Genomic DNA, 115637 nt, shown 5'->3' with positions numbered 1-115637 from the left:
GCGTGAAGGGGGCTCTCCTGTTTATTAATATAGGAGGCAGGTTCCCACACACGGAACAATGCGTTAGCCAAGCGAGGCGGCATTGTCGGAGCGGCAGAAACTACACCGTGCTGGAAGTCAACCGAAAACATGCACGACATGTGAGCGGCTCATGTGTTTTACAAAACGCGGTGCGCGGAGCATGTGTGCTTCTCGCTGAAAAGCACACCCTCTACAATTAATCCATGTTATTCGTGAATGCGGCAGACATGCTGATGGAAAGAATAACGCAGAGTCAGAGGAAATTGCAGATGGTATCGGCCAAGTTCAAATGCACTTTCACCCCCCGTCCCTCCTCTTCCCTTCCTGCCATTCTTCTCGCGGCACAAACGGCCCTCAGCTAGGTATGCGTTCATTCATTGTGTGCGGCAGGGGGTCCCTCACTTCAAACCGGCCCGTTTAAAAGAGGGCTGCAAAGTCCCACGGAGTCTCCTGAGCGGAGCAGACAGGCGTGACTGGACCGGCAGACATCAAAGTGGCTGGAGCCCTGCCCCTCCATCCTGCCCACACCGTACCCCTGCCGCGCCCGCCCGGAACAGCCTTCATTCGGACACCGTTACATGGGTCACTGACATACATAGAAGGGTGCCCGTGATAGCATTTGTGTTCATGCTAGTTTAATATGATTTTTGTACGTTTTTACATCATTTGTAAGACAAGTTTCAATTGAATGACTCCAAAATTGTGGTAAGCTTTAATCATCAAGTAGCCTAGACGTAATTGATAATTGATTAGAAAAGTTTTTAAATATGCTTTAATAATAATAATAGTTCATAAGTTTTAACTTTCACTAAACGTGCCTTGTCATAAAAGGGTCAAATTAACTTGACTCTAAAAAAAATCACTATTATTATTATTATTAAATAGTAAAAGTATATTATATTGAACAGGTTATAAACGTTTTTATTCAACTTTTTTTTTCCCATAAATGGAATGGTTAAAGTTGGGCTACTTTTATCATTTACCTCATGGCTTTTGTGTATTGACATTAGCATCTGTTTCAAACAATAAAGGAAAGACAGTACAAGTAAAAAAGTAATTAAAATATAAGACGCAATTATTCAAGGAATTCATTATTGTTTCCTTATCTGCATGATTCATACAGCAAAGTTATTTTCTGTAAAGTTAATTTTCTTTTAATAGATTGTACTATATCATTGACACCGCTACAACAGGCTACATTGCCTATTGTGTAGGTTTTACTTTGAAACAATTTTCACTCAGAAATATAATGAATTAAATCAGAATACATTATATTCTTTTATATTATCTACATAATTCATACTTTTAATTTTAATAATGTATTAGTAAATTTAAAATATTTATACTATAAATATATCATATAATTATACATATATTATTCATTGTCACTGATTACTGTGAACTGGATGAAATTGCACAAATCTAAGACTGTTTTGAGATTTGAGAATTTCAGCTTACTTTGAACATTTAATTACAAGAAAATAACGATAGCGCTTTACAATAATAACAATAGTTAACATGAACTAACACTGAAAAAGACCTGTAAAGCATTTATTAATGTTATATTCATTTCAGCATTATTAACCGATAAATATCATAAATTTTGGGGAAAGTTGGATTTTTTTTTTACTTGCTGACCTTGACATACAGTCATGAGGGTCTGCAGGGGTCCTCTCTATGATATAATTTCCTGTTTTTTTATGTTGGTCACACTACATTATAATAAGTGTTCTTTGATAAATTGCATTTGTATTGTATTTTTTTAATAGACTGTCAATTCATTGACACAAACATTATTTGCTTGTAAATTTCACATATAATTACAAAGCAAGGGCAAGTAACACACTGCATTAACATCAATTAACATTCTGAAGAAGAAAGACTGAAACAGTATTTTCTTGTAAAAACATACTCCAATAATCTTCATTTACATATTTAAAAAAACAAAAACAAAAAACATATTTTGCAGTGAATCTGTAGCTAAACGTTCACTACAAAAAAAAAGACATGAAAATGCATGGGTAATGGAAATGTAAAACTTAATTCCATGGAGCTTCTAACAACTTTCAGATGTCAAATATCAATGTTTCAACAGGTCCTTGTCTGCTATAAGGCCTCTTTGGACTAGTCAAGAGAGACGTGGAAAGTCCCAGGGTTCACCGGGGGATGCCATCAGGTGAATGGGCTTTGAAACATCCCCGACCGTGGTTGAGAGCATAGTGGGTGGTGCTCCCCTGAGACAGACGGGAGCAGAGAGCCCCTGCTCTCATTCAGTCCTCTCTGGGTTTGCACACTGCTTCTCAAGTGGCCCATGAAAGCCCATTACCTCCTTGTGGGAGGGCTTAATTGAAGCTGAAATGCAAAGAAACAATGGTGCGCAGAAACCTGAGCGAACATAAGTATGAGCGCAACACTTCCCCATGGCATTAATGGTGGCATAAATGACAATAAACTGCTTTGTAACGCAGCGATATGGCCCTATATATCTGTCGTGATCCAGGCCTGCCTCATTAGGGAGGCCGTACACAAAGAAGGCAATCAGTCAGGAGGTACACGGGTGACTGCCACTGTTCGCATCATTAGCCGTCCCACCAATGCCATGCGATACATTCTAACGCCTCAGCCACCGGCCATACCATAAAAGAGATGAGACCGACTACTGAAGAAGAGCTCAGACAAAAACACTTTGCAGAAGCTGTGAGGTGAAACATTATTAGTTTATTCACTGCGCAGGTGCTGAGATTACACTGCATAGAGGGAGATGGGATAAAAGGAGACTCCCGAGGATGACCACCATGCGTCCTTGGATGAAGCTTAAAGTGCTCATTCTTTTCCTTTGAAAGCAATTCTGCTTCAAGCTGAGGTGTTTAATTTTTTCGATGATAAAATATAATCTCAGTTTAATATGCAGTGGCACTCACAAGGTTGATTTCCTTGAAAAGCATGAACGTTGCTGGTCTTTGCACTTTTAAAACCTTGCTTTGTTCCCAACCAAAACGAATCAGCCAATCGACTACCAGTTTGGTCAACCAATGAGAGTTGTTGGGGGAAACCTGTTTGCAAATAATCATTGTTACAAATTTAATGCATTCCTTTCTTCTGTGAAATACAAAAGAACACTGCAAGAAAAAAAAGGTCACACTATATTTTAAGGTCCAATTCTTGCTATAACAAACCATTAACTATGACTTTTGCCTCAATAAACTTCTAATTTGCTGCTTATTAATAGTTAGTAAGGTAGTTGTTAAATTTAAGTATTGGGTAGGATTGGGGATGTAGAATATGGTCATGCAGAATATGTGCTTTATAAATACTAATAAACAGCCAATATGTTAATAATACGGATGCTAATAAGCAACTATAGTTAATAGTGAGAATTGGTCCATATACTTAAAAAAAATTGAAGTTGTAAAAAAAAAAAAGGTTATTAGAGTAAGTTTTATAAGAAAATACTATTTCTGCCTTTCGACTTCAAAATGTCATGTTTAATTCAACCTTACTTGCATTTCTTTATAATTATTTGTGAAATGTTCTTCCAGTTTCGAAGTGAAATGTTTTTTCTACACCACATTTTTTTTACAGTGAAGATATTTTGGAAAATGTCTGTGTTTTTTTGTCACTGGGGTCCAATATTGTTGTTGACTGCATTGACTTTAATACACAAAAAACGTCTTTTGAAATATCTTTTTCTATATAAGAAATAAAGTAATCCAGGTTTGGAATGACAAGAGTTTGAGTAAATGACTGAATTTAGGTTTTTGGGTGAACTGTCCCTGTAAGCCAAAAGACAATGAATAAATAATAAATTAATAAAATACATTTTAATTGGCTCTAAATTAACAACAACATTCAAGTCATGCTGAAGGAAGTTTATAATGTACCACAAAAACAAAAGCACAATAATTTTTCACTGGAGTCATATATTAGATGCAGACATAACTGCAACATTTTTTGCCTATACAGGGAAGTGTGTGATGTCACTGCATTACCCAGCTCCCCCTGCATCACAGACTGTTGCTTTGGAGATACAAACTGCGCTACAGCTGTATGAGCTGCAACTGCAGACACAAAAAACCATGCACTCTTCAATGCAGTACGCTGCACTCATGAGACAATTTTTCTGCTAATTTTTAAATCTTTTATTTTTCACTCATGGCACACAGCCCTTTTTATTGCCATTTCATGATCGTTATAGAAAAGAGCACTATTTTTTCCAGTAGAGAAGGGTACTGAGATTAGTGCAGTGAGTGCTGATTACTAATTGCAGATGCTCTGTGTGTAAATTAGTTATGAATCAAGTAGCGTTGAGTACAGAGCAGAGTCAGCCATGGTAACATTCAGGAACTTTCTCCATATGCGTCTTGTTTCATATTATCAAAGCCCCCCATGCTCTTACCCATCCCCCTTCACCTAATTCCCTCCACACATCGACCCCCCGTTTTCATTCTTTCTCCTTTGAAAACTTCCACACCAGAACTCTGCTGCTTCCCCAGTATTTTATCAGTTCATCTTTGCTATCCTCCCCAAACATTCGTATGGACAAGTTCTATATGTTGTCCTGACATTCTTCCCATTCATCTTGGTTTGTTGCCATGGGATAATAAATCTGCTGAAAGCCCCCCCCCAGAGTCAAATACCACAACTAACTAAAAGTACCATTAAAAAATGGCCAAGGAAATAATACAAATATTGCTTTCTAATGTATGTTATGGATTATTTGGATCCTCTATTACCTTTTTTAAGTTTTTAACTTTAATTTTTAAAGGGATAGTTCACCCAAAAATTTAAATTCTGTCATTAATTACTCAACTCATAAGACCTTCGTTCATTTTAAGATATTTATGATGAAATCCAAGAGCTTTCTGCAACTCAACTACCACGTTCAAGGCCCATCAGATGTTTCAAGTTTCCTGAAAAATGTATTTCTATAGGCCAATGATAGAGTATGTTATTGTAAATGTGGTACTAACAGAAAATTAATTTAAAAAAATAGGTCTTTTTGTTTTTTTAACGTACAAGTTTATGTTATATCCGCATACAATGGCATACAATACTATAGTACAGTAGGAGCGTTTTAGCTACATTCAGACTCTTTTTATAGTGTATATTCAGGGTATTTTCACTGTTTTTGAGGTTGTTTTAGAATATGTAGTTTGATATTATCTGACTGCTTTGATATTAAATATTTGTACCATATGAGAATGTTTTATACTCAAGCTATGTGAACAAAACCAGATGTCAGTTGGCTTCCACTGAAAATATAAACTTCTGTAAGCTTAACCAAGTTTACATAAGGTTATCTATAAGAACATGTCAACAGGAATGTTGTTTGGACATTTTGTACTTGGAATCGAAGCTGCAGACAGACCAGCAAGGAATCCTTAAGTTAATCATTTAGGCTTATAGCGCAAATCTAACCAAGCATGATTTCTTTGTTAGTCAACAGCACAGCAATCGCGCACTTGTTCTGCTCAATAAACGCAAGAGGAACACCTGTACCATGAAAAAAGGAGAGTTTCTCGCCAGAGAGAGCCTCATCTTGGATGTGTGATTTTACTGTGTGCAGTGAGGCAGTAAAATCTGAAGGCAATTACCATGGAGAGCGCACACTCCTGAACTAGCCAGCCTATGCAAGCACGCTGTGTCCTCTAATGAGGTGTGACCAGACTCATGAGTTGCCATGGAAACTCCCACCAAGCCACTGCAACACCATCAAATCTTCTATATGATAACATCCACTGTCTGTAGTAATGGTTAAAGCCTGGAGGAAAAGTTACGGGTTGATAGTTCAGCAGATGATGGAATACAATGTCTAAAATCTGATTTCAGTTTCAATAAGACATTTTAGAAGAGAGATATTTAAATGTAATTCATTTATAAACACGAATACAAACAAAACATTAATCTAATAGAACAATAATTCAAGAAAACTGTTAACAGTTCATTTGGTTTGGCTTGAGGCAGCGGGTTTCAGATTCTTGGCAGTTTGGAAAATATTTACTGCTAGTATGTCTCTTGATATTGCCAGGATAAACCGAGTTAAATAAATAGCTCATTTTCTTGGGCAAGAATATCAGTAATAAAACTCTGATCTATACGGCTTTATGTTGATAAAATAAATCATTTTGTAATTTGGCGTGCTGGCGCAAGTTTTCTCTGTCCTGACCTCCTCCATCATCCTTTTTAAGTGTAATTTTGAAGTGTTTCTAGATTAATAACGTGTTAAATTGAAAAGTCACACTACCCTAATTTTTTTATAAATCCAAGTTTTAAGTAGAGCTGACACCTGAATGCATTAAACTCATAAAAATGTGTTAAAAATTATTAGCATGAAAAAAATTATTTTCTTATCAGATGTTTAATTTAGGCCAGTGACAGATTATGCTCAATGACAAATGAAACAATTAACAAAACACGAGAAAAAAAGGTACAAAAGCCATCAGTGGCGTAGTACACCTTTGTACTTTATTTACCCCCAAAATGAAGCATAATAGTACTTTGAAACTACATATTTGTACTATATATGTACTTTATGAATATGTACTTTCAAAGTACTATTATGCAACCAGATGCCAACCCAGTGACAGCTTTTGTATCTTTATTTCTGAGTGTATATTGACTTCTAAAAGGTACTTTTTGTAGGATTTTCTACTGTTTTTAAGTCTCAATTTATCTTAATTTGAAGGGTTTTCTCAGCAAATATATGATTAATTGTGATTAATTTGATTATTTTATCATGTTAATATTCTGATAAAATCAACTGAAATTTGTTAGTATTTAAAAAACCAATGGAATACCTTTTCCACGAAAATATAAAAATAAACTTGTGATTATGTTTGACAAACAAGTCATTTCCTGAACTGCATGTGACAGTTTTTCAACTCCTGAATGAGACAGAGCTCAGAATGGGAAACTATGTGGGAGGTATGTCATTCAGATTCATTCACTGGTCATTCACTGCAAAGAAGATGCCCATCAGACCTTTGAGAGTGAAACAAAATGGCTGCACATGCTAACTGCTAAACAGGTTGCAGGTCCTGAGCCGCCAGAATTCTTCATGCCCACTGCTGTCCGGTCATTTTGTCCACTAGTGGCACATTCCTTCCTCTTGGCCAGTCTTGTGTTTATTTCCAAGGAGCAGTCTTTTTCCCAGGTCCCTCTTGGCCTCCGAGCGAAGGCTTTTGGCAAAGATCCACGTTGCACAAAAGGCCCGGGCATTCCAGCTGTCTGTCTCTAATCCCCAGTGTCAGCTCGTGTTAATGTTGCAGCGTGAAATCTGAAGGCGCAAAGCGGCGTGGGATATTAAAAAACCATCGTCAGAATTCTGCTGGAAAGGCAACTAGTCTGCTGGTGGCATTAGCGAGGGCTGGTGCGTTGCCATCTTGGAGATGAGGGTTTCTGAGGCCTGCATTGGAAATGCTTGCCGCAGTGGTTTGAGGTGGCGAAGGAGAGGAAATTGATGAATGCTGTCTTCAGAGACTTGCTCCGGTGCAAGAAGAAAAAGGAAGAAAGTGACTGACGCAGGACTAAAGCAGCATTTCCGTTTTTTTCTCTCTGCCTCCTCAGCCTGGAAAAACAGACAATAGGTGAATGACACGGCTCTGTGGATGGCTGATTATCTCACATCCCTTCACCTCACACACTCCCCCCTCCTGCTCTCTGAATCGCCACTAATGTCCAAAGAGCGAATCAACCTGTGCGCTCCTTAAAGGGTTAGTTCACCCAAAAATGAAAATTACTCCATGTTTTATTCACCCTCAAGGAATCCTAGGTGTATATGACTTTCTTCTTTCAGACGAATCCAGTCGGAGTTATATTTAAGATTTTCCTTGCTCTTCCAAGCGTTAGAATGGGGGTAGGTGGGTGTTTTTGTTCAACAGTCCAAAAGTACTCAAATAAAGAGCATCAATCCATATTAAAACATGCATCACATGGCTCCAGGGGTGAATAAAGGCCTCCTATAGCGAATATATATATAGTATATATAAAGGTTGATATATATATATATATATATATATATATATATATATATATATATATATATATATATATTAGGGCTGTCAACGTTAACGCGTTAACGCATGCGATTAATAAAAAAAATTTAACGCGTTAATATTTTTTCAACGCTAATTAATCATTTGATCAGTTTAACCCCAACTTCTTGCCGTCATCGCAGCACGGAAGGTAATCTATCATTGCCTGCGTGACAATGTGCACACTATCCATCCTAAATTATATGTGATATTATTACAGAGAGAGATAGACCGAGTGTGCCCGAGAGAGAGAGAGAGCGGCGCGAGAGATATGTATACTCATATTTGATAAATGTACAGCGAACCAGTGTTGCCAGGGTCGCGGCTTTCCCACACAATTGGGCTATTTTGAAAATACAGTTGTGGGAAAAATTACAGAGCCGTGGGTTGTGGTTTTTTGGGCTACTTTTATAATGTTCCGCGGCATCCCAAAGTGTATACACATGTGATCACAAAAGGATGTTATTACAAACACTCGATGGTGGTTTAAAGTGAGTTCTGAGTAAAAGTGTACTATTAATCTCATAAATTGTCTTCTGTAGCATGACGCTAATGTTAGCTCTGATGCACCTGTAGAACAGGTCCAATTCATAATGCATTTTGTCATAATACATAAAGGTATTTAGAAATACTTTTGATAATAGTTGGGTAAATGTGTACTGGGATTGAAGCTATGTGGCTTGGTAAACGTTTTATTGTCAGTATAAAGGCTGATAATGGCTGAATTAAAACAAAAGAATAATAAGGATTATGTCTCATTCCTGGTGGAGATGTGAACGGTTCTGTTTCCTTAAACTAGTTTGTCATGCATTTCTTTATTTCAACACATTTACAGGTAAATCCTAGTATTTCAAATTTGCGATTAATTGTGATTAATCACAGTCCAGGACATATATATACACACACACAACCCAAATTCCGGAAATGTTAGAACGTTTTTTTAAATTTGAATAAAATGAAAACGAAAAGAATTTCAAATCAGATGAGCCAATGCTTTACTCACAAAAGAACACAGAGAACACAACAAATGTTTAAACGGAGAAATTTTACACTTTTATCTACTAAATGAGCTCATTTCAAATTTGATGCCTTCTACAGGTCTCATGGTGTTTACCAAGACATCTGGGCATTGAGGTTATGAGTTTCTGGAGTTTTCGTGTTGGAATTTGGTCCCATTCTTGCCTGTTTCCAGCTGCTGAAGAGTTTGTGGCCGTCTTTGACATATTTTTCGTTTAATGATGAGCCAATGTTCTCTATAGGTGAAAGATCTGGACTGCAGGCAGGCCAATTCAGCACCCAGACTCTTCTACTACGAAGTCATGCTGTTGTAATAGTTGCAGTATGTGGTTTTGCATTGACCTGCTGAAATACACAAGGCCTTCCCTGAAATAGACATCGTCTGGAGGGGAGCATATGTTGCTCTAAATCTTTTATATACACCTTTCAGCATTCATAGTGCCTTCCAAAAGATGCAAGCTTCCCATACCGTATGCACTTATGCACCCCCATTCCATCAGAGATGCTGGCTTTTGAACTGAACGCTGATAACACGCTGGAAGATCTCCCTCCTCTTTAGCCCGGAGGTCACAGAGTCCGTGATTTCCAACAAAAATGTCAAATTTGGACTCGATAGAGCTTTAGTTGGCATCTGCAGATGGCATGGCGGATTGTGTTTATCAACAGTGGTTTATCAACAAAGGTCTTCAGCCTTGTCCCTTACGCACAGAGCTTTCTCCAGTTTTTCTGAATCTTCTGATGATGTTATGCACTGTAGATGATGACATTTGCAAGATTGAGCCTTTGCAATCTGATGTTGAGGAACATTGTTTTTAAAGTATTCAACAATTTTTTTACGCACTCTTTCACAGATTGGAAAGTCTCTGCCCATCTTTACTTCTGAGAGACTCTGCCTCTTTAAGACATCCCTTTTATTGCTAATCATGTTACAGACCTGATGTCAATTAACTTAATCAGTTGAGAGATGTTCTCCCAGCTGAATCTTTTCAAAATGTCTTGCTTTTTCAGCCCTTTGTTCCCCATGCCAATTTTTTTGTGACCTGTAGCAGCCATGAGCTCATTTAGTGGATAAAAATGTAAAATTTCTCAGTTTAAACATTTGTTATGTTCTCTATGTTCTATTGTGGATAAATTATTGACTCATGTGATTTGAAAGTCTTTGTTTTAATTTTATTCATTTTAATTTTATATACAGTATATATATATATATATATATATATATATATATATATATACACACACACACACACATATATATAATTATATATATATATATATATATATATATATATATATATAATATATATATATATGTATATATATAATGTATAAACATGTTATATGATAAATGCTAAAAATAACAAAAAAGATAAGTCTGTATTTATGTTTAAGATTTATTTTTGTAATTTTGCCTTTTAATATAGATAGGACAGTGAGTGTTTGTTTGGCTACAGACAGACCCTTGACTTCAAGTTGTAGAACTCTAAGTGCTAGTCCGATGGCTTGAAAGTCACTGCACACTGGCTCGTCGGGATCTGCTGATGGTTGTGGCACATGACCGGGATTCAATGCTAGAATTCAGTCTGCTGGTTGGATCATTGCAACTTTGGATCCTGGCTAGAAACCAGGTCGGAGTTGACAGGGAGCACGACGAGAATGCTGATCCAATGCTCCCTGAAAGGACAGTGTAATGACAGGAAGCGAATTGGGAGAGAGAGAGGGGGGGCGAGATCAGGAAAGGTCCACAAACCGCCATTCGAACTCAGGACACCCGTAGTGCAACAGTGCTGTATGTTTATATTTTTATATATTTATTTATTTAAATGTTATATGTTATATTTATGAAATGTTATATGATTTGTTAAAAATAAATTAAATACAAAAAATGTCTGTATTTAATGTGTATTTATGATATTTATTTAATGTTATCTTTATTTATATGATTTGTTACAAATTAATTCAGAAAATACAAAACAAAAAAAGAGACAAAATTACAAGAAACAGGGCAGTTATTTCAATTATTTGCTTACAGTTGTGCTGGGTTGTCTCGTCCACAGTGAAATCTCATTGATCTACAATCCTACTCATTGTAATTGGACATTAAACTTTAAATAGCTTTTGATTGGCTGCATGTCACACAGCATTTGTGCCTCAAGTGTGGACAGACTACTTGGGTTAAACATAAAAATTGGGTGTTTATCTCTTATTTTAATAAAACATGAAACTATATGAAAATGCAAATGTAATAAAAATTGTATTTTATTATATTTAATAATAATCACAAAATTGTAAAATGATAACATATTTGTAGTTATTTCTCCAAAATAAGCTACTGGGAAACCACGTTCCTCCAGCTGACTTCACATTTTGTCTTTGTTGGCTGTGGTTTAATAGTGGATCTCTGTGGAGGCTGATGAAAGCGGGTGGTCAGTTAGAGTCAGGTCAAGGGGAGCGTGGGGCGGTAATGACATGCAGAAATGGGGCAGAGAGAGCGATCTCATCTGAGAGGTGGGAGAGATGCTGCTCGCGATGGGGGCCGGTCTGCTGCTGACTGCTTTCTGATGACTTGTCAGTTTGGGAAGGACAGGCTGTTTGTCTGTGCAGCTGGGAGTGTCTCATTATCACATCAGTGTCATCTTTCTCTGTTTTCATGCAGCAGGCAGATCACAGCCCTGTGAGAGGATCAAACCCGACACACACTAGCGTGTGTGAGTGGAGGTGTGTGTTGATACATGTGCATTTTCACTTTATTCATTTCCTGTTTAAATCTGTTCCTTCCCTGTTCATTTCCTTTTACTGTATATTCCCTGTACTTTCAGGGGACAGTGGGGTAAGTTGTGTCAGTGGGTAATTTAGTGAATCGTGCGTTATTTTGTCATGTGACCATTAATAAAAGTCTATGTTCACACATGAGTAAAAAAAGAAATCCAGTTTCTTTACAAAGTTGTGCAGGTAAATAAATAAATAAATATAAAGTTTGGAACAATTAAGATTTTTTAAAGCATTTTTGAATAAAAGTCTCTTATGCTCATTACGGCTGCATTTATTTGATTAAAAAATGCTTTGGGATGAGATGTGCCAGTGGCTCAACTAAAGGTGAGGCTAAAGATGTTGCTTTTTACTTGCTAATTTAGAAAAATACTAAATATTTTCTGCCAAAAATTACTAAATGCACATTTACCTGATGTGAACCAGTGGCATCGAGAAGCTGCAAACTAGCAAATCTCGCAACACCTGGCCCACATTCATTTATGCTTTGTTTTTTATGTAAAATATTACAAATTTCCCTTGACATGAGTATTGTCACTAGACTTGACAATTGACTAATTTCAGTTGACAGCAGACATCCTGAAATTTATGTAGATGTATTCGTTTCTTGTATTGCCTCTTTACTCTATCTTATTTCTCCTTGCCTATGTAGACAACTACTTAAGTACTGTAAAATGTGGCACAGTTTAGTGTTTCGTCTTTTTTTTTTTTTTTTTTTAGTGTTTTGTCTTTATCAGCTTTGGACCTGATCTGGTCCATCTATGTACAGTCAAGCTGTTAACATTGTCAGGTGATATCTGTTAGACAGAAAATTAGCTTTTCCATTCAGAGGGGTTTCCGAAATGTGAGTTTTGCAAACTTTGAGTCTTTGAGGTGCGTTCACAGCAGGTAAACGTACACGGACAGATGTCTGTTGGAGCGAGACTTCCCAGCAGTCTCAGGAGGGCGGGGCGGGGGCGTCGTTGATCGGTCTGCTCCGCGAGCGAGATGGCTAGCGGCTTTATCATGTTTCCCTCCGGCTCCAGGTCTTTGTGTGGGACGTTAAGAGCCGAGTCTAGAATGCCAAACTGTGTTCTTAACAGTCAGCTATCTCTCTCTCTCATCTGTGGCCTAGATGCGAGCACCATTGCTACCTGTTCGAAAACAAGAAGAAAAGAGGGGGGAAGAGAGAGGCAGGGATCAAGGACAAAGCTGGGAGCGGAGCAGCAGAACACAGTGTCTGTTGTATATGGGTGCAGGCTTGGCACAAACAGTGGCTTTTCTGTAAAACTATCCCACTCCTCCCAGGCCTCTGACTGGGCTCTCAATACTGCCTTTGTCCTTTCACATCACCAGTGACATTGAGAAGCCAAATCTAGCAACACCTGGCCCCTCGCAGCCTCTCTAGTGCACGCGGTACGACGCGCAGCCCTGGATTGCGCTGAAAAAGACGTATGGAGTTTATTTCATTAACCAGCTGCGATATGGGAATGGGATCGAGCTCTCAAAAGTGAAGTTTTTCCCTGAAAAACAGTCATTAATCTCGTTTTAAGCCGTCTCATCTTTAAGGCAGGATATGCTGCATAATTGATGAGCGACTCTTTTTAAATCTATTAAAAGATATGATTCCAGTATTGCTAGGGAGTCCCAGTCCAAATCAAATATTCGTTGCTGTCATAAGGTTGGCCGCTGAGACACTTTGCAGTTTGGCTGAAAGTATACTTGCATATTGAATGTCTTGTGTCCTTCATAGTATGTTATGAATTTAATTTTTCCCCTGAAAAGTCGCAGAAGACCAAGGACGAACTAAATTAAATTACATTTGAGTGCCGCTTTTCAAAACAGATATTGTAAAACAGTTTTTACGAAATGCCAAGAATGGGTACAACACCAAGGCCAAGAACGTATTATAGTCCAAGGTTACTTGCAAGAAAAAAATGTAATAATAATAAAAATATAAATCTCTTTCTTGTACAGGGGTGAATGGCACAAGGGGATACAAATACCTTTACTTCAGTTAAAAGGGCTATTTTTCCAAAAATAAATTCAATGGAATGTGGTGTAATGCCAAATGTTCAGCATTCCTGAAATTGCTGTATCAGTCTCAGCATGTAACATATTTAGGGAATGCCTGCTATATAATGCATGAAAAATTTGAACACAGTCTGAATGTATCCCTATTAACAAGTTAATTTGGTCTAATAGCCTAATAAATTGGAACGGCTGCAGTGCGAATGTAAAAAATTTCCTATTGAAAATCTTTTATGAAAATGTTAATATAAAACAAAATGATTCATAAAGCAATGAAACAAAATTCCTTTAAAAGAGATTTTTTTTCTTTCCCTCCTTTTTATTCTTTTTTCCTCATCAGGTTAGAACGGCTGCAGGAGGAAAGGGGAGAGTTAACCGCCGTTTTTGCTGTGCAATCCGATCTGTTGAACACTGAGGGGAGGAAAGATAAAAGGAAACAGAAGCACTGTTGGAGTCTGTCTACAGGAAGAGCCTGATTAGAGGTGAGCCTGCAGTAGGCACATTGGCTGAGGAACCAGCCAATCACAAGGGCAGCCAGGGAGGGCAAAGCCGCTCTGCCTTTGGCCAACTGTTTCTCTTTGTGTCACTTCACTCTTGTTGAACACAATGTATCCGGAATCAATCTGGTATACTTAATTACAATATGAATATACGTCATGTAATTCATGTCATATGTAACATGTTCTTTGAACATTTCAGGTCACGTTCTCTCAGCGCATGTATTATTAATGGATTTAATGCCTCACTGGTGTTTCTTGTAATATGCATGCTCATGAACATTAATAAAGCAAACACGCGTGTTTTGGGAATGTACTTTATTGAACTCTGAAGGAATTAATGACACAAGGGTCTCTATATATCATACAGTTTTGACAGGGTTTGCAGACATTATAATAAGGCCGTTATGAGTGTTTCTTCAACTACAGGCGCACGTCCCAGGTGCTGATTTTTAATAACAGATTTTATTTTTGCTATGTAAAGATCACATTAAAACTGTTTTAATCTTAAAATATGAAAATACATAATACAATTATTATTAATGGTACAAACTGTAATAAAACCATTGCAACATTATAATAGGAAACTTTACATAACTATTTTTTTCCATGGTTATTCTGATTTATAACAAAAATAATAGAGAATTTTGTATTAAAAAGTTATCACTTTTTAAAAAACTAATCAGAAAACTATTGTTGTATTTGTGTGAAAATTATAAATTTATATAATTTTTCAAATTTATTACAGATAATTACTAAAATAATATTTATGAAAATACAGTCACAGAGTTAGCATCATTTGTGTCACAAGATTTAATTTTTTTGCCCCTAATAAAGCATTTTCCCCCAAAACATTAGAAAGTTATTTTATTTAGATACGATTATAGTTGTTAATATTTTGAATACGTTTTTTTTTTTTTTTGGTTTGGTTAATTTTTGGTGTGTTTTTATTAGTTTTTTATATTATTTTCATTTTTTTTTTGTTTTCAACATGTTTATATAGTTTTCACTTATTTCAGTTTTAGTAATTTTAGTACATCAAAATAAACTAAATGAAAATTTGAAATTTTGTCTGGGCAACTAGCTTAAATAAAATAAAATAAGATGGATGGATGGAATCTTATTTTATGTGATGGAAATGATACTGTGCTGGAAATAATCATGACGTTCAGAAAAACAAACACGGCAGAATCTTCCTGTGATAATTTTATGCACTGTAGGATGTTGTTAGTGGACAAATTAAATAAATTGTGAGTGTGCAAAGCACTTCAAGAGAGCTTATTTTCACAAAAGTGCCTGATATTTGAAAGAAACAACTTTATGCAGTTTCATGGTTTCTGAAAATAGCAAACGTCTGCTTGAACACTTAAACAACATGTCACCTAGAAAATGCTTTTTTAGTCTGGGAGGATATTTTTGTCAATCCTTTCTTAGAGTTATATAATCCCTCTTTCATTTATTGTGTATAATGTTGTCCAATGGCCCACTCTGCTTTGCCAAGAGGCCATCGAAAAGCGTTCCCTTCCAGCTTTGCCATGTGAAAGTGGGAGCTTTGCTTAGGGCCACAGTATACCCATTCTTGTGGCAACCGAAAGTCTAGCCAGCAGACTGTGTCGGCCTGTATCACAATGCCGGAGTGAGCACACATGTCAGCTATCAGTCTCCTCTCTCTCAGGCTCAGAGTTGGCAGTGCTGAGCGAAAGGGTCAATTTGCTGCATTAATGCCATCGGAAGCTGGCGCACACTCATATGGCACAGATTCCATCCCCACTCGCTCCCTGAACACTGAGCGGGCCCAATCCCACCCCTCCGACCTCCCCTCCCCAGACATGGCCTGCTCACTGCTTCAGTGAGTCGCTGGAATTAGGGGATCAGGGAAGGCAATTTGGTGTTTTCCTAAAACTCGGAAGTTGGCAGCTGATAAGAGGAGTGCCGGAGATATTAGTGAGAGCGCCGGAGAAGCAGAGGCCTCAGACGCAGGTATTATTACTATAGATACACGCTCCTGCTCACCTTACCAAGGACACTGGTGGAAATGGACAGTTATGTAAACATTGTGATTACGATTTTATCCACAGTTTGTTCGGAATCGCATAACCTCCTCTGGAGGCTGGGACAGGCTGCGGTTTAATCTGTGGTTCAGTGACATTGCAATGTTACTTTTTCCTATCTATAAATTAATTTAAAATCATTAAAACATTACAAATGAAATTCTTACATAAAGTGAGTTGAATACTCTTCTATGATCATTAATTCAAAACATTTTTGGTATACAGTAAAAAAAAAAAAAAAAAAAAAAAAAAAAGTCAAGGTGATACATCTGTCCTCACAGCATTATCAAGACAAAAGCCTCAGTTAACAAATAAAACATTCTTAAGTAGTTTGGCATAATATTTTATCATTATTATTTCTAATAAAACATTGTAACAAAACTGTTTCATTGCTTATAAATATATGAAAAATGTCCGCAATTCATGAGGTACAACCAACATCCAGAAACTTGCAAGGAAAAAAAGTGTTTCACTGCTCATAAATATATGAATAAATGTCTGCAAGTAGGGCTGTGCAATTAATCGAATTCGATTATCATGCGCATCTAGTCAGTAAAACCGGTTTCTTGATTAGTAGTTAATCGCCATCACCTGCTTTCAAATGGAGCGGGAATTACTACACAGAGCTGTAGTTCACCGACAAGAGAGGTAATATCACGTTCATAATCGCAGACGAATCGCCTTCGATTATGAACACGAAATTGCCTCTCTTGTCGGTGAACTACAGCTCTGTGTAGTAATTCCCGCTCCATTTGAAAGCAGGTGATGGCGATTAACAGCCAATCACTGAACCGGCTTTACTGACGAGATGAGCATGATAATCGAATTCAATTTAATTGCACAGCCCTATCTGCAAGTCATGTGGTACAACCAACATTCAGAAACTTGCAAGAAAAAAATGTTTCATTGCTTATAAATATATGAAAAGAAAATGTCTAAATGTCATGTGGTACAACAAACATCCAGAAACTTGCAAGGGAAAAAAGTGTTTCACTGCTCATAAATATATGAAAAAATGTCTGCAAGTCATGTGGTAAAACCAACATCCAGAAACATGCAAGATAAAAAAAAAGCGTATAGAAATGAAATAATTATTTCATAAGTAAGTTTTGCAACACACCTTGCATAATAACACCTTGCATTGCCATAAATATGTTATATCACTAAATTTCAACTTTGCTTAAAAATGGTGCAATATGAAACCAGCTTGAAATCAATGAGTTTATTTTCTAAATTTTTTTTTTACTTTTATTTTTCTCTTTCTGTATCATGGACATTCTCATATGTCATTAGTCCCCTGTACCAGACCTGGGCTAAACCTGCTGAACAGACCACTTAAAGCCAGCTGCTTTAGCTAGTAGATTAGCATAGCCATGTCAACTAAATGGCTTTAAAAAGATAGTTAGCTGGTTAAGCTAGTTAGGAAGCCAAGGTAGGAACACCAGCATACCACCACCTGATGGCATCTGTTTCCTCACAGCAGATACAGCAATATTTATCAATCACTCTTGTACTACACACTGTCCCCATTGTCACATTCATACAAACTGAGGTGTTTCCAATGGCTCTTTCTTTCCAATCTCGCTTTCATTTGTTCTCCTTCTCCCGCTCAATGTAACAGCCTTTGTGTCGCAGGGAATCTGAATATAAGCAGAATCGCAACGGAAATGCTACACACACTGCAGAACAATAGCAGACCACACCACGAAGGTTAAAACAAATGTGTCTTTTATGAAGTGAGGGTGTGTCAGTTGCTACAGTAGGGTGGGGGAGACGGAGCTCAGTCAGCAAGGAAATCACAATATCCACACTGTCCCCGGCAGCGGCAGCAGTGCCGAACCAGGCGCCACCACGGCTGAGTACTGAGGAGCAGCGACTCATAGGAAACATCCATCTTCACTTTAGCTGAGAAGAGGAAATAATTATGTTTCCTATGTGTTGCTCATAACGATTCGCTGAAAGATGGAGGAAGTTAGTGATGACTGTGGTCATGTATGTCTTAAAACACTTTCATCCAGCCTTTCATCAGTACTGGGGCACAGGCCACCATCAAAAAAAGTCTCCTAGTACTGGGTGATATACCGGTTCAAACGGTAAACCGATTTGAATTACGCACACGGTATGATATATATTTTTTAAAACGGCGTACCAGTAGAGTGGCTAAGCAATGTAGACAGTGTTGCGAATTGAGAAGAGATCCCTACACTTCTGACTTATGGTTAGAGAACTTTTGGAACTATTACACTATTATACAACTAATTTATTAACTGGGCAAATAAACCAACTATAAACCACTGTTAACAGAAGTCAGAGACACTGAAGACAAATGCAAAGAGGAGAAAATAATGTACAGGCAGAGCAAGTTAACTGTTCATGATTTGCAAAATATTGGATGAAAATCTTAAATATTAAAGTAAGGTTTATATAAATATATTAAGTTTAGATGGTATTTTTATTTTATCTTACCTTTGTATAATGCAGTAGTGTTTTTAAGCACAACGCTGCTTTGTTTACAGAGGTAACCCAGAAAACGCAATATTGCTGCTGTTCCATAAGTGCCACCTACTGACAGACCGTGAATTTGCGTCTCATTCAGCCTGTCTGCTGTTTTTGTTTCATGAACATATGTTTTATGCAGCACAATTTGAAAATGTTTAAGCCAGACCATTCTGTTTTTGCTTTAAATTTTGAAATTAGAAAATCTAATTAGCATCAAAAACTGCTAATACATGTAGCATGTTTGTTTTGATCGTGATTAAAATGCAGTGATTCTGCAACCGTTTCATGCATTCTGATTCATATAAAGGCCAAGTCAGGGAAAAATTAAAAAATAGATTTTTGCTTTCTGTCTTAGAAAATCTGCTGTTACTATTTTGGTATGAGAAATCTTCAAGAAGTGCAAGAAAAGAAATCATGAGGAGTGAACTGTCCAATTGAATCAAAGGCCACGTACACATGTTCAGTAATTAACAGGAGCGACAGTTCTAAAACCAAATTAACTCCGAAAAATTCAGGTAGTTACAACAGCATTTACAGAAATTCTACGCAGCGGTGATGCAAACTCATCATGGGTGAAAAAGGTGACAGAGACACGCACCCCAAAGACATCAAAAAGAAAGTGTTTTGTTTCTCTGAATTTACTCTGCATCACTTAATGCACAGTTCTATTTTTGACATCGGTTTGTCAGATAGATCGTTCCACCCAGGGCAGTTATCACTGTCAATCATAGCAATAACTGACGGAACAATTTAGCGGATTCACTTGCGTAATCTTTTACACTCACATTTGTCACTCTTGAAACATTATACGTGGATGTTCGCTCCTCTTAGACAAACACAACTTTTCTTCAAATTGTCAATGGATTATGTAGAGATTCTAGAGAAACAGAGCAAAGCTCTTATAGCACAACTGACCGAGCTTACACGAAAACTCCTGATAAATCACTGACTAACTACATAACCCCTTATTTATACCGTGTGTATGCGTTTTTTCTCTCTTTGATTATATTAGGTAGATCTGCAAGCGTATAGACTTACGAAAACAAAAATTAGTTCAGAGGGGATTCTTCTGATTAACCTACAGAACTCTGACTGGCCATTACTTTCAACAGAGATGCCTGTGATAGGCTACAATACTCAACGCTGCAAAAATACGTAAATAAAGTTGTGGTTTTGTAATTCGAAACCAGTGCGTGCACGCAAAAATACACAGGAGCGTGTGGTTGAGTACAAGTGGGTACAGATATGAATTGGTACTGTAAAAATCTACAAAAATCTCATAGGTGACTTATTTTGATCTTAAAAAGGTGAGTTTTCACCTGTGATACAGATTTATCACAGGTGAAGACATAGATTTATCAGTAACATTTTACTAGGGTACAGTGATCCTTTTCTGGGTCTTACACCCCAGTAAAAAAGGGTCTATTCCCTTGCTTTTATCCACATCAAAAATATGTTTGAATGCATCAATAGCGCATGTGGCACATTCTTGAAGAGAAACAGTATAGGCCAAAAACTGACAGACACAGCGCAAGTGTTGATTTTGTTCAATGTAATGTGCTATAAGAGGCTGAAAGTGGCTGGTGTATTTTTGGCACCACTTTACATCCTCGTACTGCGTGTTAAAGAGGTGCTAACTATACCTCCATTTGCCAGAAGTCCTCTGTAAATATTTACAATTAATAAAAAATAAAAAAAAATCTGCAGCCAGTCCAATAAACATAAGATGTCTAATACATGGGAAAGGCTTACAGAAGATTAATGTTCTTTTGAAAACGTGTAAATAGCAAAGAGACGTCCCTTTCGGCTGTTTGTTTGAGATGTCACGCCAACGGTCCAGAAAAGAGGATGGAGCTGGTATCAGGAGAACAGGCTCTTGTTTGTCTTTCTCACGCTCGTTGGCGAGCTAGCAATGTCCCAAATGTCTGGACTCATTTGGCTGAACCTAAAAGGGACGAATAACAGGGCACTGCGGCGGCACTTGCCAGTGTTATTTCTGGAAGTATAGCGGGTAAGGAAGACAGGCGAAATGACATCCGCAGTACCTGTCGGCACTTCAGACGGGATGTCGGGATGCCACGGCCGTCTTCAGAGCACCGCGGCTCTGATTCGGCAGCTGGGCTGTAGGTGGTAAGCCAGCTCAACTGTGCCCAATGTTTGTGGAGATTTGGCTGGTGCTGATGGAGACTAGGTGACACCTCTCCAAAGCTAAACATAGCAACCTGAGTGGGGCCACGTGTAACAGGAGACAGAGCAGCCCTGTGTGCGCTTCAAAGCTTCGCCATATGTCTGAGAGGCCCGAAGAGGGAGAATTTCGAATTTGTACGTCAACTAACCTGTTCATCTACGGCAGACGAATTAAAACAAGCGGCCTGTTCCGACACAGCTGGTTTCCATGTTGCTGAGCTTTGTCCTGGCAAGCATTCACCAAATCGACAGGAGTGAAAGGAGAATGAGAATTAAAGGGGGGTGTATGGCACCTCCATTGTTCGGGAGTGTTAAGTTCTTTTTATTTGTGATGTAATATTTGTCTGTAAGCTCACAGTTAGCACTACTAAGGAGTCCTGTTGCTAGGAGAGGAACAGCACCATTCACTTCTATTGGCTGCGAGGACCTGCGCAATTGGCCAATAAAAATCGCTACTAGTCTTGGACAGTGCTGGCTATCCAGACACAATTATATATAAAAATAAGTCTTTAGGGGCAACTTACAGGCAAAACCATTGTTTTTGTTTTTTTTCGTGTGCTGGTCAATTTTGGTTTATTTTGCTTCCCAAATCGTGTCTTCTTTTAGACTAGTGGAAAAGAACACAGCCAAAATACACAATTAAGTGTTTATTATTACACTTTTTCTATTTGCGTCTGTCCATTTCAGTTGCTTCTGTAATTCGACAAAAGCAGCTTTCATAAAATAGTTTTTTCCTCATGCACTTTTCTACCAAACTTTCCAGGTTTATTCCAAAAAATTGGTGTAGAAAAAAAGAAATGACGAGTAACACACTGAATTAAACCTTACAGTTAGAAAGTACTTTTTCGTTCAATGTACTTCAATAATATTTGTTTCATTTACAACTTTAAAAACAATTAAGTGCCTCTATATTCTGAAGGGTTTTACAGAAGGGTTTGTTCATATTATTCGTCTGGTTTATATAACATTTATGACATTTTTTCTAGCTGTTGACATTATTTTCTGATTTATGAAGTGATAAAAATAAATATCTAAAATCTCCTGTGTAAAATCATAATTTTAAACCTGCCTTTATCCAATGTCCAGATTTTTGTTCTGGAAATGAATGCAAATTAGTGCATATGTAATTAGATAATGACTCATTTGCATATTCGAACATAACATTATTTAATCAGCTGGGGATGTATATACATTTTTTACTTTATTCACATGTGGTGTCTTTCATCAAAACATACTCTAATAGATGGTCCAAATTTGAGACAAAACAGGGAGGGAGATACATGATACAAAATGTTGAGAGTTTTGGATGCCAGTAATTTCAAAGCAAGCCCATGGTAACGTGTTTTCTCCATCTCTTATACTCCCAAAGTCAATGCCAAATCCTTTCAGATTTGCACTTAATGCCCCTTAGTTGGTGTTGTGACAGCAGAACTCCCAATCACAAGAATTTATATGAACGGGTCAAGGAAGTTATATCACTCTTGAGCAGAGAACAAACCGCCTCCGGCGCTAGGCACAGAGGGAAGTCGTGACCCGTGAGAAGAAGGGCCAAATCCCTGTCAGAAACACTGAAAGTCATTTATATTAAGATTTGAAGATGTAAAAGAACAAAAACCATTTTTACAGATCCAAATAAAAAATGACGTAAGACAGAAGGTCTCCCACAAATGAGCAGTAAAAACTTACTTGGTAACTTCTTGTGCCTGACATGCCCTTGGCCTTGACCTTCTTCTGCCACCTGCCAGGTGACCTTTCATCTCTAGGAGCTTGCAGTTCAAGAGGCTCCTGGTGTTTTATGGCGGCTAACGCAGACAAGCACACAGGGACCATCAGGCCTGTGGAAAGACCAATGATCAGTAAATCTGAGCAGGTGCTTCATATAAGAAAATGATAAATATGAATGAGATTCTCAGTCTTCTCCAGTATGAACATTAAAATATAATAGTTTATACAAAAGCATGTTCAAATGTTTAATTAATTAATTAATTAATATGTAATTAAAAACAAATTAATTCAATAAAACGGAATTAAAATAAACTTCATTATCAGGATTGGATCAAAGCGAAGAGATCACAGATAGCAACCAGCTGATCCTCTAAAAAAAAAAAATTAATTAAATGTCATTAAATTTTAAACATTTCTTCCATTTACTATTTGTAAAATTATTAAAAGTGAATCAATCATAAATAATGATTGTAATTATTATATATTTTTACAATTGTAATATTATACATTATTACATTCTTTGTCAATTGAAATAGCATTACAATTCATCACAATTGTGTGCATAAATGTTTGATGAACTTTTAGTAATTACTTCTGTCAACAGCCATTAAAAAAGTATATAATAATTTTATAAGAATTTAGGTCAAATAAAACCTCCACTACTCTATTAAGTAATATTCATGATTTGGTGCAAAGGTTAAATCTCTCAAACCCTAAAAATATCTCACGTGTTTTCATAAATAGATACTTTATTTTCAGATCAAAAACATTAAAAAGTTGTCCCTAATGAAACGATGAAAGCTGAAGTCTTGAAACACGATCTGCACTCTAAGAAAGCTGTTTGCTATTTCCTCTTTCCAAAAAAAGTGGTCGCACAAGGAAAGAAAAAAAAGCATCTCAGATGAAGTGCTCCAGTGAGCTACACTGTTCATTAGAGAAAGGAAAAGAGCGAGTTTTGTGCTGGTGCACCCACTGCTGGTGTTTCCTTTCAAATGTAGGGCTTTTAGTTGTCTTAATGATCCATCTGTTCTGGCTGCTCTTAATAATCATATAGTTATTTCTAAAAGCAATTATATAATCAATTCTGACAGTAAAAACAATGCACATTAAAATCAACAACATGTGTCAGAGGATCTCTACTTTTTCTGAGGATCTATTTTTGGACCTAGACCTTTTCTCTAAAGACACAGATCCATTACCACATTGACCTCATGTAATTGTTTGTCCCAGTGCAGATTTGGCATTGTAAAACTTAACGGTCCTTATCTGTACACACTGGACAGCTAACATCAATTACCTTCCCATTACAAACATCAAAGAGGCCGCTGCATTACAGTGACAAGCATGCAGCATCGATGCATATCTGCTCAAGAAGCTTCAGCTAGGCTTCTATATACAGGGCTCGCAAAATTTCTAAATCCCTGGTAGCCCTTCGGGCAGGTACTCTTCAGATTTTGGTAGCCCGAAAATTGATTTAACTAGCCCAAATAAAAAAAAGACCATAAATGTCAATCAAAAACATTTTCAATACACAAATATCAACGAATATCAAGAAAGGTGTTTTATTTGACTATTTACAGGGTATCTGCAGAATTGTTTTAAATCAATTTAAGGCAATTTATGACTGAGCTGCACAAGTAAAATGAACACTGTGGGGTTGGACAATATCTGTGGTAACATATTAAGCCATAAAATGACATGATTTACAATTCAGATACAGGTTTTCACAAAAATAAAAATCTTATAAAAAGGTATTTCAGCCTTTAAATAATTTTTATGAAAAGGGATAAGTCAAATATATTAATTATTATATTAATTTAAAACTTAAATATTACTCTCTAAATTGTTTAGATTTTTAGAAGGCACCCCGCATGAAAAAAATGCTATAGTAATTTATAGTAAATACTATAGTGTTTTGAAGCATGCTATAGTAAAGTGTATCATGCTGTATATATTATAGTATTTACAACACAGCATACTGTAGTATTAAATATAGTGAACATATAAACTGTATACTGTAGTATACTTTACTTTTTACTACAGTAAACTGTAGTGCATTGTAGTATACCCTGCAGTTGTAGAAAACTTAACCTTTGTACAGTATTGGGTAAAGTAAATTGTTTATATTACTATAGTTGTTATATTACCACAGCATCTATAGAATTACCACAACAAATTAATTCAAGTACTTTACTATAGTATGGTTCAAAACACTACTATAATATTTTTTCATGTGGGACATTAACTTCTTTCATATTTACAACTCTATGTGTTTGCTACGTAAAAACATGGGTCGATCTAATATAAGATAGGCTTTTTGGAAATGCAAATTCATTCTCTGCCATGAGGTGGCGCTTTAAGAGCGGCAGCTGAAATAAAGGAGTCTGTCCTCGCTGCAGCCTGTAGCACGATGACGTACTGGATCAGATCCAACACATGGATGCGCAGTATTGGATTTTAATGCTTGTGCAAAGAGGGCTGACATTAAAGCTAGTATTAAATGTAAATGAATTACGAGATATATAGGTGTGTTTCATAGGCTTCCACAAATTATAGTATACTGTCATTTTAAACCAGTAGTGCAGGCTATTCAAACTTTATTTAAGCAAGGATAGCTTAGTTTTGAATGAAGGAGTTATATTTTATCAGTTTGATTCGTTTTGGAAATACAAATAGACTAATTACAATTTTGTTTGTTCTTTATGAAAAAAATGGGGTCTATTGTCTTTATTTTACTATAATAGTCGTATAGTTCTGTCAATAATTGAATTAAATATTATTGAATCAAATATTATTTTTCGTTCTCACTCTCTGTGCTATAGGCCTACGTGACAGAGTATAAAATTATAGGCCTACTAAAATATGCGGACATCTTTTTTATATTGTATAAAAATAAAAAGAAGAAAAACAATCCTGTCAGTCGGGGTTCCATTAGCCAGACCCGTTATCCCGGGTTATACCGGGTTTTTACAGTCAATCCTATGTCCTACAAATAAATACACACATGGTAGGGGACAAGATATAGTAAGACAAAGATGACCATTTCTATTTTTTTGTGTGTGTTATTCATATGCAAGTGAATAGACCTAATGGCTAAAGACATACCATCCATTCCGTTACGGGCTAGCGATTTTATATATTTTTCTATATATATATATATATAAGTCAACATTTGAAGTGGATCAAAAAAGAAAAAAGTTAATCAACGTTGCCCTAAGACAAGAACGCATTTTGGCTTTAGGTTTTAGAACAACTTTGATGAAAGGTTTTGATCTATTCAAATGTTGACTAGTGAGATATATATATATATATATATATATATATATATATAAAGAAAAAACAAAGTAAAAAAAAAATACTGTTGGTATAGCTCTTACAGATAAATAATATAATTAAAATTATTTTTTCTTCATTTTTAAATATTTTCTTGATGTAGTTTAATGACAGCTGAAACTTTATCTGAAAAGTAAAAATTATTTGATCAATCTAAGAATTCTGGTAAATTATTTAAGTATTTATATATGTGCTTAGATGAAGGCATTGTTTTTTAATTGCCAAGCTATAAAAAATTATCTAATTAATTAATTATATTAACAGAAAAGCACCAAAGTTCATTTCATATTGTTATTGGAATTGTTCACTAGATGTCTTCTTTTGTTATAGTTGCTCTTCCCAGCAAAGATAAGGAATAAGGAGCATATGTGAGTGAAGGAGCAGTAAATTGAGACATGAGAGACATCTGCTGGTGCTTATGGGAAGCTGCATTATGATTCAGATTTCCTTCAGTCCCCTAATCTTTCATTTTCATGTAATTTAATTATTTATTATTACATTTTCAGAGTCACATGTAAAACTCTAAGACTCAAATTAGCTTTTAGGTGCATATTTTGAAATAAAATTATTTTCCTATCAATTAGACTTGAAAAATCTGCAAAATTATTACAATACAAAAAAGATTTCAATATTAGTTATATTAATATTAATATAAATTTTTTAAATAAAAAAGCCATACAGAGGATGATTCTCATTACTGTTTAACAGCATGCCCTAGAGTTCTTCATCACTATTCTTGGTGTACGCGTGTTTTATTTACAATCAAAGCTGAATTCTTCAGACAAACACAGGTTCGAGTTTCTGAATAGATGCCTTGTGAGATAAAGAGAAGCTCACTGATGAAACGTTCTCTGAAGTGTTCAGCTGTGAAACCTCGAGCTGCGCGCTCACGCAAGCAACAGCCCTCCATCTGTGTTGGAGGAGTGTGATGTGAGGATAAATATATGACGACAAGTTCAAATAAACAGAGACAGGAACATGCTGCACATAAAGACATCCCACCTCTATAAACATGTCTAATTGTGGTTCAAATAAAGCCCACACATCAATAAACACAGGGCAGAAGGGCCAGAGGCTAAGGCAGGGGAAAGAAGCAAACTCTTTGCTTTAGGTTGACTTATTTTCAGAAATGTCTTTGATTTCATATCATGTGTAATCAAGTAAAAATAAGTTGATCTGAGTCAAATTTTCGTGAGGTGGAGGAGAAGAAAACATTTGTTCTCGGATGGCGTGGCCTAGTGATTAAATGACGTGGGCTGTTAACCAAAAGGTTGTATGATCAAACACCACGAGAGTGATCAATTATCTATTGTGCGCTTGAGGAAAGCCGTTAACGCAGACTGACCCTCAATAAGCACTGTGATTTACTTTGAATAAACTGATAAATCAGTTCCGTGATCATTTTTGTCACATTCAGGGGAATCACATATTCACACATTAAAGAAGAGTTCACAGACAGAAAGACAGACGTCGGTATTCACTCACTTCCTGTCTTTGCACTGGCCACCCTTATAATGAATGAGGACTGGAGCTTTCAAGATTAAAAAGGCCACAAAATCACCATAAAGTGGTCCATACAAATAGTATGATATATTCCAAGTCTTTTGAAGTCATGCATTGAAGGGATCCCAAAAAAGTGCACCCCCCCAAAAAAAATTCCGTCATTAATTACTTACCCTCATGTCGTTCATCTTCAGAACACAAATAAAAATATTTTTGATGAAATCCGAGTTTTCTGAACCTGCATAGACAGAAGCGCAACTGAAATGTTCCCAGACCCAGAAACGTAGTAAGGACATTGTTAAAATAACCCATGTGACAGTGGTTCGACCGTTTTATTTATTACTATTATTATTGTTTTGTGCACAAAGAAAACAAAAATTATGACTTTATTCAACACTTCTTCTCTTCTGTCACCGTTATTCACGACAGTACCGTGTGACACATACTGCTGATAGAACATGCATGCGCCCTGTTTACAAGCAGAGGAATGCACACATTTAATCTTAATTTATGATCTGAAGATGAATGAAGGTCTAACGGGTTTGAAACGACATGAGTGTAATTAATGACAGCATTTTCACTTTTGGGTGAACTATAACCATAAGCTAGTTTTTTTGCGCTACTAATGTCATCTAGTGGAACTACAAAATAGAGCATGTTTTTTTTTTTATTAAAAAAGAAAAAACCTTTGTAAATATGCCTCTTTCAGCGTCACGCGTCACCCCCAACTCAAACACAACTCTCACAGGTCTATAAAAGTTAAGGTACGTAGGCTCGACAGGTAAAAGTGGGTTTGTATTTGGAATACTTCTCACTTTAGGTTTAGCTTACCTGTCGAGAAGAAACTCCACAAGTTTGTCGTACTGATTGAAACCTAAACATTAAATCTAATTCCAACATCTTACAAAAACACTAAGTTTACCCTTGTTTTATTTTTCTCTTGTGTATTTTGGCAAGTCTTTGAATTTTGCTTGCACTACTTTCTTTTTTCACACCGGCTAAATCCACGCTCTGGCTCAGTCTGCTACAATACAGCAGTAGCCACGCCCCCAAACTCTCGCTATTGGCTGCCTGGAGCTATGCAAATACATAGGATGACAGGCAGGTAGGACATCCTATCATTGCATTCGGACAGAATGTAACATTTTATGGCCCTGAGCCTTCCACATAAAATAATTTACTGCTATGAGGGCACGAAGAGACTTTGTTTTAAACCAATATCAATAAATAAATATTTTGGAAAAAACTGAAAAGATTCAATTTGAAAACCTCGATCATTTGCTGCTTTTTTTTTTTAGCTTTGCAGACCAGTTTTTCTTAAAAAAAATGTAAACAAATAAAAATGTGCATTCCAAATAATGTCATACAGTTCTGAAATGACATTAATATGAACAATAATGAGAAATAGTTTTTCATTTTGGAGTGAACTATCCCTTTGACATGTCAAGGTGCAGAAAATGCTATGGCTGCAAGTGGTAAAAAGAACTAAATGAATTTCTTGTGTGAGGTATCCACTATGGGCATTTATTCCCAACGCCACACAAAGCAAGAGTCGTCAGATTCAGTTTTCCACATTTATTTCAGCATAAGTGGTTCATAAAACATCTCAGACTGTACCACTTACAAGTTTCTTATCGTTAAAACCCTCAGTAGGCAGGCAAGATCAAAGATTTAAACATGGCGGTGTCCAAGGTCACTGCTATGTCAAATGTTTTACATCTTATTGAACAAAAATAAATGGGTTTCAAACAGGGCATGACAAATATCACAAATGGGTGCGCGTAAAGAATACAAAAAAGACAAAATAAAAACGGTGGCTCAGAATTCACACAAGTGCTGCACTGGAACTTTATACAGTGGTAATTCACAATATGTCGATACACACATTTCCTATCGCATTTCAGTCTTTTTACAATTGGTTACTCAAGTCAATTTTCTGTGAACGTGTGCATGTGTGATCACATTGACATACTGCTACATACTTTACTCAGTGTGTTGTAATAAGGCAATGTGGTACTGAAAAGAACAATTTCACTAAAAACTGCCACATCTATCAACTGAACAGTTTTAATTCCAATTAATAAGGTATCATTAATAATGACCACAAGCATTTGAATGTAAACCGGCCGTAAACCTCATTTTAAAATCCTTGAACATTAAAGAAGGGGGTAGACCATGTCCATTTTCCTTTTTTTCTGGTCACCTCAATACAAGATCCCAAAAAAAAACAACATTCACAAAGTAATCTTTTAAGCAACACAGTTAAATGAAACATGGATTTAACACATGTACCTCTTCACAACGGTTCGGGAAGGCAAGACGTCTGCTCTACCCTCTGCTTTTCTTAAGCTTGGCACAATAATGAAGCCTTCTGGTCCATTTAGACGAGAGCTGTACAGGCTTCACTGCAATATGGAACTACTGTACAGCAAGTCTCCGAATTAAACACACTGCGCTGCCTGTGGCAGTGTGACTGATATCGCTGGTACATCTACACTAACCCAGTTCCCTGAGAACACTAAAGGACTAAAACCATCGCAGCACACAGGATATGCAGTATTATAATATTTGCTAGATAAAATGCGTAGGATAAATCAAAGAAGACAGTGAACATATGGGCTAAGCATGGAACTTAATGTAGGCAACACTCAAATAACTGTATTCATTTTGGTCATTCTTTTCTGAAAACAACCAAAACAGGTTACAGTTTTCACATTTTCAAAAAGCAGAGGGAATTAAACCTATTGCTGAGCAAGGAAATTAACAAATGTACAAAGTGTAAACAAGGTACCATGGACAAATGCAGGCCTACTGACATAGTGACACAAATCGAGCATATACAACAAAAATCTGATCCTGTGCAATTTACTGTCAACAGCCTACGTACTGCCTTCCCTTTTCATCAGCATTCATTGGTCCATTTTTCTCATCTGTACACATATGAGGTTTGCTTTTTAGATTTTTTTGTTGAGTATTTTGTGTTTTTGCACTGATGTACCCATATCTAGGTGCTTGTTTTGGCTTTAAGCAAATGCAATGCTCATGTGAGAGTTTGTTGTACAATAAGGGTCTTTTCCCTGTTCAGTGAGTCTGCTGATCAGCTGACAAACTCCTTCACAGTTTGCTTCAGTTAATGCCTACAAAGTTCAATACCCACATATATTATATATAAAAAATAAGTTATTGCGCATCCGAAAAAAGTGCATCTTATTTTCAAAAATATCTCTTTTGCTCCATGCTTTCTTTTCTTCCTCAGGGTCCAGAAACCCAAATCCAGCGTTTTTCTAAGAGATCGGTGGGGTAGAGAGGAAGGGGGCTCGATAGCGTGAAGGCGTGCCGGATGGGCACGTAAGAAAACATGAGGAGGAAGTGGAGTGGGAAGTGAAGGAGGCGGATAGAAGAGTTGTCCAGCTATGCAATCACCATGGGAACGTCATCTGAAAAGCCACTGATCATAGGAGCGTCTTCATCATCGTCACCTTAAGAAGAGAGGGAACAAAGAAACATCTTAGTAGCCAATTTTCACAGTGTGGAAAACTGAACTGAACTGAATTTAAGTGAACTGAACTGAATTCAGGTGAACAAAGAGCTAAAGTGAACTAAACTGAAATAAACTATAAGTGAACTTAACTGAAATAAAATGAAGTGAAACTGATTTAAAATGGTGAAGTTGAATTAACTGAAGTGATTAAACTGAGCACAACACAACTGAAGTAAACTGAACTGGACTAAAGTGAACTGAAGTCAATTGAGCTAAACTAAACTAAATAGAAGTGAACTGAACTAAAACATGCAAGTCATCTGAGCTAACCACAAGTAAACTGAACTACTGTAAAATGAAGTGAACTGAGATGAACTGAAGTCAACTGATCCTGGTTGACAAATTGTTCCAGGTAATTTCAGTGGAAAAGTGGCTTAAATGACACTTCTGTGAAGTTTTCTGAAGTGTACTGAATTTTATGAAAGGTGGGAGACTGGTCTTACCCAGCTCATCTCCTGAGGAGAAAATGGCAGAGCCCAGACGAGAGTTGTAGTGGCTGTTAGCGAAAGCGGTGAAGCTGTGTTGTAGCCGACGGTGTCTGAGGTAAAGCACCAACAGGCCTCCACACACACCCACCAACAGCAGGAACAACACTGGGACCACCACCGCTGCCATGTCCTCTGATTTACCCGACTGAGATGAGGCATCGTTTGGCCCTGAAAGATGACATAAGTCAAGATCAAAAATTGCCTACAAAGATAAAGAAGAAAAATGTTTATTGAATAAAAGCTCATGCCTGCTGCTTTGCCCAGTTCATCATATAACAGCACCGCCGCTTCTCCACACAGCTGGTTGTTGAGCAGACAGCGCGCCCGCACTGAGAACGTGTAGTTATGGCCCACCAACAGGTTGCTGATCCTGAGGAACGTCTCTGTTGTGTTACCCAGACACTTTGTGGAGTTGCTGACACTGTCATGCATATACACCTCATAGCCCTGAAGGATCAGATGATTATTAGTGAAACCATTTCATAAGTGAAACAAAAGGAAATAGAAATAGAAAAGCCAAAATGGAAAGTTTCAGAGGTGGAAGAATCTGGTTAAAAGATAATGAAAGTTAATGACTGGAAATGCTCATTAATTGAGTAAATAGAGTCATTGGGGATTTTATGTAGACTTCAAAGGTGTGTTTGGTTTCTAACCCTGCTCTCATTGAAGGTCCGGTCCTTCACAGCCAGGCTCTTCCAGAAGAGGAACACATGATCCTGTTCTTCTAAGATCTTGAGGGCCTCAGGCGCAGGCAGAGGAGCTGTGTGGAAAAATACAATTCAGCAGGAAATGTTATTTTAAAATTATATTAATTGTTAATACACTACCTCTCAAAAGTTTGTGGTCAGTACAATTTTTTTCTTTTGAAAGAAAGTATTACTTTTTATTGAGCAGGGACACATATAATTGATCAAATTGACAGTAAAGACATTTATAATGACAAAGACTGTTCTTTTGAACTTTCTATACATCCAAGAATCTTGATAAAAATCATCATGGTTTCTACAAATATATTAAGCAGCATGACTGCTAATAAAAAGAAATGCTTCTTGAGCAGCAAATTGAAATATTAGAATGATTTCTGAAGGCTCATGTGATCTTAAAGGCTGAAAATTAAGTTTTTCCATCACAGGAATAAATTATTGTAAACATATTTAAAAAAGGCAATAAAAGAGATGGCTATACCCGTGTTGAGTGTGAAGCTGGCCTCTTTGCTCATGTTGAGCAGCCTGACGGTGATACTGTAGCGTCCTCCAGGCTCCAGGCCCTTCAGCGTGTACTCCACTGTGTTGTTCTGAGTGCTCACCTTATAGTCCCGCTCCGTTTTACGAACTGTATCTCGCACGTGTACTGCGTACGTCTGATATATACACACAGAGATGCTTGAAACACCCTATCTGACATATAACTAAAATGTTTTATAATAAATAAAAAAAATGACAGTCTAGAACTTGACTATGTGGTCATACCAAAGGACTGCGGGGAGAATCGTATGGCGGCTGCCACTTCAGAGTGGCTTGTGTCTTATCCACTCGCACCTTGTGCAGGTTACGAGGTGGAAGTCGCTCATTGGGGATCATCTTCACTACGGCATAGTCCGATGGAGGCCCGAGGTATGGAACGATCACCCTCACCTGAACAACAAACACACAATCACTTCATCACGGTGCCCAATTGGATGTCTAAAATGAGTAGGAGGAGGGTGGACACTAACCAGGAAGAGGAACTGCCTGTCGCTGTCAACAATCACCGTCAGACTGGTTGAGGTGGTATTCACCCTGCGAGGTCTGCGGTATAGATCCAGGAAGGATGTGGCGTAGAACACTCCATACATCTAAGAAAACATGGAAACGTTACAATGATGTCTTGATAGACACTTTTCAACTTAAAGGTCAGGACACAACAAAATTTCAGCAAAATTTTGCGGGTCCATTATCTATTTTTAATTGTTTAATGATATTTGAAGCACAACTCCCAACACTTTCAAATCAAGCAGCTTTCGGTTGAAATGCTGTAAAATTTGCATGATAAAACCTAATGTGAAATCAGCATAGAGAAATATTTTGCCCTTTCCAAAAACATGGATTCCTACTGAAACGACTGAATTTCACCAGCAAAATTTTGTTGAACAACAGTAAATGTGACCGCACCTTTAGCTTATAAAAATAAATGCTGTACTTGATCACATCTTATAGTATTCATTTTCTTTAGTTTTCATACTTGTAAATACACAAGTTTTTATGAATTAGGGCTTGAATTATGATTGTCATGCGCATCTAGTCAGTAAAGCCGGTTTCGTGATTAGTAGTAAATCGCCATCACCTGCTTTCAGATGGAGCGGCATTTAATAAACACAGCTGTAGTTCAATGACAAGCTACACAATATCGCGTTCATTATTGAAGGCGATTCATCTGCGATAATGAACGCAATATTGTGTAGCTTGTCAGTGATCTACGGCTCTGTGTATTAAATGCCGCTCCGTTTGAAAGCAGGCGATGGAGATTTACCGCTAATCACGGAACCGGCTTTACTGAAGAGATGCGTGTGATCATTGCGTTCGATATATCGCCCAGCCCTAGTATGAATTCAATCAAATACTTTTAAAAGGCTAGTTTATTCCTAAAACCGATCAACTTAATGGGTTCACTTTTCTTGTAACCAACTTATAAACAAGCTAAATTTGCGTGGGGAAATTGTTCACCCTCACGTGAATTGCTACTGAAAACACTGGATATCGCCAGTGAAATTTTGCAGAACAATGATAAATATGACCGCACTTTAGGTGTTCATGAGTAAGAAGGATCAAGATAACTATAATGTTACCTATTTTTGCGACCACACCAACACACAATAATGTTCTGTATTATAAGCACATACTGGAAGCGTGCTTGCATTTTATTATGATTTTTTTTTTTTTGTTATGTTATGTTCGGAACAACTTTAAAATCCGGTAGTGTGTGATCCTCAGTCATTTAGTGTATGATGCCTCCTCCTATGTTTTCCTCTGTGACTACTACGAAAGTAGTGTATTCCAGGCTTTAGTCTTACCTCAGCTTGAGGGCCGGTCCAGTTGCACTCTACAGCGGTCTGGTTGAGCGGTCGGGCCTTTAGTGATGGCTGGGCAGGTCTAGTACCTTTGGTCTGCTTGCGGAACAGAGAAGTAGGACTGTCTCCATCATCCGTGTGAGCCCACACCGCCACCTCATACACCATTCCTGCTGTCAGGTTAGAGGCTGTACAGAAAACAGCACACGTATTTTATATAGCTCCAGAAATGCTGACATGATGTTTGATGACTGTGAAGTGTTTTACAGTACCTTTCAACGTCTTTGAAACCGTGTAATTCCAGCTCTCCTTTACATGTTCATCAAATACCCATGAAATGACAACAACATAGTGCTTCACCTAAAAGAGAGAGATCAATATTATATTTAAATATTATATTAGGAGGAGGTCATAAACGTAACCCACACACAGAGAAAAAGTAAAATGACTGACCTGGACTTTATAATCATTGGTGATGGACAAAATCATGGAGTCCTCTGTGATACTGGTGATCTCAACATCAGGAGGAGAGAGAGCTGAAAAACACATTATTAAAGAGTCATGATACACTAGAGCAGTGTTTTGTCCAAACACTAAAACAGACATAACTATATGTTTATGTAATCCATAACACATTTGAGGTTAAACCTTCCTGCAAAAAATCATAAAAAAAAAAAGAAAAAAATCAACCTGATACACTCTGAGAAGATATACTGAAATACAGTGAAAGGATTTTGTAAGATAAGATTTTGGTCATACCACCAATCCTTATCAACAGTTACTGTTAATATACGATTCAATTTTAGGGTCATTAAGTTTTTTATTTTTTTTGAGAGAGAAATTAATAATTTTATTGAGCAATAATGTATTCAGAAGTATTTAAAATAAATGCTGTTCTTTTGAACTTCAAAGAATCCTGAAAAAATATCATGGTTACCACAAACATATTAAGCAGCACAACTGCTTTCAACATTGATAATAATGAGAAATGTTTCCTGAGTAGCATATAAGAATGATTTATGAAAGATTGTGTGACACTGGAGTACATGAGAAAGAGATGTGTCAAAATCATAAAAAACCCAACCACAAACTAAGTGGTAGTATATAAAATACATGTTTCATATGATCAAAGAATGTTAAAATCTTTTATTTTTCATTGAATATTAGTATCCATTATTTTGAATGTCTCAATTTTTTATGAGACTGCATGGCCTTATACTATGAGAAGGACCTGTCTCATAATTATTCATGATACCACATTACTTTATATTAAGTGATATTAAATTAAAGGTTCAAATTGATCTGTTTATATTTATGACTCTGAGTTTAAATGACTCTCGATCGCTTTCAACTATCCTATAAAATAAAACACTTGAGCATAAATGTCCAGCAGGGGGAGTCAGCGCTCCTCTGCGAACATGTCAGTTTCTTTTATATAGTTTTGTTACCTTTTTGAGGAATAATGGATTTAATTTCGGTCCAGTTTCCCATGCCTCTGCTTGTGACAGCAGCCACCTGACAAATAACAGATGAATAAAGGTTAGGTGAAGCTATGATCACCAGAAGTGTACATGAAACAACTTCATGCAGATTTTAGAGTGTCTCACCCTGAATCTGTAGAGCGAGCTGGGCTGCAGGTTCTTCACTTCTGCATTCGTGATGGTGCTGCGCTGAGAATACCACTCTGCACTGTCCTTTTCACTGTACTCCACCTGCAAACACACATGTGCTGGTTAGATAGAAGTATGCGTTGATAAATGCTAAAAAGCACTGAAGGCTTCTCACTCACAATATACTCCCTAATAAGTCCATGTGCTTTATCAGGAGGGTTCCAAGAACACAGTACCGTCCCGTCCTCAGCGTTGTCAGAGCTCAGCTGCAGATTCTGTGGAGGGTCTGGCACTGCCACACAAACACAGTCGTCAGCATATCTCTTCCGTGTAAATCTGAGCTGTTCCATAAATCATATTAGTGACTGTGCTGCTAAGGCAGACTTACATCCTTCTGGTGTGCGTAGTGTGAGAACTTCATTGGTCCTGTGCTGTTTGCTGAGACACTGAGTCTGAACCTTCACCTGGTAGGTTGAGTCTGGCATCAACACGGTCAGAACGGCACTGCCCTTATTGCTGTTTGTGTCCATGGACGTCCACTGCTGGACACCCACCTGCCTGGAAAATATATACAGCTTTATTACTGACCTGAAGACATTTACTGTTGTGTGTCGATCATGGGTTCCCTATATAAAGTATTTAGTATGGCGGAATAATTATAAAACAAATTAAATGTCTACTGCCAGTTGCCTCATTATGTACTAATTATTTTATATATATATATATATATATATATATATATATATATATATATATATATATATATATATATTAAATACAATTAAAACAATAAAAAATTAAAATGAACAAAACTAAAATTAATAATAGTTTAGTGGTCTGTGATTCTTTGATTCAACATTAACATGTTCCACCACTTAAAAAGCTTAAAATAAGCAAACTAAATGATAATAATAAAACGCAACAAAAAACAAAACAAAAAAATAATAATAAAGGTTTATTGGTCTGTGATTTTTGGCACAAAGTTGTTGTGGTCCACCTGAGAAAGCTTAAAACAAACAAACAAATAAATAAATAAAATCCAAACACAAAATGTAAACCAAAACAAAGCACGAAACAAAAAACAAAACCAAGCAAACAAAATCAAAGCAAAGCAAAGTAAAACAAAACAGAGCAAAGCAAATCAAAAGCAAAAGCAAAAAAATTTAAATCAAATTTTTTTCTCCACAGTTCAAGTGGTCCATCACCTTAAAAGGCTTAAGCCCTGTTCATACCAAGGACGATAACTATAAAGATAACGATAAAGATATAGTTCTAAGAATCGTTCTCGGTATTAAAGAATAGCAGCGTCCACACCACAGCTATAACGATAAAAGCACAGAGAAACGATATCGTTGGAATCGCTTTCAGAATAATTTTCTCCAGTTGATGAACGATACAAACTTTGACACCCAATCAGAATCCATCCTGCTATATCTAGCTTGAGAATTTAAAGCTGCAGACGAGCCATGCACTTAGAATAAACAGATGATATCATTTGCTGGTGTTGACACTAATATCGTTGTCTTTATAGTTATCCTTCTTGGTGTGAACGGGGCTTTAGAAAACACAGGTGTAGATGAACACAAAGCCTGAATTAATACCTGAAGTAGATGACAAAAGAGCAGGTGGATGCAGGCATATTTTTGGGCCTTGACCAGGTAAGTGTCACAACTCCAGAAAAGTTGGCACTCCACTGAAGATTTTGAATTTTGTAGACCAGCAAATCCACTGAGAAAGGAAAAAAATAGAGTGAATCAGCATGAACAGTCAGTCGGCTTACTGCAGTCAGATTTCAATGGCAAATACACCACAAACGTCTCTCAGTGTCTCACTAGTGCAGTTGTCCTCGTCACTCCGGTCAGAACAGTCTATGAAGCCATCACACCTCTCGCTGTTCAGCACGCAGGCCTCGCCGTCCGCACAGAGAGTACCATTCACACAGAATAGCGGACCATGAGTGGCTGAAATAAAATGGGGAGCTTCTTAAAATTTACAGGTATGTGAAGACATTAGCCACACCACCCCTTTCCCAGTTTATCCAAGTATATAGAGAATAATGTTAGTTTTATTTGACAGTTTTGATGAAAATGGTAATAAAGAGTGGGTAACTTTTGTACTGTGTATGATTCTCTTATAGGCACTTACGACAGTTGTCCTCATCAGACCCGTCCACGCAGTGAGGATGTCCATCACAGCGCTGCCAATCAGCGATACAGACTGGAGGCTTCAGGCACAGGAACTGATCTTTAGTACAGCGGCCCAAAGGAGGAAGAGTTGCCAATGGAGTCACTGAGCCTTTGACTAAGACAAACACAGAAACAGCATAAAACAAAAGGATAATACATATAAAGACTCAAGGGTTAAAAAGTATTTGAAGTTTTTTTTGTTCCCCCAATGATTAAATCTTAAAAGCTTCTCAGTCTGAATAAACATTAATATAATAGTTTTTCGTTTAGTTGATGTCTGAAAACAATTAAGAAATTCACTTATTTATTGAAATTTTTTAATGTTATTATTAAGTGACAACACTCAGTAGTATTACATGAATTGCATAATTTGTGTGAAAATGAACTGTGGTACCCTGGGAATGTTGTGTCACCCACGTCTGAGCTGAAAAGCATGAATTTGCATGCATGAACATGAGTGTCGAATGTCACACAATTAAAAAAAGCTTTTGATTTGACTATGCTTAATTTATTGATACAAGCTAAAACATGCAAACATAATTTTATTGTTTATAGCTAAAAAATATTTTATGAATGTAAAGCCTATACAATAAATGGATGTGTATATATTTGAAATGTATTTTTTTTTGTATATGTTATTTCAATATACAAATTTTATAAACTGCTGTTGTACAGTTTTTTCAGGATTCTTTGAGTGTATATATATATATAGAGAGAGAGAGAGAGAGAGAGAGAGCGAGAGAGAGAGAGAGCGAGAGAGAGACTCTTTCACAAGCCATATGTTTGACACCCCTAGTATTGGCTAGGAAAAGAGAAGAGGAAGCACCTGTGGGACAGCCCACTTCATCGCTGCCATCAGGACAATCAGCATAGCCATCGCACACCCAGGTGTTCACAATACACGCGCCAGAACCACAGCGGAAACGATTAGGAGCACAGGTAGCAGGACCCGGCGCAGGTGTGTGAGGAGCTCCACCATCTGAACACAGACGCAATATAATTAACTATAATTAATCCACTGAGCATTCTCTTTTGTCAGCACTCTACAAACAAGGTTAATAGACGCTGACTAGGACACAGTGTACTGGGCTGATTTGTGTACCTGAGCATTGAGATTCATCAGACCAGTCACCGCAGTCATTTTCCCCATCACACTTCCACCAGGCGGGCACACAGCGGCTGTTCTTACACTCGTACTGAAAGTAACGCGAGCAGCCAGGCTCATCGGTCGGGGATGCTGAAACAGAAAGCACAAAACTCAATCGCAAACAAGCACAGAAACAAGCACTTTTAAACAGCATGTTCTCAAAGCCGTTCCAAGTATGACTGGAGCTTATTTATTGAATGCTCTGACTGGAAGTCTGTCAAAAGTTCCAGCTCACCACAGTTGGCCTCGTCTGAGTAGTCGCCACAGTCGTCCATGCCGTCACACTTCCACTCCAGGGTCACACACATTCCATTGGAACACTGGAAGCTGTAGCCGTCACACGTTTTCTCAAACTCAGGGTTAGTTGCTGTGGAGGAGCAGGAGAACTAATCAATTCATTACAGAACACTGCATTTGTGCTCTATCCACATTTAGGAGTGTCAATTAAGACTGATTAAAAACCTAATTACACGATATGCCGATTAATTAATCAAATTAAGTTGAAAGTAAGTGCATATATCAATTTTTGCAGAGAAGCTATTATGAATAAATTATGACACTATGAATTAAAGACAATACATTAATGTAGCAGACAAGTATGAGAAAACAAAAAAAGACTTCTGAATAGTATATTTATGTTAAATTTAATAATTTATTAAGGAATATCTTAAGGAATTAACATTCAGGTCAGGGGGTGTAACTAAATGTGTACATGATGATATTTTTATTTATTAATGTAATTAATTGCACTACATTTACATGGACAGTCCTAGTCAGAAGCACATAATGGACCTTTTAGCTAGTTCCTCTAGTGAACATTTTCTAATGGTCACATTTCAATTAGCAAATGTGTTGGACTCACAGCAGCCTGCATATGTCGGGTCCTCATCAGATCCATCGGAGCAGTGCCGGGTGCCGTCACACACCAGAGACTGGAACAGACACTGCGCTCGGTTTCTGCACACAAACTCCATATAGTGTGCACAGAGGGGACCTGCAAGAACAGACTCTTATTATTTCTCTAGGTACAATTACAACACAACAAACAACAATTCCACTTATATATACTTTTATAAAAAGCAATACCGCAGTTTTGCTCATCAGCGCCTCCTGGACAGTCTTCCACACCATTGCAGTGAGCACTAGCAGGCAGACAGGTGCCATTAGAGCACAAGAAGCCATTACACTTTTCTTTACCTGAAGGACAAAACCGAAAGATGCCAAATTACACAGAATTATATATGAGTGAGCAATATTATTAGAGAAACTGATGCTGATGCATTCGTTTTTCCAAAGAAAAAAGTCAAATGCAATGAGTGTAAGGCAGTGTTTGAGACTGACCACACTGGGTTGGGTCCTCGTCGGAGCCATCCTGGCAGTCGTCATCTCCATCACACACCCAGCGCTGAGGAATGCAGTGACCCGTGTGACACTGGAAACTACTGCTCTCACACGTGTGGTGACCCACTTCATGTGACAGAATGAGGAAGAGAGAGAGAGACACTGAAGATGTAGATGTGATGTATTTCACTGCATATTTCTTGCACCGGTGTGTACATGAGTGTCTTTTCTCTCACCAGTACAGTTGGCCTCGTCTGACCAGTCCCTGCAGTCGTTGTCTCCATCACAGCGCCACGCGTCCCGAATACACACACCTCTTGCACAGGTGAACTCCCCCGGTCCACATTTGTGTGACTCTAAAAGGAAGCAGATGCAATATTATTGTTAGTTATTTTAACTGAACAACTAAAAACACATAGCAATTATAGCTAAACAAAACAAAAAAAGGTCCAAGGAAGCTGGATCCAAAGAATCCAAGGACGCCAAACAGATCCAAAAAATGTAATGCAAAAGGTAAATGTTGTTAAATTTAAGAATTTTTTATTTATGAACAGAATAATTATTGTTTTTAATTTATTAACTATTTTTTGTTTATATACAGCAATATAACAATTTACACTCATAAAAAGCAGTATTAATTTTTTTATTTTATTTACTATCTTCTCATTTCTTCCATGAACATATCTCTGTAGCTCTCGCGGTGCTTTGTCATACAATGATCGGTCTGCGTGGTGCTGCTTCAAGTCGAACACACCAAGAAGGGACCAGTTTGCAATATGTAAGTGTTCACAGATGTAATTAGATTTTTAATTAGACATTTAATCAGATTTCAATTGTTTTTCAATTTCAAATTTTAACTGATTGATACAAATTAAGTTCATTTTATCAAATTCACACTAATACAATTTTTGCTTAAGTTTAATTCAGAGCAGTGTTATTTTAGAATTATTTATATTCTACTATTGTATTTATTAATATTTTTATGATCTTTTATAGTTTCATTTCAATTTTAGTCTTAGCAATTTTGTCACATGCTTTTGTCATTTTTGTCTTTTTTTAAATATCTATTTCTATTCAGCTTAGATTTATTTTTTATCTCACTTTTAGTAAATTTAGCACTTTGACTTATTTTATTGCAGTTAGTTTCCAAGGACAAAAATGAATTACATTTCTATTTTAAATTTTTTTTTAGTTTTAGTTAAAAATACCAATTCAGAGAAAAAAATATTTAAAAAAAGAAAACAAAAACAACATCGGTCAACTTTTTATTTGCAAGTTGTGATACAGAGCATGATCTCTAAACTGGTCTGTAATGTGTTCTTTAGGAAATTTAAAGGTTAATTTAATAGTGCATTAGAATACTGTTAAACTTCTTAATTTTATATCACCCCCAAAATCATCTCAGATATATACTGAACATTTGACATGTAGCACTAAACACAAACACATACCACAATGCTCCTCATCACTGTTATCTCCACAGTCATCCTCATGGTCACACTTGTAAGCCAGTGGAATGCAGGATCCTGAGGCCACACAGCGGAACTGGACTGCAGAGTCACAGGAAGTGGTGGCTGCAGAGAGAGAAAAAAATATGAAACACAGATCATACACATTTCAGGCGTTTTATATGAGACAGGACTGATGATGTCACTCACGGCACTCCTGTTCATCACTCATGTCGCCGCAGTCGTTGTCACTGTCACACTTCCAGATGCTGCTGATGCATTTACCATTAGCACAGCGGTGCTGGTTTGGCAGGCAGGTGTGTTCTGAAAGAAATCCATTTAAATTTCATAAAAATGTTTATTTAGCATTTAGAGCTTTTGATATCTGATACTTCTGAGTCTGTCAGACCTGTCTTAATGCATGTATTATTGTGGAGCTGGTATCCACTAGGACACTGGCACTGATGCTCTCCTGAGGGTAGGATGGTGGTGGAAACTCCATCAGGGCAAACACAGTGATGCTTGTTTCCAGGCTGGGGAAGACACAGAAGGTTGCATGGCTGATCCACACAAGCATTCTGACCTAAAGGAGAGAAAAACAAAAATCTTTAAAAACTATTTCTGTATCCAAGTAAACCAGTGGGGCAACTGTATGAAGCTGAGCCCCTGAAATCAATATTGTGGTTTTGTGCTTTTATTGCTTGTTTGTTAACTAAAAATAAAGTTGCAAAACTAAAGTGTGTAAAAATACACACATTAAAAATGTATTTCTCTATTCCTGTGTAAACAGAGCAAAAATATTGAAGACTCATCTTACACCAATATTATTTTAGTATCACAGATATACTATTATATTTTTTGTTACTACTTTGAATTTTATTTTTATATTTTGTGTTTTATTTAGTTAAAGGTTTAGTGATATTGTTGTGTTTTTGTCATTTTCTTTTAAATTTTAAGATATAGTATTAGTTTCAACTTAAACTAAAAAACAAAATTGCTGCCCTGGCAGTTAGCTACAATTTAAAAAACATTAAGTTTAAGTATTTTATTTTATTTCAAGTAATGGAATTGTTTTTATGGTTTTAGTTTTAGTTAACGATAATAATAACCCTATTGCAAATTCTTCGCATGCAAATTATTGTCCAATAAAATGCAAGAACTACAATGATAATGTTAGTTTATATATTTAGAAACGACTAATAACAATAAATTATAAAATTAGTTTATTTAAATATTTATTTTAAACATACAATACAAGCTGACAAGTGGAGCCCTATCATGGTCTTTGGAAGGTGTATTTCCCATGTGTTTCAGAAGGACTATCTTCCCTTAAGAACTGACCTTTGTTTTTTCCCTTGTAGAAGATCTTTAGATCCATCACTCCTGTCAGTCTGCCCACTAGCATCTCACTGTCTGGTGAACCTGATTTAGGTGCTTTGAAGATTCCCATTCTAGACCAGTCATCCCAGTACAGGTCATTCTACACCAACAAACACCAGTTCAACAAAGTGTTTATGATCATTAAAGACAGTTTATTATCAGTTGCAACAATCCCAGAAGGGCCTACCTTAAAAACAGCAATAGCATAAGGATGTGGCAGGCCCTCCATTATCACAGTACGGTGGCCTCCATTAAAGTCTGCTCTTTCAATGCGGTCTCCATATGCCTCTGTCCAGTACAGCCACGATTCATCGGCCGTTATGCCGTTGGGCCAGCGAACTGCCTCAGACACAATGCAGGCGATGTTGGAACCATCCATCCAGCTGCGGTAGATGCCCGCTGCGCGATCGCCCCAGTCTGTCCAAAACATCAAGCTAAAAGAAACAGCAACTTAGTGGTCAGGGTGAAGGGAGAATGCGGATTGTTAAGCAAAACAAGTGATTTGTGGGAACACCGTACCTCTCTCCTGGCACGAGCGTCAGGGCTCGAGGTTGCTCCACCACTGAAGAATTGACCAGAATGCGTCTCAGGTCTCCATCAGAGTTGGACACCTGGAAAACAGACAGTGTGAGGATGACTACAGGAACGAACACCTGTAACTGATGTTGCTGTAGTTTTAATTTGTGGTTACCTCGATTTTGTGAGCACCAGCATCCACCCAATACAGCAACCGGCTGATGGGGTCAAATGACAGCGCCTCCACGTTTTGTAAGTCCTTTCTGACAATCACTTCTTGTCCAGAGCTTCCATTCAAACACAGTCTCTACAACACAAAATCAAAGAAAATACTTATAAGATTAATAACTGCCTAATAAATTGTAATAATAATAATCGTTATCGCGGTTTTCTAGGGCTGCCCTCGACTAAGGATTTTTCTGGTCGACCAGTAGTCCTTCATTTTAAGCATTAGTCGACTAATCGCACATTTATTAATAAACCATTTAAATCCTTATAACGAGCCTTTAATTGCCTGCATAGACTAATAAGCGCTCAAGCACATGCATAAAGCTTGCCAGAGCGCACCGGCAGAAGTAATGAGTATGAATGTGTCAGGGAAAAACAGTAAGGAGACTGCATTAACATTTTAATAATTTAATAAACTAGTGCTTTCTTTGTTTATGGTTTAAGAGATGAAGTCGGCGACACTACTCGTCATCTCCACTATAGTGGACGCGCCTGTATGAATGTTTCATACGGATTACATAATCTTTCAGTTTTTTTTCCATTTGAACTGGTTCATTTGAAAGTAGACATTTCACTCTCTATAGATATATTTTTAATGTCTGCACAGACCGAGACGGCAGATAGCACATCATGTTTACAAAAGCGCAATTTGTTGTTATTGTGAGTGCACACAAATAAATGTAGCGTCTTTACAGATTCAAAAGATGTATTTACTCTTATCTGTATGAGCAAAAATGATGGAGTATTTTAGGAGTAGCCTTAAGTGAGTGCACTGGTGCATCCATCTGTCCTGCAGTGAGCGCTAGTATACTGTTCAGCTTCCACACTCCGCACAGACACTGAGTAGCGCACATTTCTCTAGGTTAACATTAGATTGAGCGGCCATGTTAAGTTGCTAATACTTACATATTTCAGATGATAAGCCATATTTGAGGTGGATGAATGATAGGCGAGCATTTGGATGTCCTGCCCAATGTGCTGTATTAGCCCTAGCCGTTAGGACTAGGCGTTAACGATCTGTTAATCACGGACTGCATGGATTTTTAGTTTTTTTCTGCGACTAATAAATTTTTTAAAATTTTTACACAGATTTTTAAAAATGCCTGGTAGTTGGAGTTTCGTATGCGTTTGGCCAACCAGCATACTAGAACTAGATATGTTCCTAGAACTAAATACGTTCCTAGTACCTGCGGTGCGAAAACGCCAAAAACCGGAAACTTCCACCAATAGTTCTAGGAACTATGAAAAGGTTCCTCCAGTCCAAAAGCCCCTGTATATATGGTAGAGCTGCACGATTCTGGATAAATTTTTTTTTTGTCTCAAATAGAGATCAAGATTCTTTCTATTTAAAAGTGTTTAATTAATTTGAATGAATTATTAAACATTTTAATATATGTATTTAAAATATTATATATTTAATACACCCATTTTTAATATTAAAATTATGAAAAAGTGGTTTGAATTAATGATTCGATGACTCACTCATAAATACTTCACTTGTTTCATTACTGGATGAATTGGCATTTTTGAACGAATCTCTTGAATGAATGATTCAATGACAAATACATTTTTTAAAGTCACTTGTCGCCACCTAGTGGCAAACCAATGCAATCGACACAAGCATTATTTGAAGAGCCAGTTACTTTCAAAAGAGGATTTGCTCTATTTTGATCGCTACCATAGACATCAATGTTTATATCGGAATTATAAACTTTTATCCCAGTATTTTTGTGACAATATGAATGACTGTAAGACCGAAATAATACTGTGTAGTTGTATATCCCTATTTTTATGTGAGTGAAGGACGTTTATTCACCTGTATAGTGTCCAGTGAAATATCAGCCCAGTATAGGCAGTTCTTCTCATAATCAAAATCCAGAGCCACGGCCTCATGGAGACCCGAGAGTGGAAGCTGCTGGTCTGTACCTGTGGCCAGGTCATAGCGGTGAATGGAGCTCCTCACCGCATACAGGATAAACTCATTACTCTCTAAAAAAAAGAAAAGTAGGTAAGAGGTCTTAGTTAAGAGGTGAAATAATGATTCATGCCAGATAAACACACTACATATTTCACCCGAACACTCCCATGTGAGCATTTAATTTCAAAACCATTGGCACTAAAAGGGAATTGTTCCTTGCTAACAGCTTGCACCCTTCTGGGAAGGTTTTCCATTTTCTGTTTCACTGCAAATCGTAAAAGAAAACTGATGGCACTGCTGAGAGTCACATCACTTCCTTCTCCCGCTGGATCAGATCTCAGCTTCTGAAAGGGCTGCTTTACTCCCAGCGTCATCTAGTCAGAGAGGCAAGCCAATCAACGTGGCCACTGAAGCGCGGTCAAGTGGCTAAAAGCCACAATGCTGGAGAGTAAAGGCAGTCTAGACAGCGAAGGCTCTTAAGAACAGCTCGGTGGGGAGATGGGCTTTGATCACATTCCAACAATCCTCATTTGACTTTCAAATCCCATCTTAAGGACTGACTGTCCACATTACTTTATTCAGCTTTCATTGAAGAAATCAGATCATCATATCATTTCAGCGTGGTCACGTTGAGGCAATACTGTATTTTACACATTCGTGCTTATATACTATAGACACACATTCACACACAATTGTAGACATTACTGGGATTTTTATGTGTCACGTTGTGTCCTAAAATGCATTTGCAAATATCCTTTTTAAAATGACCAACAAATGTGTCTTTGATTGGGTTAGAAACAGGATTGATTATGTTTTTGCTACCAAACAACTAAACAAAATTCTGAAATTATTAGTAAAAACGAGATCCCATAAGTCAAATAGTCAAGAAGGGAAGTGAAAAGGTCTAATCTAAACTATATTTTACATCTGCATACAGTATGTCTTCAGTGATAAACATTTTAAGTCCACCTATATAAAAAAACAACTGTTCTCACTTCAAGATGGAAAAAACAAGTTAAAGGTAGATACACAAAACGATGCAATGATCAGTGAGCAAACTAAAATTCTATGAATGACAAAAATAGACCTTCAGCATATTAAATGTACACTACTGTTAAAAGTTTAGGGTTGGTAAGATTTTTTTTTTTTTTTGGAAAGAGGTCTCTTCTGCTCACCAAGACTGTATAATTTTTTATGAAAAATGCTGTAAAAACATTAATATTGTTAAACTTATTATTACAACTTAAAATAGTTGTTTTCAATTTAAATAATTTTAAAGTGCATTTTATTCCTATGATGGCAAAGCTGAATTTTAAGCAGCCTTCAGTCTCTAGTCCTCAGTGTCACATGATCCTTCAGAAATCATTCTTATATGAACAGTTGTGCTGCTTGATATCTTTGTGAAAATGGTGATACTTTTTTCATGAGTCTCTGATGAATAGAAAGTTCAAAAGAACATTTATTTGAAATAGAAATCTTCTGTAACATTATGAATGTCTTCAGTGTCACTTTCGATCAATTTAATATGTCCCTGCTTAATAAAAGTATAAATTTCTTTTGCAAGTATAAAAATTGTATTTATTTAATTCATTTACATTTTCATTTTGCAGAATTATCATAATTTTCATCAACTTGCTTTAAAATGCACAATATAAATATACTTGACTTGTTTCTCCACCTTTATTTTGCTCCATATTCTTGTAAACTTTTTTCCTGTGAAATAAAATGTCAAAACTGCAATTTATCATACAACATAATTCATTAGAATCAGTTCTGTTGCAATTTGCTTGATTTATTTTTCATGTGAAGTCCGTTTAATATTTCACACTAAACAAGGACTGTACCACTAAACTATCCCATCTAATATAAAGGACTTTTTTTGGTCATGTATTGTCTTTTGGTCATGTAATTGTCTTTACTGTAACTTTTGATTCATTTTCTAACTGACACTTTTGAACAGTATAGTGCGTTTAAAAAAGACAAACTTGCATGTAATGTAAAAAGAAAATAAATAATTCCTTTTTTGTATCACTAACTTATTATATTAAACTTGATATCTCAAAAATGTTCCTACATCAAAGCTTTATCTTGTGAAGTCTTTTTTTTTTATTAGTTTGAGGCCGTGTTATGAACTTTGACTCCACAACTTCATGTTGCATCCCATAGGATTGTGTGGTGTTACATAAAAAGAGCTTAGAGAATATGATTTTATAAGCTGAAGAGGAGGATCTCAGCGTACCTCCCACAGGACAGGGCAGCATTTCTCCATCCAGCCGAGCTTCAACATCTCCCCCACCGCAGCTGTCTCCAGAAACCTTCCTGTACCTAAAGCATCAGATGACACACCTTAACATCAGTGCAAATCATTTATTAAATTTGACAGCAAATTTCACTTCTTGAAGAACTTTGTTCTAAAATTTGATACTAGGTGATGCTGTAATTACACGTCTATGAATTTTCATGCTTTCATATAAATTCTCCTTTTGCTGTTCTTATGCTTGCGTAATATATTGAGAAGTGCCAAAGTTGTCGCAAGTTTATCTGAAACTGCTAATTCCATTCATCATTTATTGACCAGTTACCAACACGTAGCTAATATTATGCTTTTTAGACACACATATATACATATATATATACACATATACAGGTACTAAAAACCAATAGTTTTGTTATTTCTGTGATATGTTACTTCTGAATGTTGATTTTACATGCTTTCATTAAATTAACTGAATGAATGACCATAATAAAACATATTGATACCTGCAGTATTGATGCATTATTTTGCGCAAAAAAAATCACATACATCTATATTATTTTTCTGAAACATGCCCTTAAAGGGCAAGAACATTTCTAGAGTTGTATTAAATGGGTTAATCTTTGCTGTAATTTATCGCTATCCCTTTAAATTACATCTAGATGAAGTTCCACTGTGAAATATAAAAGTCCCCATCCAGTTAAATAACCAACATTAGCTGAAAAAAAAGGAAAAACAACAACAATGACCTAAATGTTAAGTAAAAAAAAAAAAAAGTTTGGTTCATAATAGATATGGTCATAATATAGTAAACATCCCTAAATAATAGTAATTAACTTTACTTCCCCATTTTCCCAGGAATCATTACTTTAATTGTGATTAACCTCATTTCCTCACACCTCAACTGATAGAGTATGAGATCTAAACTCATCCAGCTAAATTCGGTTCAAGTCCATGTTCTAAATAAATCCTCTCCTCTCAACTGCAGAAGATGAGAGGAGAGATGCATGGTGACACAGCAGAGGCAGATCTAATAATGCTCCAAGGCTGCAGCTGATGGTGGCGGCTAACAATCTGTATCCAGGAGGACACAGAGCCTTTAATAAGTATTCACCCCCTTAAGACCCCTTAATGTTTTGCTGATTTTCAGCACTGAATCACAACAGATATGATTCAGCTTTATAGAGGGAACAAGAGTCTTCAAAGTGACCTCTACAAAGTAACCTAAAATAATTATGAAAAAATAAGATTAAAGATTCATAAGAATCCACCCCATTTAATATATAAATATAAATGTGTGTGTGTGTGATATAACAAAACTATTGTAAGCAATCAGTGGTGCAGTCATTCTTTTTGTACGTTAATTTCATTTTAAATCTACCAATTCCAATTTAAATTCTGCCTGGTTCAGTATTATACGATAATAAAACATGAAAAGGAGTTCTTTTTTCCCCCGAATCAGTACTCAATTACTGTTTAAAAGTTTGGCGAGCACAAAAGAAGTCTTTTATGCTCACCAAGACTGCATTTATTTGATCAAAATACAGTTATATTGTGAAATATATATTACATATCAAATATTATTACAATTTAAAATAGTTTTTCTTTTTTATTGTATTTTAAAATGCAATTCATTCGCGTGATTCACGATGGCAAAGGTGAATTTTCAGCATTATTACTCCCGTCTTCAGTTTCAAATGATCCTTCAGAAATCATTCTAATAAGCTGATTTGCTGCTCAAGAAAGATTATTATTATTATCAATGTTGAAAACAGTGCTGCTTAATATTTCTGTGTAAACTGTAAAACATTTAAGATTCTTTAACAAATGGAAAGTTCAAAAGAACAGCATTTATTAGAAATATAAATCTTTTGTAACATTATAAATGTCTTTACTGTCACTTTTGATCAATTGAATGCATCCTTGCTTAATAAAAGTATTAAAGTATTAAAACTGACTCCAAGCTTTTGAATCGTAGTGTGTATAATCAGTTGTGTTTTGTAGGTAAAGGTAACATTGTTCTCACCCTTTGCTGCGGCGGTAAGTGGTGCCCACCGGACAGGGTACTGGTGGGGCATAAAGGTTTCCAGAAAATTCAGGATCAGGCACACACACCTCGAGAGACAGATCTTCACTCAGCTTAAACCCGTAGTCACTGCAAACAGATAAAGTTGACACAAAGTAGTGGGAAATGATTGGCGTTCAGTGCAGAATAGAGAAAATGAAAAGAAAATTAGAAAATGGTAAAATGAGAAAAGCAAAGGAAAAGGGTTTCGGCTCATACCACTCATAGTCCTGTCGAGTGCAGGAGCAGTTGGACAGAGTGACGGGCCTGTCGAAGTCCTCGCCGTTGAAGCAGGTGGCATGAGGCGATCGGCGCTTGTACACCATCCCTCTGCCGAGCAGACAGCCGTTTCCCCTCTCGTCAGAAGGAGACCAGCGTTTATAGTCGCCCTCCGAGCACGGCACACCTAAATCATAACATCAGATGTAGAATTGGCTGCAGATGTAGAATTTGCTGGGCAGTTGTTAAGGTGTGGTGGTTACAAGTGCATTATAAGTGCACTGTTCTCTTACCAAGAACATCACTAGCGTTGACCTGCACAATGAGCCAGCTGTGTTTCTGGTCCGCATATGAGCCGAAGATGGTGAAGATGGTGCTCTTTTCACCCGGTTCAGTCAGTAGCTGGTACACATACACCTCCTCCTCTGAGAACTGGAACTCCTTCCAGGTTTCCCCCTCGTTGGTACTGAATCTGAGCAAGCAAAAGACAAGACCCAGCTATCAGTAACGTCCTAAAGCCAGATAATACTCAAAGAGCTTCTACTAAAAGCAGAGTAACATTAGATCCTTAAACGGTTACTGACTTGAGTGTTCTGGTGGAGCCACTCTGTGCGATAGCCATCAGAATACCTCCATGATCTCCCCAGGTGTAGAAATGAGGACCAGCCAGGGCCTAAAGAACATGCATATCCATTATATGGAACAACAAATGCTACTACACATTTCAAAAAATTCTGGGAATATAAAAAATGCTATTGTACTGGGCAGCAGCATCGTACAACTAATGGCACTTTGGCTCAACTGGTGCCCTAAGTGAGATAATAATACATGACCAAACAAAAATCCTTTATATAAAATGGTATAGTCTAGTGGTACTTCTTTAGTATGTAAAAGAAAACAGGTTAAACTCCTGATTTTACATATACTTATAATTATAAATGAATAAATAAACAAACTAGGGATGCTCATTTCGGTTCATTTTTCCTACCGACAACCACCGTTTGGTATCCAAGCATTAATAGTTAACTGATAAGATTTGAATATTAAATTAGTGTTAAATAAATAATAGAATGGGCGAGTGTCTGTGACCCACTAAAGATACAACTATTGCGCTTCTGAGAACAAAGAAAAACAGAATGAAATATAAATAAAAGAATAAATTAAATTATAATTAAATTAAGATGACACTCTGAATCCTTCTATGCACTTAGAAGAACCGCATGTTTTTTCATCAGACATAAATCCTCTCATTAGAACAAAATGAACACACAATGTAAATAAGAGAATAATTGTGCAGCAGTGTAGAGCTTCACTGAATATAATGAAACTTTGTGAGATTGCGAAGAACTAAAAATGAGTGACAGCTTTTTATTGACTCCCAAACCCATTCAGAATTTGAATACATTCACTCATGGATTCACTCACTGATAACCATTCATCAAATATTGCCTTTTGCCATTGTGTTGCCTTTATTACTTAAGTTAAGTGAAAGTGGAGGAACTGTATGCGGAGTGAAATATGTCTGTAGGCACGAGCAGATTTGATCTTTTGCTTCATGTGAAAAAGATATGGGTGTTCAGAGCAACAAAAGGGTGAATAAATATCAAGTCAAGTCTAATTTTATTTATACAGCACATTTTAAAGCAAATAAGTGCTGTAAATTAAAAAAATAAAAATGACTGCAGAGAAAAAAAACTAAAAAATCTGAGAAAATCAAGTAAAAAAAAAAATTAAAAAATAAAAAAGTAAATAAAATACTGAGCCAATACATAAATACAACTGACAAAACCCTGAAAATAAATAAAATCTTAACTGAAATCATCATCATCAAAAAAAAAAGCCAAACGTGCGATATAATTAGATTGAGCAAATTTGGACACACAAATTGCTGCTTTCTGTATTCTATGCAAATCCAATTTTTACCAAAAAAAAAGTTTTTTAAAATTGCAGAGATGCAGGTTCTCACCTCTCTCCACCTGACCCCTGCGCTACTGGATACATAAACATTGGGCTTATTGGCCAGATTCTTTCCAACAGATCCTGTGCAGAAGACAGTAGAAAGAGAGAGAAAAGGAGACAGAGAGAGAGAGAGCTAGTTGACAGTCAAATATTTACACTGTATCTGGTGTCATAGATCACAGGCCTCAATTACAACTGACATCAGGTCTGACAAAACGACCGTTTAAAACAAGTGTAAAAGGGGTATTTATGTTTCATGATGTAAACCACATGAGAGATGGTCACAAGTGCATCTGACCACATATTTCTAGTGTAAATGCTAATGTGTCAGCCTACACAAAATTCAGACCATAACAGAGACAAAGCAGAAGGAAATTAGCACAAAGAGGAACAAACCCAGCAAAGCGCAAGAAACACTGTGTTCCTGTCAGATGCTTCAAACTTGCCATTGTGACAAGAAGCCCAGACAAGGATACTGTCTGTCACCTGCTCCTTCTACATCAGTATCGTCATTTTCCTTGTTTCGATGCCATGCGTTGTACTGCTGCGTCACCGCAGGTGGTTTTGTCATTAATTAATTTGAGTGGTAATGAACTTCATTTACATTCATCTCCTTAAGAGAGATATGCGGCACTTAACACGTTTTTTTGCAATAAGAACAATGCTGAGGTGGTGTGGCCGCTCTCGGCTGGCTAAGTCGGTGAGTGCGAGGGTGTGTTTGTATGTGATAATTAGCCAGTGGGTGAAGTACAAATAATTAGCACATCTGCGCCGGAGCGATAGCAGCCGAAGCGGCCAGACATTTTCACAAGCCTCCTGCGCCTCTCGTTTTCATGCATGCACATTATCTAATAATCATTTAATTAAAGGCCTGGCTGCGGTTGGCAGACAGAGAGAGAGAGAGAGAGAGAGAGCGAGAGAGAAGCGTACGAGAGGGAGGAAGTGCCTTCCAAACCGTGCAAAGAGAGCAAAATCAATGTTTTCCGCCAGGCGTGAACTCAAGAAGTCGGGCTCATGCACTTGCTCCCTATCATTACAGTGTGTACTGTGTTCTCTGAAGGGACCTACACACACTTGGTTAACAGAAGCAAAGCAACATAAACAGGAAGAAACAGAACAAGCTGCTAAAGTGTTTGCATTTCCTCTCTCACGCACATATGAGAGGAGCAGAGAGCAGGTTATGTGGCCCACCTGTTGCCATGATGAGGCCAGGTGCAGACTCTTTAGACAGAATAGGGATCCTGCGCAGCTGAATATTCAACAGCTGACTCCATCTCTGGGCCAAGTGCAAGGAACAGCCATTGTCCAACTGAGAGACCAAGAGAGAGAGATAGTAACTATGCAATAATAATGAAAAACAGAGCACAAACAGCTCGCTGGAAGCATGAAAAAAACAACTTCCTCCTACGATTGTAAAGCTTAGCAGTCTAACTCCTTTTTCTCAAACACAAAACCACAGCTTGATGAACACATGCTTGGCATCACAACTACACAAAATAGAGCAAAAGATGGAGATTCTACACTCAGGGAAGGGATGAGCACAATATACTGGCATCATACCAGTTACCTACTGATATTAAAGTTTTTTTTATTAGTTTTTTTGCATTTCACTATCACTCAGTCTTGGGTTATTTAATTGTTGATGTTAATTTCCACTATTTTAAGATTTATATCACCTTTGCCATCATCCAATACCACCTTTAAAAACATTAATAATTTATAAACACTATTAAAGGTAATCTTTAGCAAATCTCAAAATGAATATCCATTCTTCATACTATACATTATGTTTTGATGCCTGAATCATTTGTAGCATTTAAAATGAAACTTATTTATTAATAGGTTTTAAATATAATATGCATAATATTACATTTTTATAATGATTAAAATTGATTTTAGTTGACAGGATTTATTTTTTATTGATTTAAAGCTATTTTTTTGTTTCCATTTTGAATTTTTTGTCTAATTTTTAATTAGACAAAATAAAAAAATAAAATAACTATAAAATTATATTTTTTACACAAAATAATATAATATTTTATGTGACATTTATTGGTTATTGGCCATAAATTTTAAATAACTACTGGCTATATCGACTAGATATATTAAGAGTACTTAGCAACGATCCAGCAATGATCAACCATGAATATTATATTTCATTACAGTGGCATTATGGGTAGTAGCGTGTGGTCTGAATGGTTAGAGGGGGATAGAAATTTATGCCAAAGAGCAAATAGTTTCAGGGGGAAAAAATAAATTCACTCAACTCTGCATAGAAAGTGCCCACATCGGATGTGTTTGTGTGCTAAAACAGACTGCTAAATGGGAGTTACACTAAATGGTTCGAAACGGGTCACAAGGATCATGCTTTTATATGTTGGATTATTATTAATTGATAGGGCATCTAAAAAAAAAAAAAAAAAAAAAAATGGGACAGCCATCAAAAAAACAAAAAAAACAAATCCTTGACTCTGAGTATTTGGCTGATTAATCTAGTACTTGAGTATCCAAAATGACCAACATCCCTAATACCTGGCAGTCTATGGTTCCTCCCAGGCTGTCGGCCGCAGGTGGCTGCAGAAGCTCCCAGGTTCCTCCTTTATCAAACGTGATGACTGATCGCATGTTGTCTTCAGTGACAGATCCATTGATCAGAGTGGCTACAAACACACCCCTCAGCCCCTCGACCCGGTGGAGATCTGCAAACGGCTCGTTGGCGAAGTACCTTTCAAACACACAAACACACAAATCTGTTTCCATGTGCCATTCATATCTGCCAAGAGAGGGGCTCTATGAAAATGCCAGTGGCACGCGAGCCAAGCGCATCTCATCTGCATTCCGCACTGCAGTAATTGCATCGCTGCTCTCAGGCGGCCATGCTGAGCTCAGTGGTTTGGCGGTGGGTGAGATCCCGCTCTGCCGCAGAGTAAAACAATAGCATGTCCTTGGGAAGCGGTGTAGGAATGATAGATTGCTTTTCTACTGACAGTGTGAGCGGAGGGACCGGTGGGCGAAGACATAGTTCTTGCATTATAGAGACGAGACCTCACTAACCTGCTTATGGGGTTCAGGCGTGCAGAGCCAAAACGGATTTACAGCACTGATGAGGGGCCGTCACTAAACCAAGAGGAGTTCAAGTAAAGGTGACGAGACCAAAAGCTGTGTAAGACCGGGCTTAACATGAATTATTGAAGTGGGACATGTTTCTGGCTCAACATGGTTGTTGGCTCTCAGACAACCTTTCTAACCACATTTTTGGGTTGGGGCTTCAACAAAAATTTGCATCAATTTATGATTTCCTTTGGATTTTAGGAATTATGGTTAGCGTGAAGTTAAGAAAAAGGCGTTATGGTTAGTATAGGTCAGTGGTTGTTTTTAGGGTGAAAAGTAGAATGCATGTTAAAAGTTTCTATTGAAAACTGCTAAGAAATGCATTAATTTATTTATTTATGCATTTTCAGATTTACACTCATGTTCAAAAATTTAGGGTCAGTAAGATTTTTTTCCAAGGAATTAATCGTCAGCAAAAATGTATTAAATTGATTAAAAGTGAAAGTAAAAAACACATGTTACAGAAATTCAAATAAATGCTTTTCTTTTGAACTTACTATTCATTAAAGAATCCTAAAAAATTGTATTATGGCTTCCACCAAAATATTATGCTGCACAACTGTTTTCGACAATGATCAAATGAAATGTTCATGAACACCAAATCATGATTTCTGAAGGATCATGTGACACTGAAGACTGCAGTAATAATGATGAAAATACAGCTGTGCCATCACTCAAATAAATTACATTTTAAAATATACTCAAATAGAAAACAGTTCATTTGTAATAATATTATTTCACAGTATTACTATTTTTACTGTATTTTTGATCAAATAAGTGTAACCTTGGTGAGTAGAAGAGACTTCTTCCAAAACAAAATTAAAAAATTACCAACCCCAAACTTTTAAATGATTCTGTATAGTTTTACAATAAATAAAAATACAACTTTATTTTCTTTTAAGCTTAAAGTAGTCTTTTCAAAAATATGTTGCATGTAAATAGTATTTTCGGATTGTTTGTAAATATTCTATGTATCATTTGTAGAGACAGAAAACTACCAATAAAAACAAAACAAAATAAAAGCAATACAAAGTCTTTAAAATTAATGAATGGGGTTAGGGACACGATTATTTAAAGGGATAGTTCACCCAAAAATGAAAATTCTGTCATTAATTACTCACCCTCATGTCGTTCCAAACCTTCGTTCATCTTCGGAACACAAATTAATTGATGAAATCTGAGATTTTTCTGCCCCTCCATAGACAACAAGACAATCGACACATTCAAGGCCCAGAAAGGTAGTAAGGACATTGTTAAAATAGTCCATGTAACATCAGTGGTTCAACCGTAATGTTATGAAACTACAAGAATAATTTTTGTGCGCAAAAAAAAAAAAAAGCGACTTTATTCAACAAAGTTCTCTTTTGTGTCAGTCTATGCTGCGCATTCACAAGAGTATACCACGATGTGGTAGTTTCATTGCTGTCTATGCAGGTTCAAAAAGCTCTCGGATTTCATCAAAAATATCTTAATTTGGTCCTACGGGTTTGGAACGACATTAGGGTGAGTAATTAATGACAATTTTCATTTTTAGGTGAACTATCCCTTTAATAGAAATGTTGTTCCAGGACCAACAAACATTATGTCCTATATTGGTAAATCACTTTTATGGTCACACCATCTGTGTTTATGTACTGTTCTGCAGCAGGAAGGCATCTCTACCTGATAAGCGTGTTGCTCCCAGAGCCATCAGGGCTGTAGAACAGCATGTTCTCTAAGGACAGAGAGAAGGCTAGGCCCTGTGTGTCCGAGATGTACAGGTGTGTAACGTTATTATTGTGATTCACGCATACGAACACCTGTTCCTCCGAAGCATCTGCTATGTAATACTCCTGCAGAGAGAGGCGAGCAGGGAATCGCATGAGACAGGTAAACAACATGAAGCTTTAAAAGTCATGACCATAAATATATTCCTGAGACTAAACGAAGCTGACAGCACTCACCGTGATGGGGTGGCGGGTGTTAAACTGAGCTGCTCTCATTGGCTGCCGGTTGTAGGAAACCCAAAGCTGGACAGACTGAGACTCATGGCTCCCAAATAATGTCTGTGGAAACACATTCTTTAATGAGCTTAACCAAAACAAATAAATCAAACTGGATATCACATATTACAATTTGTTCAAATTAGAGACTATAGGGAACTAAAACCGAAACTAGAAAAAAAAAAAAACAAAAAAAAAAAAACATCTTCATTACTTGAAAAAGTATCTAAATCTATCTAAAAAAAAAATTAAATATTACTAAAACTTTAACAAATTAAAATGAGAACAGAAAACCTAAAATTAAAAACTGATTCAAGATATTAAAAAAAAAACTATAGCAGTATATCAAAGGCTACAACACTGATTAGAAATTAATCAATAATGCCATCTTATGTCCAATAATTTTAATATTTACTGTACATCTAAAAACAATTAATTATTTTCTTCCGCTTTGACACAGTAATAACTACATGATCAATAGACTACAACAAAACCAATATGCAATTTGATTATTTTATTAATGATACAATTTTTAAAATAATATTAATCATTTATAATAATTTGTCTAATAATAACAATAATGTATTATCATTATTATTATTATTATAAATACAAGTAATTTATACATTTAAATAATAAAAATAAGATTTTTTTAAAAACAATTTATAATTGTAGTTGTTATTTAAGGCATTATATTTATACAAAGATGTTTTGGAATCTGAGTGTTCAGTTTTATTTTCTAAACATATTTGGTTTGTTTTACTACTTTCCACTGCTACTCAAAACTGTAACTAAATAATTAAAATTAAACATCACAGAGTCATAAAGATTTTATAAGGTAATCTGACACATTCGGTTACCGTAAACTGTGGCATAATACCAATATAAATAGGGTCTGAATGGCAGACAATATCAGCGTAGGGAGATAAGCCCAGCCAGCACTTTTTTCACTGGGGTCCTGTGCTTAATAAAGACTACTGGGGATTTAGAAGGGGAAAAAACAGTATGTCTCATTTGTACTTCTAAAACTGCTGGTTTTTTAAAGATAAAAGAGAAGGAAAGCTGGTGCGAGCGGTACTAATCTAGTCAGTGTCCCAGCAGCCTAGATGTGCCTCTGTCTAGCACTGTCTGAAATGAGCAATGCGTCATGAAGGGATGATTCTTTTCACTCCTTCTTCCAAAGTCTCTCTTTCACTTTCTCCCCTCAGGAAATCAAAGCTCCAATCAATTCTGAAGTTCGAGCGGTTCAATCAGTCTCTGCTTTGTACGACAAGCTGTCACTGTAATCAAGCTGTGGGTGAGTAAGAGTTACTTACATCAGGTTCACAAAGCCTCACAAAGCTCTAAATTTAAGTCTCACTATAATAAACAGATTACGTACAACCAAACTAAAATTTTGTCTCAAATCACTCAACTCAATATTCACTACATAAATACCTTTTGTGAAATGAGGGAATTCAAATGACAAAACGCTACTACCATTCACACAGATTTTTCAAAACTGTTTTCTTGCTGTGTAAACAGATTCGCCTAAAAAAAATTTTATTTTTCCTGACTGCCTAAAAGCCAAAGATGCCATTAGAGGTGAAAAAGGCAGTATTCGAAAAAAGCTAAGAAACAGATTGTCTACATTAATCAAGTTTATTGCTGTTTCCTAGATCATACTGCAAAGTCAAAAAGGCTTGTAAGATGGGAGTGGTAACAGGCAAAAATACTAATAAACACAGTCAGCGAAAGGGATTTATTGGGTCAGTGTAAGAACAACAGGAAGACAGCCTGTCAGATTAAAGTGTATTTATAAGCATAATCATCCTGAATAACAAGTTTAACCACTTCTTTGTTCAAAGGCACAGAGGCTCAATTAAGAGGAGAGCTCTTTCTGAGCTCTCCGCACTCCCTCGTTTTTAGTCACACCATTCATGCTATTGATTTATCTCGCTGTTAACGGCTGTCTCCAGGAACAGACTGCAGTGTTGTGGAAGCAGCCAAAACACAATCTGGCTTTAGAGAGCAAAGACAAGGGAGATCTCTCGAAACAGACGCTGTTGCCGGGAGATCTTAAGAGAGCAAAGTGTGCGATAACAACAATCAAATCACAAAGCTGCAACAACCAGATCCAGATGCCAATGTTTAGATATGGTTAGTGTTGTCACGGTACCAAAATTTCAGTATTCGGTACCGATACCAGTGAAAATCCACGGTTCTCGGTACCAATTTCGGTACCAAAGCAAAACACAAAAACATACCATTTTTATTAATAAAGTCAAACAAAAATAAAATGTGCAAAAATCAATGCCATTCTTTATATTTATTTAAAATTGTGTTTCAAGATTTTTTCGCCAAGTAATAAAGTATGAAAAACAGTATACAAGTTTCACCCAAATTGTATTTAATTTTAGTTTATTAAATTTTACAATTTTTTGTTCAAATTAAAATATGGAAGCAATATTGTGTGATTATTTCTTTAAAAATAAAGATTTATTATTTTTTTTCAACAGTAGTAATAGTACCACATACATTCTACTAAATAATAGTAATATATTTCTGGCACAATGTCTTTAAGATAAACTTTTATTTTGACGGGTTGCCTTGAATACCTTTACATTTCTGTGTGTGTGTGTAGCTATATGATACGACACTGGTTTTACTCGAATGAAACGGTAAAATGCTTGTGAAGTGACTCTCAGAGCAGTTCTGGAGATGTTGTTTATGTATTCATGTCCTTATTGAGATGGCAGATGCTGAAATCACAGCGAGCATCAGGCGCGCTTCAGTGTATGAAGTAAAAAAAAAAATGCGCGTCTGCTCCATTCATTCATACAGAGACACGCAGAACATGCGGGATTCATATTTGAATCGACTTTTGCGGCTAATGTGTAATGACCTACTTTTGATTAATTCATCCAAACTTTGACAAATTCCGTGATATTCCGTGCTAAACTGTAAATTTCGTTTTTATAACTGGATTCCGAGATTCCGTCCACGTTTTCTGCATCGCGGAGATCATAGGGTCGTTAAAGTTATTAAGTATTCAGTATTTTATATTAGATTCAAATATCAAATAATAAAAGTTATATGTAGTATACTTGCATATGTAAATACACTACATAGTTTACTATATCATTTAATATAAAAACATATCAGTTTGGTTTTTTTTTTTTAGAGCTGAGTGAAATTAAAATAAATTATATTTATTTTACATTTAAAATTTAGGTCTGCAATTAAAAGTTTAAAACATGGTATTTTTAAGAAAACATTGTATTTTTAAGAAAACACCCAAAAATGAACATTTTGTCATCATTTACTCACCCTCACATCATTCCAAACCTGTATACGTTTCTCTCTTATGTCGAACACAAAAAAAAAAAAGATATTTTGAAGAATTTTGAAGACCCAAACAGTTGCTGGTCACCACTGACTTCCATAGTAGGAAAATAAATACTATCGAAGTCAATAGGGATAGCTAAATAATAATAGTATTAATTCTAATAACACTATATTAGATACACTATATATACAATAATTTTTTTTAAAACTGACATATGGTACGGTCACAGAATAATTTAATGGGGCTGTTTTTTGAATATGCAAATAAATATATCAGGGTGCAATCTCAAAGTCTGAAAGGTGCTACTGTAATTCAATAGCATCATAACTGGCACCTTTCAGGAAGGTGCAGAGCTGCTACAGAGGTGGATGCACAAAGTTTCTTTGATTGAGCCGTTAACGAATCCTGTCAGAGGTCAGAAATTTTCTCCCAGGGTTCCATTTGCACCTGACAAGTAGATCCAACCTCCAATTTTAGCCGTCATGGTATCATTAAGCATTTATAGGCAGTTAGCCACAAACAGCCCCTCTGAGCAAACTGTCATCTCTCATTCTGCTGCCATAGTATCCGAGTGTCCCTGACTACAAACTTGACAGCAAAACTCGCCTATAAGAAGCCTTCTATTCTTACATGCCAACATGAATGGAATCGTTTCTGGCAAAGCCGGCCTAATGAATATCTGGCTTTGGAGTCACTTTGCCGTCTTTGTGGAGGAGGCATTTATCTCTGGAACAACAGCCGTACTGTGCTGGCAGTCATTCCCATCGCTTAGTCTGGAAGACAGATCAGACTTTCAAGCATGAGTGAGAATGTGTAGATGCAGCGTTGAAGGAACACAGTGTGAAAAGTTCTACATTGCCGAGATGGTCGGTTCAAACTGAGGACCCTTTCCTAACTGTAAAGACTCTACTGAAGTCTATAGAGTCACAGGAAAACGAAAATTATATTTTTCTTAAATAAAAAGAGATATAAAGGTTATTAAATCAGTCTGTGAACAGACTCACAAACTTTAGGTTTTGATGGTTAACATAGCTCAGTTAACCCTTGTTGAATTTGAAGGAATAGTTCAGCCAAAAATTTAAATTTGCTAAAAATCCACTTTTGCTAGTTTAACGATGGGAAAAACGGTTGATCTAAAAGGGTTGTCCCTATTCTCTTAATGAATAATGGGTGTGTTTTGGGAGTAACGTGCGATAAACCAATCAGAGTCTCGTCTCCCATTCTCTTTAAGAGCCAGGTGCGCTCGCGCCATGGCAGATTCGCTATTTACACGGCGGAATTTGCAAGCGCAAAGACTGAACGCATCTCCAGAAAGGTGACCGAGCAAATAAATAGGCTAATTCTGATGCATGAAATGACTATTCATTATGACATGCAGGCATTTTTATATTTATGTAGCCTACACAGTAATAATCTTTTACATTGTAATTCTTTCATTTTTAATATTTGGCATGTTTGTGTGCTGCTGTGCATCCCAGTGTGTGTAATAAGCAGAGAGTATGCGCGTTGTGGACCCTCCTATAGGCGCATATTACTAATGCGCTCTTTAAATAACAAAACAATTACTGCACCATTGACTTTAGACCAGGTTTTAGTTGGTCGATAATGTAGTCTATATCAGTTGCGCACAAAAGGGGCACAAATTAATTTGCTATATGTGACCCTGGACCACAAAACCAGTCTTAAGTCGCTGAGGTATATTTGTAGCAATAGCCAAAAATACATTGTATGGGTCAAAATTATCGATTTTTCTTTTATGACAAAAATCATTAGGATATTAAGTAAAGATCATGTTCCATGAAGATATTTTGTACATTTATTACCGTGAATAAATCAAAACTTAATTTTTGATTCGTAATATGCATGGCTAAGAACTTCATTTGGACAACTTTAAAGGCGGTTTTCTCAGTATTTAGATTTTTTTGCACCCTCAGATTCCAGATTTTCAAATAGTTGTATCTCAGCCAAATATTGTCCTATCTTAAATCATACATCAATGGAAAGCTTATTTATTCAGCTTTCAGATGATGTATAAATCTCAATTTCGAAATTGACACTAAAGACTGGTTTTGTGGTCCAGGGTCACATTTAAACAACATGGCGCAGGACGTGGAAATGATAACTGCGTCTGGCTGAAACTAGTAAAAAACACTTGCATCGCACCTGGCGCCGCATTGCACAGGTGTTTGATAGGGCCCGTAGAGTAGTCTCTCTTCATCGAAACAGAAATTTAGTATTACATCACTTGCTCAACAATGGATCTTCTGCAGTAATAACAATAATAATAATAGTTTGCTTAATAGTTTCTGATTCACAAGATGTTAACTAACGGACTGGAGTTGTGGGGATTAATTGTTGAACTCACATCTCGAATTGCCTGACAGTGAATTTACAGCAAATTTTCTTTTTTGGTGAACTACTCCTTTAATCCATCCTGTATTGCAGTATTATAACTCATTGAACCCATTCAAACAATAATCAAATTAATTTTTGTAATGAAAGGTATTTTACTTAAATGTATTAATTTGAGACCACTTTAGTGCCTTCTGACATGCCGTAATCATGCTTAAAATCTCTCTCCGTCCATCTTCCATAAATATCTTCCTCCATCAGAGTTCAGATTACACTCTGAAACCAGGCTATCACTAAAGCAGCTTGCAGGGGTACAGAGAGGTGAGTACGTGAGAAGAGAAAAGGCTTAATTATTACTAAGAATCTCTATGACATTATGGATAAATCCCTGAGATGAGAGGACCTTGGTTTCCACAGCTTTAATTAGTCTTAGAAGCTTCTCACTGCCAAAGGCTCTTGTGATATTCATTATGGTAATCCTATTAGCCGGCCTGCAGATAGTGGGACTCAACACAATGACAGCAAAAGAGTGAGTCAGAGAGACACAGTGACTAAAAGAAAAAACGGTGACAGACTGAAAAAAAGGAAGAAAAAGACTGACATCAATCTCGTCCGACTGGCAAGAGACTTTGGATGTGTTCCAAAACCTAGTGAACGCACTTGGTGCCTACTATCTACATAGGCAGAATCCTAACTAAACTGAATCTCACAAATGACTCAATTTTGAACGTTACACAAACAGAAAATTATACAGAGACTTGACTCATAATTGTTTCCAATAGAGTTGTGTTAGCATGTTGCTAAGCTAACACAATATAATAAGACCAAATATACAAACATTAGGTAAAATAGTAATTTTAACTACATTAATCTTTATCAACACTTTACCAGACAGCATTTCTCTCGCTTCGTCCACTATCTTGGGATTTCTTTTTATTTTTTGGGGGGGTTTTGGAAAACATTCTGGTCTTCTCTATAAAGGAATTTTTGTCTTGTAATTTGGCAAAAGTTATTTTAGCATTTTTTGATATACTATAATATAGTATTTATTCATATATTTAGTCAGATTTTAGTTTTTATGTTTAGTTTAGGGGTGGGTGATATGACCAAAATCTTATATATATGAGCAATTTTATTTCACGGTAACGATTAGGTATGCATCGATCCGATACTCAGGATCGGTATCGGCTCCGATACTGGCATTTTCTGCCAGATCGGGTATCGGATATTCTGCGTATACTATTCTGTATAATGTATAGCACAGAGATAGGACTCCTATCTATCATATGTTGCTGCCTTCATTACTGTGCAATACATTTAAAAGAAATGTCTTTTAATTTTATTAACAGAAATTTCATAATTCTTGTTAACAGTGTCAGTATCACAAAAAAACTTATACTAGCCTAAATAATAAAAATAAACTCAAGCTCATTAAAGACAAGTAAACAGTCAACGATATAAGAGTTATGAAACTAATTACAAGCAATAGAACAAAAAACTACAGTAGAACAATAAAAAATGCTACATTGTATAAAGTAATCTAATGTATAAAAACACTGCGTATTCTTCACTGTGTAAATTAAATATACATTATATCTCTTCTTATTAAAATTACAAAAGTGATTCAGTCAAGAACAGTGAGAGATATTCTCTATTTTGTTGTTTGATTAACATGATTGACAGACAGCAGGAATATTAGACTGCTGTCCCTTTAAGAGCTGCCCGTATACAATATATTGTTAAACATGTTTTCTTTCTTAGCTGTTTGCTTTCATTTAAGACTTAAATTACTGCGTTTACAAGGATACTTGCACAGATGGGCATTTTGACATACAAGCGTGTGCATTTAACCATTAAAGGCCTATAAATCTGCAGAAACGGTCTTTCAGACAGCATGTGCATTTAGCGAAATAAGTTCTCTTTACCAGTATATCACCCACCCCTAGTTTAGTTTCCTATTTCTATATAGCTTTAATTTATTATGTCAGTTTCAGTCATTTTTGTAACAAAAAACAGATTAGAAATGTTGGTGTGGCAAAATAAAAAAATAAAATACATTTTAAGTTGAAGTTTTTCATCAAACGAATTTATATTTCACTATTTACTTCTACTTTAGCACTGAAACTTTCAGGTTTAGTTAACAATAAACACACTGGGCTAAACATGTTTATCTTATGAGTATGCATATATAGCATAATTAAGATAAGCCCCTGGCCCCTGTTAAAAAATAGGTTTAACTAGCCTAAGATGGTTTTCTTGTTTTGGCTGGTCTTTTGATTTTTTAGCAGGTGAGGTTGGAAGACCATCTTAACCCAGTTAGGACCGGCTTTGGACAGTTTAAGCTGATTCTTTTCAGCAAGGGCATCTTATGCCTCCTTCAGATGCTGCCTCTGTAGATGGCTCACTAAGTGTTAGTCTGTAAGTGAGTGAGCGAGAGACCGAAAGAGAGAGGGGGTTGCTCCAAGGGTACGTCTGGCCAACAGGGTCAGGGCCAGGCCACACACAGTCATCAACAAGCCAAGGCTCTCAACAAGCCTGTCACTTTCGCTCTCCTCAAAAGTAGAGATATTTACAACCATCCAAGCCAGACAAATTGCACAGAGCTGTTTGCTCTGGCCTGTTTACATTTGTCTGTCTTGTTATAGACCTCCTTAGGATAATTTTGCTTAATGCGCTATGCAGACAACCAACTTGCACTGCAAAGAGCTGAATGGTCTAACCATAATAACCACTAATTATCCTGATGTAAATCCATCCACTCAGTAAGTGAAGTATCCAAATCCATCACAAAAAATTCACTGGAACTGTGGCTCACCAGAACATAGAGAGCAAATTTCCCATAGCCGCTTGTGGAAAATTCAGAAAAATCACTCAAAGCGAGTGTGTATTGCTCTTTTTGGTCTATGCCTCACCAAAGTGATTCTCTATGAAATGAGATTCAGATAACTTTCAGGATCCCTGAAGGGATAGTTCAGCCAAAAATGAAAATTCTGTCACCATTTACTCCCCATCATGTCATTCCAAACCAAACTCTCTTTCTTCTGTGGAACACAAAAGAAGATATTTCAGACAAAAACAGTTGAAACATTCTTCAAAATACTTTTGAGTTCCATAGAAGAATGTAAGTTATAGAGGGTTGGAACAACATGAGGTTCATTAAATAATGAAATAATATTTTTATTTATGTATTTCCTACATCATTTGCACAGTCCCAAACAAGAACAATAGAAGCAAATATAAAACTGTTTCTTTGTATTACAGCAGCGCTCTGTGCCATTAGCACAGCGTAATGTGGAAGACAGAACCATATGGCGGCACTGGGCAGCAGAACGCATATAAGTGGTGCATGAGTGGTTAGAAGCACCCCAGGGAAACCAAGCCACAACTTCATTAACGGAACATAGATCAGAGCTGTCAAGCAGGCAGCTCCTCCAGCACGGTGTCCAGGGCCGTGGTGGTGCCATCCGTGCAGCACCGCTCACAAACAGCCCTCAAAACTCCCACGGAGTCTCTGGCTTTCTGAAGCCGCAGATAAAGTGCACATTTCTTCCCACTTTAATGGGTGACTTGGGTCGACTTCTGCTTTACACAAACCTGGCAGTGCCATGTGTGACCTGACAGATGTTTCATCCCCTTCTGGGCAGTCAGACATTTGCTGTGGGATGAGGTTAGTGAGATGCCAGCTGATGTGAGGTGCAAATGATTAACCACTGAATAAGCTCAAGGGTGAGAGATACACTGAAATATAAAACTAGCTGTGGTCAGCATAGACATGTAGTCTAGACGGCCATTGTTTCAGCAACCAAAACTATGCAAAACTTTATGGAGGCATATTAAATGAAAACAAATATTTCAGGCTATATTATGTTCCCATCTTGGATACAAGCCAAATAAGACATTTTGACAGATACAGCTTAAAACGTTTTATTTTCTATGACTGATGACCTGTGGTGCAGGGCTGAGTAATGCTAACTACCTCACAATACAAAACACATTGCAACAAATGTCAAAATGATGTAAGGGGAGTAATTGCGTCTGCTCAAAATTGTGAAATAATATCAGTGTCTAACTTCAATAAAAAGGGCAAAAATAGTTAAATGGTCCAGAGTGTGTAAATATGCGTGATCAGCTTTGTGATCAGCTTAATCTCTTAAGCAGTTAGCATTTAAAGAGTTTTCATTTATTTCAATGAAACTCCTAATTAATAGATCTTCATGGTATTATGTAAATGCACAAATAAAAATTGTTTAAAGCAATGGTTCTCAACCTCAAACTGACTTAAACTTATTGAAATTAATTAATTATTAGATTTAAATGCTAAAAAACTTATAAAACCAACTGTTACATAACTACCAAAGGTGCTGTATTAGTGTGGCCATATGTGCCATTTATACAGGACACGTCCTGGTGAAGATTTTTATATTGCCTAAACCATCCAAAGTAGTTTGACCAATAACATGCAGGCATCGTACATAATCGGCCAATTGTGGCATGTGAGAAGGTGGGGTCTACAGAGAATGATCAAAGCGATGCAAATATGCGCACTTATTTATTTGTTCGTTCGACTTGAATCGCTGCTGCTCAGACCGATCATTGTATGACACCAAAGTACTGCGAGAGTGATTCGAAAGCATAAGCAGCCGCCTGCTCTGCTCTCTATAGCTCTCGCGAACATACAACAATCGATCTGCACAGTGCCAACAGCCAAAACCTAGATATTTTAGGCAATACAGAAATCCTGGCAAGGTCGTGTCCTGTAAAAATGGCCCATATGGTCACCCTATGCTGTATATAATTGTTTGACTGTACTAAAGCATACAAATACACACCAGAATATGTTTGCATATATTTAGGAAACACGCTAAGTTCACTACAGCCAGTTATTCAACTTTGAAATGTGTTTTTTCATGTCAGAATTTCTGTTTTTGTTTTGGTTTGTGTGATTCCACCCTCTGACAATTTACCCAATAGTATTTCAATACCCCAGGTTACCAGTTGGAACACACAGCGTATGCAACCATGGAAGCCAGCAAACGAACAGGGACAGATATCGCAAATTATACCTGACCTACAAAGCTTCGGCATCAATCTAAAAAGCTTTTTGACCAGAGGCATATTAAACGAAGATAAATCAATTTGCAATCTGTAAGGCCTGTCACCTTCCATTGTCAATTGTGTTCGTTCCTGTTGTGTCACCTTTATCTAGCAACCCATATGAGCGCTGAGTCTGAGGAGGAGGGGCAGGAGAAACCAATACTTTGAATTTGGACTGCGGTACCCATTTCAACCTCTAGTTGTCAATATGACGTAAGATGTAGTGTAAGCTCGGGTGAGAAGTGAAAAACTCGGAAGGGCAGTGGAGAGAGCAAAACAAAACACTCGTCACGAGTGTACAAAACGAGGATTTCGATATAAGCCAAGAGGAGACTGATTTTCCTTTTCTGTAAACCAAACTTGGTTCTCGCAAGCCTAGCATATTCTCACTAGAGCTTATGTTACTCCTACTATGTTCCATGGCATCTGTTGGAATGCGCATGACAGTTAACAGAAGCTAGAGATTATGGTTTATAAAGTTTTAAATACGGATATATTTCTCACAAAAATGCTTTGAGTCATGTGGAGTACTTTTTATAATGGATTTATGCTCTTTTATTGGACTTCAAAATCTTAAACCCCATTCACTACCATTATAAAGCTTGGAAGAGCCAGGACATGTTTTAATAGAACTCTGCATATACACCTAGGTTGGCTTGAGGGTGAGTAAATCATGGGGTAATTTGCATTTTTGGGTGAACTATCCCTTTAAATCTTTATCACTATTCTACATAAGAAATAAACATTTCTCTTGTTTGCCATCTTGTGTTTCTTCTTTCATCAAACCTCGTGGCAGTGCATTCTGGGTTTGCGCTCTCTGCGTAGGATACACACGATGCTGACTTAGAATCCGGCCAAAATTTGGCCTCTTAGGAGGCAACATAACTAAACCGCCTACCTTCTGGAACAGTCTTCATCCCGGAAGCCTTAAATATTGCCTTCCAGGCAGCTCACTAGGTTTTGGAACAGAGCAAGAGTGTAACAGCAACACGTTGTGTAACTTTGAACATTGCTTGTGTATTTTCACAGTTTTCTGCCTCTACTCTGTTCACAGTCTGATATGTAGCAGATGCTTTTATTCAAAGCACAATTATTACAAGCTGTCCCTCATGGGACAATTGTGATGTTTCAGGGCATGATGGTTTTGCGGGGTTCAATCCTGCAACCTTTCGGTTACCAGCCCAGATGATTAAATACTACACCTTATAGAGCGTCACCTGTCTAAATTACCTTCCTGCCACAAAGTTCACTGTTGGCTAAACACACCAGCAATCCTTGACACTCGACTTCAAGTCTTTAAATAAGCCTGCTATCACTGCCTGTTCATCTTGAGCGGGATCGTTCCTCCAGCTCTTCAGAGGAGTGTTTACTCACATTCACAGGAGAGGCATTCAGGGAGTTTGGCACAGATCTGACTCTCGGCACTCTGCACATTTTCCGTTTTTTTAACTCTAGCTCAGCACTGCATATTTTTCCCATCTTTTGCTATATAAAATCCTGAAGCTACAAATTATCCTTCAAAGGTTTGCGGCTTCGGGCTGGTCGCAGTGCACCCTTACCCTAGTCGTTGTGGCAAACATGTACTTGTCCCGTAGCTGGAAGCTGTCCACCTTCTCCAGGATAACACGGCGGTTTTGCTCATCTTGGAAGAAGTCTGTGCTGCTGAGGATGCTGGAGTCTCCCTGGGGCTCGTGGCGCTGGACAAACACTGTGGTGGGGTTGTCGTACGGTTCTATACCCCTATGGGAAAAGAAAGACACACATACTTGGACATATTTGTTTGGACATACTTGGAAACAAGTATCATGTGGTGGAATTCTGAAAGCCCCCTCTCCGCATTTTTTTTTAGGCTTAGCATAAATCTGTGCTCCAATTTATGTTTATATGGCAAACTTAAAAGCAGCCAATAACATATTTTTGTTTCATATTTATTCAGAAATCAAGCAATAACATATTTATAATGCCCTAGAAATGTGTGGTTTTGGACAATATTAGCATGAATCCTTTTTAATTTGTGATAATTTTGCACTGATAAGGGACAACACAAACTACGAAAACATTTTATTACATAAACAGTTTATACAAAGAAAAAACTTAAATTTTCGATTCATCAAAATATTAACCATTAGCAGCTATTACAGCTCTGCATAATCTGGGCATCCGAGCTGTCAGTTTATTCAAACATTGACTTGATACTGTATATTACTCCCAAGATGATTCACACTGGTTGGACACTTCTTACGGACATCACAGTCCAGTTCCTCCCATAGTAGCTCAATTGGGTTGAGGTCGGGTGATTGGGGAGGCCATTCCATGACAAACATGATGCCAGCTGACGGTTTCCTCTCCAAATAGGATTTGCTCAGCTTGGAAGTGTGCTTGGGGTCATTGTCTTGTTGGAAGGTTTAGTAAGGTCGAGGTGTTTCCAAACTTTTGGAGGGCAGTGTATGTGTTAATATTAAACACTATACTACTGTTTAAATGGCTGGGGTGAGTAACATTTTTGTTTTTGTAAGAAATTAATACCTATATTCAGCAAGGATGCATTAAAGGGTTAGTTCGCCCAAAAATGAAAATTCAGTCATTAATTACTCACCCTCGTGTTTTTCCAAACCCGTAAGACCTTTGTTCATCTTCGGAACACAAATTAAGATATTGTTGATGAAATCTGAGAGCTCTCTGACCCTGCACAGACAGCAATACAACTGAAATGTTCCCATGACTGAATTTTCATTTTTGGTGAACTAACCTTTTAAATTCATTAAAGGGCACATCAGATGCCCATTTTCCACAAGTTGATATGATTCTTTAGGGTCTTCATGAAAAGTCTATATATATATACATATATATATATATATATATATATATATATATATATATACATACATATATATATATACATATATATATATACATATATATATATATATATATATACATATACATATATATATATATATATATATATATACACATATATATATATATATATATATATATATACATATACATATATATATATATATATATATACATATATATATATATATATATATATATATATATACATATATATACACATATATACACATATATATATATATATATATATATATGCAAATTCATTCTCTGCCAGCAGGAGGTGCTTTTAGAGTGCAAGAAATGGAGATTTCCCCGGTAACGCTGTACACAAAGCAATGCTCCGCTCACAAACGCTGCTTTATCAGACATTACATGCAAGACAAAATGAAAATGACATGGAAAATTTTCTGAAGACAGTTGGATTCCTTCTGAAATACAGTAATATAAAAACACCCACACCGGATTTTGATTTTTAAAAGTGCGGTTCGCCACAAATAAGTCAATGTATGGGAAACACTGCCCTTTTTACCTTGTCAAAAACAGCTCTGTTCACAGCAACCTGTTTCGGTTCATGTCCCTTTAAATCCTAATGAGCTACTGCTCACCCCGCCCCTCTTTTCCGTGGGGTGACGAGCAGTTCTTGGAGAGACTAAACTTTAGCCGCATTCGTCAGGGAACTTGCTAACTTGCACATTATTAGGAAAGGCGATTTTCAAAGATTCATAAAAAACCTTATTGATATTGATAATTCAATATCAATATGTATCACGATATAATTTTTTTCAATAACGGTGATATGATTTTTAAACATTTCCGATATTTCGATATACATTACCAGTGTTTCTCATACATTGATTTATTTGTGGCGTTTGTTGAATAAACATGAGCACTACACGTTTCGAAATCAAAACGCGTCGCGGGTGTTTTATATGAATGTATCTCTAAAGGGAACCGACTGTCTTCAGAAAAGTTTCGATGACATTTTCATTTGATCTGATAGTCGATCATTTTCATTTGAAGTCGCGTTCATGAGCAGAGCTGCTTTGATTACAGCCATTACCGGGGAAATCGCTAGTTCTACCGCTCTCACCGCGCCTCCTGCTGGCAGAGAATCAGATTGCATTTTCAAGAATAAGCCCGTCTCTTTCTGTTCTATTTTAAAATGTAATTTATTCCTGTAATCAAAGCAAAATTTTCAGTATCATTACTCCAGTCTTCAGTGTCACATGATCCTTGAGAAATCACTCTAATAGGCTGATTTGCTGATGATCGATATTTAAAACAGTTGAGTACATATTTTTCAGGATTCTTTGAATAGAAAGACCCCAAAATCATAATTTATCTGAAATAAATGCTTTGGTTACATTTATACACTATTCCATTCAAAACCTTGGAGTCAGTATAATTTATTTATTTTTAGTTTTAGTTTTATTTTTTTGGAAAGACATTATAGAAATTAATATTAATTTCTTGTTTGTATGAAGGCTAAATACAAATAAAAGGTGAACATTATTTATTTGTGCGTTTTTTTATAGTTTATACAGGAGGTTGTTTCATAGACTTGGCAAATTTATTTTTCTTAAGTTTGTAGGTACAGACATCTGTTGCGGCCATTCTTGGCACTTTTTATGAGGCTTTTCTAAAATAGATTTCATATCGATATCAGAATTATATCGTATAGACCGAAATCAAGAAATATATTGTGATATAAATTTTGGCCATATCGTCCAGCCCTGTGGGAGGGGCCTGCCAAAACTACGTCACTCTGCCAAGAATCTGTGAACAGCTTGCTCTGAGAAAGAGCTTATTTATGGGAATTAAAAAAAAAAAACACTGGGTGGATTATCATCATTATACGGTGGTTGTGTACACACACTGCACACACACGTTTATGTTCAAACACCATGTAAAAATGAATTTTCCATCTGATGTTCCCTTTAAAGGCAACAGTAAAGACATTTCAGTTTAAAAAATGTCTTTACTGTTGCTGTTCTTTTAAACTTTCTATTTCTATTAATTCTGAAAAATATGTCTCGTTTTTTCTCTGAAAAATTAAGAAACCCAAATGCTTTCAAAACTGATAATAAAGAAATGTCTCTTGAGCACCAAATCAGAATATTAAAATGATTTCTGAAGGATCATGTAATACCGACTTCACAATATTACTGACTTTAATATATTTTTGATTGAATACATGCAGTCTTAGCATAACAATTTAGACTTTTCAAAAAAATCTTAAAGACCCTAAACAGTAACGTATTTATTCGCTGAATAAAAGCTTCATGTAGTTCATGCATTTTCAAGCACATTGCTTAAAAAATAAAAAAGTACATTAATAAAGTAACTAATTTGTTTTGTATTGCATTTCCTAATGATATACAATGTGATACACTGCAAAAACGGCACAGCGCATCTGCAGCGGCATTTATCAAACGTGATCAATAGCTACTTCCACTTACCAAGCAAATCCAGGCTCTTTACATATCACAACTTGCATTCAGCCAAAGAGGCAACCAAATTTCCTCATCTGTCTCCTGCATGATGTTACTGATAAATTATTCAGGGTGAGCGTGGGAGATCAAGACTACAGACAAGGAGGAACGGGCAGCGGTTTCAGATAAACGGACAGGAGAGTTTCTCTACTCTGGACAAATGGCCTGACTTCACTTCCTCTGTAAACACACAGGGGTGATGATTGTTGAGACAGGCTCTTAAATCACCAAGCTAGAGGATAAAGGGATTATCTCACAAGGGGAACAAACAAACCTCACTATTTGCTTTTTATTTCACAACTGGGGGTTTAACACGTCCAGAAGCAGTGTGAGAGACGGATAAAAGCAGCGGCTTACAGCTCTTTTAACCAGCCCTGCAGCTCCGCCTTTAGTTTGTCTAGATTAAAACTGAAAACCAATTGAGGGCTCAGAGGATACAGTCAGCAAACTCACACCCAGAAAAACACACACACACACACACACACACACACAGAAAGTCTGTTTGTTGACCTTTAAAAAAGAAGTTACGCCGTTTGACAGAACGATTTTATTCCATCTGACTGCGACTATAAAGTAATAAAATTAACTAAAATACTGGAATTCTGGTCAATACAGATAAGCCAACAATTATTTTGATGTTAGGGCCAATATTTTAAAAAATTCAATTATTTTGTCTAAATTACACAGGTGTTTAAAAGTGTGGGGTCTGTACGACTTTTTTTATGTTTTTTAAAAAATCTCAGCAATGCTGCATTTGATCCGAAATACAGTAAAAGAACAATATTGTAAAATATTACATATCATTCTTAAATGCTGATTCCTTATTAATCAATGAAAACAGTTGTGCTGCTTAATATTTTTATGGAAACTGTGACACATTTTTCAGGATGAAAACATCTATTTGATCTAATTAATATCTAATTAATGTCTTTGCTAAATAAAAATCTAAAAATACATAAAAATAAAAACTTACTGACCCCAGACCTTTGAATGTTTATGTACTTAGCAACACAAAATGTAAAAAAATAAATATATAAATAAAATTAGTTTTAAATGCTACAAGTGAATTTAGGTATCACAGCATAATGTGCAGTATGAAAAATTTAGATTTGCTAAAGATTACATTTAACAGTGTCATTAAATTATCATTTTTTTCTTTATTAAGATTAACATAACATTCTATAAAAATAGAGAAAATGAGCATTAAAAAAATCCTAATTATCAGCTAATGATCAAAATATTACTGATGCATCATGCATCCTTAAGAGATCCAACATCTGAAAAGGGTGATCAACCTCTTTAAAAAAAACATCTGTCAATACAGAAAAAGACAGCTGTTTTAAATGTACAGGTTCTTCTGACAAACCTGAGCCAGGCTCAGTGTGAGAGAGCTCTTAGAGCAAAGAACAGAAGCGTTATCACTGCAGTAATGTGTAGTCGGTCTCCGAGCTCTCAAGTCATTTGTGTTGGGCCATCGCAGTGGGTCGCTGATGTTATCTCCACAGGCACTGACTGCCACTCCAGCCGATGAAATGGGCTACGGCTGGCAGACACAATCAATTATTAATATGGCCGCAGTCTGAGCCTCATCAGAGAAACATCCACAACCGACTGTTTCACAGTCAAGCAGCCTGTCTGGACAGCAGCCCACACACCTGAGAAGACCGACCGCTTCCTTATATATCTGACTGTTATGTTGCAATAATGTGCAAAACAAATCTGTTCTGGCATCAAGACATTGTAGACATTTCAGCTAAAGTTAAAAAACGGTAATCACATCCGTGATGAATTACAGTCATAACATTCTAATTAGCTCCGGTCTTCCGGTCAGATCATATCCTGGAGCATAATGTTTACGGAATGGGAGAGCAATAAGCGCCACTCTGTTATTTCTAGTTGCTTCTTGCGTTCGATGCCAGTCCCTGATTGTGCAAACACTAAGTGCTGGCTCCAGCCCAAAGCATGAGTTTCACATTCCTACATAAACTTGTGAACTGAGAGAGGCAGCGCAGAGAGCCCTCAACCCTCTTCAAATTACAAACACTGATACAAAATTCCTGTAGAGCATGGAGAGCAAGCACTTGATTTGCCAGTGATCTTCCTGAGCTCTGATCATTTTGTTAGTTTAGCGTAACAAGTGGCAAACTCACAAACCTGATTTTTAGATAGCAATCGAAACCACAGAACTGAGCCATATATGATCTTTAGCATCTATATGATCAAATATACAGTAATTCTGAAATATTACTACAATTGAAAATAACAGTGTTCCATTGAATGCATTTTAAAATCACATTTATTCCTGTGACGGAAAAGCTGTATTTTTAGTAGCTATTACCCTAGTCTTCACTGTCACGGATCCTTCAGAAATCTATCATCAATGTTGAAAACAAATATAAAGCTTAATATTTTGTGGATATTTTTTCAGGATTCTTAAATTAAAGTTCTGCATTTACAATGATAATGATAACCGATAATGATAACCAATAAGTTTAAATTTGAAAACCAATAACTAATATGTTGGCCAATAAATCTAAATCCAAATTTTTATATAATTTTTAAGAGCATGATATTAGAGACTAGCCATGTCCCAAACACTTCAGCATCAATCAAACCTATACATTACAGCGACTTTCTTTATCAAAAAAGGCCTCACAAATAAATAAAATAATGCTTAATGCAAGTCATTGAACACAAATATTTGCTTGTAAAGAATCAAAATGCATGTGCCATGGATAAAACGGAATCGCCTCCACACGGACAATAATGAAGGAAAAAATGCATTATTTATTGGCTTTAATATATCAGCCAAATTTTCTTACCGGGTCAATAACGATAAAAGTAAAAATGTGCATTCATCGGCCGATATATTGTGCATTCCTAAACGCTGGTGAATAAAATTACTAATTTCTTTAAAAATAAAAATTTTACCGACCCCAAACTTTTGAACTGTAATGTATACTAAAAGTCTACTGATGATAAGCAGACAACTGCATTGAAGCTATTTGAATTTTAAATTACTGTGATATTATCATATAGTTTTCTATGTCACTATAATCATGGTGACATAAAAGATAGTAAATAGTTTTTTAAAACTGGTTCATTTAAAATGAATGAACTGTCAAAACAACCATTTTATTAACATGAATTGAAATTGTTTATGCTTCATAAGACAAAAGGACAGTAGACATTTAAGGAAATATGTTTAATTGTTTGTTTGTTTGGCTGCATGCAAAATATGACGTGACAAAAAATAGCATTGTAACAATTTTGTTACTGCTACTTACTGGACAATGTAGCTTGTTTCTAGAAAAGCTACTATGTTTATAGCACTGAAAAATGTTAAATTAGATTAATAGTTAAATTAGAGGCATGACTATTTTTGGCAAACATAAATCGTACCCATACACACATAGACAACATTCCAAAACAGATTTCACACTGGACACATTCACAGAGCGATTTGCGTCAACACTCTCAAAGAGCTTGATCTTACCAGAAGTAGGACTTCACATGCTCCTGAATTAACACCCACGTCTCACCAAAGTCATCTGATTTCCACAGCTGCCAAAAGAAAAGAAAAAAAAAGAAAACAAAAAGATAGATAAGTCCTTAAGTGTCAGCAGTTTCCAGTATAGCATTTAATGATTCAACATTTATCATAAACCAGCTTCTCACACGAAAATTACAGCTGATTAGCTCAAATCAAAACATGCTGCAAATCCCTACAAACAACTAAAGGCCTAAAATGACAGTGCCACTCATCTTACTAAAACTGGACACACGATATACAAAAAGCCAAGTAGGAAGGCATTAGTGTTCATACCTGTTTATTGGGGTGAGAACTGTCATAACCGAGGACCAGGTTAGGCCTCTTACTGTGCAGCAGTAAGTCTGTGGGCTTGAATGGGATGGAGAAACCCTGAACAGTTTGGCAGAAGTCAAAGGTGTTCCACATGTAACTGTTCGTGGTGTCAGTAAATAGATACTGCAAAGGAAAAATTGAGAAAAGACCACATTTTAAAAAAGGGTAAATTCAGCAAAAAAAGAACATTTAAACAGTTCAGCCATAAATACAATGTCATCATTTACTAATCTAAAATTACAAATCCTATATTATAAAAAGACATGCAAAGTGGTGCCAAGTATCTATTTTCCATACAGTGAAACTTTATAGTTTATAGTCCCCAACTCCAAAAAGCACCATAAATGTAGTCCATATGACTCATACAAAATTTAAAATATAAAATGACCTGATTATGTGTCTATTTGTCTTGAAGACATGAAGCTTTTATGATGCTTTTAATTGCCATTATAAAAAAACATCCACTTTCTTTGTTCGAAAAAGAGCATCATCAACATTCTGTTAAATATCTTTTGTTTTCTACAGGTTTGGAACTTGAGGGTAAATATATGATGACAGAATGTCATTTTAAATGATCCATTTAACCTCTGTAGTGGTTGATGACACAACAGAAGCTCTCTAAGTTACTACATTAGAGGTGTTATTTCATGTGGTTGGCTCCATGAAAACATCAAAGTGTTTAAGTATAGTAAAAAACATTTTTAACATGATTAATTATTCAGATTATGCATTTCTGCCGTTCTAATCTGCCCCCTTCTCTTTGATCTTTCGTTTAAAGAGCTTTTGCTATAAACTTTGTCCTCTCCATGGCCTGGTTATGAAAGCAGGGCACTTCCCTTTCCAGATTCTGAGGCAATGAGGACTGGGACTGAAACTGAACTGCTTGACTTAAAAAGAAACCTAATGCTGTACGGAAAAATGAGAGAAAAAGAACAAAAAGAGGAAGTGGAGCATATGCATTTGCCGCATAACCTATGATCACCATCAGACCATCATTGACTCACAGAACTATATTTATATGTTTGCCTTTGTAAACCTTATCGTCACAATGTTGTTCAGTGTTCTCAATGGTTGCCACTTGCCAGGGTGTTATGCGGTTGCTAAGGTATTCTGAGTGGTTTCTTAGCAGCCCAAGTCAAAAGAGCTTAGAGAAGACTCTTCACATCAAGCCACATGATTTCATCACTTCATAGTGAAGAATAATAAGAGATCATCATTAAAAAATATAATTAATTCTAAATTAGTTAAATATGAATATTAAATATTATTATTAGTTATCATTATTATTATTATTAACTAAAATAAAAATAATAATAAAAATAAAGTATTGATAAAGAGTAATATTGTTGATTTACTGATGTTAATTAAGTTAAATATATTATATTCTAAATACATACTATAATATCTGAGGTCTATATAATAATTTTATGAATAATAACCAAAAGTAACTCCTTGCGATATCCATCCACACTTGCAAGTCAAAGCCACTATAAAGAGATCAATCAAACAAACAGGCCCAGTATGCCTCAGAATCAATTATGAGTGCATATCAGCTCATTCTTCACACAGTTATTCATATGAGATTTTACGTCAGGATTATTAATTTATCACAAATGCATTAAAATACTCCACAACAAATCACACAAGCACCCTGCCAGTATCTCTGTTAACTATCCCATCTGTAACAATCAAGATTTAGAGTTCTTCTCTCCATGTGGATCGGCTGCGCAAGTTACTCCGATCACGCAAAACGTAATTAAAGAGCCCTGTGCTCCTACCAAGAGGTTGTATGCTTTACAAATTACACTCGTAATGCTTTAGCGTCAGTCCATCAGCAGCAGCAGGCGGCAGCTGCAGTGCCAGCCACATCATTGACTCCAGATGAATGGTCACCGTCTGCTGCCGTCAGCCCCTGCAATAACGCAATGACGCAATAACCTGCAATAACGCAATGAATCCCACAGTGGTTTCTGCCACATCTGCAGCTCCCCACTCCAACTCCCATGAGCCTCTGCACCTCACAGAGACTCACTGGAGCAGCCCGTTACGGTGGGTGCCAAGGGCAGAGACCAAGCATGTAGCTTGTGTTTTCGCCCAGCCCTTGGAGCTGCTCTCTTGGAAAACACCATCTGTGGGTGTATAAGCCATTGGAGTGTGGAAAGGTCACAGCTGCAGATGGCCGGGAAGCGGTCAGTGTCAGTCTTGTTTGACCTCGGCTTAAACTCACAAAGACAAGAAAACTCAAGGATGTCACACAGATAGTCCAGCTAATGTCTCCCACACACTTACTCGCTTATTGTCGGTGGGGCTGTGGTAAAACTGCGAGATGACTTGGTTCTTGCCTTCCTGGTCCCCAGACAGTTGAAATTTCTCTGATACGTGAGTGAAGGTGGTTCCATAGTCATAAGACACGTACACCTGTTAAATAAACAAAACCATGTCAAATATCAACCTGTTACACTGCTGAAATTGAGGCTCTGTTCCAAAACCTAGTAAGCTGCATTTTTGTTTTCTGTCTTCACAGGCAGCTGCCTTCTAAGTCAACATCTTAACTGAAATGAAACCTTTTAATATCCTAATGGAAATGAAATCTTTCTTAATAGTGAGCAACTCCTTATGTTTCAAAAACAACACTCTTTAAGTGAACTCCACGGAAGACTTTGCTTACAATTGATTCCACCTTAATGTTAGCATGATGCTAAGCTAAAAGCATAATAATCCAATAAGCAACGCTAAAAAATTATGCAAGAGACTCTTCTTATAATTGTATCCTACAGATTTTGAAGCTAGCATATTGCTAAACTAACAGCTTGATAATTGAATACGCAACTTTATGTCTCAAAAAAAACACTTATGTAAAGCTCGCTGAGACTCTGCTTACAATGGATTTCAAGAGTTTGACGTTAGCATTTTGCTAAACTAAAATCATGATAAACTAAGCAACTATTTATGTCTTAAAAATAACACTCCTTATGTGAAGTAGGGGTGGGCGATATGACCAAAATCTTATATCACAATAATGATATATATATCATAATCGGGCTGTCAGGAAGCTGAACTCCCTCCCGTCCTTGCCCCCCCCCCCCCCCTCCCCCTCTTTTACCCCATGCAACACTGAACACTGATACTGCGACCCCCCCCCCCACCCACTTAAAATATGTGACCAGAAACTGTCACTTGTGCAGCATTGGACTGATCACTACCTCATCCAGCATCGACTGCAAACTACCTCTTCGAATAGTCTGAGAAAAAGACTGTTCTCTTGTCACTTTAACAGACTGATGAGCTCTTCTTGCACTACACTTATATCTGCACAGTTTTGTTTTATTTAACTGGTTTGTACTCTATCTGCCATGTGCCTTATGCCACTTTATTTATCTCCTTTTTTATTTTTCTACAATGTCCTCAGACTGATAAGCTCCTCTTGCACTATATATATTCACTCTATACATATACACACATATCTGCACAGTTTTGTTTTATTTAACTGGTATGCACTCTATCTGCCATGTGCCTTATGCCACTTTATCTCTTTCTTTATTTTTCTACAATGTCCTCATTTGTGTATTTGTATATACATATGTTTAAACTGTATTTATCTGTATTTGAACGTCTGTCAGTGTCTTAAATGTTAACTGTATGCACCAAGGGTCTGAGAGTAACGCAATTTCAATTCTCTGTATGTATGTGCCGTACATGTGGAAGAATTGACAATAAAGCAGACTTGACTTGATAATGATATACATCATGAAATAGTTCTTTTTGCTTTAAATAAGGTCTTTATGATATCAAAATTTTCATCATTCTTGTTACCAGTGTCACTATCACAAAAAACGAATACTAGCCTAAATTTTTTTTTAAACTCAATGCTTACTGAAGACAAGTAAACAGTCAGTGATTAAATAATAAGAAAATAATTACAAGCAATAGGACAAAAAAAAAACTACAATAAGGAATGCTACATACATTGTATAAAGTAATCAAATGTGTGAAAACACTGAATATTCTTTCTCAGTGTAAATTAAATAAATAACTCAAATTAAATAAGTTACGAACGTGATTTAGTCAAAAGCAGTGAAAGATTTTCTATCTTTTGTTGTTTGATTAACATGAATGACAGACAGCAGGAATATTAAACTGCTGTCACTTTAAGAGCTGCCTGTATTCAATATACTGTTAAATGCGTTTTCTTTCTCAGCGGTTTGCTTTCACTTAAGACATAAATGACTGTGGATACTTGCAAAGGATACTTGCAGGATTACGAGGATACTTGCAAAGATGGGCATTTTGTATATTTAACTGTTCAAGGCCTATTAAGCTACAAAAATAACTCTGTTCAATACTCCCGCACAGCACACACACATATAGTTAAATGAGTTCTCGTTTGCTGTTGATTGCATTTCAATGGCTTAAAATCACTTGTTTTTAAACCGCAATGCTTAAAATAATACAATACAAATACAAATACGCATACAAATAATACGTTTCCGTGACAACGTCACATGAGCATGTAACCGCAATAAATCTATTGGAATTGCATATAATTGATTCCAATAGATTTGATTGTGATTAGCATGTTGCAAGTTAACAATAAGATAAACAGGATAGTCCATTTTGGATTTAACTATGTTTATCAGTACTTTTAAGTATTGCTGAAATATTTTTCTTAACATTTCTTGTGTCACTTTTTTGCATGTCACATTTTTTATTGTTAGAATTATCATGGTTTAGGTCAGTGGTCTCAAACTCAATTCCTGGAGGGCCACAGCTCTGCAGAGTTTACCTCCAACAAGCTCCAAATCACACCTGCTTGGAAGTTTCTATTGATCCTGAAGATCTTGATTAACTGGATCAGGTGTGTTTGATTAGGGTTGGAGCTAAACTGTGCAGAGCTGTGGCCCTCCAGGAATTGAGTGAGAGACCAATGGTTTAGGCCAGGGCTGTCCAAACTCGGTCCTGGAGGGCCGGTGTCCTGCAGAGTTTAGCTCCAACTTGCCTCAACACACCTGCATGGCAGTTTCTAGTATGCTTAGTAAGAGCTTGATTAGCTGCTTCAGGTGTGTTTAATTAGGGTTGGAGCTAAACTCTGCAGGACACATTCAGAGAGAGACAGTTGTCCTGGCACCATGATGTGAGACGAGGTAGAGAGACTCACATCATGGTGCCAGGACAACTGTCTCTCTCTGAATGTGAGCAAAACTAAAGAGCTGATCATGGACTTCAGGAAGAGACAGCAGCAGCCCTACACACCTCTTATGATCAGTGGGACCCCTGTGGAGAGGGTGAGTAGCTTCAAGTACCTCGGTGTAAACATCTCCGAGAACCTGACTTGGACTACACACATCCAAACTCAGGTAAAGAAAGCCAGGCAAAGACTGTACCATCTGCGACAGCTGAGGAAATTCAGGGTCTCACCAGCAATCCTGAAAACTTTCTATTCAGGGACCATAGAAAGTGTATTGACTCAGTGCATCTCAGTGTGGTATGGAAACAGCTCCAATCAGGACTGCAAAGCACTACAGAGAGTTGTGCGCTTAGCTGAGCGCATCTCAGGGTCTGCTCTCCCCTCTCTGCAGGACATCTACCTCAAACGCTGCAAAAATAGAGCTGTCAAAATAATCAAGGACTCAAATCACCCTGGTAACCAGCTATTCACTTTGCTTCCTTCTGGTAAGCGCTTCCGTAGCCTGATGGCAAAAACTGAGAGACTTAGGAGGAGCTTCTTCCCCCAGGCCATCAGGCTCCTAAACTCTAACTCTGTGTCATAACATCACTTGACTCCATGTAAATATCACCATATCAATAAGCTATTCATAATTTTTCTCTACCTCATATTGCTGCTATTATATACCCTGTACAACTTTTTTGCACATTATTTTGCACATTCCTCTTAGTACTATTTAAGTCAACAACATACTGACCTGCACATTTATATTTTTTTATCTATCTTTTTATTTTATTCTTTTTATTTTATTTTATTTTTTATTTTTTATTTTTTTTCTACTTTTCTTCTCTTAATATTTGTATACTTTATAATTGCACTGTCCTTGGAGCGGACCTGACCTACATTTCACTGCTGGTTATACTCTGTATAATTGTGTATGTGACGAATAAAACTCTTGAATCTTGAATCTTGAATCACCGGCCCTCCAGGACCGAGTTTGGACAGCCCTGGTTTAGGTGGTATTATTGTTCTTTAACTTATTTACTTACAATTGTCAGGGGAACGTTCATTTTATGCACCACGAGTCAAAAGCTACTTCCCAACGCACATACTATCCTTCCCAAAATAGTATTTGAAATTAGAATTAGTGTGTCCCAAATCATAATATGCTGAAACGAGCATCCCAAAGGCACCCGGATAGTTTACTATTTCTGGTTAAAATTCGAAGTGCAGAGCGATGCACACTCTAACGGCTAACGCTGCCCACAACCCACTGTGCATTAGACGAGGATTTAATTAGGATTACAAACACGCGTAAAAAAAATGGTAAAAAAAAAACTACAAACATGGCATTAGAGACCGACGGACAGGTAGAGGAAGAGGTTTGGGTGATGTGTCCAACATCTTGGATGCAAAATTTTACAGACTGTATTCTGGGATTGTCTTCTCTAAAGAGGATACATGTAAATCTGAATTTGAGAATTTGGCTCAAAGAATGTAAATGATCATGATTAGGCAGTTAATCTTTTGAAAAGGCACTGGTTTTGGAACAGATCATTTCTGTAATACACTCACCTGTAATCACTTGCAATTTCCTATAAGAAACTGGTGAGCTTTTACTTTGATTTGCTTTGCCTTGCATTTCACAAAGAACACCTGTAACGCACTACACGGGCGAGCAGATAACAGCTCCAACACCCCATAAAGTTCGACCGCACCACTTTTGTTCTCGCATTTGCATTAGAGAATGCTCTGCAATTATTCAAATTTAGCAATTATTGCCACGCAGATGAATAAGTAACATTCAAGGGCGCTAGGGAGTCTTTGCAGGCAGTGCAGATAGTTGGATCTGGCAGCATTTAAGATGATATAATAAAAGTGCAGGGAACTGAAGAACAGAAGGGGGCCTTTCATCTGTATGACTCAGAGAGCACTAAAAAGCAAAGCTAGCCAATCAAGATATTCTCTGTATCTTACAGTGAATAGTCTGATATATATAGACTCATATACAATGTTGAAAGTCAAAGTTATGAAATGATCTAATGATCTAAAAAATTATATACTCACCGAGCTGCTCTTGGGATCTGTGGCACCGACGCTGTCTCTCGCGAGCGCTACTATGACATTGCTCTTCTCTCCAGCCCAGTGGACGACCATTTGATTATGAGAGTCATTCAGGTTGGCCTGTGAATACAAAATATGATGAACAACCCATCTAAACGTAGCTGACTAGCTACATTGTAGCTGACATTTATTTAGCTGTGGTCAGAGAAGTATCTAGGTTTCCACAGCACAAATCAAGCTGTCATGGCATAACACTGTTTAACAACTGGCTCAAAGCTGATTTTCATAGACATTTCTCTGTTTCTGCTTCACTCACTGGGTCCTTTTCCATTTCAGTCGTACTGCATTTGTAATATCATCCAAAATTAATCTGTATTTGACAGCCTCTAGTTTGTGGTATAGCCTGCAGGTGTGTCACTTGCACAGAAGGCCAACAGCCTTTGAGAAAACAAACACAACCGCAAGAAGAGAGAGAAGCAGCGAGCTGAGCTACACCACAGCGGCAGGAAAGAAGAAACTACGAGCTGCGGCGTCCCAATCTGAGCTGCTGAACAAAGAAATGTGTGTCATCTTTTCATGTCCATCCCTCTCCTCTTTCCACTAGGAACAGCTTGTCTCATCTTTAATTCAAACTTCTGCATGAGGACCATGAGATCCTCAAATGGGCTCTCCTTCGATATCTCCTGTCAGACATTAAAGAGAACTCGCAAAAGGTTGTTTTTGTAAAGAAACAAACACCACTTCTTCTGCTTGAGGAACACTGTTGTGGTTCACTGGCAAACAACAGACTTACTTTAACCTAAAAGTATGTTAAAGTACTTTTTGTTTGAAAGGTCACCTTTCAGACTTTCAACAAAAGCAGCAAATATTCTACAAAAGAAAACTACTTTATAGCATTTAAAACAATATACATTATAGGATTAGTGAAAAAAGCATACTGATGTTCATTTTAGAATGTTGTTTTTTTGTAATGTACAAATAGTGACTATGATTTTTATTCACCATGACACGGTAGTAAATTTCCCTGTATTGTAGGCCTGCTTGGCAAGCAGCGTGTTAGTACAACATAGAGACTTTAGGAGACTGACAGAGCTGTTAAGAAAACTCATAACTCATTAATAACTCATTTTTAAATGCAAACATTAAAGTTAATTTTTTTTTTACACTTAACGACCACTTCTTACAATTAACAAAATGTCTGTTTACGGTACTTATAAAGCACATATTAGCTAATACCTTATTCTGACCATATTCTAGATCCCTTAACCCAGGGGTGTCCAAAGTCCAGCCCGCGGGCCAAATGCAGCCTGTGGATGAATTTCAAACGGCCCGCAGCTTGTCTATTAAAATATATTCTATGTGGCCCGCCAAGCATAATTTACAAATCATGCAGCTTCACAATGTCAACACAAGGTGACAGCACTAAATTTTAGACCAGATATAGCAATAAAATGCAAGCGTGACTTGTGTGAAGCACGCTGCAAGGATCATTATTAGCTCTGCCTAAAGACATCACCGTGCGAGCTCAGAACAAATGCCTTTACTCACTGACTGATCTCAATCACGGGACCACCAAACAGAGCTGCGTTTGAGATTCAATGAGAAACATTTGAATTTGGAGCAGAGGTCTCCGATACAAACCACAGATGTCGAGGTGATTTAAACTAGTTTAAAAGGCAGATAAAACAAGTGCTGACACTCAACAACACTGAAACGGAAAATACATGAAACATTTTGCAACAACAATTCAGTTAGAATACCTTTCAATCCACAATTCACCACACAGTGGATTTACTGTAGTAACAGTATGTTAACTGTGGTATTGTGGCAAAAATATTAGATATTCATAAATGTTATTATTAATGTAGACATACAGGCCAATTGAATGTAATGTAAGGGCACAAAAGGTATTCTCATCGCTTCGTAAAATTACGGTTGAACCACTGATGTCACATGGATTATTTTACCGATCTCCTTGCTACGTTTCTGGACCTTGATCTTGTAAGGACCCTTGTTGTCTATGGAGGTGCTGAGAGTTCTCAGATTCCATCAAAAATATCTTAATTTGTGCTCCAAAGATGAACAGTTTGGAACAACATGAGGGTGAGTAATTAATGACAGAATTTCCATTTCTGGGTGAACTATCCCTTTAAATGTGTCTTGGCAGTGTGTGTACACAACCACCCTATAATGATAAAAATCCACTCAGTGTTTTTTTTTTAAATCCCCACAAATCAATCACTTTCTCAAAATCAAGATGTTCTCAGATTCCTGCCAGTGTGACGACACAGATGAAGGCCGCTCCCATGACTTTTGACTGACACAAGCGTTTTACCTTAGACCCACCCTGAGTGAGCTGTGAACAGTCCGCCATTGTTTCGATGCCGGAGCAGTTGTAGACAAGAATGTCTCTATAGCGATTGAGGTGTTGTGTTGTTGGATATAATAATGATCGTAGCAGTCATCATTTACTCCCAACATATGAGCCGCTGAAGAGGCAGTGGATTACATTCGTTTTTGAAGGTGCAAATGAATTTTTGACTAGGTAAAAAGGGTGTTGTTTTACACTACCACTGAAAAATTTTAACCAAAGTATGTTATAGACTTTTCATGAAGACCCTAAAGGATCGTAATCAAACAAAAAATGGCCATCTGAGAAACAAAGGTTTGGACATCCCTGCCTTAACCCTACCACATACCTAATCTTACCAACTAACTTACTAATAATAAGCAGCTAATTAGGAGTTTGAGGGAAAAATCTTAATTAATAGTGAATGTGTTCCCATAACTGGCTTTTATTAATCCATTTGCTAAAGTCATTATCCTTAACTGAATGTTTTTATGTCAATCGAGTTAAAAATGCCACTGGACAGAAGTCCTTTGAACAAACCAATGAATTTTCAACTGAATTAGCATGGAGAAAAATGTCAATTTGTACTTAAAATGGTACATTAACTGATTTATGGTTGACTGTACGTTTTTTAACAGCTGATTAATCTCTAAAAACAGTTCCCCACCATCTCATCAGGATGTGTCGAAGAGCTTTTCCCACCACCTTGCCAACAAACACTTTGAAAGAGCAAATGGTTGAAACCCGATCCATGCAAACTCTCGACTCTGCTTATTCAAAGACAGTTAAAGGCCTGTTTGTAACTTCTGGTTATCCTGGAAATGGATATTTAACAGGGCACTCATTTATACTGACACTGTAATATCCTAAAAGTATCGACGGTAAGACAGGGGAAGTCGTGGCCTAATGGTTAGAGAGTCGGACTCGTAATCGAAAGGTTGCGAGTTCGAGCCCCCGGCCGGCAGGAATTGTAGGTGGGGGGAGTGAATGTCCAGCGCTCTCTCCACCCTCAATACCACGACTGAGGTGCCCTTGAGCAAGGCACCGAACCCCCAATTGCTCCCCGGGCGCTGCAGCATGGCTGCCCACTGCTCCGGGTGTGTGTTCACGGTGTGTGTGTGTGTGTGTGTGTGTGTGTGTGCGCATTTGTTCACTACTCACTGCTGTGTGTGCGCACTTGGATGGGTTAAACGCAGAGCACCAATTTCGAGTATGGGTCACCATACTTGACAATACGTCACGACGACGACGACAAGTGCAAATAACTTCAAGTTCATTATCGCATGTGAAAGTGAAGTGACATACGGCCAAGTATGGTGACCCATACTCAGAATTCGTGCTCTGCATTTAACCCATCCAATGTGCAAACACACAGCAGTGAACACACACACCGTGAACACACACCCGGAGCAAGGGGCAGCCATTTTATGCTGCGGCGCCTGGGGAGCAGTTGGGGGTTCGGTGCCTTGCTCAAGGGCACCTCAGTCGTGGTATTGAGGGTGGAGAGAGCACCTCTCCCCCCACCTACAATCCCTGCCGGCCCGAGACTCGAACCCGCAACCTTTGGATTACGAGTCCGACTCTCTAACCATTAGGCCATGACTTCCCTTCCCGATGTCTTGTTGAAAGAGCAATAAAGAATGAGAGACTGTGAAAATCAATAATAATTTTTTTCTGTTTCTTATGCATTATTCAGCAAGGAAACAGAAGGAAGAATGAGAGAGCGGGAGCACTACAGCACCTTCGCCCATCGTTGCAAGCAACGCACGGCTTGAAACCATGACATCATCTCTGCAGCACTAACATTTGGGCCAACAGTTCAACAATTTGCCTACCCGTTCCCTTCTGGCAACCAACCATATGAGAAAAAATACGGGTGAACCACACACTTAACATCACTGTGGCCGTAACCAAAGGAAAACCGAGGAGTCATTATCCTGTTAAAGGCTTAAAGTACAGTTAAAAGCCTGTTTTATTATTGCAGTATGGATAATTACTATAAATGGGACCATTACAGGGATGCGTTATGCTACCATGTAATGAACATACTTGAAATATCCATTCACACAAAATACGAAAAACGGAAATGTTCATTCTCTTTTGATATTCACATGAAGCAGTAATAAATCATCTTAAACCAAAAACTGCCGACAAGATTAATACTGGGTTCATCTATCATTTTCTAGTTGATGTTTAAAATTGTGTCTTAAGGGAACGATAAAGATTATATGACTCATCTGTGTTGATTTGGTTTCACCTTGAGCCTAATGCAAGAGGAGGACTTCAGAAAAACCGAAACTAAACCAGCAGGCTGTTCAGACAAGTTCCAGTAATACTCCATGGAATCATTAGAAACATCTACACCGCCCTCCATTTTCCTTTCCCAGGGTTTCGAACTTTCTTATCACAGAAAACGAAACTAAAATACTCTGCAAGCAAGACTGCTTAAATATCATGTTTGAACAGGAATACTAATGTGATCCAAGTGGCACTAGGGTCATTTTCTGAAAAACTAAAAGGGAATTAAATGCAAATTTCTTCCGCAGTAATGATCATCCATACAAAAATAATTAACTTGTTACTTACTACATCTGTCCAAGATTATCATTCGGTCCTAACTAAGCAGAAACATTTTAAAGTACTACATCGACAAAGAGAAAGTAAATGAGAGAGAATAAAAGTAATTACCAAATGAGATTAAAAACTGACTTCACATGACTTAGAGAGTAAGTTCTTGCTTATCCTGCGAAAGGTGAGGCAATGTCAAGACAACTCGTTTAGATTCCAGCTATTACTTTATGGTAATGTTTCTGCATTACATACTTAACTTTACACACAAGAACAAAACTGCATTTGTTTGCCAGATGTATACTTAGCTAAATATATGAGGGAACAGAAGATCCAAGGTCCATGAAATGAATTACATTTAATAGAAAACTTGTTTTGAATGTAAAATATTCTTCTAAGAATTAATTATTTGCTTCAGGGCTGCCAGGACAAATTGTGAACTACTTCCCATTAAACTATCCCTCCAAAAGCAATACATGTAAACAAATGTGTCAAATTCTAAATATAAAAATAAAAATAGATAGGACAGTTTGCTTAAAAAAAAAATAATTCTCAGTAAAGCACTCATTGCTAAGTCTGCCTTGGGGTCTGGCGCTGAACTGAATATTTATGATAATGACTGTCACAATTCTCCAAACTTCATGAACAATTGTGTGAGAAAGTCTGCAAGGACAACAACAAAAAGACAAATATACACTGTTTTAAAAAGTTTAAAACGGTGTATATCCTCGTCCTGGCAGAGCTGAGGACTTTTCTAGATTATACTTGATCACAATAGACAAAACAAGTGGATTGATGTCTGTTACATTTTACCTAACACTGCTTCCCTGTATGTGCCAAAAACAACACATAAACCAAAAGGTCTGAAAGAGGGAAGGAAGGGGGGGGGGGGGGGGGGGGGGTAATCCAATGGGCGATCTTAATTGGATCATCTGAGGGGGTAATTCACCTCATAGCAACTGCAATGGACTCCATCCAGGATGCTAACAACACTTCATTTTTCCTGTACACTCAACAGGGTGAAAAGGGGAGAAGTCTAATCTTAGCGGCCGCCCACGGCTCAAACTGCATATGCATTACAGAAGAATTATGATGCTATAATACCTTCCTATATACAGTATATATTTTGACTTTTTTTGACATTTTGAGAAATTTTCCTTTGTATATCACTAGAAAATAAAACTGATTCATATTTTCAAAAATACTGCAAGTCACCACTGTGATATATTTACGAGTACATATTCGTTATTCAAATGTTTTAGTTTCACAATGATAGTATTCAAAAAAATCAGTCATCTACCTCTATTTTAGATTGAATCGCCACAAGTGAGACACAACGAATCATACCTTGAATCATAAAAACACCTGCTGCAGTAGATGAGTGTATCTGAGCCATGTGAGGTCAGCCAGCTCTTGCAAAAACCACAATACCTGTATTTACTCTGCTAACCACAATCTTGTGTCTGTGGACATAGTACAATGACTGGTTTTCAGACAAAATTCTGTGTTTTAACCCCTTTAAGATTTTAAAGTCACAATGGATCTGTGGAAAAAGCAAAAAAAAGGACCTGCTGCATGCCTGACTCAACAAACATCTCGAAGCAAAACACTTGAGGGGGTAAAAGGTTTATCTGGGAAATTTCCCAGCAAGACTGTGCAACCAGTTATGCCTCTCTGGTTTGTTAATGCTTGCATAACAAAGTTGCTTCCTGACGGTAAACAAACAAACATTGTGTCATACACTTAATAGGAACAAAGATGAGCCGAGTCCGTTTATAATTTCCAAGAGACTGATATTAAGCATAAGCCCTTTAGTGTAAAAAAATAAACAAAAAAAACACAACATTGTTTATATATAGGGACACTGGGGTTACTTTTCACAAGGGTTTTATCTCAGCAACTATAAAGTTTCAAGTGAAAAATATCTGTTGGGATATTTTTGCATTTTACTGATTTGTCTGGTGTTTCAGAATAGTTTGACCATCTAAATGGCACCGAAAAACCTACAATAAGTTGTTTGGTGGCAGGTTGCGTTATGACAACGTACCCCAAATGGCATGACAATGTGTGTTAAATGAGAAGGTTTTTTTTTTTTACTGTAGCAAATAGCAAGACAACTAGCCTCAGTCTCCCCATATTACAGAATATTTAATTGCATAAAATAGCTTTCAATAATTATTAAATGCCCACTGAATTAATGCTTTTTCTTATTCTAGAAGGAACATCTAGTATTAGCATCCCTACAGAGACAGAAATAATAGAACAATTGGTAATGTAGGCTTAACAAATTAAACAAAATCAATGATATTTGATTCTAAATATTTAGTAATACTTAATGTCTCTTTGTTCAATATAACAGAGAGAGAGAATTAAAAATTACTTGCACGAAAATCGTCCGAATACAATTTTTTTTTTTTTTTACAATGTACATCGTAAGAAAAAATAGATCTGTTTTGGTATCAAATATCTTGATTGATATAGCAGGTACGAGAGAAATGTGAGACTGTTTATTCAGTGGGTACCGATGAAAACCTTGGCTTACCATCCCACATTCACTGAAATCAGTGCTATAATGTATATACATATATATATATATATGTACAATTTATCATTATTTACCCTCAGAAGCAATGTTTCGCGGAAAGGAAGTGCGAGAACCTTTCATCTGATAAACAGGTCAATTACACTTCTAGGTGACTGCGTGCAAACCAAAGGTGAATGATACACAACTATGTAATATTTATGAGGTTATGCAAACTCGTGAGGATGTTTTGTCTTATTATCAATGCAATCACAGCTAATAAATGTAAACCTCGCTTACCCTTCCATAAACCTTTGGCACGGGTGATCCAGCAGCATTCCGCCGCTGGTGCGCGGATGAAGCCTCCCTGACTTCTCTCTCCAGACGCACGACGCGACTTTCTGCATGCTCCAGGTGTGCACGCACTAGGGAGAAACCCCTGTCCTGTGGTAGCATGAATCTCTGGTCATGGTGAAGTCGAAGCGTGGAGGAGATCGCGCCAGGAACGAGTAATAATAACAGATATATTGCACAGGGACTGAGCGCCAGCATCTTGCGTGACTGCCCTGACGCCATGTTTGTGTATGTTGAACGCGATCTGTGAAAGGGCGCCTCTAGTGGTCAACCGCGTTCACGCTCATTACCATGGATACAGATGGCACATGATGTTTTGTTTTGTTTTACATAAACTGTAGATTGGCAAAACCAAAATAAAATATTTTTTGTATCAGTAGCATCCCATTAAATGTCGTTCAATGTAGCCTATGAATTAGGAAGAAGAAGAAAAAGAAGAATGATAACAATAGTAATAATAATAATTCTTAATTGCTTTTTGAAGGGAAAATAAATTGCAAACTTCGCCAAACTTGATTCCAATTTAATAAAAAAAACAAGAAACTGTAAGTGTAAAATGATCTACATGTAGCTATAAATAGCACAGTAGGTTTTTGTTGTGGTAATATATAGAAAATGGATTTAAAAATACATAAGGCATAAGTATTCAGAAAAAAATCGGCCGTTGCTTAAGGTTTAAAACCAAGATACGACCACAATATCCTTATAATTGCATATTTTGTAGGATATTTTCATCACCTGGTGAGCTCACCGCCTGATTTTGAATTCATAGTTGTCCAAAACCCCCATCTGCTGGTCAGAATATGTAAATGCATTATATATTTTTTTTATATAAGCCTAATTTTGCCACTAATAATTGCTGCGGAATAATAGTAAGTGGTGGCCGTTTACTATGAGCTGTTCTCTGAGTAGTAGGCTACAGTTGCGCGCGCATTTTCTGTGAGCGCGCGATTATTGACATTTAAAAAGCGGCGGTTGGTAAGGTGAACTGCGGTGACTGACTGAGCTTATCGAAGGTTACTAATTTTCTGGTATTTACTTTAGTTAATCAAACAACTGGTAGACTATATTCCATTATTAACTAACACCCTTTTGTCAGAAATACTGATTTTGTGTAAGTAAGTTTTATCACTTGATTTAATTGAAAACGTCGAACACATTGTGGCGACAAGTGAGATCCCTGGACAAAAGATTCAGTCACTGGAATAAGTTAAAAATACCCAGATGTTTGTCCTAACATGAAGTATGTTTAATAAGGCTTTGTTGATTTTAAAGTGGGAATATCTTGACTTTTCTTGGGTCACAGGCAAGTATAATGACACAACGCAGTCTCGAGAGCACTAAAGAGGCGGTCAGAGCAACAGAAATGAAAAGGTCTCAAGCGAAAATACGTGAGGTGAGGATTTCGAGGGCATCATTAATTTAATTAATATATCACAGAAATCTATGGTCGCAAAATATCTGCCAGTTGTTAACTTCTGTGTTGTCTTGCTAGTTATTTGTCTGAGTTCTAACTGATTTGTTTACTAATGCTCACAAACATAACGTTACATATGTAGGTTGAAAATGCACCATTTTCTGAAACATCTCCAGCAAAAAAGAAGACACAGCATTTTAGATCTGCAGCTGGAGACATGCCTTATGGGTTTGAAGTAGCATTAGCAGGCAAGTCTTGGTTTTTCTAATATAATAATAACTCTCTTTATCAGTTATTTGACATATGCGAGGTTGTGTATGATGGATATTTAATTTAATTATTTTTCATGACCATTCCTGTAGACTTCAACTTGTGAGGCACGTTTCTCAGTTTTCTGTATGTCTTTTCATTTTAGAGGCTAACCGAGAGGTCAGTGTCCTCTTTTCCAAGTACTCCGAGGTCTTGAGGTAACTGGATGGATTTGAATGCCACCCCTGTGTCTCATCAGTACTAGGTCTATTAGGTTTACACTCAAACATTAATTTCACATGTTTTCTTCTAAGGGAAAGAGCTGCTGTGGACGCTTCACAGCTTGGAGAACTGGAAGATATACTTACTGAAGCCAGGAGCTTGGAATCTCATCTTAAAGAGAAGAAGGAACACCTGAGAAGATCTTTGGCTTTGATCTCTGACAAACTACAAGGATAGGTTCAGTTCTTTTCAGTGGTGTTATTTGATTCACATAATGCATCTCATTTGCTATACAAGCATCAGCTAAGACATTGTTAAAATGTTGATTATACATGTTCATATTATACTTAAGACTTATATACTATATAGCAATAATAGAAAAAATGTGTTATGCTGAAATAAAGCTTATATGTGGTGACAGTCACAATCTGTAGTGATGTATCATAAAAAAAATTGCATATATATATATATATATATATATACACAAACATTTGTTATTTTAATAAATTCTTATTCTTCTGGCAGACATTATTTAAAGTTACTGAGATTATATAATACAAGTTATTAATTCAAGAGAGAACACAACACAAGTAGAAAAGGAAAAGTAGGTTATTCAGAGACAGCTTGATTGTCTTGCTAAACATTTGGGCTTTTTAAAAGAGTCTCACTGTCTATTTTGGAAAGTCCCATGGAATCCATACGGAATGTTGATAGGTACCTCAGCCCGGCCCAGTTCTTCAAATGTTTTTGCATCCAGCACCAGAAGGTAGGTGCTCTTGTCCTAGAGGGACAATTGCTCATTAGCCTAGCCATATATTGTACCTAATTTTTGAAAAGCTAAAAAGCAATATTTGAAACCACTAAGGAACATGCCGTTTTATACCTGATTTGGGGTGATGACCACGGACAGAATGACTCCATCATCCTCTTCTACAGCACCAGGTGATGAGACAAAGATTGGTTCTGAGGGATACATGCCTGCATGTTTCCACACCTGTCGTGAGTTGAAAAAATTGTTAAATTGCCTAAACATTAAATTCACTAACACAATTTCAACATGCATTAACTTAATACTCCTAACTAACCTTTATTTGTTTGCCTTGAAGGTCCATTTTAATGAGGGAGTCTCCAACCAGGTGTCTGAAGCCACATGCGTAGAAGTAACGGTACGGATGGGAATTGCACATTGAATAGTTGATGTGTGGGAATTCCAGACCTCCATATTCATGGAGATCATCACCATGGAGATCTTCATGTGTGCAAAACACCTGTATAAATACATAATTTACAATATTTGTTATTATAGCAATTTTTAAAAATTTTTGGAATTGTAGATGTTCACATGTAGAAAAACTAGACAAAAAAGTTATCCACACAAACCAACCTTATTCTTGTCCGTCTTGATGGCTGTGGCAGTGCTGTTCAAGCGCGTGTTGAGATTTTGCCCACAGGGTGTATGACTGTCCACGTTCAGTGGCAGGACAAAGCGGCGGGGGAACACTCTGCACATTGTGTTGTATACCTAGCAACAGAAAAAAATAAAAACACATTAAACACTGAAGTGCACTGATAAGATGCTAATAAATGTCACAAAAATGTACATAGAATAGGCAATTAACACATTAAATTAGATGTGATACTTTACCTCATCTAGAGCATTTCCAGACTTTTTTAGATTCTGAATCAGGTAGTTGTTTATTGCTTGGCCATCATCAGAACAGCACATGTCCATGATCAGGAAACTGTTTTCTTCATAACAGTTTATCTGATGAAAGGTTGACAGTGGCTTTGCATAATATTTGATGAGGCTCAGCTGTGAACAAAGCAGAATCATTTCAAAATGAGTTATACTAAATAAAATAACATGAAAACATTGTTTAAAAAAAGTGGATGCAATGTTCAGTTATTAGCAGTAGTTACCGTTCCTGTGTGTTTATTGATTACATGGAAAACCGTGTTTATTTTGGGGTTCCAGTATACACCCTCATTAATTTCCTTTCCACGGAGTTTGCTTGTCACAATCTTCAAGAGATCCATTTTGATTGGCTGCTCGATGAATACCACATAGTTCTCTGACATGGCTGCAATAATAATGTCAAATTTTTATATAAATAAAAAAAAAGATTAATATTTCAAATAAATGCTGTTCTTTTGAACTTTCTAGTAATCAAAGAACCACAATTTCCACAAAAATATTAAGCAGCACAGATGTTTTCAACATTGATAATAAAAAGAAATGTTTCTTGAGCACCAAATCATCGTATTAGAATGATTTCTGATAGATCTTGTGACACTGAAGTCTGGAGTAATGGCTGCTGAAAATTGCTTAATTACATTTTAAAATATATTCAGAAGAAACCTTATTTTAAATCGTAATAATATTTCACAATGTTACTATTTTTTATCAATATAGCCTTGGTGAGCAGACCAAAATATTAAAAAGTCTTACAAACCCTAAACATTTCTATAATTAAAATATAAATTTAAACAGTAACTTTATATTTACTTATTTATTTGCAAACGTTTGTGCATTGCTCACTTACCAAAGCTGTGATAGTAGGATGGTTTAGACTTGTCCTCTGAGGGGATTGAACACACAACTGAGGCTCCTTCCAAGGTATCATTTGGATTCACCTTATTTGACGGCACCATTATTATATTGTAGAAAGCACCTTAAGAATAAAATTAAAGAATAACAATTTTTAACAATCCTTGTTTTTTTTTGAAAACTCATTAAACACTTCTGGACATTTCTTAAATTCAGTCAGTGGGATTTTTTGTGATTTTTATTTAAACTGCTGACAAACCTTTTCGAGTGTAAGAGTTGCCCATGTTGTATGTGGTTCCATCAGGATCCACATGGGGATGAGCTGTGGCTCCATTTACCGCAACAAATTTACTCCAGTCCACCTAAACACAACAGTGGTCTCATTTCAGCTTCAGCTTGTTCTCCATACAAACATACTTTACACATTTTTAAAACATAATTACCTTTTCTTTTGTTTCCAGCGTCTGTGGGTCTATTTTGTGCATGAAGTTGGTCTCTGTGCTGACATAGTAGTCTCCTTTATACTGAACAAAGCTGACATTCGCATTGTCACTTGGCTCTGTGGGAAAAGAGAGATGACATGCTCACATATGCAGAACATAATCAGACCATTTCAATCAGAGACCAAGATTTCACACTCACTTGGCAGCTCGAAGCGCGAGAGGAAGCGCTGGAAGAAGTTCTTGCATGGGTCTGGCAAGGCAATCGTGCCGAATTCAGACACCATAATGCGGTTACGCTCAAGGTTTTCCTTGTAGCAATCGCTGTTGAGGAAGCGGCTCATGTACGTCACCTTTCCATCCTCGATGTGGAATTGGTGCATAAGCGCCATACCATCAAACCAGTGGTTGAAACTGAGGAGCAAACACAAAACACTTATTTATTTGATTTGATAATTCTGATCTATTGAGTTCTCAAGGAGCCCAGATGATGCTCACCTGCTTCTTCCAATCTCAAACTTTCCAGGTCCATTCCTGAGGAAATTGCCTTTGAGCCAGGAGGGGATGTTACCTGTAATTGTAGTTGCGATGGGCTCTGGGGTTTCATCTGCAGAACACACCAGATTCTCAATGCTCGGCAGACCGTGAACATCAGTGTAGTGTTGGTCTTTATTCTGCGACCTGGTCTTTTTCCAGTCTGTGGGGGAAAGAAGACTTTCAGATCTGAAGTTTTATGCGCTACGTACATTGAATCTATGATTAGAATGGTAACCTACCAGATATGCTGCTGTTCAGATGGTTCACAGAAGACATGCTGGTCTGCTTGTGATGGCTTGCTGAGCTGAAGATGTTTCAAGAGCTGTCCTGAAGACTCCCTTGTCTCCCTCTACTAACTGGACTCTCTTATAAAGAGATCTGTTGGGTCACATGGTGCTTATGCAATACCAAATCACAGATACTAACTGAAGTTGTTTGCTTAAATTAACTTGAGTTGAATGGTATGTTTGAATTCAGTACAGGGTTGCTCTAAGCTAAATCAACTGAACTAATTAAGTAATTTCTTGGAGTGCTTAAGTGGAACACATTTATATATAAATAAATATAAAAACTGAACATCTGTCACTATACCATTTGATACACAACGCATATACTTTTTTTTCGATAATATCAGAAGCAGTTAATTATAGTACAGAGCTGGACAGATTTGTGGTGTTATTTTTATTAGCAAAATTAACTATTATAAATCAATCTAATTGGTCTGGGAAATTCCAGTCAGCAGCAAATGATGTAACTATATCCTCACATTAACTCAAACTTAAGAAGGAAAAAAGTAATAACTCTGAAATTGTAATGTTATGTGGGAAATTTAAGTGACCTTACCATAAAATCTAATAATCAAACCAGCTACGCTGAACCACAGACCTTCTAAGTCTTCATTATTTCAGTAGCCTACTTAAATATTTATTTTAAATATATCAATACAAATACCTTGATATTTCAGGGATATCATAAACAGAAAAAAAAATGAGGCCAGAACATTTTAGCTAATTTAGGCATATCGTTATGTTAGCTAAAATTGGTTCTTTACTTCATTAAAAAGTTGATTACACTGTAAAAATCATAGATGTACACACATCTATGGCAAAAAAAAAAAATCTATAAATGAAACAGTTGTGGCAGTTGTGGAACAGGGGCAGTCGTGGCCTAATGGATAGAGAGTTGGACTTGTAACCCGAAGGTCGTGAGTTTGAGTCTCGGGTCCGGCAGGGATTGTGGGGGGGGTGAATAACCAACACTCTCTCCACCCTCAATACCACGACTGAGGTGAGACCCTTGACCAAGGCACGGAACCCCCAACTGCTCCCTGGGCGCCATGGCATTGGCTGCCCACTGCTCCGGGTGTATGTTCACTACTGTGTGTACACTCGGATGGGTTAAATGCAGAGCACAAATTCCGAGTATGGGTCACCATACTTGCCCACACACCACTTCCCTTTCCCCTTTCCCTTAAAGCTATCACCATCACCTGGTATGTTTTGCAAGAAAATACTACCTCTGTCTATCTCTGAACTTTCAAAAGTTCAATTTAATTAAATGTATTACTTGCCGTTTCTTTGTATTTACTAATTGTGAAATTTACTACCAATTTGAGTCAAAATTGTCAGTACATTCAGTACTCCACTTAATAAATAACTCAAACAAAAAAGCATTAGAAAGTTTAAAGGAAATTACACAACGCCTGCAGAGTAATATCTGAGTCAAATTTCATCCTAAAATCTGAAGGGGAAAAAAAGTTCATAAAGAAAATGCAGCATGAAGTACTTTTGGACCATTAACTTTCATCTTCTTTTTTTTCTTTTTTGGCAATTTGACATTTCTTCCAGTTTATGTAATGTTAACAGTGTGCTTATTTGTAATGAATGCAAAAAAATCTATGCAAGAAATCTTATGCTTTCTGGGAATTTCCCTTAAAAACACATTGTGAAAAACCAGACTGATCTTGTCTCATAGAAATCAGTGGTTCAACAAGACACAGGCTATTCTGTTTAGAAGAGGTTTGATTCTTTCAGGTTAAACAGAGGTGACCTAATGTCACCTCAGTTTACGTTTCCACCTTTCATGTTTTATTTATTTACTGATGTGATCCAGCGAGAGTTCATTTAAAATATCAGTAAACAGTGCATTGTCTGCCTTGTAAGATACTGTATATGGTGATTACCTTAAATGGAGTTACGTAAAGTCAGTGACAGTTACTGATTTTGTAATATTGTCCAAACATAATTTTGTAACAGAAATTACTGAAAGCTTATCCATCCCAATCTGAGCTGCTAACATTCACTTCCAACCTACAATCAGTACCTTGAGCACTGAAGGCATCTCCAAACGTGCATCTGACCTCTTTACCAGCAACCTCTCTGGTGACTGCAGAAAAACAGTACATTCTCGAATCGGACATAAATAAATAGTATGAAAAATGTATTGACCTTCTGAACAAAAGCAGCATGTATTTAATTCTGCGACTGGGAATTTCCAGTGAAGTTAACCAAAATAAAATATGATTCATTTCCCCACGAGGCATTTGGTGCTAACTGAATACATGGGCTCTTTTAAGTTCACAGCAGTGCATCAGCTGCCATTAAAATACATCTCCCCTGAGGACACATTCATGGCTATTAAAGACAGTATAGTGTGTACATGCACGTAGACCGTAAGCAGCACATTAAGATCGGCTTAGAACTGCATAGCTTAACTTAGTTTTCTCTTAAATGACCTCAAAACGACCACCTTACCACAAATCAAATGTAATACCCACAGGATAATTAAACAGTAAATATTACATACTTATAATACATATAGGCCCGGTTTCATAGACAGAGTTTAGCCTAAGCCAGGATTAGGCCATAGTTCAATCAGGACATTTAAGTAATTTTTATAAACATGCCTTAGTAAAAAGCATTACTGGTCTGCATCTTAAGACAAAACAAAGGCACTGACATGTTTTAAGATCAGTCAGTGCAAGTTTCTTTTATTTGAAACAGCTCAGATTTACATTTTAGTCTAGAACTAGGCTTAAGCCTTGTCTGTGAAACCGGGGGATAGTCAGATAAATATAGTATCCAATGTCTAATGATAATCAAATAGCATTGAGAACAGATCCACTTACTGATGCTGTTTTTCCATCATCGTGAGCATTGTCATGTTCACACTATTCACAATGCTCATCAATGACTATCAAGAACTGCATTCAATCTATGACTGTTTGCACTGGACATCTGATTTCATTACAATTTTATAAATGCATATTTGCAGGTTAAATCTATTCATGGTTGTAACATTACATGCTTCACCTGCAAAGATTTTCTTACATAATACTGTTTAAGCAGTCTTGGACTCCATCTAGTGTTAATAAAATGCATATTTAAACAGTTGTTTCATCTGATTATCCTAATTCAAGCTTTATAACCTTAGCTATAGGCCTTATCAGCTAGTTTTAGAGAACGTTTTTAGTTTATAGAACATAATTTAGTTTTTCCTTAGAATAGCAATGACTGGGACCACTGGAATGACTGAATCAGTGAGACCCTTCAAATGATATTGAAACTCAATACTTGGTAAAATTGGAGAATTTTAATTGCGCATTCAGGTATTTAATCTTTCAACTTTGCCTGTTGTAACATAGTACAGTGAAAAATCTTGCTGGCTCCAAAGAAACCATATCATTCAAAAAAACTGCCTTTATTCTTAAGTGCACAATTGTACACAAAGCTTCAATCTACATTGATATCTAGTCATACAGATTTATTACTCAAATCTCCATAGCACTTTAAACAGACAAGACTCAATCATGTCATTTTCAGACATGTACAAGATCATAACAGGACTTGCAAAATCTCCGTCTAAAATGTATTCCTGTCAGGAAAAAGAGTCTCTCCAAAAACCCTTAGATCCAAAACTCACGTTTTGCAATTTAGATTCAATTTATAGCATTACCCACACAAGCTTGGATATACCACTTTAAATACATCTAAGCAATTTAAAATGAAAGACATAAATTGCTTTTAATGCAAAGCACATCAAGTTACAAATTGCCTTTCATAAACGATTAATTACTTGAGCAGAAATACAGCCATGCAAAGTGTGAAGCTGAAATAATGTCAATGTGACAATTCTCTAGATGTTGTGGTCATTACTGGAGGACTATGAAGAAACGTTCAAATACCTGTGTAAAGTTAATTCTGCATGTGACACAACCAACTTAAGTCAAGATTTTATGTTCTAACACATCAGATACTGGCTGACAAAGACATTATGCGATAAATATAGCCAAAAGATTTATTACCTGATCATTTTCCTGTAAAAATGTAATATTATTTGCGTCCAAATACAGTGGCCAATCTCCTATAGCCACAATAAGTAGTTCATTTTGCTGCTTCAGAAACACTGATTTGCCAGACAAGAGAGTGGATGACATGCAGAGATTTCCATCTTAAGCAAAAGCTGAGCATGTTCTGAACAAACTGACAACATTAACAATTAAAAACACCTGCAAATCGACACAATGTTGTCAAAAATGATATATTTATAGAATTTACATATAATGTCACAGATGTATACAATAAACTGGAACTCTGATGCCAAAAGCGGATCCCATCCCCCATCTCAGTCCAGTCATTTACTCCACAAGAGGGCCACAGCTTTACAAATCCCCACGTCATGGTAGTTGAAGTAGCACAGGCCGGCGAAGGTGATGGTCGACAGAAGGAAGAGGCCAGCATTTGCCATCTTGATTTTAAAGTCTCCGTGAACGTAATCTGTCAAAACCTGGCCAAGACCCCTGGAGAACAAAGTAAAATGCAATGCTGTCCTTTTCAAATAATGATATTGATGTTAAATAAACAGTTCACCCAAAAATGAAAAGTGCAAAACAGTTCTAAACATATTTTTCATTGGAGGAAGCATTATTAAGGATTATGGACTCGTGTTATGGCCAGAAGTGACAGTTTCAATTTAAAATATCTCAATGACAGATTTGTTTAATACAAGCAAGCAGCATTTTCACTTCACGAGATGTTAATTGATGTGCTGGAGTCTTGTGGACTCATATTTACAGCACCCATTCACTGCTGAGGATCCATTGGTGAGCAAGTGATGTGATGCTAAATTTCTCCAAATCTGTTCCGATGAAGAAACAAACTCATCTACATCTGGTGGCCTGAGGGTGAATACATTTTTGGGTGAATTATTCCTTTAATTGTCTCCCTTAGAATATAAATATTTGAGCTGTTGGATATTCGATTCATACATTTAAATAAGCTTTCAGTAAACATACGAGACGTACCATTGGCTTTTCAGAAGCCAAACATGTAAGAAGGTGTTAAAGTATAACAGGACAAGAAGCACTAAAATAATATATTGAGTTCAAAGTCAAAAGTAATGTCCAAGAAATTTTACAATCCATAAAATAACATCATATTGCAGCAATCTATACTTTTATCTATACTACCTATACCATTATTAACATTAAATAAAAAAAGGAAAAGCTGAAATGCAGTAAAATACAAAATAGTTTTTAAAACTATTTGTTTAAATCTAGTCAAGCATATGGTATTTAGTAAAACTTTCTAGATCCAGGCTCAAACAAGTTTAAAAGCCAGACTGTTACCACATTTACATCCAACTGAAATAATAAAAAAGCAAACTATATGTACCTATGTGACCCTAACAGCTTTGCTAAAATTAGAAGTGTGGCCTTGAGTGCCAATGTCCACAGAGAGGTTAAATCCTTGCACGAAGGGTGCAACAGCCACTCATGACTTAGCTTTACAGACTGCTTCATTTCATGTCAGAAACAATTTTTAATGGTATAGTAGTGCAACGTCAGTCACTAAACTGCAGAGTTGAAACATCATATGGAATTACAAAAGTCACATACAAAATATTAACAACTGACTGGCAAAATTTACTGATAATTCATCTGAATTGTTCTCAACAGCTTTCAATAATTAAGAAAAAATCAGAAAATTAACAGCAAAGGACCATTTCATTTTGAATATGTCAAGCAGTAATTATAAAACGCATAGGCCTATTCTCTTACCAGTGACCATGTAGCGTAAGTGAAGCTGCTAAAGTGTAGTCAACAGCAGGGCCGGGGTAATAGTATGCAACGGGTGCCAAACCTAGAAGAACTATGCTCAGGATCCGCTCTCCTGTCCAGTGCAGAGAAGCAGCTTTGGACCCAGAGCCCGCTATTAAAGAAAACAGTAACACATCAACAACTGTTCTTCATAACAGAGCATCTCCATCAACTCACATTCAGTTTTTCAACGGCATATGTCTCCATCCTGTACCCCAACAGAGGGAAATAAAAAGCTGAATATGACATTCTCCGTGTTTGAGCTTTACTATGTTTAGTCTGTAGCTCTAAATGACCAATGTTTTCATTCTGTCTTTCTCAACTTATTTACCATTTGCTCTGAAAACCTGACAAATGGTTAGCATAGCAATATCCACATTGGGCATTTATCTTCTGTTGCCTATTACACTGTAATCACATGTTAATAATCATTTACTTGACTAATGAAACAATCATGATTAGATTTGGACTTCTGCATGTTAAAACACTTAAATTCAGATCCAACAAAAAGGATCTTGTCCAGTCTGACAGTCCTGTCAACTATATATTAGGACAATAAAATGTTAGGAATAGATTTACAATGTTAGAAAAAACACCTATAAATCACTAACCATAGTTGGACGGAGTTGCATGGATGTTTGCTGATATCAAGTATGGGCAATCACGATCCTTCTTCTGTACGGCCAAAGGTCTGATGAGGGAGGAAGAGCGAAATAACAGAGCTGTGGAGAGTGACAGGAATAAACAATACAAGGAAATATACGTAATTAAAAGGAAAAAAGTAAATTACTCAGAATTTACAAACACTATAAACACAGACATTATTATAAGCTAATAAAATCCGTGTCATCTAGTCTCAGTCTCACTGTGTACGTTATTGCGTTTACCAACACTTTTACGTAAATATAAAGTTAACTGGTTGATTTAGAGAAGAGAGACAGAGCTGATAAATATATTAAATGACAGGGTTAAGTTAGCATGCTAGCTATTCAGTCTTAGTACGCGTGCTGCGATTAACATGAAACGTCATTGGAGAATGATTTCTTTTACATACGACCTTGAGGCTAAACAACTGTGACACAGGATGAGGTGAGAGAAGAAAAGCATGAAAAGCACTCAAACTTACGGCTGACACCCCTGTGGCAGACAGAACTTATCCTGACAAGAGCCGCCATGATTCTCACAACCAACCCAAGGTCACTGGAATCACCCGGATGTACTAATGCTGCCAGTGATGAAATTAACCTTTACATGCTAAATATGCTAATACAAATCGATTAAAATATTTACATATACTAGAATACTTGATTTTAATATCTCATCGAGTTTTAAGCATCTTAACATTTATTCCAAAACAATAACTTAAGGCAGTAACAATTTAAACAATGTTTGATTTATGAATTGATATGTGGAAGTGTTTTCAGTTTACTCAACATATTTTCGGATCAGTCATTAAAGCTAATTACACAGGTCACAGACACGGAGATGTCCCTTTGATTTCACCAAATGTATGGTGAATTTTAAGAAAAAACACTGAAAGGCCATTGAAAGTTTTAATTGGACGTGACAAAGTGGTGATATCAAAGTGGGTGAGTTGTTTTGACTTGCATTAGTCTTACCATTAACGCAATCTTTTTGTTTTTCAGACTGAATATGTATTGTATTAGATGTGCTATTGTTATTCATTACTTTTTTAAAATTGATGTTTTACAAATTGCATCACATAAGACAAAATACTTTTGAACAAATACACAATTTTATTAATCTATGTAACATTTTAACATTTCATTTAATTTGTAAATATATAACAAAAGGTATGTAAATACAATTTCATTTCAGTTGAAAAAAATATATATTATTAATGATGTTAATGATAAAATAGTCTGTATAAATACAGTACCAGAATATTCAGTAAGGTACTACCATGTCAGTAATTTTAAAATAAAATAAATAAAATAAAAATACACTGAATAAATGTAAAGTTTTTTTGGTAGTCTAGTTGCATTGTTACATGATATGCTTAGAGTTAGTGATAGAATTCAGGATAATGAATAATGATACATTGTACTCAGTGTCACGATTCTTGCATAACTGCTTAGAAGATCACTAGCATCTTAAATTTACATACAATTTAATAAAATATCAAACAACTCCAAAATGCCAAACACAACCCTCAATTTAATCTACTCATTTAAAACAAATTTATTTTTTAATTGTTTTATAGAATTGGTATTTGACAAATAGGATCATGGCAGTGGAAGTAACAAAGTCTGGCAAAGGTGATGGTTGACAGAGTGCTGTGATATCCATTGTTTCAAGTCATATTTTGACGTCTCTGAGAGTGTAGTCAGTCAAAACCTAAAGAAAGCGCACAAGAGGGTTAAATTTCAAATTAGGCAACTATATGGTTTTCCAAATGTCTGTAGTGTATTATTAAACCCACCGTGATGCTTTGTTTCCTACTTTGCATTATTTATTTTATCTGCAGCTCTCAGAGCAGATTTCATGGCGGTCTCAATCCAGGCATGAGGTCTGGCCGTGTGCTCTCCTGCAAAGTAAATCCTCCCCTCATTCTGGACTATAGCCTTACTATAGTCTCTCATCTGGAATGGAGTGAAGATGGCAAAGGCACCATGGCTGTAAGGATCCAGTCCCCACTTTTTCACAACACCTCCAGTGTAGAGCTGGCGGATGTGTTCTCCATGGATCTTCACCAGGTCATTCAATACCAGATGCTTCAACTCCTCTTCATCTATAGTCTGTAGGAACGCAGCTTCATCAGAGGAGGTGTAAGAAGCCAACACAGCACCACCTATCCCGGAGAAATTATGACTAGGGTAGTGAATGAAGCGTGATGGCAGATCTGTGATGCTTTTCCCACCCCGGATGCCATCATTCTCCCAGAACTTTTTGCTGAAACTCAGCACTACTTTTGTGGAGCTGGAATAGTGCAGCGACCTCAGTGCTTCCATCTTTTCGGCCGACAGAGGAGGCTTAAAATCAATGAGGAGCGTTGCTTTGGCTGTGGCCGTCACCAAAACAAAATCAGCAGTAATGCTGGTCAGGGTGTTGTGGTTATGCCAGTCTTCATATGAAACTGTCACGTTGTCCTGTGTTTGACTGATAGCCTGGACTTTTGAGTGTGTAAGAATTGTGGCATTTAGCACAGTGTAGAATGCATTAGGGAATGATTCAAAGCCACTTTCAAATTCAGAATACCTGAAAAAAGAGCACTGAATGATGTAGATTATTTTAATATGTTTGACATCATTTGACATTTTAGCTGATATATACTACCATTCAAAAGTCTGGAGTAAGTTAGTTTAAAAAAAAAAGAAATTGATACTTAATACTCATTTAACAAGGATGCATTAAATTGATTAAATACAGTAAAAACATACTGAACAAAATGTATCATGATTTCCACAAAAAATATTAAGCAGTACAACTGTCTTCAACATTGAAAGCTTCTTCAACATATTAGAATTCTGAAGGATCATGTAACACTAAACACTAGAGTAATGATATTTCACAAAAATGTCACAATATTAGTGTTTTTACTGTATTTTGTTCAAATACATGCAGCCTCGATGAGCATAGGAGGCTTTCTTGAAAACATTTTTTTTTTTACTTACGAATGATTGTGTAGAGACAATAGTTTGTGTTAACTGTAATATCTTACGTGTCATTGTCGTTTATATCGCACTGGATGTAGAGCATCTCAGTGAGAGCCGTGTAGAAGAAGCTGTTCTCATTCAGGATATCACCGATCATTCGCAAAGCTCCTCTGCTCAAATTTCCCACATTCACTAAATACTCCTGTTACAGATTGGATTTAGAGACATCCTGCCATTAGTACCCCTATTAAATACACTTTAAAACTAATTGTAAGTGCTAAATCTGATGACATATTACAGACATTTTACCTTGACTGAGTATGAATCATATTTGTTCAACATTTTCTCACAGCCCATTTTCTGCAGATCATCTTTTAACTAATAAAGTTCAGAGAAAGAAAGGAAACCGTATTAGCAAATAAATAATAAAAGCAAGATAAGGGAAAAGGTATCTATAGTTTTAACAATATTGCATTATTCTGACTTCATGTAGGTTAATTGATTTTATCAGAAAGCTTATTAATTAACCTCATTCATTCTCCCTTTCATAAATATTTCGCTAGCCAGGTACATGTGTTTTTTGAACGAACAGAATGTCTTTTCACTTACCTCGCCCAAAGCCATGTCAAACAGTTCTCTGGCACTTTTCCCTTTCTCCCAGTCATTCACATGGTAGTTCAGAACGTCTGGGTTCTGCTTTACAGTGTAGGTTTTATATCGAAATCCGTTTATATAATAGTAAGTGTTTTCGTCGTCCTGTACAAACGGTCTAAGCTTCAGGCCCAGCTTGTCTGCAAAATGCCTGAGAATCCTTGAAAGTGAAAACAAGTTAAGTTGTGGCCTGCAGCTCCACCTTCTGACCACCATGGGGGTCGTTGTCACTTGAATAGCAGTCTTTGACATGTCAACATGTCAGTTTCACATGTTGGATTTCCTGTTGTCTGCCTCATGTTATTCATTATGAATTACACTATCAAATAAATCTCTGCACTGCTGACAGTGATACGGTTTCACACGAATTATTGCACTGTCTATCTTCAGAAAGTTAAACATAGTGAATAAGAAATAGAATTCGGCTCTCATGGAGAGGACAGAGATTTAAAAAAACTTACTGGTGGAAAAGTGGGATCCTCATGGCACCGAGTTCTGCATACCAACCCTCACTTTTATTCCTATATGTTAGAATTCTTCCACCTATACGCTCACTTGCCTCAATAATCGTCACCTATAAGAGCAGAGAAAAGAAAACAGAATTAAAGGCTATGTTAATTGAAATTAAATAGAATATTAAATAGAAAGTAGATGTGCTTATACGGAAAAGACCTTAAATTAAGAAACATTTTCTAGGGATTTTCTCTGCTTCACCTATTGTATATAATGTCATTTTCTTTTCCTAGTCATAAAAAACAAACTGATTTCCTCATGCGCTGTGTAAGCTGGAAAAAGCCAGGTCATGAGATTGAAGACATCATTTTGGAAATAGCAGAAAGTTACTATATTAGGCCACATCCTGAATCTCACGTGGAAGTGGTTAGCGGTCTGGTGTCTGAAAGGGTTAAGCCCAGCAATATAGATAACTGAACTAATAGATAACTGGAATATGTGAAGAAATTGAGAAATCATATTGTTCTGCTTTTACCAATTGTTTCTAATAATCTCTTGTAACTAATAGAGACATGATTTGGACCAGTCTTCCTTCAGTTTAGATGTGTTTAGAGAGCTCGTCCTATCTGCATATCCTGTTTTCATGGGTCTGTTATGGTGTTAGTGTTAAATGTTGGTTTGTGCTATAGTATTATGAGACCTTATGTCCCGCATCCTCCAGGAACTTGGCAGCAGTGAGTCCAGAAGCACCTGCTCCAACGATTACCACATGCTTAGGGTTCTTCGTTGGAGGGAGACCTTGAACTGTTAGCTTCAGAAGGTAATCATAATCAGAGTCTTGTAAGCATTTGAAAAGAGGGTCTTTGTTCGTAGTTCCACCAGCATGGTAGATGAAAACCAAGATCAGTGCCAGCACTGCAGGTACTGTTGAAAACAAACATTACAGTGTAAAATGATAACAGAAATCAGTTATTGGCATTTAGGCTATGTTTGAAATTTAGTTTCATTTATAGGCCTACACACTGCAAACCCTTATGATATTAAAATAATTAAGCTTTCATAATCAAACATTTGAAATGTGAATTTTTGCAAACTCCATCGTTCACTCAATTATCACTACATGCACTGAAAAATAGCCTAAGCCTTTGGATATTTTGTTAATATTTTTCATTTTTATTTTTCACATGTGTTTTACCCGTAGGCTAATTGGAATTACTTATCCTATAGCCTATTTGAGTCGTGTTTTGGGGTTAAAGAAATGTCCATAAACCTAGTCAGGACATAGCCTGTCCTGACTCCTATCGGAAAATTACCAGTAGCTACATTTTGTCCATAGTTTACAGGTTACACTCCATAACACGGCACAATGTGTTATTAAGGAAAGTTTTACCCGTAGTTTAATACGCATTGGCTTGTGTTGTGATTTTCTAAGAACTGAGAGAGGCTTTTCTACGACAGTAGGTGTAGTTTTGACAGAAAATTATTTAATATAAGGGAAGCTTCTCAAAATTCGCAAATTCCACTTATTCTTGATCATTTGCTGCTACCTTTTTATAAGGTGTCTGTGAAACATACTTTAAAGGCTAGCAGAATGCTTCAATAAGCATCAGAAGTGCTGCCTAAGCTAATATAAGTGTTAAAAATATCCTGTATACTAGTTCCGTTTTCCAGCAAAACGATCCTGTTTTCCCATTTACTCAATACAGGAAGGTTTCTTCACACATTAAAGTAGTTTCGGTTTACTTTCTTGAATGAAAAAGATGGCACTTCACCACTATTGGAGTCCCTATAATTTAAATTTAGCATGCCTATGTCTCCGCAACTGATTCAGACAAGCATTTTAACAAATGAAAAGCCCATGTCCTTCTAATACTCACAGTATTTGCACGGGCTAAAGTTTTTAAACATCTTGAACTGTGCGAGGCAGAAGCCGGGGCGCCTCTTGCGTAAAGTGGAAAGCGAAACCTATGGAAGACAGAAGCAATTTGCTAAATTATGGAGAAATTTGGGCAGCATAATTACCGTTATATCACTATAACAGTATAAATCACAGACAAATTGAAAATGATACTCACAGTCCACTGGAATAATTAACTAGCCTAATACTCACCTTCATAATGAAAAATGGTTAAAAGTGGTCCAGAGCTATATTTAACCGCTATAGATTACCCTGTATAGCCTATCTATCAAAGAGTATAATTGCTCAAATTGAATTGACTAAAGAGACGGAGAAGACGGATGAAGTATCTAGACAGGATTTTCCAGCTATAAATATGTCTAAAGTCCCTTTCAGGGTAATGAATCATGTGTGGGCTCCCCTATTCTGCAAGAAATATTTTCCCACACAGACTCAAGATTCAACCACACTGAACAAATTAGATTAGTGAGCTTTAGTATTCATTAACATACCTAATTTCCGTCAGAATCAATCATTTCTAATCACTCATTTATAAGTTTACTCGTCTGACTCAGGCAATTAAATTTAGGATCTAGGTACATTTCTATCAAATTTACTTGTTTCCACTTTAAGAAATTTTAAAATCTTAGGCAAATAAATCATAGATCACTTACCAGATATCCTGTGACTGACTCTGTCCTGATCTGTTTTTTATAGACTACACCATGCAGAAACTGAAAGGATGGCTATGATGGTGATGATGTGTTTAGCCACAAAGTTTCCGAGGCTGTCATGTTGCAGGTTAAGAAAAAAACCCGACATCTTTAACTTCATAGACCTATTTAATGGGAAGACATGAAGATATGGCCTTTTTTTACTCCTGACTACAGCACATTTATTCCTTTTAACCTCAAAGTTCTGTTTCTTGAGTAAGATCAAAAGTCTGGTCACAATTCTCCTCTTCCCTCTTTTCACAGGACTTTAGCAGCAAAGCTGGAACCTGTGTGAACATGTCAAGTCACGTCTGCATTATGAGTGAGAGGCATGCATGTCACATATACATACATAAACATTTAAAAGTTTGGGGTCAGTAGGGTTTTTTATTTGTATTATTATTATTATTTTGAAAGAAATTAATACCTACTTTCAGCAAGGACGTGTTAAATTGATAAATGTGATATTAAAGACTTGATAAAAATATAAACATAGCGTTTGTGTTTTAATATAAATGCTGTTCTTTTTCATTTTTTATTAATCAATGACACCTGGAAAAAAATAGTCCATCACAGGTTCCAAAAAAATATTAAGCAGCACAACTGTTTCCAACATTGAGAACAGGCTAAATCAGCATATTAGAATGATTTCTGAGAGATCATGTAACAGAGAAGAAAGGAGTAATGGCTGATGCAGAAGCGTAGAATACGCTTTTAATAACACTTAAAATCATCCCTCACACTTTTTTCAGGGCAAGTGTTCACAGAGGTTTTCAAAGGCCATTGTGAATATAGATTTAACTTAAAAGAGACAGGATGGTCTGTGCATGACCTGATGCTTTATTTGTATCCAGAATGAGGCGATGTGAACGTCACAGAGTGCTCAGCATTCTCATGCAGTGTGTGTTTCATTCATACTCGATGCCAGAGGGAGCTCTTGAGCAGAACGTCCAAGACAACTCATAGAAGTAATAACTTATGCTAGGAAGTCCCTAATGTGGACAAAAGCATCCAGCTATCCTGTTTAGGCTGAATAAAAAAGCAGAAAAGTTTGGACTGATGAAGAAATTAAACGATATATTGTTTATTGTGAGATTTCTCCAGGTAATCTCCATGTAATTAATAGCATACATAAATAATGCAGTACTAATTGACATTGCATTTATTACAGTATAGAAAGTATTCAGAATTATTCAAAATGATAAAAAAACGTGTTTGCAGTATATAAGCAAATCCTAATGTTATCATTTGAAAATATAAGAAACACTTATAAAATACAAATTTTTGGTTATTATCCAGCAGTGTATTTGATTTCTTAGCCAATTAAAAGTAAGAAATAAGAGAAAAATAAAACTTGTCAATTAAAAAAAATTAAAATAAAAACATTTCAAAATTAATTATTACATTTGATTTCAGAACCCCTCGCTTCTGTAATGATGGCTATGGCCCTATAAATTCATCTTTGCCACTACAGGAATAGACTGTTTCTCACTTCCAAGAATGCAAAGAACAGACTTGCGGTCTTGCCAGTTGAAAGAACATTGAAAGAATGAGATAGTTGGCATGGCAACTGTTTTATATGATGGCAACATGGTGGAGGAGGCATTCTGTGCTTTAAAAAAAACAAGAACAGCATCAATGGCGCCTAAGAATGCATTTTGACAAATAATATTTCTAAAGTATTTTAAAATAGAAAACTGATATTTTAAATCATAATAATATTTCACAATATTATGCTAAATTAATGCAGTCTTGATGAGGATCAAGTCGCTTCTTTTTTGGGATCAGTAAGATTTTTTATGTTTCCCTGGAAACGGGGCTTGGGGCAAAATGACACCTAATTTGACAAAACAAATAATTATACTAAAACTATTACTTCTGTTGCGAATAAAGTGAGAATGTAAATAAAATTGAAAGTGTGGACCCATATCTCATATTTCTTTTTACGTGTTTTTACAGTGATGCAAATTAAAACCAATCACGCATGATTCTGTTGAGCTAATGAATGCAATGGCCAATCAGTGGCATTCAGATTAGTCATCACTGAAACACCAGAGTTTTGTTCGGTGCACGTGTTCTGAGCTGCGGAAGAGATGCTGTTGCCCAGGCACTTTCCGAGACTGAGTGAAACAGTTTGACCTTCTTTAGATGTGCGCTCAAATGGACAAGTGAACATAAACAGTTGGAAAAGTAATCGAAAGCTAGTTAGTATATTAGATCAGTGCATTTCCTGACAGAATCCTACTGTATAAACCCGCTGTCTGTCTCCTTAATGTTAATCAAACAACAAAAGAAAACGAGAGAATCATTCACTGCTCTTCACTGAATAACTTTTGTAACTTAATTGATCAATTTATATTTAATACTTAAGACTATGCAGTGCTTTATTTTTACATTTGATTACTTCATTCAATTTCTGTATCCACCTTATTTTTCAATGCGGAAGTAAGCTGTTTTCTGTGAATGTGCGAGACTTCATTAGCCGTGGTAAATAACAAGAAGAATAACAAAGTACAATAAACAGTAAAACGGTTTGTACTGCAACCCATTGTTTTTATAATTAAGACAATACATTAAAGTAATATGGTAAGAAACCCCAGTTTGCAATATCAAGCTGCGAAATGAGCTGTTTTGTACAATTAAAAATAACTGGAAGCGGATGTCACCGGAAGCCAGACACATGAAATATACAAATGGGCCTGGCACTAGGAATGCCACTATATACTGTGTATATATATATATATAATATATATATATACAGTGCTGCTTGAAAGCTTGTGAACCCCTTGCAGAATCTGAGAAAATGTAAGTAATTTTAACAAAATAAGAGAGATAAAAAATGCATGTTATTTTTTATTTAGTACTGTCCTGAGTAAGATATTGTACATAAAATATGTTTACATTTAGTCCACAAGACAAAAAAAATTCTGAAATTATTAACATAACCCCCTTCAAAAGTTTGGGAACCCTTGGTTCTTAATACTGTGTGTGGTTACCTGGATGATCCAGGAAAACTGTTTTTTGTTTTCAAGTTCAAGTTCAAGTTGAGCTTTATTGTCATACAGTGGAACGAAATGTCGTGTCTCGCAGGACCACGGTGCTACATAAATACAGACATACAACAATGAAGTAAAAAACACTATAAACCTATACACAACTAACCTACTGACAGATTTAACTATAAGTATACTATATATAAGTATTTACCCTATACAAACTAAAAAATAAAAGATAAAAAATACAAACTATACAAATACTTCACATAAATATTTACCCTATGCAAACTAAAAAATAAAAGATAAAAAATACAAACTATACGAATGCTTCACAAATACTGTGCATGTGCAAGGAGAAACATTTTGAGTTTCAGGATGATTTGTAGTGCATGAGCATGTAAACATACATATATTGCTGAGACTTTTGTGGGATTGTGTACACGCAGCAGTGTGTGTAAAGTGTCTAGTGCACATAGAGGAGAGTGTGTTACTACAGGTGGTTTGTACAGGCCCACTAACCTGTGTGTAGCACACTTCAAATTGCACAAAAAAAGTTCCATACAGTTTTTTCTTTGGTGTGGTAAGGTTGGGGGGGGATGTTTGGGGTGGGGGATGGTCCATGTTTCAGGAGGTAGGGGTTTGCATGGGGTTTCAGAGGGGGTGGGGGGTGATCCATGTTTCAGGAGGTAGGGGTTTCAGAGG

General features: G+C 36.7%; 5 protein-coding genes across 6 annotated transcripts; 1 reads left to right on the top strand and 4 right to left on the bottom strand.

Annotated features, from left to right (window-relative positions):
- Window positions 1-29201: 29201 nt before the first annotated feature.
- On the bottom strand, window positions 29202-93320 carry LOC306850900 (sortilin-related receptor-like; the record flags this gene model as incomplete). The annotated part of the gene is made up of 48 exons (XM_079386848.1): window positions 29202-31124; window positions 31630-31842; window positions 31923-32121; window positions 32328-32434; window positions 32860-33034; window positions 33144-33308; window positions 33389-33508; window positions 34724-34908; window positions 34993-35080; window positions 35174-35256; window positions 36169-36235; window positions 36328-36432; window positions 36510-36622; window positions 36719-36888; window positions 37932-38058; window positions 38163-38291; window positions 38476-38631; window positions 39343-39495; window positions 39619-39753; window positions 39899-40030; window positions 40526-40657; window positions 40750-40860; window positions 41005-41130; window positions 41241-41360; window positions 42456-42578; window positions 42663-42776; window positions 42862-43035; window positions 43794-43932; window positions 44020-44266; window positions 44352-44443; window positions 44524-44655; window positions 46393-46565; window positions 48734-48819; window positions 50775-50903; window positions 51033-51219; window positions 51326-51504; window positions 51617-51705; window positions 52999-53072; window positions 54183-54300; window positions 55524-55716; window positions 57765-57934; window positions 58046-58147; window positions 70418-70598; window positions 77709-77776; window positions 78039-78200; window positions 80367-80495; window positions 85309-85425; window positions 93045-93320. The coding sequence occupies 48 exons, from the start codon at window positions 93318-93320 to the stop codon at window positions 31057-31059; spliced, it is 6633 nt and encodes a 2210-aa protein (XP_079242974.1). The 3' UTR covers window positions 29202-31056.
- A 723-nt stretch (window positions 93321-94043) lies between these two features.
- Window positions 94044-96634, top strand: LOC306850904 (testis-expressed protein 12-like). 2 transcript variants are annotated; one of them, XM_079386858.1, is made up of 8 exons: window positions 94046-94114; window positions 94405-94494; window positions 94658-94763; window positions 94931-94982; window positions 95079-95223; window positions 95671-95752; window positions 95852-95985; window positions 96093-96634. In XM_079386858.1, exons 2-5 carry the CDS (start codon window positions 94414-94416, stop codon window positions 95221-95223), a joined length of 384 nt encoding a protein of 127 aa, XP_079242984.1. In that variant the 5' UTR covers window positions 94046-94114; window positions 94405-94413; the 3' UTR covers window positions 95671-95752; window positions 95852-95985; window positions 96093-96634. The 2 variants fall into 2 exon arrangements, with proteins under 2 accessions (XP_079242985.1, XP_079242984.1); XM_079386859.1 differs by lacking the exons at window positions 95671-95752; window positions 95852-95985; window positions 96093-96634 and having other exon boundaries at window positions 94044-94114; window positions 95079-95431.
- bco2b (beta-carotene oxygenase 2b) lies at window positions 95651-98787 on the bottom strand (the record flags this gene model as incomplete). Its single annotated transcript, XM_079388159.1, has 12 exons — window positions 95651-95767; window positions 95870-95980; window positions 96072-96254; window positions 96371-96508; window positions 96632-96799; window positions 96907-97067; window positions 97530-97658; window positions 97794-97896; window positions 97978-98093; window positions 98177-98388; window positions 98473-98671; window positions 98751-98787. The coding sequence occupies 12 exons, from the start codon at window positions 98785-98787 to the stop codon at window positions 95651-95653; spliced, it is 1674 nt and encodes a 557-aa protein (XP_079244285.1).
- A 3294-nt stretch (window positions 98788-102081) lies between these two features.
- Window positions 102082-105820, bottom strand: LOC306851233 (succinate dehydrogenase [ubiquinone] cytochrome b small subunit B, mitochondrial-like). Its single transcript, XM_079387397.1, has 4 exons — window positions 105735-105820; window positions 105220-105330; window positions 104570-104720; window positions 102082-103309 (listed from the first exon to the last, which is right to left on the bottom strand). Exons 1-4 carry the CDS (start codon window positions 105781-105783, stop codon window positions 103144-103146), a joined length of 477 nt encoding a protein of 158 aa, XP_079243523.1. The 5' UTR covers window positions 105784-105820; the 3' UTR covers window positions 102082-103143.
- A 431-nt stretch (window positions 105821-106251) lies between these two features.
- il4i1 (interleukin 4 induced 1) lies at window positions 106252-112226 on the bottom strand. Its single transcript, XM_079387396.1, has 9 exons — window positions 111901-112226; window positions 111207-111294; window positions 110030-110253; window positions 109338-109450; window positions 108835-109036; window positions 108535-108603; window positions 108291-108427; window positions 107052-107827; window positions 106252-106966 (listed from the first exon to the last, which is right to left on the bottom strand). The coding sequence occupies exons 2-8, from the start codon at window positions 111235-111237 to the stop codon at window positions 107068-107070; spliced, it is 1536 nt and encodes a 511-aa protein (XP_079243522.1). The 5' UTR covers window positions 111238-111294; window positions 111901-112226; the 3' UTR covers window positions 106252-106966; window positions 107052-107067.
- Window positions 112227-115637: the final 3411 nt, after the last annotated feature.

The sequence above is a fragment of the Barbus barbus genome, assembly GCF_936440315.1.
Source record: "Barbus barbus genome assembly, chromosome: 31".
Lineage (NCBI taxonomy): Eukaryota > Metazoa > Chordata > Actinopteri > Cypriniformes > Cyprinidae > Barbus > Barbus barbus.
The sequence above is the reverse complement of the archived record's forward strand: the minus strand, read 5'-3'. Positions and strand labels throughout refer to the sequence as shown.

Bases quoted from the DNA above. Each gene is read 5' to 3' on its own strand.
- LOC306850904 (XM_079386858.1), top strand. From the start codon at position 94,414: ATGACACAACGCAGTCTCGAGAGCACTAAAGAGGCGGTCAGAGCAACA. The intron at 94,495-94,657 runs GTGAGGATTTCG...TTACATATGTAG, and splicing joins CTCAAGCGAAAATACGTGAG to GTTGAAAATGCACCATTTTC. The intron at 94,983-95,078 runs GTAACTGGATGG...TTTTCTTCTAAG, and splicing joins AAGTACTCCGAGGTCTTGAG to GGAAAGAGCTGCTGTGGACG.
- LOC306851233 (XM_079387397.1), bottom strand. From the start codon at position 105,783: ATGGCGGCTCTTGTCAGGATAAGTTCTGTCTGCCACAGGGGTGTCAGC. The intron at 105,331-105,734 runs GTAAGTTTGAGT...CACTCTCCACAG, and splicing joins CTGCCACAGGGGTGTCAGCC to CTCTGTTATTTCGCTCTTCC. The intron at 103,310-104,569 runs GTAAGAGAATAG...TTTGTTCTCCAG, and splicing joins CTTACGCTACATGGTCACTG to GGGTCTTGGCCAGGTTTTGA.
- il4i1 (XM_079387396.1), bottom strand. From the start codon at position 111,237: ATGTTTAAAAACTTTAGCCCGTGCAAATACT. The intron at 109,037-109,337 runs GTAAGTTTTTTT...TTCACTTTCAAG, and splicing joins AGGATCCCACTTTTCCACCA to GATTCTCAGGCATTTTGCAG. The intron at 108,604-108,834 runs GTAAGTGAAAAG...GAACTTTATTAG, and splicing joins TTGACATGGCTTTGGGCGAG to TTAAAAGATGATCTGCAGAA.